This window comes from Rhinopithecus bieti, unplaced genomic scaffold, assembly GCF_001698545.2.
Source record: "Rhinopithecus bieti isolate Rb0 unplaced genomic scaffold, ASM169854v2 scaffold_865, whole genome shotgun sequence".
Lineage (NCBI taxonomy): Eukaryota > Metazoa > Chordata > Mammalia > Primates > Cercopithecidae > Rhinopithecus > Rhinopithecus bieti.
The window spans coordinates 395,735-539,913 of NW_016803288.1; the positions used below are offsets into that span (position 1 = coordinate 395,735).

Here is a 144,179-nt window from a genome sequence, read left to right on the forward strand (position 1 = left end):
GGCCTCTCCCGGGGACAGCTCACAGCCTGGAAGCTTGCTCCTCACAGCCAGCAGGGAAGCAATGTTGCAATCACATCAAATATAACCATGTACCTGCAATCACATATATTGCATCTGCTTTGCCATATTCCATTGGTTAGAAGCAAGTTACAGGACATGTCCATACTCAGGCCAAGGGGATTATCAAAGAGCATGATTACTGGGAGACAGAGGTCATGGGGAGCACCTTACAGTCAGTCTGTATGTCACACATAGAGTTTCTTGTTGGTGTGTGCTATTGATGCTGCTCTTCTGTTCTCCTTGAGAAACCAAACAAAGACAGCACAGTACTAGAAATGAGCTACCTCTCAGAGTGAAGTATAGGCTGCCGAACCTGAAAATGGAGCTCTCTAGTCACACCAGGGTTAATGAGACACAGTTGTTTCTCCTTTCTGTGGACTACCTGCTGCATTTCCTTTTCCAGAAACCAAAGCCTTCATTTCCCCAAACACTATAGACAGAAATCACTAACTAGATTAAATGAGGGGAGTAAGCAAACAGGGAAGAGTATAAAGATCTACACTTGGGTTCCCTAAACCACCTGCACAAGTTGCAGCAGAGCTTGGCAATAAAGCCTTGTGGAAAAGACAAGGGATTTGGTTGACTCGGGAAAAGACAAGGGATTTGGTATTTCTTTCTTGCTCATGTCACATGTAGGAGGCTACAGCTCAGCTCCCATGGTTCTAGGTGCTGACATGTGTCAGCAGCATGATGCGACTGCCAAGACCAGTGAAGGCAACTGGAGGCTGTGTTAGACTCAGTATAATTGGTCTAGACAGAGGAGACATGCCTTCCTCACTCTGTGCTACTCTGACCACACATGGAGAATGATGCTAATGGCAGATCTCATGTGCTAAGAGAGACATGCATCAAGAGCACCTGCAAAGAGGACCCCCAGGAAACCAAGGACATTAAAACCATGGGAGATAATAAAATGGATAAGGACTGGGAATACCTATTCTGCAAAGACAAAATCCTAAGCTGAATAGTAGCATGGCTGTCAGGCACTAGAGGGCTGTCATATGGATGAGATATTGGATGGTTTTATATGAGCCTAAGGGATATAACGAAAACCCATAGTGGAAGTACAGGAGGATTCAATTTCTGCTAAGAAACATTCTCCAGTCAGCACAATTGTCATAGCAGATAATATATGCTTCTTATTGGAGGTCTTCACTGAGTCATTCACTTATTCCACAAACATGTATTAGCTCCCAGACTGCCAAGCTCCAAACTATGCAGACACCCAACAGAGAAGATGCATTTCCTGAATGCACCTTGAATAAGACAAGCAAACAATTTCAATACAAGACTAAAAATGCTAAATGCTGAAGTAACCAACAACCCCCAAACCTCAGGTATTTCTTTCTTGCTCATGTCACATGTAGGAGGCTACAGCTCAGCTCCCATGGTTCTAGGTGCCTTCTCATTCTGGGGACCAAAACTGCAGAAAATTGGCACAGGAAAAGAGCAATGAAGCTGGTGAAAACTTATAATGCCTTTGAAAACGTCCTCTCAGAAGGGGCTAATGTGCTCACCCTCCATTGACTGAAGAATGTCACTTGGCCAAGCCTGGCACCAGTGACAGAAAAGCACAGGGGGTCACTGAAAGTCATATAGCAAGGTGCAGGTATGTCTCCTCCTCTATGGAGACGCGGGAGCAGATGATCAGGAAAAAATGAACTAATCAACTATAATGCCCTTGGAGATACGCTGGGGGAGGTGAAAGAGAAAACTCGTCCTTTTCCCCAGAAGAAATCAGAGATTGTGTGGAAAAGCTAACACTTCAGAAGGATCTTCGAAGATGGTGGCCATTCTTCACAGGCTAGGACTATCACTGTCATTTTCGAAAGTCACTATATTCACACATATATGCATTATACAGAGTCATACATTTTAATGTGAATGTTTATAAATGAGTTAGCAGTGGTCTAAGCAGGATAGTTTTATTGGCTGGAGAGAAAGGTGAAAGAGTGAACAATCAAACTTTTCACTTGGGGAGAGAAATCTACAGAAATTTAAATGAGGTAAATGAAATTTAACAGTTGAGAAATTATAGCTATGAAGATCTAGGTTAATCTGGGAATGAAAGTGGGTGAATCAAAAGAAAAATATGAGAAGCTGGATTTAATTAAGAAACCTAGAAGGAAGATATTAAGAGCTGTTGTCCATGAGGAATAATACATGAAAGATTTTCTGTCATTTTGGTTCTAAGGCCTAAATTATGGTTTTCCATCCTCCCCACAAAACTGTATCTGTGAAAGTTCTGCAGTTAGAAGAATAACCATGCTGATTAAAGTTTGTTTATTTCTTTATAGGAAATTTTTATTGTCTGGCTACTGAGAGCAAAACAATTTTCACTAGGGTGGAAGATAAAATTGTCCCATTTTCTTAACTGTGGCCAGTGAACCAAGGGAATTTGGATGAGACAAGAATGGGCACTTGGCCTAAAACACTTAATTGCTCACATTGTGCACCCTTTAATTTTTAATGTATTTTATTTCTGCATTCAGGGAGTAGTTTTTACTTTTGTTGTTGTTGTTGTTGTCGTCTTCCTCTGTCTCCTGCTGCAAAGCTATCTTCTAAAACTTTTACAATGAACACGCTAAATGCCAACTGTACCATGCAGTGCCTGTGAGAATAAGTGCTTCCCTATTCATTTTCAGCTTGAAAACTGCCTTCTTCTTCTCCAAGGAAAATACAATTTTAAAATTAGTGTTGGGATCATAACAAAATTATCACAGTATTTCCCACTAAAGCTAGTACTGGGGCACAATTAGGGGCCAGCAGAGTGAGTTTCAGCACTTGTGGATTGGTAAAGTTGTTGTGCAAGGCAAAATACGTTGAATGGAAGTTAGAAGGCCTCTTTGGATTTCTGTGTCCACAGTTGCTAGCAACGTACTTTCGGCTAATCACAATAACACTGAGCACTTACTCTGTGCCACGTTTGGCTTGAAGCTTTTATGGGTACTAACTCATATACTCCTCACAACAATATCCTATGTGGGGAGCATTATTGTTCCTATTTTATACATTAAAAAATTGAGTCACAGCCACCCATCCCAAATATATAGAGACTTTTTAGAAATCAGTAACAAAAATACAAACAAGTCAATAGGAAACAATAGGCAAAAGACAAGAATAGGCATGTCATGAAAGAAGAGATCTGAATGGCCATTAAACACTGTAACTAATTAAAAGTAAACTAAACTAAAAGTATAGCTAAGTAAAAGTGTTCAACTTCACTTGTCATCACAAAATCCAGTGAAAACCAAAATGACACACTACTACCCACTCAAAAAAATGGCTAATATTGCAAGGACTGATACTACCAAAACCTTTGAAAAAAAGCAGAGAAACATGACTGGTAGGGTATGAGTTGGCCTCACTTCTTTGGAAAGCAGTTCAACATTAACCACTTAAGTTGGGCATGTGAAAGTCCTGTGATGTGACAATCTTACTCTTAGGTTTACACCAAACATATGCTTGAAATCGTGTACCAAACAGCATATATATGAGTATATTAGTCAGGGTTCTCTGGAGGAACAGAACTAATGGTATATATGTATATATGAAAGAGAGTTTATTAGGAAGAATTGGTTCACACGATCACAAGGTAAAGTCCATGATATGACTTCTGCAAGCTGAGGAAGAAAGAAGCCAATAGTGGCTCAGTCTGAGTCCAAAAGCCTCAAAACCAAAGAAGTTGACAGTGCAATTTTCAATCTGAGGCCAAAGGTTCCAAAAGCCCCCAGCAAAATCATTGCTGTAAGTCCAAGACTCCAGTGGCAGAAGAACTTGGAGTCTGATGTCCAAGGGCAAAAACCATCCAGCACAGGAGAAAGATGAAAGTCAGAAGACTCAGCAAGCCAACTTATCCCACCTTCTTCCACCTGCTTTGCTTTTGTCTGAGAGAGGACTGCTGGCAGTGGTTTGGATTGTTCCCAGCCACATTGAGGAACATGAGGTCTTCCTCTCCCAGTCCACTGACTCAAATGTCAGTCTCCTCTGGCAACACCTTCACAGACATACCCAGAAACAATGACCAGCCATCTAGGCATCCCTCAGTCTAATCAGGCATCACAAAGAATGTGCATGAAACGATGATTTGTGAAAGTCCTAACTGGAAACAGCACAAATACCCTCAACAGAAGGATGACTAAGAATATTTAGTATATTCATACAATATGACATTATTCAGCAATAAAAATGCGCCTTAGCCCATGCAACAACATGGATGATCTTCATAACAACGTCAAAAAAAGGACTGAGACACAGAAGGATGCTATATGACAGTAGTGAAATAAAGTGTCAAAGATTGAAAAAGTAAGCTCTAGTTTTAAAATTCAGGATAGTGGTGACTTTGGGGAAAGAGGTATATTATTTCTAATTTTTGTAAATTTCCCAATTAGCTACAGTGAACAGGTAGTAATATACAATAAAACAAATGCAAAAGTAAATTTTAAAAATTCAGCTTCACCCTTGAGTGCTGACATGTGGAGGCTGAAAAGCAATGCAGAGTCCTCTCGGGTATCATCTGGGCCTGCAAATGCTTCTTTGTCCCGTCTTGCTTTCAGCAAGTTCAGTGGAGAATTTTGCTATTCGAAACTTCTCCATTGAAACTAAACCTGTGCTTCCTGGATGCGTGTACAGATCCCATTTCCTTTCTGAAGCTTCCCCTTTTCTGATCAGTCAGCTAGAAGCAGAACTCCCTTAAGCCCTTCCATTAAAGCCATGTTATTTCCATAAGTATGTCAAACATTTTGAGAGTTGGTACCCATTTCTAGAACACAGTAGTATCCATTTCCTGACTGTTTAAATGATTTAATAATTGGTAAGTGTTCAAAATTTGATTTGGAGTTATTTTACTTTCTTTATTCCCTATTATAACGTATAATATAAAAGATAATGTAAAAGTCACACAAAAAATGATGAGAAAATGTTTTAAAACATGACTTCAGGATGCTGTTTCAAATGTTAAAAAATAACATTTTTTCTTTACTTTAAAACGAATTTTAACATTTTAATATTCATGAAATGAAGATTATCTCAAGATTGATGGCGTTTTAGCACTGTTGTTGGTCAAGCAGTCTACATGATGTTGATGTCACTGCCTGACATTGATGGCCTTGCTCCTATTGGTAGGCAGACTCTAAGCTGGCCTCCAGTGATCCTAACCTCCTGGTATTTATGCTCTTGAGTAAACTCTTCCCTCGAGTATGGGATGAACCTAGTAACTTGGTTTTTTGTTTGTTTGTTTTTTGAGACGGAGTCTCACTCTGTCGCCCAGGCTGGAGTGCAGTGGCGCAATCTTGGCTCATGGCAACCTCCGTCACCCAGGTATAAGTGCTTCTCCTGCCTTAGCCTCCTGAGTAGCTGGGATTACAGGCCTGCGCCACCCACTCGGCTTTGTATTTTTAGTAGAGACAGTGTTTTGCCATGTTGGCCAAACTGGGCTCGAACTCCTGACCTCAAGTGATCTGCCTGTCTCGACTTCCCAAAATGCTGGGATTACAGACGTGAGCCACCACACCCGGCCCTAGAAACTTGTTTCTAACAAACAGAATATAGCAAATATAACAGGCTATCACTTCTAAGATTAGATTACAAAAAGACTATGGCTTCTATCTTGGGCATTCTCTTTTGCTATCTTACCTACTCACTTTGATGAAGCCCGTATGAACAGAGGCCACACGACGAGATGCTAAGGGAACTTCTGGAACAGCCAGCAAGAAACTCAGTCCAACAACCTGCATAGAAATACATTCTATCAAAAGCCACACTAGTTAGCTTGGAGGCAGATCCTTCCCTGGCGAGCCCTGACATGACTGTAGTCCTGGCTACCACCTTGATTACAGCCTAGGACGCCAGGAGCCAGAGGACTCAGCTAAGCTATGCCAAGACTCCTGACCCAAAGAAGCTGTGAAAGAATGAATATGTGTTGCTCGAAGGCACGAACTTTGGAGGTAATTTGTTATTCAGAAAAAGTTAACTAACACACTCATGCTACCATTACTTCAATTGAGAAATCAGAGTTATTTGAAGTATCTATGGTGAGTATAACTGCTCTTTAAAACATAATTTAAAATGCACTATGATTTCACCTTGGAATGAAAAGGTAGCATATATGAAAGTAAACAAAAACCAGAAACAGAATACTGGGGTATACTTGTAGCTTTATAAAGTCAATGCCCTTATTTCTAGGAATAACCGGGAAGTATATATTCTCTTGCAAAGCAACAACCAAATCTTTGTGGGACTGTATTAGTTTGCTAGGGCTACCATAAACACAGTGTCACAGATTGGATGACTTAAGCAACAGAAATACATTATCTCTCAGTTCTGGAGGCTAGAAGTCCAAGAGCAAAGTGTCAGTGGAGTTGGTTCCATCTGAGGGCTGTGAGGGTGAATCTGTTCCACGTCTCTCCCTTTGGCTTGTAGATGGCTGACTTCTGCCCGTCTTCACATGGTCTTTCCTCTGTCCTTATCTCTGTGTCAAAATTTTTCCTTTTTATGAGAACACAAGTTATATTAAATTAGTGTCTACCCTAATAACCTCATCTTAACTTGATTACCTCTGAAAACACCTGTCTCCAAATTTAGTCACATTTTGTGGTATTGTGGGCCACAACTTCAACATATTAATTTTGGCAGCATACAGATCAATCCCTAAAACCATGTCAAGTAACATTTCGTAGGTTCTGGGGATCCAGATGTGTACGTCTTTGTGGGGGCCATTATTCTGCCGACATCAAAAGTGAATGATGAAAGAGAAACCACGGGGACTTTCCTACTGCCGCAGTATGAATGGCATGTCACCCCTGTGAATGGGATACAGCTATCAAATACAGAAATAAAATAACGTGCCCTGCACAAGGAACACCTCCCAGCCTTGATCATTCAAACAAAAATGGACCAATTGTTTGGTTTTCCATTGTGGGCCTCTTCCTCTTGCTCTGCCCGTTCAAGGTCACTTGCTTTGCAGGTAAATACAAGTCAACTCAGGAAACATCCACAGCTCTGGGTAATGGCACTATTTGAAACCAGTGGCAGAAGGAATATTCTCTGGATTCAGTTATTCAACATATATTGATGTACAATATGAATACATATTGAATAATGAACAATGAATAATGAACAATATTGAATACAACATATATTGATATACAATACAATATATTGATGTACAATATGCCATATGCCATATACTATTAGTGACTTTCAACTGCACATTTAACCTAAATCTCAAAATATTCTCTTATATGTAAATATCATTGTATTATTTTATTTAAAAAATGAGGTTCAGGGAGGATATGTAAGTGGATTTGAAGGAAAGAGATTCAAACATAGCAATATCTGACCCCGAAATCTTGTTCTTTGAGAACATTCTTCTTTCACTATGATTTTCAAGCATCAGTGACCTCTGGAGCAGATGTTGTTTGTTCTCAAGAACTGTTCCCTTAAAGCAGGTGTTCCCAACCCCCGGGTTGTGGACCAATACTCGTCTGTGGCCTGTCAGGATCTGGGCAGAACAGCAGGAGGTAAGGCAAGCCAGCACTGCCGTCCTGAGTTCTGTTTCCTGTCAGGTCAGCGGCGGCATTAGATTCTCATAGGAGCCAGAACCCAACTGTGAACCATGCATGCGAGAGACCTAGGTTGTGCGCTCATTTATGAGAATATAATGGTAAATGTAATCAGCTTGAATAATCCCCAAACCATCCTCCACCCCACCCAGGTCTGTGGAAAAATTGTCTTCCTCGAAACCAGTCTCTGGTGCTAAAAAGGTTGGAGACTGCTGCCTTACCGAGTCTGCAATACAGAGGTCATTCATTCAGAGTACTTAAGAGAGTTGGGGAGCTTTTTTTTTCTGTATTAATTCTTTCTAAGGAAGGTAGAACCATCTGATTTAATTCCTTTTTGTAATAACAGCACATATACATTCAGTGTGTACTCTGTGTCAGGAACTTGATGTGTGATAATACGAGAAGGGTATCATTATTTTCCCCATTTTCCAGAGGAAGAAACTGAGGTTAAGTAATGTGTGTGAAGTTATAGAGCTAATGTTGCAAAGCTAGAATCTGCTGGTTTCAGAACCTGCCCTCTTGGGGTTTGTGATGTTGACTGCATGTCTATTTTGGGGGAGCTCACTTCCTGTTCTTTTTCTACTTATAAGTAGGACCTAAAAGACATAGGCTATAAACACGATAGACTCACAAAAACATCAAGAAAAAGCCATAGCCATGGTAACAATTAAAGAACAGGACAGTGCATAATGAGTGCTAATTATGGGCAAAGGATAAGTGAATTAGGAGCCAGACAAGAAAGGGATACAGAAAGCTCAACGGTTTTGCAGCTTTAAATCGGCCACAATGAATAACACCCCTCTTCCCTGCTAATGCAACAAAGACTGAGACAGATGAGAGCTAAGTATCTCCTTTATTACCAATAGAGGCTGTGATGGAGGGTATAACCGTGACAGAGCCAAGATACCCACTAGCTGAACCCCAGAACTAGGCACACTGACCCAGGGAGGAAGAGGCCACCCCAGACCCAGGTAGATCTCTCTCCTACAGGGAAGCATCCCTGAGGAGCAGCAGAGAAGCCTCGCAGGCTAAATGCTCCCCGATGCATCTCATTCCCAAGAGAAAGGACAGAGCTGATGGAAGCATTTATAGCCATTCTTCCCCAATTTATCAATAAATAAGTCCCGCTATCTCCTGAGGCAGGCAGAGTGTTTCTGCCAACTCAAAGTGGCTTCCAGGAAGAGGTGAATCCATAAAGACAAGCAGACTCCATAGCCGGAAAGGGCATTATATACTCCAAAGAATACACCAATACTTCTCTAATGTTTAGCTCCATGAGAATAAGGATACTGTCTCCAGCTTGCTTATGCATCTCCAGGGTCTACCCTAGTGCTGGACGGAGACTAAGAGCTAAAGAGTTAAGTGATGCTGGAATGAATGTGTGACCCTTGACAAAAAAGCTGATCTGAAACACCACATAAAATCAAGGGCCTCAACGTGAGATCAAGTTTGCTGGAAACTGCATCTCTATAACAGCTTTTATATTTAAAGGATGATTATATGTGGGGAGAGAAAAATAATTACACTGAGAACTGAGCTTTTAAGCATAGCATTTTCCTTTGTCAACTAGTTGACTCAGGGCAATTATAACAATTTCGGAATATAGGATTTAAATACCTTACGGATAGTTAAATTCCTGGAATGTAAGTACATGTTAAAGGCGTGAGGAACTCAGATCTCTTCTTCATTTGAAGAAATGACGTAAAATATAGTGGAGTCCTCTTTCTAGTTTTATGAAGTGTATATGTGCAGGTAGAGAACGGAAGGAAAGAATTCTATCATGAGACAGGAAGAAAGCATAGAACTTGACTCTGACCTGTTTCTAAATCCAACACTGTTAGTTGCAAGCTGGAACATAAAACCTTTAAGAAGTTACTTCTCTGTATGTAAAACTAGGGGAAAGGAAAGGAGAGTATTCAAATCTCTCAGCATACAGCTACTCAATAAATGTCATGTTTTTATTTGCTGCTTCATTCCTCTTTCTTGTTTCCCATACCATCTAATAGATTTTTCTAAGATTGCACAAAATAGTTATTTTCATTAGTTTACAGAATTACTTTACAATAATCATTATGGTGCATATATTGAAATATCCCAACTTGATTATTTTAAATATGAAAGCTTTTTTTTTTTTTTTTTAATTTAAGAACTAACTGCTGGTACATATACACCATGGAATACTATGCAGCCATAAAAAGGAACCTGATAGTGTCCTCTGCAGAGACACGGTTGCAGCTGGAAGCCATTATCCTCAACAAACTAACACAGGAACAGAAAGCCAAACGTCACATGTTCTCACTTATAAGCGGGAGCTGAACAATGAGCACACATGGACACAGGGAGGGGAACAACACACACTGAGGCCTGTCAAGGGGGTGGAGGGAGGGAGAACATCAGGAAAAATAGCTAATGCACGTGGGGCTTAATACCTAGGTGATGGGTCGATAGGTGCAGCAAACCACCATGGCACATGTTTACCTATGTGACAAACTTGCACGTCACATCCTGCACATGTATCCTGGAACTTAAAAGAAAATTAATTTTTTTTTTAAAAAAAGGAACTAATTGCCTAAGCTTCAAAGCATTCTACAAAATATTTATTTCCACCACAAAGCAGGTTTATATATGTATATAAACTATATATATGAACTATATATATAAACTATATATATGAACTATATATAAACTATATATATAGACTATATATAAACTATATACCTATATCTATATCTATATCTATATAGCCAGCTCTTATAAGTGTCATTGTAAACATTTCCAAAAGAACAGTGTTCCAAAGTCTATGGAAAGAGAACTCTACTATTGTCTAAGAGACTTCTTGTGGCATTTGCTATTTTAAATCTAGAATTAAAACAAGGCTTTGAAATGAAAAGCCAGCACCAATGGTTTTCAGGGACAATAGGGGCATACTCTAGAGGACTTCAGTGGGGACTCCAAGACAGAAGGCAGCTGCTAGAAACAGCATGTGCTGACTGAAGCTGAGAGTTCAGAGTAGGAGGTAAGGGTCTGAGAGTCACAGTTCAAATGCTCCTTGGACCTTCCTATTACAAATAGAACTAGGAACTCATGAGAATGATTAGACTGAATTGTAATTTTTCTGCTCATGCATATCTGTGAGCTCCTAAGTAAGGGATTGAATTTCATTCTTCTTCATAAATCTCTACCCATGTACCTAGCACAGAGCCTGCTATTTGGGAGGTACCTAATACATACAGATTCAACTGAACTGATGGGCCTGCCAGAAGAGAAAACTTTTTTTTCTTCCTGAGGAGTGTGAGGTTCCCAGTATCCTTGAATAAGGCCTAAAAAAGCAAATCATCAAGACCTACTCATCAAAAGATCAGCCAGCTTTGGTCCTAAAACCTAAAATCAAAGAGAGTACCACAATTTGCCATTGCTCTGAAGGTATTCCAGCACTCAGCAGGGACTAGTAATTTGAACAAGGGGACCACTTCAAGCCTGCAATACTGCAATTTTTGTAGCACTGATGTGTGTAATTTTGGCTAGAGTTTAACACAGGATAACAAATAAAAACAGTATTTTATTTGTCTGTAGTTGTTTATCTAACACAATAGACTATAAGCTTTTTTCTGAAATTGTATTTAATGTGATACTTTACCTAAATTAACTAAGCATTCCTCCTCTGCAGTATCATCTGCACAGGGCCAAAGTCTCCATTAGAAGGCTTAGGCACATTGCCCAGAGCTTATGGTGCCTTGAAGGCTTCCCAAAAATGATTTAATTTATTTTAAAAATCAGAAAAATATAAACTTTTAGGTTAAAGAAGATATTTAAATAAAGAAGAAAATGTATTCACCTGTATGCTAATGCAATCATAAAATATAATTTTAACTTGGCAAGGCAGGGAGCGGGATTCATAAAGGAAAATATCATAAAAGTCATAACTGGACCTTGTAACCACATATGCCAAGATGTGTCAAAGTTGGTGTTATAAAGTAGATAATCTTGAAAATCCTGTTTTTGGAAGAAAAAAAAAGTCAGTCCATTTGTCATAGATGGATGGATTGTCATTACATACACAGAGACAAAATTGGGAGTTGGGATGGAGTGGTGGGGGAGGCAGGAGATGGGTGAGCTGAGTTGGAAGGAACAATGATCCTCCGTGTTTTATGACTGTGACCCTCATTTCCTCTCTCACTAGCAGACTGCTCTAGCTAATTAGCAAATCAAAAGAAATAGAAACAATTCTAGACCTCAGCACAATCAAATTAGTGGAGTTATTTGAGGATATCATTTTCACACAGTGCAATCATGCTCTCTTTGTTTTGGTCAAACGAGTGAAAATTATCTTTCAAACCCGACGCCCTTCCCTCTACCCAACTGGCTCTGTGGATAGTGGCATTTCCTATCTGCTCTCATAAGTTTTACAGATGATCTTTTTCTATTAAGACAGGAATGTACAATGTACAATTAAACAATGCCCAACAAGCTTCCCTTTTAAAAATACATTTGACTTTTAAGGTGATTCAGCAGTAAGAGCCATTAGTACATCATCTAAATCAGGACTTGGAAAGTTTATTAAAATTGGATTTTTAACCTGATCCCAATTTCCTTTGCAGATAAAGAATCCCACTGGAGTCTTTAATATTCATGCTATTAACCTGAAAGATTCGAACAACCATGATGGGAAGAGAGGCTATACAGGGCTGCCCACTAGACTAGGGTTACAAATAAAACCCCATTGAGTCTGGGCAGGTAGACTACTGTGGATTCTGGACAGCTTCAAAAGGAGCAAATTCTCTCTTTTTCTCCTCTCCCTTTTACCTGACCTCCCCTCTCCTATTACATGTTTTGGTGGAAAGAGAAAACTACAAAATAGCAAACATAAGCACATTACTCAATTACATAGAGCACTGGACTAGGGGTCTAGTTTTTACCGGAAGGGTAGTTTCCTCCTCTAGTGCTCTAATGAACTCCCTCAATTATAAAATAGGTAAGTCTGGGCTAATAATCTCTAAGATTGGTTGAGAAGATGCACTTTGGAGTCAGGTGAGAAATATTTGAATATCAATCCTACCACTTATTAGTATGCCACCTTGAATGAGTCACTAAACTCTTCTAAAGCTCCGTTTCCCCATTATAAAATGAATAAAAGGTGCAGCTCATATGATTCGTTTTGCATAGTACCTGGCACTGTAAGCCTTAGATACACGTTAGCAGATGTTATTACTGATCATTGCCCAAACGCATAGGTCAGTTGCTTTTGTTTCTATTTCATGCCTTTTCACTCCTTGAGCCTTTATCTTCTTCAGAACAATTTACAACTGTATTAACTGATGCCTGTGAGTTTCTGTAAAGATAGGCTATGAATGTTAGCCTTGTTTTTCTTTGAGATAAGATTTTATGCTCTCTTAGGGCAATGTAGATGTCTTAATTTTTCATTTCTCCCTTGGTAACTGGCATAGTGTTATACACATACCAGGTGCTCAATAAAGACTTGGAGATCGTAAAATATCAGCAGTACAGAGATCTTCCATGAAAACCCTCTCATTTTTCAGTTGTTGGCACAGAGAAGAAGAATGTTGGGCCACACATCTATGACTGACAGCCACTTCGCCAGTCCACTACCACCGTGTCTTCCAGGAGCCTCTCTTCTCATGCCTCTGGCTTTGAAACAGAAATGTGTTTGACTTAAACACTGACTCCTCGAGGGAAGTTCCATTTACAAACTTTTTTTTTTTTTTTTTGAGAGCATAGTATATTTCAGATACCATACAGGATTCTGGGATTCAGATACCATGCAGGATTCATCATTAAATCATGATACCCAAGCTCAAGGCATTTATAATCTATCAGGGAAGACAGATCCCTAAATAGGTGTTTCAATAATGTGCTTGTGTTGTTACAGGAGAGCTAAGCTCTGGTACTATATGAACTTCTGGATAGGAAACCTAACTCATGACCAGAAGACTTCAGGAAGAGCTATTTAGGAGCAGTGGCAAATGCCTGGACTCACACATAAAGCTAAGTAAGAACAAAATAGCCAGTTGATAGTTTTATTTATCTGCATGTAAGAACATTGATTATTGAACAATGAACAATTGCTCAGATTTTAAAAGAAATGAGGAAAAGTAAAATGCTAGTCCTCAAATGCCTGTCACTTCACACATGTGCCCTGCAGTCATTTCCTGCAAATGGAAACTTCTAACAAAAACTCTGGGCTGGAGACCTGGGGTTCCAGTTTCTTTCAAGGTCTTGTGGTAGGGAACTAAGTAGGTCAGTAACCTGCCTTTGGCTTCCAGGGCGCAAACAGAATCATTGCTAACCCCCTTTGTGTCTCACAATGGGTAATGAAATTCATACTATGGCACCAAAGCACTTTGAACTCTTTAGAAAAAGTAATCATATCAACTTAGAGCATCAAACCGCTCCGTATTTTGAAGGACTCATGATCTGCACTGTGCTTGGCTGCTGGTGGAAGCTTAAAGACACCAGTAATTGGTAGAGCTTTATCTTAGACTTCCATTTGACCCTCACAACCTCATACATAATGGGGGAGAAAAGCACTTCTTTTAAATCTAATGTTAGTTGAAATGCTAAGGCTTTCAAAGTGGGGCTTTAAAGTCACTTTTTAGAAATTGTATATATATTTTTTAACCTAAAATAGACATGCCAACATTATTCTGACTGAAAGAAGTAGACAAGGTCATTCAACTCCTAAAAGCTTATTTTCCAAAAGCACAGTTAGGTCTCAGCTTTCGGGGTGCTTCTGGCTTTATCAAAAAGACAGAAAATACTGGTCACTGTGTTGTTTTCTCAAAGTGCCGAGGGTAATCTGTGTATGAGTTAAGGGGCCAATTTCCTATAGGAACCTTCTCTTAGATGGGAGAACATTTTTAAATTAAACAATGTTGGTGAAATATATTTAAAGGTAAATCACAAATTCCAAGTCTTCCAAATATTTATTTACTAATATGTAAGACACAGAAACTATAGAAATCTCATTTAAAGGAAGTTACTTTGATGTACATTTGCTTTTTGGGGGGTATGATTGCTGTTTGCCCTTGAGGGCAATTTGCTTTGGCTCAGGTAAGCAGGCAAGCCCATTTCTCCAAGGCGATTCCAACTCCACGCCCCTCAAAACCTTAAATCTTAAATTGAGTTATTTGGTGCAGGTCGGTTCTCCCACAGAACCTCCCAGCTTCCGGAACAGAGGGGCGGGGCAGAAAGACTCTGCTTTTTATTTCAGAGCTGACGTTTGCAATCCTAGTGCACTAGCAAAAAAAAAAAAAAAAAAAAAAAAAAAAAGCTGAATTTTCCGCGCTCTCCTGGCAAATTGGCGTCCGCTCTCTGACGCGAAACCAAAGGAGGAGTGTTCAATGGCGACAGGGCGCTCTTTGAAGCCGGCTCCTCTCGGGGATTCCGGCCCAGGCCGCCGCCGCGGTCCCAGTCCCGCTGCAGAGCGAATTGGAGAGGATGAAACCTCCTGCTTCCCTCAGGGCGGAAGGAGCGCCAGCGCCTAAGGTGGGTCACCTGCCGGGAAGGGAACACTGGTGGTGCAGACGCACGTGGGAGGACCACAGGTCCCGGGTACAAGTGCCGAGCTGGCGACTTAGGGAAGAGGTAGGCTCGATCTCAGACCAAGCAGGCGTGAGGGAGTAGACCGGACGTCCCAGGTTTGCAGTGACGGCGGAATCACCCATCCCAGTCGCCTCACCTTCCTGGAGCGCTGGTCCTTTCCCTTGGACTGAAACCCGAGGGGCCGCCACACCGGGTGGGTGAGACCGACTACTCCGGGACCCGCCGCTGGAGCTGCGTGCCAGGCGGGGCTGTGCGGAGCAGCTGTGCACAGAGCTGTGCACCAGGCACCTAGCGGGCCGGACTCGGGGTGGCACCCAAGCGGGCCGGACAGCAGTGGGCGCTCGCGATCCTCCTCTGCCCAACGCGCTCTCCCTCCGGGCCCGGCCTCCTCAGTCCCCTCCTTCTGCTCCTGCTCCTCCTCCTGCTCCTCCCCTCCTCGGGATTGAGCACCAAAACGCCCGCCTGCAAGGTCCTAGGCGCGCTGGCATCCAGGAGTCGCTGCCACCACCACCGGGTCTCAGTGGGTGCCTGCGCCTTCTCCCCGCCCGCCTGCCCCGGGCCGTTCAGAAACTTGCTCCACCCGCCGCGGGTGCTCGGCAGTACTGCCCATGGCCCAGCCCAGGAGCCTATTTAGGGCGCGGGACGGGCTGGACAGAGGCGCGGCTCAGGTGAGTGCGGCGCGCGCGGGGTGGGAGAGTGGCAGGACGCAGGTGTGGGGTGCTCCGAGGCGCCCTAGTCTGGCGTTCTGGACTTCGGGCAAGTGCAGAACCCAAGAAGAATCCGGGCTGGAGCAGGTGGAGTGGATGCAGAGGGAACCAGGAAGAAGAGGCTGGGGATTTTCCCATCCTCCTCACCTCTTGCCCTAGCACCTCCGCTCTGGAAGTCCCGAGGGACCGGTTGATCTGTAAGGACAAGGATCCAGATTTCTGACTCTTACTGGGTTAGGTGTTTTTTCCCCCAGCAGAGTCGGGAGGTTCGCTCCTGCCAGCTGCTTGGCAACCGCAGGTTCAACATAGGACCCTGTGGGGCAGCGAGAGCGCAGCACTCAACGGAGCCTGGGTACCACCTGGGGCCAGAAACTGGGGCGATGACACAGCCCGCAAAAGTAACTCGGTCGAGGGAGCCTTTGGGGGTGGAGAAGCCTTGGTCTGGTTTGCCTTTGCTTTTGGTTGGAGATAGGCATCTCCCAAGGGAGAAATTGAGGCGACAGCCCTGACAATAAGTAAACCTGTCATCCCCAATGCTAATTACGTGAGGGTCTTTTTTTTTCTTGTTACTTTTTACTGATATTTTTTCCCCCTCGTGGGTTTCTATTTCCGGGCCCTTTGGCAGCGGATAGAGGTAAGGGATGGCGGGGCGCGAACCTGCGGTTGGAGCGCCTAGCCCCCAGATCCCAAGAAGGGTTTTATTCGCGGAACTTGACCTCGCCAGGTGCGCTCTACCAGCCAGGGGGCGGACCGCGCGCTGCTCCTCCTTCTGGCCCCAGCCCGTCCCGGGAAGCGGAGGACAGACCCAGAACGTAGGCGGATGATGGGAAGAAGAAGCTAGAGCCAAAGCCGGGTGCCGGCGCGGGATGGGGTGTGCTGGACTCTTGCAGTTATTTGCCGGCGCTATAGGTCTTCCATCTCTTTCCCTCCCCTGGGAGCCAGCGATTCATCGCACACTCAGGGCGCTCTCTTGGGCTGGGGGTTGCATCCTTCTCTCTTCCTCCTCCTTTGCAGAGCCAGTGGTACCCTTGCCTCGCCTTGCACGAGTCTCGCTCCTCCCTTCCCCACAACGTTATCATGAGCTATTTTTATCTACAACTTATGCCAAGATGCTTTTGGGGGGATTCTAGGGAGGCCACTCCAAATCCACTGTCTTTGCGCTGCGCTCCGAGAAGCAGTCTCTCGCTAGCATGGAGCAGCCTCAAGGAGTGGCGGGGAGGGGAGCCGAGAACGAAGGAGCCAGTCCGCCCTCTTCTCCTCCCTCAGCCCTAGCCCCGGAGGGAAACCCCGCCACCACCAGTTCGGTTGCGCCTTCCGCCACTAGCCCAGGAAGAGGGTCCCCAGACGAGTCCCCACGCTCTCGCTCTCAGTCACTGGGTGCTCGGGGACTGCTGAGGCAGCAGCCTGGCACAGGCAGGATCCTTCATTTCCACCCGTGCGTTCTCGCTTTGCAGGCAAATCTCATTTTATGTTGTTGAAATGCTTCCACCCAAGGGTTAATTCCAGGAATTCCATCTTAAAAAAAAAAAAAAAAAGGAGGGAGAAATAACCCAACTTCTTCTGCCTCCCTGCATTTCTAAAGCAAAGCGCATCCTTTGGCGTTCGGATTTTTTTCTTGCTTTCTGCATTCCTGGTAATATTGGGTAACACTGGCTGCGATTAGAATACGATTTACCTACTAAAATTCCAAGAAACGCGCGCTTGGCTGCAAATCCCTGCCTTACCCTTCCCTTTGTGTATCCAGCGCTTAGATTTTCCCCCACAGGATTGCAGAAATAACATATTGAAATGGACCATTGTGTTACATAAGGTTTTCTCCAGCGTTAAGCGGAGAAAGAACAGCTTCTAAAAGAGTCTCTCCAGGTTTTGGTTAGCCCAACTAACTCTTTCAGCTGAGTTTGACAGGGATGGACAACTTCATGACTAAGCACTCTTAAGTGGAAGCAGTTCATTACAGCAGCATAGATGAAGATTCCTTAGTGAGGTTTATTAAGCTGTGCTTCTAGACTGTGGATCCTCTGTGAAGCCACAGGGTATACAATGCTCTGTAGTTTTAAGATGGGAGATTTTTGTTCTGAGAAGCTGGTGAGAAAGTGGCACCTTGAGATGGCATCGGAAAAAGCAAAGGGTTCTTTACTTTCCCGTCATTATGCCTAGGATGAAACCTCAAGTCCTCCCAGGGTTCCCCCAAAAGTTGGAGCATGTGCTTTTCTTATTAAAATAAGAAATTATTTTACTGGAAAAATCCGAGGGGTGGTGTCTCTGAAGGGAAAAGCCACATGGAAGCTTTTCTGGCCTTGAATTGAAACTTGATGTTGACTAGGAAGGGGCTGGAAAGATGGCCTGGGTGGTGTAAATTGTTTCAACCGTGCACAGTGCCTTTCGAGACCATGGCATCTACCCACGATGGCATATCCCCAACGTGGTTGCTAAATCGTGTCTGTCTATGGGAGCTAAGGTTTGGAGGAAGGAACGGTAAGATGTATTGGGTGTCCCGATGAAATTGAGCCTGTCCCCTGGGTCAGTGCTCAGGCACCAGGTTTCGGGGCCTGGATCTAAGCCTGGGTCCCTGTGTTAGAGACAGTTGTTGCAGGAGGAGTGGTAAAATTTTAGCAGCTTCCAGGGAAATGCAGTAACTTTCCAGCTAGTGTTGGAAAAAATCAGTGCTAGTCCCCATTTTTTTCCCTCAACCTGACTACTTGACCTAGTGCTTTCAATTGAGGCTACTCTTTTCTTACGGCAGAAGGCAAGAGAGTGCTAGCTGGGTTTAAAGTCAACTTCTTGCCCCATGACCTTGGGCCACAATTTCTCCCTCCCTGAGCCTAAGTTTCTTCCTCTGCAAAATAGTGATGAAAAGGTTATTATAAGGTGAGAAAATGTATACGAAATGCATCTTGCCTATTATAGGACACTTGTGCAATTGTAAAAGGTAAAAAGTACAAAAAAAAAGTTTTATCGTAGATCTATTTTAATGTTCATTTTAATCATAGTTTGCATATGTCTGAGTAAATTACATATGCTAAACATTAAGTGGGAGAGATTTCATATAATTGGCCAGTCTCTTCTTGTGATCACTCCACCTGAATGCTACAAGCAGCAGGCCTCACTGTTTCTCAGAATGATTCCTTTCTTGTTTACAGGATCACAGTCAATTTTTAGAGTTTTTTTCCTTTTAACATAATACACGTTACATGTCTTAAGAAAATCTATTTGAAGAGAAGGCCCTGATGTTAATTAATCAAAAAAAGGAGAAAAGTCACAAATGGGGAGTGACTCCATTGGGGAAAAGTAAAACATGACCAGTGTCACCAGATGACCTGGGCTCCCATCGTCTGAATCTTTCATCAGTATAATGCACTGACTCCCCATCGCATTTTAGATGTTGTTCCAAACTATCTCCAGAACCTAACTCAGTGCCTGCCTGGCACTTAGAGATTCAATAAGTATGTTTGGAATAATTGAATGAATGATTGGACTGAATCTTCACAGCAACCCTGGAGAGCAGATGGTGTCATTTCTATTTTAAGGATTTGGAATCTGCCGATCGGAAAACTTAATTAATTTTCTAAAGGTACAAAGGATTCCAGACTAGAATTCAGGCCTGTCTGTTCTTATTCCACTCTGCAGTCGTGCTTGTAGTGCCTCCTCTCTTCAGACTCACTTAAAATCCTTCTAAGCAGTGGGAACCAAACATCCTATTTAGGAGACACAACCTTCCCTTCATAGAAGGATTTTTTTTGGTGGGAGATGGGCCTCTTTCTCCTTGTCCATATCTCCCAGCCCTGAACTAGGGCTTAGTTGAATGATCCCACCTGGGGCCTGGAATCTTGAAAGACGAGCCAAAGGACACAGGGACACTGGAGTGTTTGTTTACCATCTTGGGTCATGGATCAAGCAGCATCGGCAGCAGTAGGCATGTCCCAAGCTGTGGTCCCAGAGGTGCCTTTTCTGCAACACCATCTTGACGTGCCCCTGGTGCCCGGGTTCCTTTCATTCCTTGTCATTTTCCAATCCTGGCTTTTCAGCTTCTCGGCAATTCCTAGAGGCAACCCACAGTCTTCAAGTGAATTCCCTTTCTCCCTGACTTAGCCAGAATTGCAACCTGCTGACTCCCCATTCATCTTCAGGCCTGTCTCCAGCATGAAGCATCTTTAGCTCCTCTACCCTTGGGGAATGAAGTCTATAGCTTTTTCGGATCGTTAGAATAATATCTACTGGGCCGTAGTTTGTCAATAGTTATGTGCTACTACAAGAGGTCTAGAAAAATGAATACATTATTCTTCCAAGCAATAGCCTGAACATAACAGAAATAGATCCCAGTAGGCATCTTTCTTTTTCTCTAATAGATGCTTTTTGGTAGTTTTCCAGCAGGGGTCGCAAACTCTAATGCCTTCAGCCAGGCAAGTAACAGCTTGAGTGGAACAGGACTTGGGCCCTGTGCCTGGGTAAATGGGGGTTGTAGCCCAGATCCAGCACAGGGGTTGCAGGCGGGACTTCAGGTCTGCTCTTGCCAGATCTGGTTATGTTTTTTTTTTTTTCAAGACAGTCTTGTCAATTCACAGTTTTATGTGAAATCTACTCACTTTCAAGTGCCAGCAGCTAATTCAATATTCCTCAATAACACCATGTGGGCCAAACCAAACATTTCTGTGTGTAAGCCTTATATCTGTCACACAGGCCTCCAATGTATGGCCTCCCAGTTTCCAGGGATATAAGGGCAATTTGGAATATGAAATTCAGGAGAGTATGTTATTCAGAATATCGAGGCAAGAGTGTAGGGGCATGGAATGCAGACGGTGCTCTGGTTAGTTACTGTTTACATTTACAGAGTGAACCTCTGTTCGGGGATGTTCCTTCTTCCTATCTCTGTGACCAGTTACAGCAATCACATTTACTCCTTTAACACATGTTTATTGAGTTCCAGCCATGTACCGCGCATTGTTCTGCTCACTGGTGACACAGTAAGGAACAAAACAGATGGAAGTCCTAGTCCTTGTGCTTATCTTCCAGCGGAGGAGACAGACAAAAAGCAAGACAGATAAGCAGAATCTCTCCTACTTATATAGTGATGTGCTAAGGATTAAAAAATAAATAAAAACTCGGGGAAAGTGATAGGAAATATCAGGATACAGGGGAGGAAACTTAGGCTGTTAGCCAGGGAGCTTGCAGTTCAGTCTCTGGCTCAACATAACCCAAAGTTAAGTTTGATTATTCAACATAAATATTTTCTATGTGGGAGTTTGATTGTATCCTGGGACTATCATCTGGTGCGTAGTTTTGGATATTAGGCTATACTCTCAATTTTAATAAAATTGACTATTGAGCACGTTTATTGTCTGCCATGTACCTGGCATTGCATTACGTATTAGAGTACATTGATGATCAAAACCAATCAAAGAGTACTCTGCAAGGAAATTACAGAACAGCATGAAATACATTAAACATGATCTCAAATGATTAGGCAACTAAAGTGATTGAGGACTGTGGTAAGGATGCCTTAACTGTTGAGTTTTCATACTCAGAACTCTGACGTTCAGCAACCTTTTTTTTTTTTTTTTTTTTTTTTTTTTTTTTTTTTTTTTTGACGGCGTCTCACTCTTGTCGCCTAGGCTAGAGTGCAGTGGCGTGATCCCAGCTCACTGCAACCTCTGCCTCCTGGGTTCAAGGGATTCTCCTCCCTCAGCCTCCCGAGCACCTTTTTAATTGATCTTTTATTTTGTTTCAGGAACAGTTTACGTCTGTGCTTCTTAACTTACTTTAAGCCTGCCCCCATCGTCCATGGAAATTTTTTTGAGGCTTCAATTTCTTTATCCGGCAATGATATTTTTATTATAAAATTTCATTTTGCATTATGAAAAGTGTTTAGTTTTTAAAATGTGTTCCAAGTGTAAAATGTGTTTGTGCTCTTTGAGACTGTGGTGCACCTTCTCCCAAATCTGCCCCCACCTTTGCTATTGATTGTTGTTCACAAGGCAGTTGTGCAGGAGATTAAAAAAAAGTTCTTGTCATTGATGAATCTGCCATTGAGTATGGGAGTCGGGTAAATAACCGAGTCTCTGCCTGTCTCATGAGATGGACCATCTCAAGAATATTTCCCTTTCATCACCCTATTTCTTTCTTTCATAGCGATAATTTCTTCAGTAACATAATTGGGTAGCAAGTATGTTTATCTGGAGTCACCTTGTTACTTGATTAGCTTATTTGCTTACTTTCTCACGCTCTCCCACCAGAACGTGTGCTCCAGGAGAGCAGGGGCCTGGAAGTATATGTTTGCTCCAGCTTCTAGAACAGTATATTGCTCAGAAAAGAAGAAACAGGCAGCATTTCTGTCTGGGGGAGTTAGGAAACGCTTCATGGTGGAAGAAATATTTAAGAAACGAGAGAGACATGGTGAGAACAGCCAAAGACGAATGATAAAACATAGTCAAAATTGCATAGCCCTCAAGCCTTTGTTGAAAACTCGTTTGTCTATTTTAGGGATTCCCAATACGGTCAGTCCAGCTGAATAACTGGCATATTAATACAAGCCCTTTGCTGAATAGATCCTGGTCTGCTTGTGCAAAAGCACTCTGGCATGAAAAGAATGTGGTAGATAATTCCTTACTTTCACATAATGTGACAATACCCACCACCTACTTTATCTCTCGTACCTAGTCCTGCGAGGGCTGCAGGGGAGCTCTTACCATCTTCATTTGCTATTGAAGGAAACTGAAGTCCAGGAATGAAGAAACTTTTCTTAGAGATGCCCAGAGTAAAGGGGGCAGACTCTCGATCCAGGGACAAGATTCTCTGCGTGCTATGAGCAGGTGGCTCAAGGTGGAGATTCGTTAAATCCCTGGAGAACTGAGTAGCTCACATTTTCTATAAGCAAAGAAATACATTTAGATGTGAAATAGTCACATCTCCTTTCATCCCTCAAGAACTTCTATTTCAGCATTTTAGGTCTTGTCGAATTTCCCCTAGAATTCCTGCAGATGAAGTACTTGTACACCCTGCAGTAGGTTGTTTTATGTAAATGTCTTCATTCTTTGGTTTAGGAAGGTAAATCAAAGTTCTGTATCAGCAGTTAAAATACAGTGAGAGAAAGGTGACTTCAGATGCAGCTGAAATGAAAAGACATGCTTGCCTAGCTGTGCTCCGAAAAGCCCATACTTGTGTGGCAGGGAATGAGAGTGGGCTGGGAGCCTCCTCTGGAAAACTGGCTTGCACTTTACTTGAATTACTTCTAAAACCAGATCTTTCCCAGTGTCCTGGGTAGGAAGGAGGGGGAGGGTGTTGGTTACAGATTTCTGAGATTAGATTTTGAAGCTATTTTTGTGGTTGAAAGAGCATGACTTTGGAAGTCATTTATGTTTGAATTTCTGGCCTTGTTCGTACTGGTTGTGTCACTCTGAGTAATAGACAATTTTTCTGGGCCTCAGTTTTTTTCCATACTCCCAGGAGGATTGAGGGAGATGGCCAATATGTAGTGCCTAGCACAATGCTCAATGTGTTTTGTCTTGTGTAGATTTGCCAGATTTAGCAAATACAAATACGGAACACCTAATTCAATTTGAATTTAAGACAGACAACAAATAATGTTTTAGTATAGTATGTCTCAGATACTAAAAAGTAAGAAATGTGTCACGTTTATCTAAAATTTCAATTTAACTGGACATCCTGTATTTTATTAGCATCCCTATTCTCCTAGTAGAAGTTCTGAAAGATTCTTTTCTGAAAGTTCTTGTGCCATAGGAAGATAAAGAAAGCAGTGTAGTCTTCAAGGTGAAATGACTTGTCCAGGGAGTACGGTCCAAGGCGAAAGAGAAGGGCTGTTTTCTTTGGTGAACCAAGCAACAGAACAATCAAACCAAAGCAAGCTTATTTCTTTGCTTTAAAGGACCAAAAGAAGTGTCGACCAAAACAGAACTCTGGGCATTGAAGAAGTGAGCCCAATTCTTGCCTATGTCACCAAAGCACAAGCCAGATTATTCTCAACACCCTTCAAGAAGAAGGTATTTCAACCCTGTGAGGCCACCAGAGTGCTGTTCATTCCGCTAAGATAGAACCTGATTAAATACTAACATTGCTCCAAGCTCGTTACTGTAGGGCTGGAATTAGAAACACTAGCCTCACACAGGGTTCCACTGAGTACACTGAAGGGATCCTTTGTGCTTTGAAAACTCACACCTGAAATTGCTCCTGCAATAAAAGCTAATAAAACTGTTAGAGAGCTTTTCAGACTCACTCCCCACAAATAGATGAACACAGATTATAAATTGAGTCTGAGATCTCTCCTGACTCCATGCTGTTCTGAGGAGGGCTGTGAAAATGTTGCATTTCCGTTTCAGGCGATAGTCTAATGGGGAACTAAAGTAACAAGAGTTTTGTTGCATGTGGACTTTCCAAAGCAGAGTTTCATGCTTTCTTTAGTAGTGAGGTATTGCTTATGCTAAAATAACCGGTTCCTCTTGTGTGTAATATCAGTGACTCCTCGTTTAACCTGAACTTCTTACTAGCAGGATGTTTACGTGAAATACGGGCCAGAAAGAAGGTAGAACAGCATTATGATTAGTGTGAAGGCTTAACCAGCCAGAGAGATCTGGTTAGAATCTGCTATGCTACTTTGCAGCCATGCCATAAGAGGCGAGCTACTTTACAGCTCAATGTCTCAGGCTCCACCTCTGCAAAACAGGCTTAATTAAAATTATAGCACAGATTTTATTTCATGTGCATTAAATTAATAAGTTATGTCATGCACTTATACAATGTCTGGTTCACAGTAAGAATTTTTTTTTTTTTTTAACGATGCCATTAATGATGAGGGAAAGCAAGGAAGGCCTCTGGATTGCAAACTCAATGTTCTATCACAAAGACCACAGACTAATCTGTTTTTTCAAATTATATTTTAATGGGTTAAACGTGCCCCTACCATATATGTTTTCTTACTAGAAGGCCCCTACTTTTTCTTTTTTCAAAATTCGATTGTATTTTATTTTACTTTAAGTTCCAGGATACAAGTGCGGAACACGTAGGTTTGTTACATAGGTAAATGTGTGCCATGGTGTTTTGCTCCACCCATCAACCCGTCATCTAGGTTTCAAGCCCTGCATGCATTAGCTATTTGTCCTAATGCTCTTCCCCCCATCTCCTGCACCCCCAACTGACCCCGGTGTGTGTTGGTCCCCTCCCTACGTCCATGTGTTCCCCTTGTTCAACTCCCACTTACGAGTGAGAACATGTGGCGTCACAAACTAAATTTTATGCATCATATTCATGGGACAGCATCTCAGTCTTTTGCCCTTTGTTTCTTTAGTCTTAATTTATATCATGCAAGTAAGCACTGTTATTCATTTTCTAGGCCAACAAATGAGATGCAGCAATGTAGCAAAATATGGAGGCAACAGTGAGAGGAAGATACAGGAAAAGTACAGGGAGAGGAAGAGAAGTGGGGAGATGAGATGGACGGAGGGTGAGAGAAAGGAAGAGATACAAGACAAGAGAAGAGAAAAATCGTGAAAAGCAGAAAAAAGGATTTGAAGAGCGTAGAAGTCCAGTGACGTTTTGTGACAGGGTGGTCTTCAGCAGCCCCTGAGTAAACCCCAGTGCAGCCAGGCCACTGAGAGTGGCACATGCCACTCCCTCTCCCTGCCTCAGCAGAGCTGCTCAGAGCCCCAACACAATGCCTCATGACCTTGAGGAAAAGACATAGAAACTGTAGGGTTCCAACCAGAAAGCATATGGAGCGTGATAGGAACAGTGAGCCATGTACCTTCTCCCCAGTCTGTTTCTGTGACAGCCGAGCATCACAGATGAAAACTGAAGACAAGGGACCTGAGTGCCATCTTGTGGAGGGACAAGCCATGGTGCCCCTGTTGGTCCTCTCACTGTGTGTGGGTTTGGTTTGCTTTTAATGGCTTGCATGGTGTATCCTGGCCTTCCTCCTGTCCCTAAGCCCCACCTCCTGCACCGTGGGAACTGAGCCTTTCTGGGGTGATGAGTACATTGACACCAGTCATTCTGTGATGCAGGATCATTCTTGGGGCCAGAGCTCCATTCGCAGTTTGAAATTCATGGTGGCTCTGGGCACAAGAGACTTTTCCCTGATCCAGAAGGTAGTATTTGAAGCATTTGACGATGGGGAAGTGACTGGGCATCATTGAACTTTGGTCGCCTTATCTGTCAAATGGAATTATATTTCCTTATGGACTTTTGTTGTGGGAACTACATTTCATGATGTATGCAAAGCACCCATGAGAGAGCTTGATATGTAGTTAAGTGTCTATAATGTGGCACTTAATAGTAATGATTATTTTTCTTGCTGGTAAGCCTGATTTTGATTGAAAAGCAGATTACAAATGTCATCATCGATCTAGCTGCTTATTGCCTTCCAGTCCACCTCTGCCTTCTGGCCGATCCTCCCCTCCAGTGTGGCTAAAGTGCCACAGTGTCCCAAAGCAGCCAATCTCATCACTCTGCTCTAAAGTAGGAGGAGAGCAAGGTGCAGGGGGGCTGCGAGGAGGGGGGCTCTCTTTTAATCACAGAGGAAAATCTTTCTCAAACGCCAGAACATTTTCCCCTTGTGTCCTCTTGACCAAAAGCTAAGTCACAGGCTTATAGGTAAAATAATTACAGCATAGGAAACTGAGGCAGGAAGACATTTGAAGCAATGTAAAAGGAAAATGAATCGACTATGGTAACTCTGAATTGATCCTTCTTGCCTTTGGGCAACAATTACACTTCTGTTCATATATTACCATTGGAGATTGATCCTGCTTAGCTTCATCACTTCTCTTTTACTGCGGTCTTCAGCTAAAACACAAATCTTATATCTTTCTGGCTTCTGTTTTGTTTTCCTTCCCAGCTCTGTCATTTTACAGCCATTTGCAATCTGCAATATTTCTCTATGTTAATCTCTCTCGCTAACCTGTGAAATCTTTGTAAAACACAAATACAATCAGGTTATTGCCCAGTTCTGTAATTCAGAAAGTTCCATGGATTTCCATTATTCATAATATTAACGTTTAACTGCAGGACTTTTAGATGCAAGAAGAGGTCAAGTCCCAGCCACATCGCTTCATCACAGTATCACCTTGGGCAGGTGAATAATCTCTAAACTTCAGGTATTCTTCCATGATTATTATGAATTTTTCATACACTCATTATTAACATTTAATTTGTTCTAATAGACAAAATTGTAGGAGGATGGGGACTTTGTCTAGAGCTCCCCACTCCAAAAATCTGTCTCTAATCTGAACCAATGCCTGGCAGACAGTGGTCACCCAGGAAATAATTGTGGAGTGAAAAACCATGCAACCTAATGACCTCCATTTCGTAGAATAGCCAGGATTAAATACGATAATGCATTTACTTATTATTTTAATTATAATGCATTTGATTAACTTAGAATGTTTAATACACATAGTGGGTGCTTGAAAGCTAGCTCTCCTTTTAGTTTTTTTTTTTTTTTTTTAAGTAATAAAAGTATTGCTGAAATTCAAGTTCTGCAGGATGGTTCTCACATTCTAATTTATTAAGCCTCATCATTAGCCACTCTCTGTTCTGTACACGTACCTCATCATCTGACCTCAGGACCACCCTTTGTTCCCAGATACATCAGGAATGTGAGCATTCACAGCCCTGCACATGCTGTTTCCTATGCCTGGAACTTCTGTACATTCTCCCTTTTCTTATCAGGTTCAGACTGTATCATTCTTTACGGGCTGTCTAGCTCTGTCCCAATACACTGCTCCCTCTCCACGGTAAATCACGGCCTGTGTGCCTTTTGCCTTGGATCTCTCCCTTCCAGGTACTTGATGGAACGTGCTTTCCTTCCTAGTTGGAGTTCAACAGGGCCATGCAAAAGCGAGGGGAACTGATATGTGGTCACCTGGCCTGAAGCTTTAAGAGCCAGCCCATGCTTTGTGCCAGATCTCCTCCCCGCCGGCCTGGTGACTGGCACTACTCCAGAGAGTACCTGCTTCGTCTTTCTGCCTCTCTGAGAGACAGAGCGGTGTCCTGCCACCAACCCTCGTGGGACAAACAGCCAAAGGGAGGAGGGACAGAGATGTAGGTGCTGATCTCAGGCTAACCTGGCATACCCTGAACGAGGCACCACCTCTCCAGTCCTGGAGCTCTCCGACTTGTGCAGGTGGCATTGTTGTCATTGCTGATTGACTTGGCTGCATCCCTCAGGAGACAGCTCCCAGACAGCAGGACAGAACCCCGGTCGTGCCCCTTCATGCCCCTTCACACCTCTTGTCCAGAGTATAAGTCCTCGATCCCTGAGTGAAATATGGATTTATGTATGGATTTACATGGTGAGAGGGGATGAAAGGAGAGGTCTTTGGTCATGGTTGTTAGGAAGTGAAAGTACCATTATGATAAACAGAATTATCAGTCTTTGAGGGGAGGCAGATCTTTTCGCTCAGATTGCCTGAGTTCAGATTGGCAGCTGTCTTTTGTCATCTCATGAAGGGTTTAAAGTGACCTGAAAAAATGTCACCTGGGTAAGGTCAATGCTACCTGCACTCTGCCCTTTCCCTGGACTTTCTCATAGGAGTTCTTATGTGCATCAGCCCTTCCCCAACCAGGAAAGCACCTGTTCTAGGAATGGTTTCACTTTCACTCGTACTGGAGCAGCCTGCTCCTGCTGGCTTCTCACCCCTACACAAGTCTCCTTAGCTGCACATGTTTCCGCAGAAGCACTCTCTCTGCAGTGTCATTGGGTCATTTGGTGACACAGACCACCAGGCCCTATTCATTTAGCCAAACCCGTATTTGGTTTAAGATTGTCATCACCTGCTACTTTTTCTTACTTTAATTCTTAAGGTTCTCTGCTAAAGGCAGCACAAAGGCTAATTACCTTATAATAGTTGTCCTTTAAAAACACTAGATTAAGAGCCACTTTATGCTTTTTATTCTGCTTTTCCTTTGTCACCTTTGTCATTTGTCTCTGCGTAGCTATCAATAGAGCAGAGTTTTTGTGCTTTCACTGGAGAATGTTTCTTTCCTACTCATCAATTTTCAGAATGTTGTTTCTTTCTTTACTTATGACAATTATTTAAGCAGACAAAAATAGTTGTCGTTAAACCTAAATTATTACTAATATTTTTCTTTCTCTTTTCTCTTCAAGTTAGTATCATTGAACTATTATTGATTGAGTGAATACTATTGAGCAGTTATTTACTGTGAGTCTATCACGTGTCAGGTGGGCTAAAATGTTTTTTCTGTAATATTTTACTTAGCTCCACCTAAGAAAACAGGCAAGACAGGGAAATTAGGCCCAGAGTGAAAAATAGCTTCTTCAAGGGCATGTAACTAACCCAGAATGTAAATCCAAGATAATTTAAACATGATTCTTTGATCTTTCTGCCCCATCCATTTGTTTCTCTATTTCCCTATTTACATACTTTAGCATGGACATTAGTTCAAAGTGTTGAACTTTGTTTTTGTCCTCACCAGACGCCTGAACTTTCCTCAGGTGCCTTCTTCCAATATGCTCCGAATATTAGCATATTCCAAATTTCCTAATCCCAACCTCCTTAACGTTGATGAAATAGCGTCTATTCCACAGTTTCCTTCATCTCCTTGAAATGGCAGTGTTTGCTTCCATATCCATCTTTCCCCCTTACACAGTGAGTTCCCTGGGATGGGACCTAATTTTCTTCCTGTATTTCTGGGCTTGGTTACCTATGACCCGAGCAAATAATATCGAACCCTCGGCAGCGTCTGAATTTGCTAATCTTACATTGTGGGAGTGAAGAAAGGAGATAATAACTGTAGAAAGAAATCCTGGATCCTAACTTAGTGACTCACAGTATTAAAATTCTCTCTCTATGAATCTAAGCATTGGAGGAAAAACTGTGAAAAACCAATCCAGAGATTTCAACACAATTTCCAAGACTTTATTTAACATGAACTACTGTTCTTTGGCCAAGCCTACTCATCTTCCTTGGCAGGTTGAACACTAATGAATCTGTTGAATTAGATTTGATATCAATCTGCAATACAAAGCCAGGCCTGAGTGTTCACACTAGCTAGTGGGGGAAGTAAATATGGTTGTTAAAGTAGAAAAGCAATGGGACTGATTTGACCAAGGCAGCCGCAATCCATTTTATTCTTTAGATGCCTCTGAAAACTCATCGTTATGGTAGCATGCTATGGGCTAGAACATTTCAGGACTTCTAGGCATTGCTTCCTTCATTAATGTACTGATGACCTTGAGAAGGTTGTGAGAAGCAGGAAGTCTTGAAAACTTAGTTCATCATTGGAACAATCACACACATGTGTATATATATACACACACACACACAGAAAAAGACACAGCAATTATATGCCACAGGCCCCTCTTGAAAGGAGATGGAACCAGGACTTGATGAGTGAACCTTGCTGAGGTCCCGTCAAATGTAATGAAGATGACAGAATAAAGATCCCCATAGCCAAGGCTCTCTTGCCTGCAGCTATACCGCTCTGCAAGTGCCTGACTGTAGAAGCTAAGCATGGTCAGGCCTGGTTAGTACTTGGGATGGGAGACTGCTCAGGAAGATCCATGGTTTTATGCTTTAAAAAAAAAGAAAGGAAAGAAGCCTATCTCATGCAGCCTCCTGCTTGTCCTTCATTTCTCCTCCCAATATCTTTGCTTTTCCTTCTTTCTCATTAAGAGTTAGAGGAAGAGGCCGGGCGCGGTGGCTCAAGCCTGTAATCCCAGCACTTTGGGAGGCCGAGGCGGGCGGATCACGAGGTCAGGAGATCGAGACCATCCTGGCTAACACGGTGAAACCCCGTCTCTACTAAAATACAAAACTAGCCGGGCGACGAGGCGGGCGCCTGTAGTCCCAGCTACTCCGGAGGCTGAGGCAGGAGAATGGCGGGAACCCGGGAGGCGGAGCTTGCAGTGAGCTGAGATCCGGCCACTGCACTCCAGTCCGGGCGACAGAGCGAGACTCCGCCTCAAAAAAAAAAAAAGAGTTAGAGGAAGAAATGCAGTTATTAACAGGTGATAACTCTTGTTCACATGGTTTTTGTTTTTATTTTGAAACACAAAGCAATCTATTTCTAATTGTAGTTCTGCTATCATTCTTATCTCATAACACATGAATAAGACCAAAATGGTTTTCATGTACATCTCTCAGTCCATTGTCTATGAGCCTCTGTGTTCTTCCCACAAGCATCCTGTCCTTAGCTCTCTCACAGCCCTAACCCTAATGTGATCATGGCTGTTTGTGTTTTGTTTTGTACCTTCTCTCTCTATTGTTCCCTCTCCACACACTACACCCTGCATGGTCCCAAGCTGTTTGAGGGAAGAGACAGAGTGGGTGTCAACTGTGTCTCTAATTTCTTAGTGCCTGATGCACCGTACACTTATTTAGGCCTTGACTCTGAATTGCGGATACTCTCACACCCTGATACTTTACAAAGTTTGCTTCTCCATTTGCTGAGGAAGAGGCTGAGTGTCATACGTGGCACAAACCGGGGAACTAGACCCCTGTGGCAGCTCTCAGTCCTCGGCTCTTGTCCTAAGCAATTCTACTCACTCCCAATCGTCCATACCGTATTTAAGCCAGCAGAAGCCTTAGGGCAAACTGCCCTCCTCCAGCCTAAAAGGTGATTAAGCTGCCTGTTTGGTGTGGGGATAAGGGAAATCTTATCCCACCACATGCCCCAGGTTGAAAGGATTCTCTTCTAATGGTTATTGTCAGTGATCAACTTTTTATAGAATACTTATCTTAGTTAATTACGGCTACTATGACCAAGCACCATAGGCTGGATGGCTTATGAACAACAGAAACAGACTTCTTACGGTACTGCAGGCTGGAAGTCTGAGGCCAGGATGTCAGCATGCTTGGGTTCTGGTGAGAGCCCTCTTCTGGGTCACAGCCCCTGCTGAATTCTCCTTGTATCCCCACATGGCAGAAAGAAAATGAGCCAGATTTCTGGCCTCTTATAAGGGCGCTAATCCCCATTCATGAAGTCTTCACCTTCATGACCGAATTACCTCCCAAGGGCCTCACCTCCAATACCATCATGACGGGGATTTGATTTTAACATACTAATTTTGTAAGGACACGAACATTCAGTCCACATGAGTACAATGCTTTCTTATTTGCCTTGTTTCATTCTAGTAATGGTTAAGCATTCTTCATAGATTATTTCTCAGTCTAACTGATCCACCTCTCAGTCAGGTCCTAGGTTCAATGAATAGTCATTGAGTGAGTGCTAAGTATGATCTGAGTAGAATCAGAGCAGCAAGTGCAGTTCGAGAGGACCTACCCGAGGAAACAGCCTCTTTTCCACTAAAGGCTGTATTCTTCCCCCTCCCCATCAAAAAGACCTCAGCAGCTTAGAAGTTTGATATATGGTGCTACCTTTAACCTATAAAATGTTAGACTGATGCCCACACTGGTGACAAAACTTTGTGGTTAGCTTTTAACAATAATCACTGTGGCTAGGAATTTTGGATTCCATAGCCCTTGAAAAATCCTCTTGAAATTTTGGATTCCAAGAGAGCTAAGCTCTCTTGGGGTGATCAACCCATATGTTTCTCAGTCCTCTAAAGCATTCATGTTTTAGATTGATCTTATATGATCTTAGAATTTGCGACCCAATCGTTTTACTCTGTAAACAAGGCTTAGAGTATCCCTGTGTCTTGCTCACCGTCACATGGAAGTCAAGACAGAACCAGGGACTAGACCCCAGCTCCTATTTGCCAATTCAGCACCCTCTTTACCCTGGTGCTTTGGCCCTTTCAAGCAAAGAAGACTTCATGGATATGCATATTATGTGTCTGAATTATTGATGACCTGAATTGAAGTTTTAGCATCTATTGGGATATGGAAGTCTGACAGTGACAAAAATGGAAATTTGGTGGGAGTTTTCTACGCCAGCCCCGCTCTTTAACAGTTTACACAGTCACATCTCCTTTGATCCCCGTGACAATCCCATGAGGTTGGTGCTGTGACTATCCCCACATTTCAGATGGGAAGAGGCATATAGAGGTCACATGGCTTGATCTTGGTCATATGGAGTCAGTATGGGTGCAGCCAGGACTCCAACCCAGGCCCTTAATCACCAGCCTCCCCACTCTGAATTCCTGTGCTTCATCTTGATGATTCCTGAACTTCTCCTTCTGGCATTACTTTATTTAAGTAACCATAAATAACATTTTAAAAGTATAAAATGTAAATCATTTTGCATCAACATTCAGAAAGAACGAATGACCAGGCCACTGATGGTTTAACTTGATATACACCACGGCATTCAATCTGAAGATAGTGTAATTATAATATGAGATAGCAAGAAATTACAGAGAGGGCTGTGTGGAGTGCACGATCTAGGTGTTGTTTCTCTGGATAGATTACATGGCGTTTAAATATTTCAAGATTAGCAAGATGATAAAACAGGCGTCTCCTGTTTAAAGTAAAGCTTGAGTCAGAAGCAAATGAGATACTAATTTATTTGTAGAACCTGAAGCATCAGTATAATGAAATATTTAACTTGAATGACACTTTAAAAAAATTTCAAGCAAGGGACAAATGGAAATCACAGTGGTGTGTATATGTAGGTGGGCCAGAGGAAATAACCATGTACCATTGCTTTATTCAGTGCTATCATATGAACTGCAACAGTTTTTTCAGAAAAGGAAAAATGTGGTCAATATAAAATCAAACCCACTAAGGAATACTACTTGTATTATTTCTATGCCAGTTTTCCCTTTGAGCTCTTTCAGGCATGGATGCCGCTTTGTCATTGCTCTACCCCTGATGTTTTTCATGGTGCCTGGCAATACGAAGCACTCTCTTAAATGTTTTGTTTTTAAATGATCATGATAAACCAAGACCACACATATCTAAAAGAAAGATAATAAAAGCTCCTGGGCCAACTGACCAAAAGTTTCCAAGTTACGCCATTAACTTTTCTCAAGTCAGAGCCTGTACATAGTGAAGTGACATTGCTGAGATTTAAGTTCAGGACTGTATGCTTCGTCCTAATGCCAGGACTATTTTTCCTCTCCTCTTTTTCTGTTTTTTATTTTTTATTTTATTTTTTTTCTGGAGATGGAGTCTCACTCTGTCGCCCAGGCTGGAGTGCAATGGCGTGATCTTGGCTCACTGCAACCTCTCCCTCCCTGGTTCAAGCAATTCTCCTGCCTCAGCCTCCTGAGTAGCTGGGATTACAGGTGTGCACCACCACGCCTGGCTAATTTTTGTATTTTTAGTAGAGACGGGATTTCACCATGTTGGTCAGGCTGACCTTGAACTCCTGACCTCATGATCCACCCGCCTCAGCCTCCCAAAAGTGCTGGAATTACAAGCATGAGACACCACTCACGGCCTCCCCTACCCTCTTTCTAAATTTCTAGGTAGAGGACTGAAGCTTCTCAAGCTGTGGGTCCTGTAGCCTCATCCACACCAGCACCTGCCATGGCCCATGCTCCCCATCACAAACCTTAGCATAGGCTAAGGTTTTCCTTGTACCCCATTTAGCTTTGTCTCCTACTGCCCTGAATGAATGCTCCCATGGGACTTTCTTCTGAGCATGGCCAAGTTTTCTCCAAGATTGTGTTCAAACATGGCCTTTGCTGTGAGGTCCTTCCAGGCCCTCCCTGACCCTCTGCCAGCTCCCATCTCTCTCCTCTGGGCTCTTGAGTTTCCACGGATGGATCTATATCTACTCTGAAGTCTAGTCATTCATTCTTTCCACGTGCATCTTCCACATTATAAGGTGCTCCTTGAAGACAAGGACGGGATTGTTTCAGTGTCCCCAGGAACTCAGTAAAATTTTAGAAACATCGTAGATGCCTTGTAAGAGCTTGAGTGATCACCTATGGGCAAAGCATAGACCTTAGGCATTGCTCTCTGCAGACTTGCCATTCAGTCTTTTTTATTTTTATTTTTTTTCTTTTCTTCACTTTACTTGGCAAGTTATATCCATTTATGAGATTCCTAAAAATCAGTACTTTTCACATAAATATCCATAGTTGAGTTTTGAAAAATGTGAAGATCAGACCACTCTGGTCCCTGGTCTCTGACAATATCTGCCAGAGTTGGCAGCACCTGCTTCTTTAGCCAAATCACACACACAGCTGCTTGCCACCATCTCCCACCAGCCAGCTGGCTTCACACATAGATGTCACCTGCCTAAACCTGGAAGCATTTGAGTGCTGCCCCTGGAAAGACACACAGTGGAGGAAGTCCCAGCCAACCTGTTTTGTTTTACTAATTCTTCTGAGGACCATGTACTAGTCAGGTAGGGCTGCTATCATCAAATATCATGCAATGGATGGTTTAAACAATAGACATTTATTTCCCACAGCTTTGGAAGCTGGAAGCTCAAGATCAAGGTGTCAGTAGAAGTGGTTCTTCATGAAACCCCGTTCCTGGCTTGCAGAGGGCCACATTTTGGCTGTGCCTTCACATGGTGGAGAGAATGAGAGAGAGAGAGAGAGAGAGAGAGAGAGAGAGCTCTGTTTTATCTTCCTCTTCTTATCAGGACACCAATCTTGCCAGGATCAGCCCTGCCCTTACAACCTTATCTAAACCTAATCATCCAAACCCCCCGCCTCCAAATACCATCACACTGAGGGTTAGGGTCTCAACCTATGAATTTGGGGAGGACAAAAACATTCAATCCATAACAACCTGGCTCAAGGAATGAGACAAATAATCTCTCCCTATTTGCCCATTTCAGGGGAAACAATTTACTTCGGTTTGTATAAATTTATTTTCAGCTGTGAATGATTCCAATCTTCCTTGCCCCCTCAAAAAAGGACAGATTTTGGAGGGCACATAACCTCCATGTGTATGGAGGTTAGTAAGATGCAAATTGGGAGACCCATGTTTCTGAGTCAGTTCAGTCCCTGCAGGCCTGACCTTGGGGTTCTTGTTCTCTGCTTACCTCAGTTTCTCTATCTGCAAAATGATGCGACAGAATAAGATGATGGCACGTGGCTGTTTTGCCTCTGATGCTTTGTGTGTCTTTCCTGACCATTTCTGGGTTAACACAAAAGATTTGTGGGTACTAACCATCTGCAGGGTGATCAATGAACATCCACTCCATCCAGGGGAGCTTCTTTAGCTAAGATGGCACCTCTCAGAGGCTCAGTCACCCCTGGAGTAGGGGCTGAAGCCATGCACCCCAGCATGGGCCCAAGACAGCCCAGTTCCTGTCTCCTGTCTGTTATGGGGCCCCTCTTCCACTCAGTTGCACTGAGTAATAGGAGAAGCCCTGTCTGTCCGCCCTCCTGTCACAGAGCTCTGCTGCGCAGTGCCTGAGCCACTGTGTTTCTGCTTCTAATGAAGGATTTATTTAGGTCACTGCTGCCTTCTGCGCACAGCAATGCAGATTAAACATGTTGAGAAGTAACTCCTCCTCTTCCTTCACTGGAGGCCTGCCTCACCACTGCACACACCTGGCTTCTCATCATTCATTCAGGAGCCCTTTATGAAGGACCCATGGCCACTGCGTGCCCTTCCACAGAGAACTGAATTATTTCTATGTGTCACTGTCCTTTCTTCTTTGAGCCTCTGTCTGGTTGAGTCACTGCAGTACTTTGCATCATGAACAAATGTGTTTGACTAATTATCATCCCAGGATCCCATTTATAACACCCAGGATTTTTCTTTTTAAGGGACAAAAATAACTACCATGATTTGAGAGCTTACCACAGGCCAGACAGTATGGCAATACCCTAAGCATGCCACATGTACTATTTTATTTAATCCTCACAGTAAATATGTAGGGCCCGTGCATTCAATCTCAAGCTCCGAGTTTCAGGGCTGTCTTGCAGATTTCAAGTTACAGAGCTAAGATTTGAGACTGGATTTTTGGCTGTAAATCCTGTTAATTCCCAGCGTCTTCCCTCCATCTCCTGCCTCCCAAAATACAAACTCGGCAGCCAAAATAATCGCTGTCTATTTTGTCTACCACAATTGTTTTCAATCCTGGAATTAAAAATATACTACCCCAACAACAGTAGGAAACAAAACAAATAGAAAACAAAAGACCTTGCCCATCTCTGCCCTGGGCCAAGAGTATCAGAATCTGAATTGGCACCCACATTCTAACCTCACAGGATCCTAGCCATTCCAAAGACTATCGAGGGTTAGATCAGCTCCTCTGGAAATTTATGAGGAATACAGAATCCCGGGCCTCTGCTCAGGCCTCTTACATTAGAATCTGCATTCGTAACTGGCTTTTCAAGTGACATGCGTGCATACGCATGTTTGAAAAGCACTTTGCCTGATGATTGTAACTTGCAGCCACAAGTCTCTCCCAGGAGGAAATCTTTAGTTACCTCTCATGCGAACTTTTTATCCAGATCCATGGGCCCTAATCCTTCACCTGATCTGGGGAATAATGTTGTGTGCGTTGACTTCAGACTACCTATGGGACAGGTTGCATTTATCATTCTCATTTTATCAAGGAGCACTTAGAGGTTCACAAATAGCACTGAGATGGGAATCCTTCTCCTGGTGAGCACACTATGCTACCTTCCTTGGCTTGCCAAGGCATCTCCTTCCTTCGATTTCAGAGAATTCAATTTATTGTCCAGTCAAACTTTTGTAAATATGGCACCTCTCAGACATGCAGAGAATTCAAGGATGCATAGAAGTCTAGAGGAGGAGATATTCGAATAGTCCTCCTCTTTTTCCAGGAAACAATGGGGCCAATTACTCTAACTTATCCCCCACTGCAGAGTTAATTGGTCCAAGAAAGCTTATTAACACTATGTGGCCTGACTTATGATCCTTTCTACCCTAAACTCTTTTCACCCCATCCCACCTCACAGCAATTACCATAAGGAAATCCAAACAAAAGTGAATGTCAACATTCGTTGAAGATTGACATGTATAGGCAATTTCAAGAAAATAAATATTTATGTAGGTCTTGAAATATCACTGTCCTCTCGTAGACTGACAGGCACAAACTGAATCTATTTCCAATTTCACTGTTTCCAAAATGACCTGCCAAAGATGAAAATCTGACACCACTGCGAGGTGCTCTTCAGTAGCTGTGCAAAGATGAAAGTGAAGACATTTTTCGTTCTTAACAATGAAAAAATAATCTTATACTTTTGATTGCCCAGAAGTTTGGTAGATTAAAAAAAAAAATGACAGTTCTGTTGTTCAACCTATCTTTTTTATGTTTCAGTGCGTTCCAGAAAATTAAATCACTCAACACCATGGGATTCTTGGAAAGAAGCAGTTCTTGCATAACAGTATAATAAATCTCACACTTCTTCTATCTCATTGTGGTTTTAAGTAAGCTCTCCCTCGCCTGGAATGCACTCCCCACTGCCCAAGGGAAAGCATCACCATTCAAAGGGGACAAAGGCACACCATGGACTTTGAGGATGGCCAGTGGAATATTTTAGTTTGATATTACCATGTTCTGTGACCTTGAGGAGGTAATTTAACCTTAACAGCATGTTTCCATTTCTGTCATGGCAGATATGAATATGAAAGGCAGGCCATTAATATTTGTTGAATGACTGTGTGCCAGACACTGTGCCATGTATTTGGCATGGGTCATCGTATTTAATTATGATGACACCCCTATCAAGAAGATTTAAGCTCATACTTACAGAGGGGAACGTGGAGCCTCAGAGAGGTTAGACATTGACTGAGGTCAGTTAGCAATAAGAATTCTAGCCTGGATCTACCTGATGGCAAAATCTTCTTTGTTCATCTACTACTCTCCACCACATTTTTATTGCTTAAAAATATAAAATAAAATGAGAGCAACCACCTCTTGTATTGTTGCAAATATTGGAAGAAATAATTTATACTCAAGTGCTTACCACCTGGCACCCAGTGAGTGCTCAGCAGGTAATCTCTTCCCTTCTAACCCTTTTGTTAAATCCTATAAGTGACTTGTGGTTGTATGTTTTGATCGTCCCTGCTACCCTAAAGGAGATTCCTGCCTGTGACAGTGTGTCATCATCTCTTGTTGAGGGGCTGTGAAGGTGTCCTGCAGACCGACAGATGGCAGGCATCACTGTTCCAGATTCATTAAATGTACCCCTTGTGAAATATCCTAGTTATTTCATTTCATCTATGAATATGTTCCAGTAGTGGGACTGAGAGAATATATTATAGTTAATTACATTTGAAATCTAGGTCATGATGTGAATTATGTAATAAGGAGACATAAGGAGAAAATGAAAATATTTTTGAAGGGTTGTTTCATAGCTTCCCCTCCTTTTTTAATCCAAATATTTTCTAGGCTCTCAGGTGATGTCGCCCAATCACGATTAGAAATGCTGAGTCCCCCTTTCAACTTCTGGTTTCTGCTTGACTCTCTAGAGACAGAAGTTGCAAACCCTTAAAGTTTCTCTTGCTACTGTGTTAAAATATGTTCCCAGTACCTTCCAGCTATTTGCCTGTCTACTGCATTTGACAAGTTCATTCGGCAAACAAAATGTCTAGAATGTGCTATAGACCAGAAATCATGCCAGGCCCTAGAGGATAGAGTAGAACAAGGCAAGACCTCCATTTGCAGGAAAGGCCTCCTTGGAAAGGAGTTTGGATTTAATTCCAAGTGCAAGGGAAGCCTCCATCTGGAAGATTCTGTGTACTCTCCGTTGGGTTTCCCATGCCTGGCATGTGGCTACTGTCTTCACAGTGGGACTTGAGGAAGTTCACTGTTGCTGATAGGAAGGACTTTAATCTTCTCAGTTCATGAAACTCAGGCCTTGGGTTTTCACTGTAGTACCCAGAAAACAGCTTCCCTGATAGAGGGAAGTAAACAGAGAGGTAGCTGGATCTCCCTTTGGGACCTATTAACCCATCTATAAAAGGAAGGCGGAGGTTCATTGTGCCCATCTTAGCAAGTCTCAGGTTTCATAGAAATTCCGTCCTTCATCAAAGAATTGGTGCAAGGCACAAACATTCAACAGGACCAAAGAAGTCGAGCCAAGTTCATTAACAACTTACTCACTAACTCCAGACATTGCCAAGAAAAGTGAAAGGGACAGTGAAGTACCTGGCTTTGTCTGTGTAGACTGACTTTGAATCCTTTCACCTCCTCTAACTTTCTAGACACACGACTTCATTTCTCTGAACCTCACTTTTTAAAATAATAACATGACTTACCTTGAGGACTTGCAGTGAGGATTACAGCAAGCCCTGCATGGAAAGTTGCCAGCCTAGTGCCTGCTGAGTAGCAATTGCTGCAGATGGGAGCTGTGATCTTTGCTTTTGCCAAGGTCGTGGCCTCTGCTCCAGGTGCTATGGAGAATTCTGTATCCATGCCCATGTCAGCCAGGGGCTTCAACTGTCAAAAGTTCCCATTTGTTTACTTTTATCTGGTTTGTTTCTTGAGGGAGAAGATCAAATTTGCCTTTGTGCTGCGTGCAGGTTCAAACCTGTCTTCCTGGTTCTTCTCCTGTTCAGGAAGCTCCTAATTTGTGAATGGGTAGGGGATCTTGCTTTCAGGAGAGTGTGTTCCACACTTAAAGAGTTCTCAGATTAAGAATTGCAAATGTGCCCAGTGCTCTCTGTCTCTGTGCTCTCTAACTCAGTTGCCACCAGTCATATGTGTCCTTGATATGTGCTACACGGGTAAATATATACACACTTGGATTTCGAAGACTGGGTAGAAAAAATGCAAAATCCCTCATTAATTTTATGTAGTGATTAGGCCAGGTATGGTGGCTCACGCCTGTAATCCAAGCACTTTGAGAGACTGAGACAGGTGGATCACTTGAGGTCAGGAATTCGAGGCCAGTCAAACCCCATCTCTACTAAAATTATAGTACAAAAATTAGCCAGGTGTGGTGGCACACACCTGTGGTCCCAGCTACTTGGGAGGCTGAGGCACAAGAACCACTTGAACCCAGTATGCAGAGGTTACAGTGAGCTGAAATCATGCCACTGCACTCCAGCTTGGGCAACAGAGGAAGACTCTGTCTCAAAAAAAAGAAATTACATAGGTGATTATATGTTACAGTGATAACATTTTAGATATATTAAGCTATGTGAAATATATGTTTTAAAATGTGACCCTTGGAAAATGTCTGAATGCATATGTGATACAAAATATATTTATATTGGACAGTCCTGACACACATTGTTTCATTTCCGTCTCAAAGTAATCATGTGAAGCAGGTGGAATTTTTACCATTTTACAGATGAGGCAACTGAAGCTAAGAGAGGTTAAGTCACTTTGACCAGGGTCCAAACTGGAGACAAGAATCGTGACTCCAGAGCATGTGCAATTCATTTGGATCCTTCTACTGACCAGAACAAATCAGCAAGTTTGACCCTGTACTGCATGTACCCTGTGTGTCAGCTGACACTGGAAGGTGGTGGTCAGGGAGTTGTCATTGCTGGGTAGATTTTGTTGGGTTTTTCTTCTTTGGATTCCCCAAAACATTGTCATTATTTTACATTACAAGCACTTACTCGAAAGACAGTAATAACAGCAACTAGACTACAGAACTGGAATTCAGGAGCCAGAAGTCCTAGGAACAGATTTACTATGTGACACTGGGCAAGCCATCTTGGGGTGTGAAAGGCAGGGACTAAGTGACCCCCTTCTTCCCTGATGTTTATAATTTCACTGTCAAGATCAAGGTGGCCCACAGGAATGGCTTATAGGTTCACCTGAGCTTGAGAATCTTTTTGTTTCTGAGAGTATTACAAAAAGGACCAAAAATCCTTTCTGTGCCCCTAGGAAGCCCAAATTACAAAACCACAAGAGGAAGTTGGCTCCTAATGCCCATGGTGTGCATGTAATATAAAACAGGTTATACTATGTTTAGATATTAATATATGTGTGCATACATTTACACACACATATATATACTTATACACATTTTTACATATATACATAAAAGATACACATGGGGTATATTTCTAAACATGATATATATGCTATATATAGTATGTGTGTATGTATATGTGTGTGTATATACTTGCATATGTGTATATAAGATGTTAGCTAATTTCTTTCTCTATAAGCCTCAAATATTTTTGAATGAAAAAGGTCTAGACATAAGTAAATACATTGTTAGAAAGGATTAAAGTACAAACAAGGAACTTTTAAGCTACTTAACTTCCCAATATGTAGTTGTTTTCTTTCATGAAGGACAAACTATATTTAGTTTCTTCTCTACTGTCTGCTGATAATTCCCCTTCAGGAAAGAAACCTCAGATGCACACTACACTAACCAGGATGCCTCAGGTTGGAGTGGAAGGAGCATAAACAGTCAGATAATATGAATTTCAGATCTGGCCTCGGCCTCTACACTTAGGTATCAAATCATATGGATGTGTTGTTCCCTGAGTCTGAACATGGAACTATAAGATGGGGATAGCAGGCCAGGCGCAGTGGCTCACGCCTGTAATCCCAGCACTTTGGGAGGCTGAGGCAGGTGGATCATGAGGTCAGGAGATTGAGACCATCCTGGCTAACACAATGGAACCCCATCTCTACTAAAAATACAAAAAAAAAAAAAAAAAAAAAAAAAAAATTAGCTGGGCGTGGTGGCGGGTGCCTGTAGTCCCAGCTACTCAGGAGGCTGAGGCAGGAGAATGGCGTGAACCCGGGAGGCAGAGCTTGCAGTGAGCCGAGATCACGCCACTGCACTCCAGCCTGGGTGAGAGAGTGAGACTCTGTCTCAAAAAAAAAAAAAAAAAAAAAAAAAAAAAAAAAAAAAAAAAAAGATGGGGATAGCAGTGAGCAACACACAGCATAGGTCTCTAAAGGGTAGTAGTTTGTCCGCCTCTCACTTGACCAACCTGTTATACCTGCACACACACACACATGCATACACACACATACAGACACACCCAAACATGCACATACAATTGCATACATTCTCATATCTCAAATATCTAAGAGCCAAGCACAACTAGTACATTTGGTCAAACAACATGGATGACTTGAGAAGGAAATGAAATTCAACCGAAACACCCTGAAATCATCAGCTGACTAAAGCAATTGGCCTGTTACATTGAGCTCACCCATCAGTAGAACCAACCTGAAACATCATTGTTCGTGGCTATCCTTTCTAAAGCATTCTTGATTTTTTCTTAAAAAGTTACATCACTGATCCCTCAGGTCCCTTCTCCAGTGCACTGTGGTTCTCTAAAGCCTTCCATCTGTTTGATTACTTGCTCTTTAACATGTTTTTCCAAACAGATAACACAATATCTGAGAAAGGTAGATCAGCTGGTTGATCATAAAAATGGATGTCCTGGAATTTGTTCTTCCTTTATTCATTCTGGACAAGTTTTAAACTAATGAAGTAAATTTTGAAATTACTGTACAAAAGATGATGGGTCCTCTTGATGGAGAGCATTTTTACTAGCTTTGTAAATCCCGCAGTCCCCAAGCCAGGCCTGTCTCTTATCCTTCCCTTACTGTGTTTTAACAGAGATGACTCAAGTGAGAGCATCCAGTCTCCTCTTTAGTGGACAATGTGACACACAGACTGAGTATCAGCTCCTTGAAAACATAAACCATGAACGGGTCTGTCCTGTGGAACCCCACAACATCTAGGCCAGCAGTTCCTGTGTCCTTTACTGCCTAAATGTTATAAATTCTTTTTTTTTTTTTTGTTTTTTTTTTGAGGCGGAGTCTCGATCTCGCCCCGGCTGTGAATGCACGTTGGCCGGATCATTCAGCCACCTGCCAAGCTCCGCCTCCCGGGTTAATCGCAATTTCTTATCGCTGCCTCAGCCCTCCGAGTAGCTGGGACTACAGGCGCCTGCCACCTCGCCCGGCTAGTTTTTTGTATTTTTAGTAGAAGACAGAGGTTTCACCATGTTAGCCAGGATGGTCTCGATCTCTGACCTCGTGATCCGCGCCGTCTCGGCCTCCCAAAGTGCTGGGATTACAGCTTGAGCCACCGCCGCCCGGCCATGTTATAAATCTTAAACAGGTAAAGAGGAGAAGTTTTGTGGAAAAGAGGTGGTTTGTGGCTAAAGAACCCTGAGTTTAGAGTTTTCAATTTGGGCTCTGAATTTTGAAATAGACTAATAGAATTGTGTCCTTAGACAAGGCTAGCCTCTATAAAATGGTGGTGACAGGCCAGGCGCGGTGGCTCATTCCTGTAATCCCAGCACTTTGGGAGGCCGAGGTGGGCAGATCACTGGAGGTTGGGAGTTCAAGACCAGGTTGACCAGCATGGAGAAACCCGATCTCTACTAAATATACAAAATTGGCCGGACGTGGTGGCACATGCCTGTAATCTCAGCTACTCAGGAGTCTGAGGCAGGAGAATTACTTGAACCCCGGAGGCGGAGGTTGCAGTGAACTGAGATCACACCATTGCACTCCAGCCTGAGCAACAAGAGCAAAACCCCATCTAAAAAAAAAGAAAGAAAGAAAGAAAGAAAAAAAAATGGTGGTGACATCAGCCCTGCCTTCCTACCTTACAATGTAGGATTGTAGAGACAATAGCTGAGCATAGTATGAGACCACATTATCAATAGTAAAGCTTTGGACACATGAAGGCTTTTTTGTACGTTGTAGTAATTTCACTTGTTTATCCCTCCAGGCCTACTTCAAATGCTTCCACCACTGTGAAACCATCCCCAATTATTTTAGGCAAAATGAATGAACATGTGTCTTCGTAGTACCCTACCTAAATTACAATCATAACATATATCACCCTGATGCCTATAATCAGGCTGCATCAATTAACTTTTGCCAATTTCCTGCTGCAATACAAACCACTCCAAAACTCAGTGGCTTAAAACCACAATCATGTATCTTCGCTCATGAGATGGGATGGCTGTGTGTGTCTCTCATCCTTCCCCTGGGACCATGGGCTAGCCAGGGCATATTCTTCTCATGGCAAAGGCAAGAGTGAAAGAGGGTGAGCCAAAACACACAAGGCCTCTTGCAGCCAGACTGGAGACTGATATGTTGTCACATCTGCTCATATGCTAGTGGCAAGGCCAATTCAAGGGTTGGACACAGGGTGAAGAATTGGGACTAATCATGAAGTCTTTCATAGTAATTTACATGCTTTGTTAGATGACAGCCCCTGGCTGGAAGAGTAGGGGCAGGAACAAAGCCTGCTTCTATATCACCTACCCCTCTGCCAGGGACTGGTGAGTAGTAGATATTTTATTGATTTTTGCTGAGTTCCAAAGGATCTTCCCAACCCTTTCCTTTATAGTAAGGGTTAGCACGCTCTGTGGGGGGCCAAACCTGGCCCGGTTGTATGCAGCCAAACAGCTAAACATATAAATGATTGCAAAAAATAATAATAGTAAAAAGGAAAATAATATTTAATGACACGTGAAAATTACATGAAATTCACTCAGTGCCCATAAATAGAGTGTTCTTGGAACACAACCACACCCATTCCCTTGTGTGTTGTCTATGGCTGTATTCCATCTATAATAGCACGGTTGAAGTTGGAGTTGGCATAAAGTATGTCCCTTAAAGCCTAAAATACTTACTCTCTGACCTTTTGCAGAAAATGTTTGCCATCTGCTCCCCTATAGGATAAGAAACTGAGAGTCCCGGGGGGGGGGGGTGAATATAGCCCTCACTGCAGAGTGGCTACAGAGTTGTTAGTTGAATTATCCCTGCATTTGTTATATGTTAATATCTTCCCTTCTTGTTCCCTAGTAATTGAAGGCCTGAAACTCCCATGTGCCACTGACTAGGAGGCTTCCGTGCTGCGGCGCTTCATGACCCAGCGACGCGCGGCCCAGTGAAGCCACCGTGGTGTCCAGCATGGCCGCGCTGCTCCTGGGCGCGGTGCTGCTGGTGGCCCAGCCCCAGCTAGTGCCTTCCCGCCCCGCCGAGCTGGGCCAGCAGGAGCTTCTGCGGAAAGCGGGGACCCTCCAGGATGAGGTCCGCGATGGCGCGGCCCCGAACGGCTCTGCCCAGCAGCTGCCGCAGACCATCATCATCGGCGTGCGCAAGGGCGGCACGCGCGCACTGCTGGAGATGCTCAGCCTGCACCCCGATGTGGCGGCCGCGGAGAACGAGGTCCACTTCTTCGACTGGGAGGAGCACTACAGCCACGGCCTGGGCTGGTACCTCAGCCAGATGCCCTTCTCCTGGCCACACCAGCTCACGGTGGAAAAGACCCCCGCGTACTTCACGTCGCCCAAAGTGCCTGAGCGAGTCCACAGCATGAACCCGTCCATCCGGCTGCTGCTCATCCTGCGAGACCCGTCGGAGCGCGTGCTATCTGACTATACCCAAGTGTTCTACAACCACATGCAGAAGCGCAAGCCCTACCCGTCCATCGAGGAGTTCCTGGTGCGCGACGGCCGGCTCAACGTGGACTACAAGGCCCTCAACCGCAGCCTCTACCACGTGCACATGCAGAACTGGCTGCGCTTCTTCCCGCTGCGCCACATCCACATTGTGGACGGCGACCGCCTCATCAGGGACCCTTTCCCCGAGATCCAAAAGGTCGAGAGGTTCCTGAAGCTGTCGCCGCAGATCAATGCCTCGAACTTCTACTTTAACAAAACCAAGGGCTTTTACTGCCTGCGGGACAGCGGCCGGGACCGCTGCTTACATGAGTCCAAAGGCCGGGCGCACCCCCAAGTAGATCCCAAACTACTCAATAAACTGCACGAATATTTTCATGAGCCAAATAAGAAATTCTTCGAGCTTGTTGGCAGAACATTTGACTGGCACTGATTTGCAATAAGCTAAGCTCAGAAACTTTCCTACTGTAAGTTCTGGTGTACATCTGGGGGGAAAAAGAATTTTAAAAAAGCATTTAAGGTATAATTTATTTGTAAAATCCATAAAGTACTTCTGTACAGTATTAGATTCACAATTGCCATATATACTAGTTATATTTTTCTACTTGTTAAATGGAGGGCATTTTGTATTGTTTTCATGGTTGTTAACATTGTGTAATATGTCTCTATATGAAGGAACTAAACTATTTCACTGAAAAAAAAAGATTTTCTGGAGACGCTATCTTTTTTTGAATATAATTAACTTGCCCCCAACTCAAAATAGCTGTCTGTGTTGCACTCATTGCAAAATCTAAATTCTTTTGTTACTTTAAAAAAACCATGTTTTTCACGGGTATTATAATCCTCTCTCTCCCCTTTCCTTTCTGCATTGCTCTTTTAATTTTAATGTCTCATTGTGATCATCAGATTTATTTTTACTTGGATTGTAAGATTTATCTCCTTGATGATTCTTTGCCATTTTTGGAGGTCACGGTTTTACCCATTCCCACGTGTAAACTTCAAGTAAACTAAGCAATATTCAGGATGGAGAAGCAGTTAGTGACTGACTAGAGGTCCCTTGGGATCCATCTTGACCTCAAAGAATATTTGCATACGCTTCTGATCTCAGCAGTGGTTGAAACCTACAATAAAGAGGATTAAACCCTTGGCCTTCAGAATGATCTTGGGCCTGGGTACTTTGCCCCAGGTGGCAATTGGCCTCCAGAAAGCCAATTAGAATAGAAAAGAGAAACTGCAAAATCTATGTGTGTCTTCATCCTGTAGGTTCTGTGAAAGGCTGACTAAAAGGGTAGTAGTCTTTGGCTTAGTCTGAAAGTGCTTACTTCCTTAAAGATACATTGGCATTATAGACATATATTCCATATGCACTGAGACATAAATATGTGTATGTTTCAAAATCAACTCTAAATTTGGAGTCCTGAATGTGAAAGAAAATGTAAACTCCCAAGGGTTGAAGTTAAAAAGAGAAAAGGGCAGAGTTGAGGGTAGCACCTAAGAGAGCCACTGTACCTGCCCCAAGAGGAGAGGCTGGAGTTCAGTTTTACTTCTGCCCCTGAGCAGCCAGGTTGTTGGAGATGGTCACATAAACCCATCTTATCCTCAGTTTTTTCATGCATTCTTCATGCAGTCAGCCTTTTACAAAATTAAACACATCAGATTTTAATAAAAATAAAACATTCATTACAATAAAAGAGAAAATACAAACAAGCAAAATAAACCGGTTTCCTGACATAGTTTATACCAAAGGAATATGACAGAAATGGACGTTATTAATCATCTCCTACACTTAAGAACTCATTGAAATTTCTCCAAGCAACCGCAGGATGCAGATATTATTATGGAAATTTCAAATAGGAGGAAATAGGCCCAAAGAACATGAGAAACTTGCCCAAGGTCACATTGACTATAAACTCAGGCTTAGAGGCTACTCAGAGTCAACGCACAAGTTATTTATGTATTTACTTTTTACCCAACTCTTTCTGAGCTCAAAAGGAAAAGCCCAGACTCAGAGCCGGTTCTTCCTGACCTGACTTGACATTTCTTCCCAGGTGCCAAGTATCTTCCATCCTAAGAGGTGTGTCCCAGCTACAGGAAGGGCAAGAAGAAGCCTGCATTTTTCTCAGCAGTGTTATCAGGGAAGTGAGTCACCTTGGTATATTTCAGCGGCTCCAGCCTGACCTGACCTCAGCGTGGCCTATGCCCCACCCCATATCATGCGCAGACAGCGGAGAGGATGCCTTCCTCTTTATAATCCATTAAAGTTGTTATTAAACCATCATCTCCCCCGGAGGAAGTAGCGGAAATATTTACAGCAGGCCCCTGATGGACGGGGTACTTCTCAATAGGCAGACAGCCTCCCTCTGCAGCGCATCGTTGGACCTTGCTTTTACCACACTCGTTGAAGAGCTGAAGAAATAAGAGGCCTCGGAAAGGTTAAGTAAAGTTTCCAAGCGCGTTCGGGAATATGGTGACTGAAAGGAAACTGCAATGAGAGTCTCTGACTCTGAAGAAGATGCTCTTTGCAAATGGCCTGTAAATTCCTGTGCCCTGACAGGGATGGTCTGGTTGAAGCGTGAACTGTTGTTGCAAGAGGTAGCGGGGAGGAGTGGAGGAAGACAGGACCGGCACATGGAACATAATCTGGCTGCTGGGACTGGCATAGTCAATGGAGGGGATGGTCTAGTGTAAAATGATTAGTGAATGTAAACCCAACGTTTTCATTTGGGGGTGCAGAGCTGTGGCTAAAGGAATGTTCAAATGAGTCTACCATAAGCAAGGGGTCAGAGGTCCTAGTGGCACTGTATGTTCATTCATTTTTGGTACAACCCCAGCCAGTCATTGAGAAGGTACACGGGGTAAGAAACCTTCACTCCAGATTTACCCAAGGTATTTATTAATAGATATCACCGAGCATTGTCAAATTCAAAGGAGGCTCTGTAGTAGACCCTGGCCTGTCCTGATAGGGCCAAAATGCAGTGACTCGGGAGCCTAATAGGCACCCAGTCCCTCCCAAACATGCCTCCTACCAATTCCATTAACAGAGACAGATGTCAGTGGAAGGTGTGGGGCTCCTATCCAGACCACTCCAGCCCAGGGGCAGCCTGGGGGATCTAGGTGGGTCCTTCCAGAGAGGCAGCTGAGAGCAACTGAACCAAGCCTCAGCTATTAGAATTGGAATATTTACACACTTGACACTCCAGAGTCAGAACCTTTTCCCTTTCCATTCCTCCTGGAATCCGATAGGGTTGAAATATTTTTAACACCATTTGGTTATCAGCTCACAGCCTGAAGGTTTGCGAATTTAAGAAAAGTGACATGCCTCTGAGCATAGGGTGCTTTACTCCTTCTGTGCTGGGAGGCTTACCCAACTGAAAGGAGATGCAGGGTAGGGGAGGCCAATGCCTAGTGTGCCTGCTGCTTACAGGGGTGGAGTCACAGGTCACCATTATTCTTTAAAATTTTACTTTTTTGAGCCCCTACCATGTGCTCAACATGGTATTAATTCCTCAAGAATATAAAAAGAAAATACAACAGGAACTAGTAGACATCAACTGTTTGTTCTGGACTTTAATACAAATCCAGAGGGTCTTGGAGTACAAGGGGAAAGACATTTAGCTGTGTATAGACTGGGTGGGGCAATGTGTTCCATGGTTTGACATTCAGTTCAGCAACATTGCTGAGAGAAATCAACTAGCCCCCTTATAGAGAAGAGGAAACTGAGGTTTAAAAAGTGGTCCTGGCCGGGCACAGTGGCTCACGCCTGTAATCCCAGCACTTTGGGAGTCTGAGGTGGGTGAATCACGGGGTCAAGAGTTCAAGACCAGCCTGACCAACATGGTGAAACCCCATCTCTACTAAAAATACAAAAATTAGCCAAGCATGGTGGTGCGTGCCTGTAATCCCAGCTACTCAGGAGGCTGAGGCAGGAGAATCACTTGAACCTAGTAGGAGGAGGTTGCAGTGAGCCAAGATGACACCACTGCACTCCAGCCTGGATAACAGAGCAAGACTCCATCTCAAAAAAATAAAATAAAATAAAATAATAATAAAAAAATAAAAAGTGATCGTGACCTCATGTCACTTTTTTCAGAAGAAAGGATTCTTGCTCACTCCAGGGAAATAGTCCAGAAATGGGAAATGTTGACATCACGTATCACAAAAGAAGTTGAAAAATATCAGAGACCCTCTCCAGAATGTCATTTGTCAGAAATGTTAAGAAATAGAGAATCTTCCCAGAGGTCACGTGGCAGGGCAGGTCACTTAACTTGTGGGCCACAGAAACCCTGACCTTCCTATGGGAAGCTTTCATGGAGGAATTGCCATAAAACTGGGGCATGAATGGCAGTGGTGTCACCAGAGCAGGGCACTCTGAACAAGGGAAACTTGAGACATGAAGACAGTGGTCATTGGGAGAGACCGGGGGTAGAGGGTAGAGGTAGGCAAGAGATTTGTCTAAGTGGCATGTCAAATGTGTTAAACTCAATGAGAAGCTACTGCTTTCCAAGGCTGGAGTGCTGGAAGCTTACTTAGCAGGCACCCTTGTGAATTTGGCTCCTGTGCAGGTGTATCTGTTGCATAAAAATAACTATCATTTGTTGCACACCTGCCATGTGCTTGGTATTTTAAATATATTGCTTCTAACCTATATAACAACTCTAAGAAGTAGAACATGGGCTACTAATTTTACGGAAAAATAAACTCAGAAATTAAAGGGCTTGCCCATGTTGATAGAGCCATTGTTTCTTACAAACGAAATTTTGTCTTCGGTGTCTCTGCTCCTTTTCAGTCCATCTGTTTGTGGGTAAGTGGAGGAAGACATAAAGCATATGTATCTGTCTATTAGGCAGAGCTGTAAGGGAAATTATGGGCATCTAGGGTTTGGAGTTGGACAGTTAGGGTGACGCCAAGATCACCTTCAAGCAAAGCAGTGGCTGGGATTTGATGCAACAAGGATGTGACAAAACATGCTCCTAACTGACAGCAGCTCATTTTGGAAGACTGAGCCTGAGTTAAAGGCCAGAGCAATGTAACAGAGTTCTCCAAACAGCACACAATGAGGGAAGGCCAAAGCTAAAGAGGACATCATCAGATTTAGCTGCTTCACTGAAGTGTTTTGATGTAGAAAATGACCTTGGTGCTTTAGTTCTCCCTGATGTCAAGATCTTTATTCCATTTTGCCCAAATTTCCCAGTTAGATAACAGTAAAGAGAGACAGCCGGAAGACCTGGGTGTGCATCCCAGCTGTACCAATCAGTGGCCATGGGATCTTAGATTCAGATTCTGAGAACCTCCATTTCCTTCTCCATAAAAATGGGCAGATATATACTGTACTCTGTTTTGGGGAATACTCAAATTCAATGAGATAAAGTAGGTAAAAACTATAAACTCGGTGCATATGTTATTTAGTGGTTAAAAACATTTGGGACTTTAGGAGACAGACCAAAACTGGTTTTGAACCAGTCGGCAGAAATGCACTGCCTTTTTTCCTCCTCTGCTTCCCAGCTATGTGACTGTAGCTATTGCTGTTAATGCTTCATCCAGACCTCATTTACCACGGAAGTGCTCTCAACTGCGGCTGCCACAAAGATTGTCTTCTGGTGACTCGCCCTGACTATTTTCTGAAGGATTTCTCTTAGTTGGCAGGAGTTTCCTTACCTGAAGATGCCCGGGAAGTGTTGCCCACCCAACTCTCCTGCTTTCCTAGGGTTAGGGCATGACTAATGATTGACTGATCGATGTGGGATGGGGCATAGGGGTAGTAGGGTAACAGTTCACCCTCATTGCCTCTGGGCAGGACAACCTCTGGTGCGACTCATGCTCAGAGCTCCTTGTGAGATCAGGCTGAGGCTAGACTTCTTCTGAAACCCTACTTTTACTTATTTCTTCTCAAACTTCATCCTTTTCCCACATTACCTTACCCATTTCTTCTGCTACCCTATTCTCAGTAAATGTGTTTCCCAAGAATACAGGAATCCCCCCTCAGGCTTTGCTTCTAGAGCATCAACTCTAAGGTTTTAACCTTGCATGCATGTTTTCTTCTCTCTGTATTTTAAACGCATAATGTGATCAACACACAGAGTTATCAGAATTCTTCCAATTAAATGAGATACAGCAGAGAATGAGTCTATTTTATTGACTAGCAAATAGTAAAGTGTTAAATACAATAATGGATGAAATTGTTACCAAGTAGTAGGCTCTTTAATTAGCTTATCAGACTACCAAAATAGTATAATGCATCAATATCAAACTTAAATTCCAACTTCATAAAACAATTCTGGGCCCAACAAAGATGAAGGTATTACTCCATCTTATGTAGCAACATCTTGTGTTTCTATTGTTTGATAGATATTCCACTTAGAACTAACACATGGATGTCTCTTCCTTTTGATTGCAACCCTCTGGCACTTAACACTGTGCCTGGCACATGATAAGTAAGGAATATTGCTGCTTGTTTGTGGATTGAAGGGTAACTCTAGACCAGCTGTCAGTTTTATGTGAAAGCCCCTTCTACCACATCCCACCTTCATGATCTGGCCCACCTTCTGGAAGTACCCTTTCTGGCCCAGACACTGGTAGATACTTTATAATATGCTGTTTTATGTAATCTTCACAAACCTCAGGGGAAATAATCAATTCAAGCTTCCTGTGTTTGCTTACCATTAGATCCCCAATAAATAGTAACAATACTTGACATAGGAGCTGTAAATATTTATTAATCAAAAAAATCACCCTAATACCCAAGCTCTTTTCACTATGCCTTACTATATGACCTCTTCTTGAATACTGAAACAATGAATAGTTCTCCAAGGTAACCCGTGATATCTCCAAATTGGCTATTGAAATTCATACTTACTGTACCTCGACCTACATTCTCTCGTGAATCTGAGTTCTACCACACAGTGCCATAATGAACAGGTCTAATACCACTTTCTCACGTTGGCCTACTGAAAAGAGCTCTGACCTTGGATTCTGAAGACCTGAATTTAGAAGTTTATCTCCCATCCTTTTTTACAGCTATGTGACCTTGGACAATTTCCTTAACTGCTCTGAACTTCCAGTACCTTTCCGTAAAATAGGGATAATGATACCTTCTTCACAGAGATTCTATGAACATTTTATGGAAAGTGGACAATGGACATATAAGAGATCACAATTTCATCAACTCTGCAAATATGTAAAAGTAAGTCTTTCTAATTCCTAGTTAGCTCTCATGACTGGTATCATCTTTGACAGAAAGTAAAGGAATAATACTCACGTGTTTATTAAAACCTAGGTATTGTCTGATTTAACCTTCTTATCAACCTATGAGATAAATGCTACTATTTCACTTATTTTATATATGGATGGGGAACCAATGCACAGAGACATTAAGCAATTTGCCCAAGGTTACATGTCTAGTAAATGGTAGAGCCAGATTTGTCTCCTGCGTATTCTCTTCATAACTAAAATGCTTTACCTCTAGGCTAAAATGCCTGTCAATGCAAAAGAGAATCTCTTCTCCAACATGTCTGTTCATAGAAAGAGCTAGAAAACAAAGAAGGCAAAGATACAGATCAGAAACTTAATATAAATATCAGAAAAAAGGCTGTGGCAGACAGAATTCTACAATGGCTCCCTTGGTTTCCACCTACCTATATACAAATCCTGCATAGAACCCTCGCCTTGAATATGAGCAGAAATTATAAATAAGATGAGGCATTTACTCTCTTGGTTAGAGTACTTTATATGGCAAAGGTGAAGGGCTATAAAGACATTGTGTTATGTAAGACTTCTCACACTGGGAAGATTCTTCTACTGGTTTTGAAGGCATCACCTGCCATGTTGCGAGAGTAGCAAGGGACTGCAGTGGCCAGTAGTAGCTGAGAGTGTCCCCAGCCAATATCCAACAAGAAAGCAAAGATCTCAATACTCCGGTTTCAAAGACTAAATTTTTCCAACAACAAGTGAGCTTGGAAGATGGCCTCAAGCTCCGCATAAGAAAGTCATCTGTCTGAAATCTTGACTGCTGCTTGGAAAGGCTACAGCAGAGGTAGGATGTGCTTGAACTCCTGTCACAGGGAAATTGAGATAATAGGTGTATATTGGTTTAAGCTGCTAAGTTTGTAGTAATTTGTTAGGTAATAGGTAATTAATTCAAAGTGTAAGTCTATTATCTCGTCTATTCATCTTGCCTCATGCTCACTTTTCTATATGCTCCCTTGAAAACAAACAAAATGTATGGATTTTTGTTGCCCAAGGCATGGATTCCCATTGTATATTAACCAGAGCCTTATAGCAAGGTTATTCAGAGATGACAACTGTCAAATTTTTATTTATATTCTTTGAGATAAAACACACACACACACACACACACATACACACAACTGCGGCTTCATCAGTTGATAGAGTTGAAAGGGAACTTACAGGTCATTTTAGCCAAACTTCTCTTTTTACAGAAGGATTTGAGGTCTGGAGGAGTAAAGTAATGTAGGTAGCAGCAGAATCCAAGGGAGAACTCAGAACTACTTTGTAATATCTATCACACTGTGTATCTGTTTTCTAATCCCTTCCTCTCCAAGTGAAGTTCTGTTGCTTCCTGTGGAAACCAATGCGCCACACAGTTCTCTGCATAAAGCAGATACCCAGCTGAGAGTTGATTGAAATTATGCTCCTCATTTAGTTGTGTTTTTGGTGCAGCAGGAAAAACAATAATGGCTAAACAGACCGGGTGTTCCAGTTACCTAAGGCTATGTAACAAACCACTCCAAAATTTAGTGTATAAAGTAACAATCTATTACCTCTTATGGTTCTATGGGTAAATTGGAAACATCTGGGAAAGTCTTGCTTGGGGGTTTACCTGGTTGTAGTCAGGTGGTGGCTAGGACTTTAGTCATCTGAAGACTAACCTCATCTGGATGGCCAAGATGGTTTCTTTAATCACATGTTGGGATGACTGCAACACCTCCATGTGGCCAACTTGGGATTCCTCACAGCACGGCCAACTTAGAGGTATTGGTGGAACTTTTTATATGGTAGCTGGCTTTCCCTAGAATGTTCCAAGAAACCAAGGCAAAAGCTGCAAATGTTACGTAGTGAAACTATTGCCACATTTAATGTTTCAACAAGGCCAGCCCAAATTCAGTGTGGGAAAAGACCACATAAGAGGCAGAATAATAGGAGGAGTGGTTCACAGGGGGGCCCTCTGTGGAGACTAGCTTCCATACCTGGTTGTTCCTCGACAATAAAATGGACAGAACACCTGCTTAATGGTTATGTGGTCATACTTAAAAAGGGAGATTAATATAAGTGTAAGCTTTCAGGATATTAGTGTCCATTACACAAATGTAAGTTATCATTATTATAAGTCCTTGGGCTTGCTATGTAATTTCAACTATTTTGACCTAAGGAATGTGGCCAGTTCACTCCTCTTTTGATCCTGTGTGATGGTGATTAAGTGATTTTGCATAGATCAATTTATTCTACAAGTAGAATCAGGCATGCACAGTATGTTGCTTCCCCTGAATTTTTTTATGGCTCAACCAAACCACGTGAAGAAAAGATACACTTAGAACAAATTACAGGCTGGAGTCAGCTTGGAAAACTGTGTTATATGAAAGCACAAACACTGACAGACCTGCAAAACCTCTTAGACAATTTGTCAGACATAAAAGACTGTTGCTGAGACATTTAACACTGGATATTAAAAGCTGTGCACAGCATTCAAAAGACAATATATGGCAGACTCTATTTCTACTTTCTTTAATTTGGAAGTTCTATCTTTAGTAGCAATTTACATTTTCCACACAATTAAAGACTGTGCCTAGTTCTGATCTGCACTTCAAGTATCCAATTCGACTGTGATTTACATTTTCTTCTCTGTTTATCTGTTTATTTTCCTCTCAGTCAGAAAACGAGGCTTTAAATTTTGGCATCATCACTTAAAATCTGGGTAATGATGGGCAAATTTGATTAACCATTTCAGAGGGTCAGTTGGCTGATATGTTAAATGGGAATATGATTTTGTTTCAGGAATTGTGGCTCTTGAAGGCTATGAGCACAGCCAGGCGTGCAGTAGATATTGAACACGTACATATTCACTGATCTTTTAATACACTTTTTGCTGGTGGATTCAAAGGGTCTGTAAATAGGAATTCACTTGTGACAATAGAACAGCCCTTCAGATATCATTGGACCACCATGAATGTCAAGGCCAATACATCTAAAAATCAATGGAATTTTATTGTGCCTCTAATGGTAACCATTTACATAAGTCCAAGCCATGGGCAAATGTGATATAGTGGTATAGTAAGAATTATGTACAAATGCTTCTTGACTTACAATGGAGTTATATCCCAATAAATCTGATTTATTGAAATATCTTGATAAGTTGAAAATATTGTAAATCAAAAATGCATTTAATATCCTAATCTATTGAACATCATAGATAAGCCTAGCCTACCTTAAACATGCATAGAACACTTACATTAACTTAAAGTTGGGCAAAATAATCTACCACAAAGTGTATTTTAGAATGAAATGTTGAATATCTCATGTCATTTATTGAATATTGTACTGAAAGTGAAAAACAGATTGGTTGTACTAGTAGCCACCACTAGCACATACAGCTGAAAGCACACTGGGCCTGAAATATGTTTGAAGCATTGAACTAAAATTAATTTTTGAATGATGGGGATGCTACAGCACCAGGGTCATCAATTTCTCTCTCTTCCAGTGAGGCTTAAGAAGAGCTGATAGAAGGCACTGGAACATGGATGCTTGTTTATGGGTCAGCAGCAATAGGATTTTTCAGGACTATGTCAAATGTCTGTTTACCCCAGTGAGCATGTGGCTGAATGGGAACTACTACTCGCTGCCACTGCTCAGCCTTGCTAGAGAGTATCTTACTGAATATCACTAGACCAGGAAGATACCAAAATTCAAAATTGGAAATATGGTTTCTACTGAATTTGTATTGCTTCTGCTACTATCACAAAGTCAAAAAATAGTAAGCCAAATCATTGTAAGCTGAGAACCATCTCCATGTTGGTCTTCAACTTGTTCTTGACCTAGAGCTTCTAAAACCCTTGGAATTTCCTAAGGAATAAAAAGCAATAAAGCACAGAAAGGAGCCTTTTGTTATTCAGAACAGGCCCCTTTCAACCACACCTGAGTTAACATTGATGAGATGACTTTTCTAAAACTCCTGGATAACCACAGGATGGGAGGTGGTTGCCAGGGGAACCAACCACATGATTAAAAGTTCTGAACTTTCAGCCCTAGCTCCCACACTCCCCCACTTCCGATCTCCATGAAGGAAGCGGGTGAAGAGGGACTGAATGAGTTGATCACCAGTGGTCAGTGATTTAGTCAGCCATACCTACTTAATGATGTGACCATAAAAACCCAAAAGGACAGAGTTCAGAGTTTCCAAGTTGATGAACATTTGGGGGTGCTGGGAGGATAGCAAGGGCAGAGAGGCCATGGACACTCTGCACTCCTTCATTCTGCATATTCCCATGGCAGAAGGTGGAAGGGCAAGGGACGGTGAGCGCAAGAGAGCAAAATATGCTGAACTCGCTTTTAAAAGAAACCCACTCTTGTAACAGCTATTTCGCTCCCTAGATAATGACATTAATCCATTCCTTCAGGCTGAGCTCTCACGACATGATCACCTCTTATGAGACCCCACCTTCCAACAGTGTTGCATTGGAGATTAAGTTTTCAACACATAAATTTGGGGGACATATTCAAGCCATAGCATTCCATTCTTGGTCCCCCAAATGTATGTTCTTACAGTGCAAAATATATTCATTCTATCCCAATAGTCTCAAAAGTCTTAACTTGTTCCAGTCATCAACTGAAAAGTTCAAAGTCCAGAGTCTCATCTAAATCAAATATAAGTGACACTAAAGGCACAATTCATTGGAGGCAAATAATTTTTCATTTGTGAGCCTCTGAAATTAACAAGGTACATGGTTCCAAAATACAATGGTGAAACAGGCACAGAATAGACACTCCCACTTCAAAAGGGAGAAATAGACAAGAAGAAAGGAGTAACTGGGCCCAAGTAAGTCCAAAACCCAACAGGGAAAACAACATTCAGTCTTCAATCTGGAGAATCATTTATTTTGACTCCATGTCCTGAATCCGGAGCACAAAGTGGGTTAGGAACTGGGTCCCCAAAGTGTCAGGCAGCCCCATGCCTACGGCTTTGCCGAGCACAATCCATCCAGAAGCTATCATGGGTTAAAATCTTGCACCTGCAACTGCACGGCTCCTGGAGCTACACTCCGGTGGCTTTACAGTTCTGGGGTCTCAAGGGCTGTTCCACTCTCATAGCACCATTAGGCTTTGCACTAGTGGGTGCTGTCTGTGGTGTCTACTCCTGTGACAGGTCTATGTCCCCAGACTGTCCAAGACATCCTTTGAAATTTAGACGGACGCCATCTTGGCCACACAGCTCTTGCATTTTGTCTGTCTGCGGAATTAGAATCGCATGAGTTCTCCCAAAGTTTATGGCTTGTAACTTTGGGAACAGTGGGTAAAGCCACACCTGGACTCACCTGAGCCACAGCTGGGGTGGCCGAGGGATGCTGCACCAGAATTCAGGGATCTCTGAATTTTAGATGTCACAGGGCAGCAGATTCTAAGGTTCCACGGGCATTTCTTTGAAAACCTTGCCCTCAAGTTTCTGGCTCACCTGGGATAGCTCTGAAATGCTTCCAAGAGCATTCTCTCATTGTCTGGTTAGATGGAAGCTGGCTTCCTTCTATCCATATTAATCACTTTAGCAAATGGTCACTTGGTCACACTCTTAGTGTTCTCTCCCAAGCATGTTTTTTTGTTTTGTTTTGTTTTTTGTTTGTGTCTTTCTTTCTTTTTTCTCTTCCTGACATGGCAGGCTAAGCTTTTCCAAGTCTTTTCATTCTGCTTCCTTTTTAGTTATAAATTTCCTCTTTGCATCACTTCTGACTTCTATCACTTCACTGTAAGCAGTTACAAGTAGCCAGGCAAGTCTTTCAATATCTTGCTTAGTAATTTCTTCTACCAAATATCCTATGAGGTTGGTGCAGATGTAATTGCGGTTTTGCCATTATATCCAATGGCAAAAACCAGCCTAATAGTTTATCACTCTTACTTAAATTGCACCTTCCATAAAGCCCTTGAAAATGGACACAGTTCAACCAAATCCTTTGTCAATTTATAACAAAGATAGGCTTTATTTCGGTTTCCAATAAATTATTCCTTGTTTCTCTCTCAGTCCTCATCAGAATGGCTTTTACTGCTCATATTTCTACCAACATTCTGATCATGACCACTTAAATAAACTTTAAGAAGATTCAGACTTTTCTTACAGCTATTCTCTTCTTCTGAGTCCTCCCCACAACAGCCCTTAATGCTCTATTTATGGCAATCTAGGCTTTTCCTAGCCTGCTTTCCTAAATTCTTCTAACCCGTGCACATTCCCCAGTTCCAAAGCTGCTTTCACATTTTCAGGTATTTGTTATAGCAACATCATCACTTGTTCAGTACCAATTTTCTGTCTGAGTCCATTTTATTTTGCTATAGCAGAATACCACGTACTGGGTAATTTATAATAAACAGAAATTTATTTGGCTTATGGTTCTGAGGACTGGGGAGTCCAAGAGCACTTGAGAGCCTTAGTGCCATGTCATCCCATGGAACAAGGCGTCTGGGTGAGGGTGGGAGTGAGAGAACATGAGGGGGACAAACTCACTTTTCTAATAAATTTAGTCTTTGGTAACTAACCCACTCCCTTGATAATGACATTCATCCATTCATTAGGGCAAAGCCTTCATGACCTAATTACCTCTTGTTAGGCTCCAACCCCAATCATCGGAGATTGAGTTTCCAACATATTAATTTTTGAGATACGTTCAAACTATAACACATATCTCCCATTTGTCAGCTTCTGAGTTGTATCTCTTATAATACACTTGTAATCATACGTAAAGCGCTTCTCTGAGTTCTACACACTATTGTAGAAAATCATTAACCCTGAGAAAGGGGGTTACTGGAACCTCTGCAATTGTACTTGCCAAGTCAGAAGCAATGATGACACCCTAGATCTTGTTACTGACTTTTGAAGTGGGGGCAGTCTTGTGGGACTGAACGTTAGCCTATGGTGTCTGATACGATCCTGAGATCGTATGAGTTAAATGATTGAGTTAAATCATAGGACACCCAGCTGTTGTCTGCCAAGAATTTAAAAATTGTTTGGTGTGAGGGAGAAAAAAAGCACACATTTGATGACCAGAAGTGAAATAGTGGTGTGGAAGCTGAATAAGTATAAAGAAAAACGATTTGTTTTATCCTGTGTAACAAACACCATTTTTGAGATAATTATCAGGATTATAAAGATCATTTTGTTTTTCTGAAATATTCCAATGATGAAGCAGAAAAGGCTGATGATTTTCCTGTTCTTTCTTCTTACACACAGACAGATGCCGATTAAAGGTAATTTTCTTAAAAAACTTCTTCTACTAACTAGTAGAGAAATGTACTTTTTCTAAAGATGATTGTTAACTGTTTTTTAAGGATGTAAAATGGCTATTTTCAATTATCTATCAAATTTTTTTCATTTTTACCAAGGTGATTCCTTTAAAATTAAGTTTTTTCCCTCTCCAGAGGAAATAACCCTACTTATTATTATTATTTTTTCTAGAGAGGTGGAGGATGGCAAGTTTGAAAAGGAGAGAAAGAATTCTAAAGGTCAAGGAATATCTCAACTTTGCCCATCTATTTATTAAAATCCAATCTTACCCTTATTCACAATTGTCGAAATGTAGAAACAACCTATGTCCATCAACTGATGCATGAATAAACTAAATGTGACGTATTTATACAGCAGAATATTATTTAGGCAAGAAAATGTATGAAGTTCTGATAATGTCCTGCAGCAAGGATGAGCCTTGAAAATGTTATGTTAAGTGAAATAAAACAGACAAAAGAATAAATCTTGTATGATTCCACTTATGTGAAATATCTATAATGGGAAAATCCATAGACATGGAAAGTAGATTAGCAGATACCAGGGGCTGGTGGGTGGGTGATGAAGTGTTATTGCTTAACAGGTCTACAGTTTCTGTTTGGGTGTTGAAAACTTTTAAGAAATAATGGTGACAAATGCACAACATTTTGAAAGCAATTAATGGCTCTGAATCATATATATAATCATAAACATGAGATTAAAATGGCAAATGTATGTTATGTACATTTTACCATTATGTGAGTGTGTGTGTGTTTCTGTGTGTGTGTCCCAAAAGAGGGGAAAACATTCATCTTAGGTTCTATGTGAACTTTGAATTTAATTGCAAGCAAGTCAACTATGTTCTCGACTCATTTGTAGGATATGCATAAAATCTTCTAAAAAAATGCTAAATCTATGCATCACTGTTGCAAGACAATTTCAGTTTCCAATGGCTGCATTATTTATCAGTTTACAGATGGGAAATAAACATGGTACTTAATGTGAAACAGGCCTAATTACACCCACATTTCATGTGCCTAACTTGTGACTTAGCTTCAAACCAAATAAGTCATTTACACTTATTAGTTAAACTACTGTACAAGCAGTTTTCAATTTCTCCTCTCCTGAGAAGTATGTTATTGCTTCTCTAAATCACGTTGTTCTCAATCTACCTGTGAAATGTTCAGCAACACAACCTCGGCGTGAATACATCATCAGTCAGCCATTTCCAGGGTGGAAATTAACCCCTTGCCCTCTCAGTTCTGTTAAACAAAAATTCCTGATCACGGGTTGAGCATAGCTGCCCAAACTGGAATAAGTACTAAATAGATGAGTTCCTTAGTAGTCGAAAGCAGATAGTATGCTTGAGCTGTAATAAAATTAACCAAAAGAATACATTAACAAGGGGTGGGTGTACCTTAAAATTCTTTTTGTTTTGTTTATCTCCATCAGGCACACAGGCTAATTGAGCAGGTATCACTTTGTCTTGTATGCCAACTTCTTGCTAGATAGTAAGTGAAAATGTTATATAATTGGAAACAAGACTGACTATATATTTAACGTTACCTAGAGTTAAGTGTATATATATGCAGTCTTACATGGAGAAAATTTGACAACTTAGAATCTGATTTGATTCCTTAAATAATAGTTCAGTTGTTTAAAGTAAGTCCTGGGCAACTCTGGGCATTCTCCTACTAGAGGCCAGTAAATAGGAAGTTCAAGGGATTTGGAGGCTGATCAAGAAATAGGTATGATCCTGAAAGGCTGTAACACACAGCAAGCCTTATGGGGCAGTACTTGGACAGGGCTGCATAACAGGAAAGTCCTTACAGCACGAGACCATCCAGTGGTTTGTGTGCCCAGGTGATGTTGCTGAACAGTAAGGCTGGGTCAGAAAGCTCCCAAGGGTAGCAGTTGCTTCTTCTGATGTAATTACAAGGCCCTACCTTATCAATGGGTAACGACTGTCTGGTGAGGTTTCCCGGAGTATGCAAAACAAACAGGCTACAAATGACTTGTTTGGGTTATACTTTAAATAACTGGATATACAAAATATTTGACTTTGGAGCGAGTGGAGTTTTGAGCTCAGGGGTCTCAGCTTTCTGCGAAGAAATAAACAACCCAGTAGCCAATACGTAGAGGCCATCTTTGGCTCGCTTATATAGCCACAAGAAACTAGAGTGTCTACCTTACATAGGAATGGATTGTTCATCTTCGAGTGGACTTCTGTCAACTCAGCAGATCCATCGCATGGCTCGTATTAGTTTTCTATCACCACGGAAACACATTACCACAACTTAGTGGCTTACACAAGACAAATGTATTATCTTACAGTTCTGAAATTTGGATGTGCAAACTCGATCTTGGTGAGCTAAAATCAAAGTGTTGTCAGGAATCTGTTCCTTCTGGAGGCGATGGGGAGACTGTTTCACAGTCTTTTCTAGGTTTTAGAGTCCATCCTCATTTCTTGGCTAGCGGTCTCACATCAAATCACCTTCCTTCAGACTCTGAACTACCTCTGCTTCCCTCAAGATTCTTGGGACCACATTGGGTTCACCCAGATAAGTTATCGCCCCATTTCAAGATTCTTACCTTTGTCATACCTGCAAAGTCCCTCTGCCATGTAAAGTAACACATTTACAGGTTCCAGGGATTAGGATGTGGACATCTGTGGTGACATTATTCAGCCCCCGCAAGGGGTACTGGGGAAGATACAGACTTCAGGTCTGTGAGGAGCCTCAGGTTCAGGACACAGAAAAAAGGAAGATCAGTGGATTCCCTTCAAGGCAGCCTCTAAACTGCACTGAGTGACATCTGGAAGACATCTGGAAGGGGGTATAGCTATTTTCAAACATACAGGTGGTGAGGATGAAATTTATGGTTTTAATAACTCAAGTTCTTCTAGCCCATGGAAGCATTCTGACTCTCAGCTCTGGAGCAGTTTAAGAAATGGAGCCAATCAAGTCAGGCTTGTCTTCCTCAGGTTTCTTCCTCTTTGAACCATACTGTTCTGTGTTCCCTTTTCAAAGTTTGGGCCTCTCTGTACCCTAAAATCCCAGTGACTGGCAGGTGGCTCAGATGCAGTTCTCGTCCTGGTGGAGCCTATGGCCCGGTTGGAAAGACATAAATATAAATGGAGACTCCATTTCCTTCCAGGACCCTGAGCATCTAGCCAAACTATTGGTTCTGCAGCCCATGCATTGACGCATAATTGCATGTCTAGCCGTTTCTTCTTCCAAGTAAAGTGCACAACCAGGTGCACTGCTCAATGTTCTATTCACTGGGAGGTTTTCCCTTTGCTACTGTCCTTCATGGATGTTCTGGAAAGAAGCTGTGGTGCTGCAGCTGTCCACATTTGGTGGTGTCTGCATATTATACAAAACCATCTGAAGCCAGATTCAACTGTTCTGTTCCTCTGTCAACTGATCATAGGGTACTATCCATGAAGCCACAGGTGCAGGTTAGAAGAGAGAAGGCAGGGTAGCCAGAGTAAGGACCATGGGCATTTGGGTCACTTCTTCATGTAATTTACTTATGCCTTCAGGACCTTCTTGGGCCTGAACCAGTATACAGAATTTCCTTTGGTGATGAAGTATTGTACTGCATGCCTAACCTTATGGCTTGGTAGGTCAGGTAACACCCAGTTCATGATAGGTAGCTCAGATACTTAGTGGCCCATGGTCAAGCATTCAGTTTCTACTAAGGCCTAATAGCTGGCAGAGAGCTGTCTCTCAAAAGGAGAGGAGTTTTCTGTGGATGATGGCAGAGCTTGCTCCAAAATCCTGAAGCCTATACTATTTGCCTATGGGGGCAACAAACATTTCCATCTGCTACTAACACTTCGAGCATAGGTTATTGTGAAACACACAATATGATTGAACTGTTATTCTATAATTTGGATCTGAGGGGTCCAAGGCTTGAGAAAGTCACCTAACCTGATGGAAGTGAGCCAATGCCACAAGAAGGCTGAACACACAAACCTAGAGTCAGGGTTATGGGTTCAAATCTCAACTTCTCTTCTGTCTATCTAGAGTGGAAATGCCACTAGACAGATAGAAGAGAGTTTGACCCTGGACAAGTTCTTTGACTCCCAGTGCTTCGTTCCATCAGTGTTAGGATGGCGATGATAATGGCAATCTCTCACTGGATTATGGAGAGTTTAATAATTGAATGTATGGAAAACTCAAGAACTCTTCTTGTATGATTAGGTGATGAATAAATATTCATTATGATTGCTGCCTCATTTTAACTTAGCTCTCTACTCAAATACCTCCTCCGTATAAAGGTTTCCCTCACCACCTTATAACTTCTGATAACTTTTGATTTTCACTGTACTTGATTTTTCCTTATAGAACTGATCATTACTAGATATAGTAATAACATATACTTATAGATTAAATAATATTTTAAATGTTGCCTCATGTTTTAATTTTTTTTTTTTTTTTTACCAAATGTAATTCATTTAAATCATTCTACAGATATTAACTGACCATCTACTAAGTGCCAGGAAAAGAAATTTAACAGTAACTAAAAGGTAAAAGTTTGTTCACTTTCTTTTCTGGTGTTGACTTACTGACCTTCACTACCAGGAGCCTGTCTCCATGAGGGTAGGCACGTTGTGTCTTCAGGTCATTCCTGAAAACTCAGAACCTAGAACAGTTGACTATCCCATGAAGTCAACACTTAGTGAATAAACAAATGAGTGAATGAAAAATATTTTTATCTGGCACATGGAAATTGTCACCAGGGAAGAAAAGAGGAGCAAACCTTGAAGCTCTTTAACACACAGAGAGCTGGGTAATGGAATGCATCCGAGATCTCCTCCTTATGATTCTGCAGGGTCTGCACTTTATGTCTATTCTTAGTGTGGAAAGTGAGAATCAGAGACAGCAAACAACTTCTTCAAGGACACACAGTTAGATGCAGAGTCAGAATTCTAATCCAGGTCTATTTGACCACCAGCTCTGCACTTTACTTACTATATCTGTGCAGAAGAGCATTGAGTTACAGACCAGTAATGAGAATAAATAGTGGAGGGTTGGTAAACACCTCAGTTACATAAGGAGCTTCTCTAGGCTGTGTGCATCACCCCACACTCCATCTAAAATAGATGTTGGAGATTTTAAACATCTAGGGTTTAGATACCTGAAAAAAATAAATCATTTTAGTGGTTTATGGAAAAAGGAAGGAAGAAGAAGAGAAGCAGCAGCAGGAGGAGGTAGAGGAGGAGGAGAAGCCACAGGAAGGGGAAGAGGAGGGAGGAAGGGAGTGGAAAAGAAGAAGAGAAAAAAATGAGTAACCAGGCGGACATTTAATTGGCCTTTTGCTCACATCAGTATTTCATCCTTGGCCACCAATTGCACACTTGAAGTTGTTTACCTTCCTGGAGGGATTTCTCAGTCGTTCATTGTGAAGGATTCCTAGCCTCTCCTCAGCGGACAGCCAAGAGCCTCCTCTCAGCTGGGAGCCTTCCTCCCATTCACTGCAGTCTCCTGAACTGCTTCCAGAGCCCAGCTTCTCTGGCCGATGGCCAAGGACTCTAACAGGCACTGCTCTTTCAGCACAGAAACACAGAAACCAAGTGCCTTGGTACAAACAGAAGGCTGCATTCTTTGGCTGGGATCTGGGAGAGATAATTACCCCACAAGGTCTTCCTCTCATCTAAGCTGTTGTTTAGCTAAATAGCACAACAGGGTTTGTGGAAAGTCCTCACAAAGGTTCAGTTCATTCATTTGTTGAGCCTGTGATTAGTGACAGTGAGTCTCACCTCCCTGAGCTACAGATTTCCTTCTCTGAAAAGAGTCATAGAACTAGATTATCTTTAAATTTCTGGAAACTTCCAAAACATGATAATTTATCCTAGGTATGAAAGAGGAAAATGTAAGAAAAGGGAAATTTTGTTCCTCCCTCTCTGCCCCTTCCCTTCCCTTCCCTTCCCTTGTCTTCTCTTCCCTCCCTCCCTCCCTCTCTCCTTCCTTTCTTCTTTTTCTTCTCTCTCTCTCTAATGTATCAAGATTTTAAGTAAATAATTTCTGGATGAAATTAGTACCTTGAAATTTTGAAGTTGTCTTGGGTAGAAACCAGAAAGATATCCTCTAAAAAGCTGTGGACATTTTATTATGCTCTTTACATGGCGAAGCTTGAGGACTCCTTTGAGGTCACCTTTTTCTCTGTTCATTATTTACAAATCTCATTTCTTGAGACATCATAGAGGAATTCAGCGATGGGTTTGGTCATGGAAACCTATTTTCCGTTTTCCATTTTCCACGCTACACTTGTTAGTCGTTTTGGTGGTAGGAGTTGCTAAGTCAGTGAGTTAACCTTGTCTTGGCCTAGAGTTGGAGCCTGGTAAAAACTGGTGAAATTGATTTAGAATGTGTTCTGTGGTCTATACCTTATCATTGTAGAAATGGATAATCTTTTTTTTTTTGACACAGAGTTTAGCTCTGTCACCCAGGCTATAGTACAGTGGTATGATTTCAGTTCACTGCAGCCTCAAACTCCTAGGCTCAAACCATCCTCCTGCTTCAGCCTCCTGAGCAGCTGGAACCACAGGCACACACTACCACACCCAGTTGGAGATGGTTTTTGAAAGTTCGTTTACTGATATTTACATACAGGAAAAAACACAAATGAAAGAGAAGTTGAAAACTCCGATTTCATTAGAGATATTGTGAAGTTCTGGGTAGAGAAAGACTTCTCTGGGGTCCAGTGAAAAAGTAGCTCCAAATGGGGCAGAGCCAGGGTCCACATCCCAGCCCCCTTCCTCCTCAGACTTGGAGATGGTGGGGGCAAGTGGCATGAGGGATAATTGTGCCAATGTCACCTGGATTCTTTGTTGATTTTGTGTGAGCTGGAAGTGTAAACCCTTTGGTATTTAGGGGTGCTGCTGTTGTAACACAGCCAAAGCTTTACCCGATTAACATAACCCACAGGACAAGGGCAATGAGTGGACTAATCGTAGGCACATGGTATTCTCTTTTTGCAAATGGAAGAAAGAATCAGAAGATGCTGATGAGAGGAAGGACACCCTGCAATCAAGTGAGAAGGGCTCAATGTCACTATCCGTTTGGGTTAAATGTCAGTGTGACCTTGCTTGGGCAGAATTCATGTCTTTGGTGTATTCCGTCTCCTTGAAGTTTAGCAATGATTCCTTAGAAGGAAATGGAGGCTGGGGTTTGAGCCCAGGACTGTCTCACACTAAAGCCAATGTTCTTCGGAGCACACAACGCTGACTCTATTTTTCCATTTTGCTCTGTTCTGGACTCTGTGCCTGCATATGCATCATTTTAATATACGTATAATTATATCATGTTATGTATTTTATTATCATTGCACTAGAGATAATGGACTTTCCCTACTAAAGACTTTGACATGTTCACAGCTTAAAAAACAACACAACAATGACTAGTGTTTGAAATACTTCACAGTTGGTCCTTCTATAAAAATATTCTTTGGAGTTTGAAAATCCTTAAGCTCTTTTTCCATAGCTGTGGGGGTTGGTAGGACTGAAAGGATTTCAAATGTAGAGGAATTTTTATTTCCTTGGCAATCTCATAATTCAAACAACTTTAACTTTTAAATGTCACACTTGTGATGTACTATAGGTAGTCATTAATAAACATGAATGGGTTTTTGAGGTTCAGAAAAGTGGCAGTAAATAAAGGGATGAAACATTGACGCAGAGAGCAGGTGCATGCTATAGGGAGCTCCACTTTCCTTGCTGGCTGACATTTGCACAGAGTTAAGGTCAGCCATGTTGGCTGTGATCTTCACAGCCAGCAGGGGAGTTTTCTAAAAGTAAAAGGCTCCTGGTGTCATTCCCCACTTACACACCTTGATGGCTACCCATTGATAGAAGATCATTTTGCTTTTTTTGTTTCTTGGGTTTTATTTTCAATGTAGCATTCAAGGCCTGCTGTATGCCTGGCCAAACTTAACCTTTTCTGTCCTCTTTCCCTGCTCTTCTATATGTTGGGCTGCAGTTCAAGCCACAGGAGTACTAGACACACTAGCCTGCATTCCCAAACAGGCCATCCCTTTTCACATCTCTGTGCCTCACTCAAAACACTTTCCTCCTCTTGCTTCCCGGCAATGTCTTGAGTGACTTTCAGAGCCCACCTAACACATCACCTCTTGGGATTGACTTCCCCTGGTATTCCACAATAGAAGAACTCAGCACATCTGTGACATCCACCAAGCACTTGACTCTCATCTGTAGGGAAGACTTTACCATTCAGTGTCATTGTCCCTCCTGGGCCTGGGTCTACAACCAGGCACAGAGCCCAGCAGCTATGCCTTCACCACCTTGTTTTGTTGCATTTTACACAGCACTGGCTCATAGATGGTACTCAACAAATGTTTGTTGAAAGAATATTTAGATAGTTGATAGATAGATCATAGATATTGAGGTTCCTCTGCATTCCTTAATTTAATATTTTCTTTCTCTGCATTAAGCAGAAGATTCGCTTGTAAGTCCAGTGGTATACTGCAGGGCAATGGGAACAGTCTTCCTGGGGTGCAGGCAATGAGGGGTGCAGTGTTTGTGTAGAGTTTAAAACAGTAATAAAACAATTAAAAGTCGGTCTACTTTTGTTTTACCATGCACTCATAATGCTAATCAATGTCACTGGTAAAATATCCCCCTCTTTAGGCCATTCCTGCCCTCTACCCCTCCTGGTTAGGCCAGGGTCAGGATCTCTCATTATTTCCTCCCCTGTGCAGAATCCTTCTATCCTGTAACATGATTCTGTAGGGCTTCTCCTAGAGATCATTCATCCATTCATTCATTTAACACATGTTTATACAGTTTTTCATATACAGCAGCATTGCTAGACAAAAATGAGCACAAAAGTGGTACTCTTCCTATACCACTTTGGGGGTAGACAGAAAATAAAATGCATTTGGGGGAGACAGAAAATAAAACAAGTATGTATCACACGCACACAAATACACACACATACACATGCTTTGGGGTGGTAATTGTTTGAGAACAGTAGCCCAAGATGATGTGATCCTGATGCAGGAGGGGTGCCTTCAGAAGGGTTTTCAGTGGCAGCCATTGTGTCTGGGGTGGAGCAGAGTAAGCTGAGGTATGAGTGAAGAGAAGGGGCCAGAGATGTGAAGAGCCGGAATAATATTTGCAGCAGAGAGAAGAGCAAGTGTGAGGACATGGGGTGGGACACAGGTATTATAGAATAACACCTGCCAAATACTCACATGGACAACAGGTATGTTTCTGCTGTCTTTTAAATCCCATACTTAGACATGTCTTTTCAGTTCAACTGTTGATATGGTTTGGCTGTGACCCCATCCAAATGTCATCTTGAACTGTAGCTCCCATAATTCCCATATGTTGTGGGAGGGACCCAGTGGGAGATAATTGAATCGTGGAGGTGGTTTCCCCCATGCTATTCTCATGGTAGTGAATGAGTCTCACAAGATCTGATAGTTTTGTAATGGGAAACCCTTTCGCTTGACTCTCATTCTCTCTTCCCTGCTGCCGTGTAAGATTTGCCTTTCACCTTCTGCATGATTGTGAGGCCTCCCCAGTCACATGGAACTGTGAGTCTATTAAACCTCTTTTTCTTTATTAATTACCCAGTCTCAGGTATGTCTTTATCAGCAGCGTGAAAATGAACTGATAACACTTGTGCTTTCTGTAAGCTCTCCTGATTTTTTACCTGGAGACAGGGTGAAGCCCAGCAAAAAGATGGAATGTGTTTTATCCCAGTGCCTGCTTTGATGTGGCTGACTCTTGTTGGTGGTAATGCTGGGCATTTGGACACAGACAGAGGGTTCTCTGTCTCTCTTCTCAATTGTCATCCCTGGTTCTCCATCACATGGTCCAGATGTGCAAATGATAGGACTCCAATAGCTCTCCATCCCCTCTCATCAGTATTTCATTATTAGAGTGTGGTTCATGTCATCTGGTGCCTTAATTCAACAGATAAAGCAACTGAAGCTCAGAGAAGCTGAGTTGCTGACATGGTGTCACATAGCTATGTAGTGGTAGTGCTTGAGTGAATAATATGTGTCACCCTTCTCTAATCACAAAGTATATGCTGAACATTGTGAAAGTCACTTTACACAGACCATCACTTCTCAACAGTCTTGGATGTTAGAGAAAAAAAAAGTGTGGTGAGGGAGCCTAATTAAGTGGCTTTTTATCAGACATTTCAATAAGATCTCCTTCTCCTTTCTGTGTCTCATGTTATCTCCAGATACATACTCTTTTCAAAATATGTAGGTCCATTTTTATAGGTGCTTTTGAAGACAATGCTATGGAGATGTTAGATTTTTTTGCTTCAATATTTTGCAAGCATCAGACCCATCTACATAACATCTGGCACAGCAGGCTACACTTTGTAACCATTAATACCCCAAGCCTGTGGGTCAGTAATCATTTGTGTAACTGATTCAGCATTGGCCAAGACCACAGACAGTGCCAGAGAGGGTGGAACTGGAACCTTAGTGAGATATGCTTATATGCTTTGATAACCATTAACTAGCTGCAAGCTGAAAATTCTCCTTCTGTGCCTGCTATGCTGTTTGTTCTCTTCAGTTTGAAAAGTAATAAATGAAAGGGCTGTATGGGCAACCTTAAGAAATGTATGACTAGAGTAAAAAGACTTTCACTGAGGCCCATGTGCTAGAAGCAGGTGGGAAAAGTTTATATTCTCAAAGCTAAAATAATTACTAAGTGAAGATATGGATAATTACTCAGACACTCTAGGAATATTTTATAAGTAATTGTGATATTCACCTATCAAATTTATTTATATATATGTATATGTATATTTTATAAATATGTAGGGTTTAACACTGATGAGGATCTATCAATTAGCACATAAACTTGAATCTCAAGTTCAAGTGGTGGAAATATTCAAGAAAGCAACTGAACCATATGTATCAACGTCCTTAATGGGGTGTTTTGGTGAATAATTCTAGTTCAAGAAATCTGTTTTTAGGAAATAACAATACCTGAAGGAAAGATGTGTGAACAAATATTTTATTAAATGATAGTGTAAAGTGATACTGAAAGCAATTGAGGTATCTATTAAAAACACATATGCTCTTATATGCTTTAAAATTATATATACAGTTGAGTCTTGAACAATGTGAGGATTGAAGGCACCAATCTCCAGTGCAGTCGAAAATCTGAGTATAACTTTTGACTCCCCAAAACCTTAACTAATAGCCTACTCTTGACCTGAAGCCTTACCAATAGCATAAACAGTTGATTGACATATATTTTGTATGTTGTATATATTATAGATTGTATAACAAGCTAGTGAAAAAAATATTAGAAGAAAATTGTAAGGATGAGAAACATTTTTACTATTTACTCAGTGGAGAAGTAGACCATCATAAAGGCCTTCATTCTGTTTGTCTTCACATTGAATCGGCTAAGGAGGAGGAAGAAGAGGAGGGGTTGGTGTTACTGCTTGAAGAGTGTCAGAGGCAGAAGAAACGAAGGAAGCAAAAGGTGAGACAGGAGAGACAGGAACCCTCAGTGTAACTTCACAGAAATACAACTTAATTTTGATTTGATATTTTACTTTTTCATTTCTCCATGAATGTTTCTGTACAGTCCCAGTCCTTCTTCTGCCGTTTGCTTTAGTGTCAGTGCCTGTATCACAGAAGGGTTCATGTCATAAAAAGAAAACAGAAGCGGTCTTGATTAACCAAAACTCTTCTTCCCGATTATCCACTGTCAATTTGTTTTCTGGCACTATTTTTTTTTTCCATCTTCTTCCTCACCATTGGGCACTGGTTTGGGAGCACTCAGGTCCATCGATTCATCTCTTGTTAGTTCCTCTGGTGTGTTGACTATTAGCTCCTGACTTTCTCCAAGATCCATATAGTGAAACCCTTCAAAACTGTCACCTCCCTTCCTTCGCCATATTCACAGTCTCTTTCATGACTTCCTGAACTGCCTCTGTCATAAATCTTGTGAAGTCAAGCACAACGTCTGGACACAGTTTTCCCAAGCAGGAATTTATTGTCTCGGGCTTTCATGACTTTTCTCATAGCAACGACAGTATAATTCTTCCAGACTTTCAGAATGTTCTGTGTCAAAGTTCCCTTCCACAGTGTTGGCAACTCCTTCCATAGATCACTGTGTGTAATGAGCCTTAAAGGTTTGTATGGCCCTGGATCTAGAGGCTAAACTAGGGATGTTGTGTTTGGAGGCAAATAGATCACTTTGGCACCACTGTCAGTGTTTAACTCAGGAGCTTTCAGATGGTCAAAGGCATTGTCCAATTTCAAAAGAACTTTTGACAGTCCTTTACTAGCAAGGTATTTCCTGACTTTAGAAACAAAGCATAGAAGGAACCAGTCCAGAAAAAGGGTTCTTGTTGTCCGGGCCTTACAGTTACACAACTAAAAGACTGTTGGCACTTCATATGGGTCCCATAGTATTTCCAAGATTTATGGTATTGCATAAAACACAATGAAAAATATGCAAGAATCATGAAAGATCACTTTTTACTGTGATTTGCAATTTACCAGAGAGACAAACTGCTCAGGGGATATGATTAGTGTGTAACTCAGCATTTTAAGATGATACTGGTAACACATGAGCTTGCCTTAATTGCAACAGGAGGTGGCTTCAAAATTATTACGATGGTACAGTATTACTACTGTTAATTGTATGCAGTTATAACTTAATACTGCATCTTCACATTTGTTTGCCTTTCTCTTGATTGCAAATGGTGCCATGTTTTGTCTGTGTGTGCATATATTTTGTGAATTTTTAACTTTTCATAGTAGACATATATTATAGTAGTAAATGATAAAATAGACTAGTATTTGCACATATTTATGTTGCATGACGTAGTTAACCTTTCTTAATTGTTTTCAGTATTTCCAGGCGATGCAATTGGTCTGTGAGTTTTTTCAAATTGTCACTTCAAATCCCACCCAAAATTTCCGATATATTTATTGAAAAAGATCTATGTATAAGCGGACCACCACAGTTGAAATCCATGCAGCTCAAGGCTTCACTGTCTTGCTTGAATGTTTTGCAAGCATCAGGCCCATCTGGCATAGTGTCTAGAACAAATCTTGATCCAGAGAAAATGCTCTACAACTATTAATATTTTAAGCCTCTGGGTTGAAATATCATTAATCATTTGTGTAAGTGATTGAACATTAGCGACGACCACAGACAATATCAGAAAGGTTGAAATTGGAACATTAACAGGGTTTGCACTGATGACGACATTTTGCTGGCCCAGGTGTGGTTATGTAGAAATTCTTACACATTTCATGGTACTAGAGATTGATAGTTGTTTAAATGTTTTGATACCTATGGTTAATTTCTGAGAATAAAACCCAAAGGAGGAATATGAAAACAAAGAGCAACAACAGAAAGTCTTACTTCCAAGGATATACATTGTTAACATTAATAATAGTCAAGCTTATAAACAAATCAAATATCAAGTTTTGTTTTATGTAACATAACTTACATAACAATTCAAATTATAAGACAAGGTTAAGTAACTTGTGGCATAGAAACACAATGGTGTATTGTATAGTCTTTATAAGCACATGGAGTTTTTTTCTTTCCAGAAAGCTGCATAAAATATTGGAGAGTATTTTAACATTAGTTGAAAATATAGGACAAAAGGATACAATTATAACACGTAAAATATTATTCTCTGTACTAAGACAATATGTTATTCAAAACACGGTTAACTGGGTGGGTTTTCTGGTGAGGCTGCAGATTTCTTTTTTTCTTTTCCATCCTGCCTTCTCTTCCACTCCCCACACAGGTTCTTTGTCAGTCATTAGAAATGAAAATGTAATAACATTGAAGATGTGTAGTGTGTCTTTAGGGGAAATAAGCAACAGTCAATTAAGAACACATAAAGGCTATCAGTGCTTTATCAATACCCCATTCAACACGCTCATAGAGAGCAGCTAGCATTACAAAGGAATTCACAGAGAGAGTGTGCTCTCCTAAGACGTGACGAGGACTGAAAATAAAAATAGATTATTAAAAGACTTAGAAAAATTTTGAATGAGAGGTGCACAAAAGATTGTTGAGCTCAGCTAGATATTTAGAAACAAACACTTAGCTGTTGAATTTGATTTTCCACAAAAATGCCTCTCAAAATCATTGTCACAAAAGCGTCAGACTGGAAAATAGCAGTGTCCAGATTTTTGGGTTTCTATTAAGTTCTGCCCTGTGGATTCGAAAAGCTGTTACTTGAAGAAATGGGTAAGACCACCTCTGTATGACTCCAAGGGCTGCATCACCTCTCTAAGGAATATATTTTTATTAATTTAAAGCAGTCTGTGGCAGTGAGGATACCAACAGGAAATACAACAAATTTAAATTGAAATAATTTGGAATGAGCTCATTAAAGAACTAACTACAAAAGTATGATTGGGCTATAGTAGAACCACAGAGCATATTATGAAAAGCTGGGCTAATAAAAGAAACAGTGGGAAAGACAGTTACCAGTACTCAGTAGTTTGAGAGTAGTAACTTCAATCAGAGCTACACCTGGGGCCCATGGAAATAAGTAGCCTGATTTCCCCCTCCTACCTGCCAATATCCTGGTGGATGCTGGCTAAATCCATGGGTCAAACTCAACTGGAAGCAAAAATGCAGTCCTGTCTATCAAGTGATGGGCATTTGGGTTGATTCTGTCTTTGCTATTGTGAACAGTGCTGCAATGAACATACGCAAGCATGTATCTTTATAATAGAATGATTTCTATTTTGGGGGGTGTATACCCAGTAAGAGGATTGCTGGGTCAAATGGTATTTCTGCTTATAGATCTTTGAGGAATTGCCACACCATCTTCCACAATGGTTGAACTAATTTACACTCCCACCAACAGTGTAAAAGCATTCCTTTTTCTCCACAACCTCACCAGCGCCTGTTGTTTCTGAACTTTTTAATAATTGCCATTCGGACTGGTATGAGATGGTATCTCATTGTGGTTTTTATTTGTATTTCTCTAATGGTCAGTGATGAACACATGGTGGGGAACAATACACACTGGGGCCTCTCGGGGGTTGCGGGGGAGGGAGAGCATCAAGAAGAATAGCTAATGGATGCTGGGCTTGATACCTAGATGATGGGTTAATCTGTGCAGCAAACCACCATGGCACACGTTACCTTTGTAACAAACCTGTATATCCTGCACATGTGTCCTGAAACTTAAAATAAAAATTGAAGAAAAAAATAAAAATAATGTAGTCCATAGAAATCAGCCTCCTGGAGGAAAACACAGGGTGATGAAGAAGGATCCAGAGAGCCAGACAGAAAGTGGCCTGAATACAGCCCAAACAAGGAGGAGCCAACCCCACAAACCAGTATGTTTTTCATCATTACCATTGGTGAAAAGAGACTGAAGGATCATTTCTTTGGGAAAGCTAAACCTTATTAATTTGTTTTCATGGGGCTGATAAAGACATACCCAAGACTGGGCAATTTACAAAAGAAAGAAGTTTAATTGGACTTTCAGTTCCATGTAGCTGGGGAAACCTCACAATCATGGCAGAAGGCAAGGAGGAGCAAGTCAGGTTTTACATGGATGGCAGCAGGCAGAGAGAGAGAGCTTGGCAGGAGAACTCTCTCTTCTTAAAACCATCAGATCTTGTGAAACTTATTCACTATCATGATAACAGCACAGGAAAGACTTGTCCCTATAATTCAATTACCTCTCACCAGATCCCTCCCACAACATGTGAGAATTCAAGATGAGATTTGGGTGGCGATACAGCCAAACCATATAAACAGAGCATGGTGTTTGGACCAGATGGCTTAACATTTTCCAGTTACTTCTAAAACTTTGTAATTCTAAGGTACCTCAACTAAACTAGAGACAAATAAATAACCAATGCAATTATAATTGCATATTATGGTCACAAACTCAAGTCAGGAAAATTGAGCTCTTTATCCCCTTTATAGAGCAATAACCTTTTCTAGCATCCACAATGATTATCTCTGGAACACTTTTACAAAGCAATAAAACCAATGGTATATTTAGTTGAAGTATGGGTGTTGATGATCAACAAGCACAACCTGGGATGAATATGTAATGAGAGCGCTTTTCATGTGGCACCCAAAGACCAGGATGTATCAGAAATACATTTCAATAAGAACTAACATACATTAAGTGCTCATATGTGCCAGGCATGAGCCATGAACTTTGTATTAACTCATTTAATCTGGACAAGAAGCTCTTTAAACTACATGCTTTTGTTGCTCTTTCTTTACCTATGCAGGGAAGCAGCCAGGGAAATGTGCTACTCAGATCTCTTACAATAGGAGGCATATTTTGCTTGTAGTCTTACATGCTGACCCTTGAAATCCATTACCATGATTGTTGAAACCACACTTCCTGAAGACTGCCCCCAGACCAGTTACTGAGCACAACAGGGCACTTCGTTCCCAGTCTAGATAGAGGCAGGACTGCTTGAATGGCTTTGGCTCAAGATCTTGAGCTCTATCAGCCTGGCCAGATCTTTCTTGAAACTGTGCTGCAGTCAAAAATCCTTCCTACTCAAGACTTTTTCTTTCTCTCTCTTCTTTCGCAGTTGTCAGACCCTTATAGAGATCTGACAGTTCCCCCACCCTTCCCTCCCTGCTATAGACTGAATTGTGTACCTCCCCTCCCCAACCCATATTAAAAGGTTGAACCCCTAATGGGCAGTGTGATTGTAGTTGGAGATAGAGTCTTTATGAGATAATGAAGGTTAAATGAGCTCATAAGAGTGTGACCTTAATGGGGTAGGACTGTGGCCTCTCTTTATCTCTCTTTCTCTTTACCATGTGAAGACTTGGTGAGAAGGTAGGCGTTTGCAAGCTAGGAAGAGAGTTCTCACCAGAAACTAAATTGGCTGGCACCTTGATTTTGGATTTCCCAGTTTCCAGAAGTGTGAGAAAATAAATTTCTGTTGTTTAAGCCACCTGGTCTATGGTATTTAGTATGGTACCAAAAGCTGACTAAAACACTCTTCTAATAAATGTCTTATGTGTTTAATCATATCTTGGCACTGGTTCTCAGTGGACCTGAACCAAATGCATGCACCATCATAAGTCCTAGGTGTTCACCTAAATTCACCAACCTTGGGGGTGGCAAAGCTGAGGTGCAAACTCAGGCAATGGAAATCAGGAGTCTCCATCTGCTTCCTCTCTAAGCTGTGTTGCCTCTTGAGTTATTCAGGAGCTTAACTTGCCTAGGAACACTTTTTTTTTGGAACACCTTCTCTCCCCATTTAAGCAAAGCATTTCAGCCTTTATCGTTTTTTTTCTTTTTTTTTCCCCTGACTTGAAATCAGACAGCTGTTGTATCTTGAGACTTCTTCACTAGAGCAAAACTTGCCTCTGGTCTTTTATTTAATTCCGTGTGGTGGGGCAAGGGTTTAGACGCCTCCTCACTGTCACTCACCTGGACAGATGAGTTAGACAGATGTGTATGTAAATGGGCTCCAGCAGTTATCAGCTGTGAGACCTCAGATGCCTTGATGGCCTTGAGCCTTTGTTTAATTATGTGAAAGAGTGAGAATTAGCCATTCCTGAGTCATGAGTCACTTGGAGGACTGAGTGAGTTCATATTTAAGGACGGAGGACATGAGCTGGTACATAAAGGTCATAAATAATATATCCCACTCCTATCTGGGTACCTCTTTTGATTTATTTGAATCCGTTGCTCGTAAGTTTGTTTCCCAGAAGTGAATGGAGCTACTCTCACTTGCAATGGTACTTTTTCTACTCCTTGCCTGAGATTTCTGAAGAACAGACGGGAAATTCCATTCAGAAGCTTTGCCTGGTTTGACATTTCCCCATATGTTCCTGTGGGTCAAGATGAAATGTTCTGATGTCCTAGCTTGGTTATCTAGATCCCGGAATTACTCATGAACTTCATCTTCAGTTGCTGCCACTGCCTACGTCTGAAGCTGCCTGAAGGGGAGAAGAATGAGTCAAGGAGGTCTTTCTTTGGCACTACAATTTGATCTTCAAGAAAGCATACTTCATTCTCAACTATTTCTAATTGTTCTTTGCTTAAACCCATCATGGAAAGTTAAAGAACAAGTTTCTGTTGTTGTTGTTGTTGTTGTTGTTGTTGTTGCCATGTTTAAAATTGAATAATAAAGGCAGGGCTCTAGTCTCAGAACAGAATGGCCTTTACCTTGAAGTGCGTAAAATTTGGTTCTGCTGCTAATGAGCTGTGTCCCTTTAGACAATTTTCTTAATTGCTCTGTGTTTGATTTCTTCAATTGGAATCAAGAATGATTTTCCTTTCTTGGGATTTATTGTGAAGATTAAATGAAATCATGAAGGTAAAGGTCTACATTGCTGACGTGTAGAAGTACCTAAATAAATGGTCATGTGTGAGCCTGATATTCTAATTAAGTTGCTGCCCTCACCATCTCGGCTGTGTTCCACATTATAAGTCCTCAATGATCTTCAGGGTTTTCAAAATCTTCTAGTAGAAAATTTCCATCGATTTATTTATTTCTAAGGAAGTATAGATGACCCATGGGAAGCTGGCAGTCCCACCTATGACTAATATCATTGGTAGACCTTGTTATAGGGGTGTTATTTTGTTGTTTTGTTTTGTATTTTTGTTTAAAGATTTTTAAATTGTTTCCATTGAATCTAGGTTCTGATGATAAATCATATTTTAGGCCATGTGATACCCCTCTGGCTCTGTTGATTTCCTTGCCTATTTGATCTTTAAACGACTCCTTTGAAGTATGCCAGAACACCTGGAAAGTGTCATTGAATAGTCCCTTGGCTATCACCTGCATTATACAATCCATCCAACAAGTACTATTTCCTGTTGCTATAAATTCTGGAAGTATTACACTATACTCTTAAGAACAATGAATCTTATTGTTTTCTTAAAGGGAGTATTGTTGAATATTTTGTTATTCCTAAAAACCCTTCTTTTAAATTATTGTTCTCCACTTCACTTTCTTTCTTTCTTTCTTTTTTTTTTTCTTTTTTGTGAGACGGAGTTTTACTCTTGTTGCCCAGGCTGGAGTGCAGTGGTGTGATCCTGACTCACTGCAACCTCCGCCTCCCGAGTTCAGGCGATTCTTCTGCCTCAGCCTCCTGAGTAGCTGGGATTACAGGCACCCGCCACCACAGCTGGCTAATTTTTTGTATTTTTAGTAGAGATGGGGTTTCACCATGTTGGACAGGCTTGTCTCGAACTCCTACCTCAGGTGATCCACACACCTCGGACTCCCAAAATGTTGTGATTACAGATGTGAGCCACCAGGCCCGGCTCCACTTCCCTTCTTAATGGGCCTTTGGGAATGACAAGCTCTGATGTTAACAAGTACATGGACACAATGCACCACAATTTCTTGATAATGCTAAACTTCTGTGGGTTCGGGGGGGCAATCTTGGACTAGGTGACTGCATCTCACAGTGAGATGGGCCCATGGCTGAGGTAAAAGGGTGCTGTGAAGTAGCACAGCAATTGATTGCTTTCCTGAACCATAAGTTTGTGCTAATGGCTTACGTACTATAATATGTCATTATAGTAGTCATGAGAAGAGGAGCAGCCTGGAATAGAGTAGATGTGTTTCCATTCAGGAAGAAGGTCTATCTGGATACTGCATACTACAGTATGCCATTTTATACTTCTTTTCTGCATGTCTCCCACTGAAAAGATAAACTAAAAGTTAAGTAAAATTAATTTTGGGATCCTGAGAAGAAACCACAAGTGTCAGCTCACACCTATGTCTTTCTGACATCCCCCATCCCAGAGTGGACCCCAGGACATCCTATTCAGAATCAGACTTATTCCTGTGTCTAAGCTATTTCTGCTCAAGGCAAGCAATATGTGAGCAGACTCAGCCCCCTACTCATGTGGGAGTCTAGCAGCGTAGTAATGAGCCTGCAATTCTGGCTTCATCACTTGGTAACCATTTGAACTTGGGCAAGTTACATAGCTTCTGCTGTAGTCCATGTTCTTCCCAAAATTTATATGTTGATACCCAATCCTCATTATCGTGGTATTGGGAAGTAAGACCTTTTGCCAATGATTAGGTCATGAGGGTGGAGCCTGCATGAACAGGATTAGTGCCCTCATCACAGAGGTTCCAAATAGATCCCTCTCTTTTCTGCCATGTGAGGTAACAGTGAGAAGACGGCCATCTATGAACCAGAAGGTAAACTCTCAGTGAACCTGAAACCTGTTGACCATTTGGCCTTGGACTTCCTGGCCTCCAATACTGCAATACATAAATTTTTGATATTTAAACCACCCAGTATCATGTGGTGTTATAACAACCTAAATGAACAAAGACAACTTCTCTGTGCCTCAGTTTTCTTAGCAGTACAATGAGAATGATAATACCCATTTCAATGGTTTATTTTGAGGGGTAACTAGGGTATGACATGTGAAGTGCCTGCCCATAATAAGTCCTCAATAAATTTAACCTATCGCTATTATGACATTTGTTCCTCTCCCCAGATAGACCCTCTTCCCGAGTGGAAACACATTTACTCTATTCCAGGCTGCACCTGTTCTCATGCAAAGCACAATCACTGATATCCAGAGTCAGACTACACGGGGTCATGCTTAGTCTCACAGCATCTTAGTGACTTAAGAAATCAATTTCATCTCCAACTTACCTTTCTCATCTGTAAAAGGGGGTCTAATGTCATTAGAGGTGTTGTAAAGAATAGAGCAGCTAATTCATGTTAAATGTTTAACACAACCCGGCCAGGCGCGGTGGCTCACGCCTGGAATCCTAGCACTTTGGGAGGCCGAGACAGGCAGAACACGAGGTCAGGAGATCGAGACCATCCTGGCTAACACGGTGAAACTTCATTTCTACTAAAAATACAAAACAATTAGCCAGGCGTGGTGGCAGGCACCTGTAGTCCCAGCTACTTGAGAGGCTGAGGCAGGAGAACGGCATGAACCCGGGAGATGGAACTTGCAGTGAGCCAAGATCACTCCACTGCACTCCAGCCTGGGCAACAGGGAGAGACTTTGTCTCAAAAAAAAAAAAAAAAAAAAAAAAAGAAAAGAAAAAAAAAAACAAAAAACAAAACAAAAAAAACTGTGCACATATACTTAAAAGTTCTGAAAGAACCATGTATTGGGTCTGCTCATTTAAGAATCCCATCTGTGTCCACCAGCTGATGTTAATTATTTTACTCCTACAGCAACTTACTAATTCATTCACTAAAGTTGTTTTTTGTTGTTGTTTCTGTTTTTGCTTTTTACAGGTCACTGTTCTGAGAAGTGAGGCCCTCACTTTTTTTTTTTTTTAATGGTGGCGAGTGTTTTTCTTCAAACAAAGTTTCATGGCAGGCATCACTACTTCTGTTCTGACTGCTTTCCATAGAACATCAAAATTCATCTAAGGGCATTCAATACATTTAAATGTTAAAAAATGGAACTCTACCAAATAAATATTCATAAAGTGCAATTTACATAATGAAAATCTGTGCTTAGTGAATACATATAAAATAAAACCTCATTGAACAGGTACAGAATTTAACCAAGTTATAAAATTCATTAACCAGTGAACATACTCATCCATTAACAAATTAATCATCTTTCTCTACTTTGAAAATGAATTCATATCTGAATGGCTAATTATACAGATCCTTCCTCACTGAAGACATTAATATAGCAACATTGAACGTGGAGGGAAATAAAGTGGTAGCTAATATATTTTTATTTTTTTTTTGTTTAACAGCATAATATGCTGAGTCTTCAGTGAAGACCCCAACATAAATTGTGCAATAGGTGAAAGATGCAATCTTTTAATTTTGTTTTGTTTTTCTATTTTGTGCGTTTTAACATTTTATAAATGTCAGTGAACATGTTTAATTTTCACAAGAATCCCAGTGGGGGTAAGAATCATTAATCCATTTTACAGATGAGGACCCTAAACTTAGAGAGGTTTTATTGGTTTAAGCAGGATTGAGTATCACAAGTAGACCTCAGAGCAAGGGCTTCATTGCAAGGGCTGTCTGATTCAGAAGTCTGTTTTCTTCACCTACACCCTGGCGAACAGTAATATTTACCATGGTAACAGCCATAACTGATACATGTTAGCTGAACTTTAAAAACAAATTCCTCTTTCAGGTGTTTGCTACATTCACACACTTGCTGCCCAAATCTGCTACTTGTGATTCCGTTATTGGCAATTTTACTGTCCTCATCTCATGAGCAAGAATATGGTACTTAGCCCTCAGCAAAGCACTAATATGAACAAGGTTTTATCACACTAGAATTTCTTTAAGTTACAGTTAAGGGAAGCCCAGAGGCCATTTTCCTTAATACTAGCTAGAGTCAATCAAGTTCGTTTCCTTGGAGAGAAGCAATGCATTCATTTAAGGAAACTGAAGGAGACTGTGGGTCATAGAAATTCAGAGCTTAGTATATCACATATTCTCTCCCCTTGTTTCCTCAGAGCTCAGGAAACACACACCCTCTTTCTTATCATTTTTCTTGGCTGTTTTGAGTAACTTGGGGTAAAGAACAGGGTTTAAAGCTGAAATAACACCTGCTGTGAGATGAATTATGTCTTCCCCAAATTCATGTTTCAAAGTTCTAACACCTAGTACTTCAGAATGTGAAGTTATTTGGAGATAGAGATTTTAACAGAAGTAATCAAGTTACAGTGGGGTCATTTGGGTGGGTCTTGATTGAGTGATTGGTGTCCTTATTAAAAGGGGGGGTATTTGCACACAGAGACCCACATAGAGGAAAGACAATATAAAGAGACATAAGGATAAGGTGGCCATCTAAAAGCCAGGGAGACAGGCTTGGAACTGATCCTTCCCTCATAGCCTTCAGAAGAAATTGATGCCACCCACACATTGTTCTTGAACTTCCAGCCTCCAGAACTGAGAGACAGTGACTTTCTGTTGTTTATGCTACTCGGTGTGTGTTGCCTTGTAATGGCAGCCCTAGAAACTCATAGTTCAAGACTCATGGATCTTGCCCCATCTGCCCTTCCCTATCCTGATCCGGTCTCCTTCTCCTCCACTCCCCAAACATCAGGTGTGTAGATGTCTGTGTTGTCTTCCACTTCCACTGACAGCCCCTCCTAACACTGAGCTTGTCCTTGTGCAGGCTTCTTATAAATACTTGTGGGATGAGTTTAACTTGCAAGGAACACAACTGGAGTGAGGCATTGTCGAGAAATTCATTGAAAGTCTGCTGGCCTGGTCTAGGTCACACTTCAAATGATGAGTTTGCTAATTAGAGGCAGAAAACTGGTCACTCTGCATCCTAGAAAACAGTATTAAAAAAAAACTCTAGGAAAAGTGATTAACACTCTTCTGTTCTGTAAGTGGCTGTGCCTAAGTGGTAGTGGAGAAGAGAACATGGTAGGATTCGTTCAGGCAAAGCTTACCTCCCTGGATCTCAGAAAACTATGATTTCTAGAGTGACTAAATGTTGGGGGATTGATAAAACTTGGCTCATTAAAGCCTTTAAATCTAGAATTATAAATATACTTGGTAAAGTTTTTTTTCATAGCGATAAAGCATATTTTCCTGCGTTCTAAGACAGGACACTTGAAAAACTATCTTTATTTTTGTGATATCTTGCGGGATCATCATATATATCATTATGCTGAACTGAAATGCTGTTTAATTTCATAAGAAAAGGGAACTCTTACATGATGTTGATGAGAATGTAAATTAGTGCAGCCATTATGAAATTCAGTATGGAGATTCCTCAAAAAATTAAAAATAGAACTACCATATGACTCAGCAATCGCAACACTGGGTATATACTCAAAGGAAATGAATCAGTGTATCAAAGAGATATCTGCACTTCCATATTTATTGCAGCATTATGTGCAATGGCGGCCAAGATATGGAAACAACCTAATTATTCATTAATGGATGAATGGGTAAAGAAAATGTGGTACATATACACAATGAAGTACCAATCGGCAATAAAAAAAATGAGGAAATCTTGCCATTTGTGACAACATGAATGAACCCAGGAAACCTCATGTTAATTGAAATAACCCAGTGACAGCAAGAAAAAGACCGCATGACCTCACTCACAAGTAGAATCTAAAAATGTTTGTCCCATAAGAGTAGAAAGTAGAATAGTGGTTACCAGAGGCTGACTGGTTAGGGAAAAGAAAAGTTTGAGGAGATGTTCATCAAAGAATACATATATACACTCAGATAAGAGGAATAAATTCAAAAGACATATTGTACAGCATGGTGACTATACAAAATAATATATATTATACTCTGGAACAATGTTAAGAGAGTGGATATTAAGTGTTCTCATCACAAAAATAATAGCTATGTGAAGTAAAACATTTGCTAATTAACTAGATTTAAACATTTACAAAGTATATATGCTACAAAACATGTATGTTTTACATGATAAATATATACAAGTTTATATGTCAATTTAAAAAACTAATTTGAAAAGAGAAAAGCAATGCAGTGGAATCCTAAGAATAATTTTAGGTAACTAAGATTTTACCTTTGACTTCTATAGACAACTGTTCTTTTGTAATTCCAGGATTTTTTGGAGACAGTTTATGTTAGTTGCATATTTTAACACACATTTGTAAATCAGAAGGGTTTTGTTAGAAATAAATGTTCTGTTATCACTGCAAGTCATAAACATAATGCTTAGCACATGTTAGCTTATGTTTTCTTCAATCTATCCCTTCTCTAACTTCAATCTATCTCTTCTCTAACTGATTGGAAAATACATTGCCCCATTGGTTAGAACTATGAATACAATAATCCTCAACGGATGCTACATGATGGCCTGAGAGTGGTCCTTGGAGAGTTGTACATGAGCTTTAGTTTCTGAAATTTTGTAGTAACTTAAAGGTGCATGTATATTTGTATGTGTGTGTGTATGTGATGTGTGTGTGTCTGTGGTGTGTGTGTGTGCCCTTCTTGGCTCTCAGCCTGCTTGTAAGTGGGTGATAAGTGCCGTGCTTTAGACAGACATGCATTGAGCCTTGCTGGAATCTCTGGCCAAAGCTGCTCTAACAAAGTACCACAGACGGGGTGGCTTACACAACAAAAATGTGTTTCAGAAGTCCGAGATCAAGGTGTTGTCAGGGCTGGTTCCTTCTGAGTCTGTGAGAGAGAATCTGTCTCACACCTGTCTTCAAGCTTCAGGTGGTTTGCTGGCAATCGCTTTTCTTCGAAGGCTTGGAGGAACAGTACTCTGATTTCTGCTTTTATCTTCACATGTGTGCTTTATCTTTCTTCAAATTTCATCTTTTTAGAAGGACACTATTTATATTAGACTAAGGCTCACCCCAGTGACCTCATTTTAAGTCTGGTAAAAAGCCTTTCTCCAAATACGGTACATTCTGAGGTACTCAGGTTTAAGACCTCCGCATAAGAACTTTGGCGTGGGGTTCAATCCAGAGTATTTGGCATTAGCAATGATGAACTCTGTCAGTAGGAATGTCACTTGATTTTCTTTAGTCTCAGTTGCCTCACCTGTGAAGGAAGGTAAATATTACATAAACTCCAAGATTGCTGTGATAGTTTTTGAGGCTATATGGACAAGTGCTCTGTGACTGTCCAAGTGCTATTCATGGTGATGAGACCCAGGAGGTGACCTCACCCTGCAGTAGAACATGCAATGTGAATGCATAGAGCAGTTGTGGGGGCATCTGTGTCTTAAGGTGCCGAACAACTTTTGATAAGTTGTTATCAAAAGTAAGGGTCCCAAACAACTTTTGATAAGAAACTACTATGTGTCCGCATGATTCTACCTGACCGGAGCTCAGGTTTGCCTGGCTTGTCTTAAAAAAGCTGAATTTGTTGGTCTGCAAGCATCTATTCGTTCATACTGGGCATCTCCCTTTTCTTTCTTGACTGAAAAATAATAGGGGGATGTTCATTGTGGGTTAGTCTCAGGGGGGTGGCACGGTCTGTGGGTTGAGCCCTTAGGAATGAAAGGATTCAAACAGAACCAAAAGGAGCTCTTCTCTGGAAGCATTCGGAGGACCCCGAAGGCTGCAGCAACCCACCTGAGGCACCTAAGGGACTGGACAGCTGAAATGCCCTGGAGGATATCTCTCCAGCAGGGCAGTGTTCACCTAGAAGGACAGTTAGGATGGGTGCTTCAGACCACACACCAGTAGAAGGAGGCACGGGCACCCTTGACTCTGGTGCCACTGCCCATTATAAGCATCTGGGAAACTGATCAAAACATCCAGGAAATAATACTGGAATGATAGGTGGACTTTGAGGGGGACTGAAATGACATGATTGTACTGGAAATTTAGATGAATAACGCTTATGGAATTCCATCTGTATTCACAAGACAAGAAGATTGGGGAGTGTCTAGATTCCACATTTACAATTTCATGTCAAACTTATAAAAACCTGTGAGAGCGTTGTTATTTCCTACTTTAAATATGAAACAACAGTATCTCCTGTTAAGCTATTTGCCTGCATACGGTTTCCCAAGCAATTCCTGTACCTTCTGTAAAGTTCAGGCTACTCGTAGCCACTACTTGTACTTTTTTTGCATTTAGTATGTTTTTTAAATTGATTTCATCTTACTTAAAGTTGTCTTCAGAAACAATATGCAGAAAATCAATGGTTTTCTACGATATGATACATATATATGTGTATGTATATATGCATGTATATACATATATATATACACATATATACGTATACATATGTATATATACAGGTGTACACATACGTATATATGTATGCACATGACAATTCTAAGTGACACACAGAAGATATATTTAATTGAAGTGAAATTCATATAACATACACTTTGCCAATAATTGTCAGGTCGATTAGAGATGGGAAAGAAAGTCTGAGGCCAGTGGCTTTGTGTGCACCTGTCATACATGGCAAGTCAGGAAGTCTGGATGCTGGAATCACACCTGACACACACTGGAAAGTCTTTCAATTCCACAGGATGTTGGCTGTCAGGTGTGGGGTACATAACTATGATCAGAGGGGAGGTGCTTTCAGAATAACTCTCTCTCTAGGGAGGTGCAGGAGTTCAGGGAAGAAGCTCCCCAGGAATTTGGGGCACCAGCTTCCCCCAACGCTAACTTCAGTTTCTTTCTCCTTGTTTTTTGTATTTGCATGGGCTAATTTCCCCTTATTTTAACAAAACATTCCTTAATCATGTACATCTCCTACCTAGTTAGGCTTCTGTAACTGAACTGGCTGCCTCAATTTCTTCATGCGTCGTACTTTCCTTCTCAATCCAGTGCAATATGAATTGTACCATTTTCTCCCCAAATGATCCCTGCATTTCCACACAGACCTTACAACTGTTTCCAGCATATTTTGGCCTTACCCATCACACCCTTGTGTTTGGAATACGTCCTTTCCTTAATGTGTGGAACCCCCTCTGTTCCCAGGAATTGGCTCTTCTAAGCAGAGTGAGGCAGGGAGGAAGACTGCATTGCTCAGTGTTATATCCCAGGCACTCTATAGTTCCTGGATCACTGTCCAACCTTTTCCGGGAAGGAACTAATGAATGCCTGTATTTTTCCAAGTGGAAGACTTGGATTCCATTCTCTAAGATGCTATCAACTTTAGTGGGCTGCGTCACACTTTAAATTCCCCTGGATGGTAGCCAAGCTCTGAAAATGTTGGCTGGAAATCTTCAAACGCTCTGTGAGTATTTGGTCCTGACTCTGTGAATCTTCTGAGTATTAAGGAAGTAGATTTCTTCCATCCTCAAAGCACCATGGCTAATAGCCACACTTGGGAGTCAGACTGACCTGGGTCTTAATTTCAGCTCTACACATAGTAGATGGTGACCTGGATCAATCTGAGCCTCAATTCCTACAGTTGCAAATTGGGAAAAATAACACCCACATAATAAACACTGACATAATACCCAGCTGTCTCAGTTAAGCTAAACTAAATGAGATTATGTATAATCAATTTTGCTATGATGTGATATAAGAGTTCCTAAAATATCATTGTAACTGTGTGATTATGTCGTAGGAACAGCAGGGTTTATAGTAAGAAAAATTGGGTTGCGGCACAATACTCACAAACTTTATCACGGACACTTTTTCCTAAAAAGGTAGAAACCACATAAAAGTAGTAACACATTTTCATACTTATTAAGAGATGGAATACTAATAAAGATGGCCCTTGGTCTTGTAAAGGACCTGAAGTTTGCAGCTTCTGAGCCATTGTGAAGTGGAGGAAAGGAAGATACGCGAAATTCGATGGAAAGTCGTCACACCAGATGTGACGAGCTCACTACACAGGCTATGGATGGCAGCGACTGGGAGATGCTCAAGGCATTGCCTGTGTACATTGTGTGTATTTCTACATGCCCCAGCTCATGCGGGTGCAGTTTTCTGTGTTTACTAGTGTTTCTTATTGACAAAATCCTGCTAAGCAAACACGAAATGTGCATTATACTCCAACTGTCCCCTGATAGATCAATCTTTGGGGAACATATTTGGATTACAAAAACAACCATATCAGAACTAGCTTTAAGTAAAGGGCTAGTAGAGTCCCTAACCGGCAGGAGACATCCAATACACGTTTTGTTTTCTCTTATTAAAATTTCCATCTCTCTCCTTTAAATGCTGATCTTCCAAAGGGTAGGAGCTATTTCGTCCACTTTTGTGCTCCCAGTGATGGACACCCATTAAGCAATCCAATCAATAGGTATCGTTTGGCTATTAGAGGCAAGGCAGGGCTGCAGTCTATGGGGAAGGGGCTGCTGAGACAGGGACTCAGACATAAGAGATGATGCTCAAATCCCGATACCTGATGTCCCACAGATAAGAACAGGTCTAGAATCCAGCTGGCCCAATGATGGACCCGAGTACCAACCCAGGCTAGGCCAGGCCTGCAGGCAGAGGGGCAAGTATTTCTCACTGAGGGAAGTAGAGGGCTCCAGAATCAAGAGCTGGCCACGGTAATGCAAGCAAGAAGTCTCAGAGAGGTGTCAATGTCACAAATCTGGTAAGTGGCAGAGTCAGAACTTGACCTCAGGCAGAACTGCCTTCTAGCCAGTGCTTTTCCCATTATGTCACTACTTAAGAATGCCTATGACGAAACTAGTGAAATCTACAAGGCACGTACCACCATAGCAGAACAAACTTTGTACCTTACATTTTATCATCTATCCTATTTAATCTTCAGAATGATCTTGCAATATAAGATTGTGATTTTTATTTTAAAAATCAGAAAAAATGACCTCAGAAAAAGAAAGTGACTTGTCCGAAGACTCAGGCAAGGATGTAGCATAGCCGTGAGGGTCTGGGTCAGCCTCTGGTTCTTTTCTCCTTTTGGGGGAGCTGGGCAAGAATGCTATGGGCTGCTTGTGCCACACAGGGTGGGGAATGGAGGCAGGATGAGTTAAGGGAAGAATAGTAAATATCAGATGCTGTCTGTTCTTGGCAAAGGGCATTAACTATATCAATGCAGAACATCATTCTATTCTGCTCTTTCCCTAATGGAAGCATAAATATGGCCTTCTCTGCAATGAGCAATTTCCTTGGCTCTGCTGACACAATGGGAAATATCCTTAGTGAGAAAATTAAATATTGGTGTCACAGGACTATTAGAGAAACAAATGGTATTACACATTCCTCCTCCTTCCTCCACTGCCTTGCCATCTTTTCTCAGGCTGACATGAAGCCCTGAGAAGGGGCTGATGTCCCAGCCGCAGGAGTAGAGATGTTTGAGATGTCTGCAACATGGCGTTGCAAGGTCATTTGTTCATTACCGATGTGACATACTTTTATTTGGAACAACATGAGGTTTTACTGAGAGATTGTGATTCAAATTTGTGAGCTCCAGTTCAGCCTCTGCCTCTGAGTAGCTTCAAACTTAGGCAGGTTACTTAATCTCCCTGAGCTCCAGGTTTCTCTGGGCCTGTTCCTTCATCTATAAAATGAAGATGATCATTATCAATTATAATTGTCATCATGAAACTACCCCCTTCAGTGACTTGTTTCAGAATGAATTGTGTTAGCAGCCCAAATCTAGAAAATAGTATGCATAGTGCAGTAGTACACACCACTCAGGAATGGGATTCTTTTTTCTTTCCTAAAAGCTCCCAGGGTCTGTGCTTCACAATGTGGAGGACACAGACAGTGTCAAGCTTTGCCCTGACCTTCTAGAGTTCACCACAGTGCAGCAGGCACAGAAATACAGGTGCCTGACTCTGCAGTCTGCAATTTTGAAAATGCTCACCATGTGTAGAGGCCTTTTTAGAGTCTAACCACATTGCAACCACCATGGAAAAGTGCTTATACATCTGGAGTTCATATTGAGCAAAACACGACAAAAGACTATCATAAGCTAATAAAAATGTAAAATATATCTAGATTGTATTCTACCAAATGTTATTAATATGCATTTGAAAAAAATATTGGAACTTATAAAAGGAAGGCATTTTATTTGGTCTGAAGACAAAGCACGGTGCCTATGGGGGTTCAGAGCTCTGACACTCCCTCTGTACCTCCCATTCCTAACACCTACAGTTTGACAGTTATGAGACAAAACAAGTCCCAGAGAAACATCTGCCTCCTTGGCCCCTTAATGAAAAGTTAGGGTGACTGATACATTTTGTGATGAGATGAAACCCAGTTGGGGAATGACTGTTCAAAACTACACAGTGCTACCCAGAGAGACAACAGTAAATTTAGTGCCTCAAAAGCACACACAGAGGGTTAGCAGGGAATGTAGGAAGAGGGGGTGGAGCTATTCCCCAAATGTATCATTAAGAGTCATTCCCGGGGGCGGAAAAGAGATAAATATAGAAACTAACGCAATTTGGCAAGATCAAAAAAAAAAAAAAAAAAGCTGATCATCGCTAAAGTGAGCGTGGCATGCGCTGCTCTGTTGAGGGAGGAGAAATGAAACAGCGGCAATGCATTTCACACTAGACTTGTTAATTTTGCTTCTGCTTTTCTCAAAATGTACACATCTGCCAAAGTCTAAGATCTGAATATCTTTTGAAATAGAAAGCAGAGCTTTGGGGCTGGGGCATAAAATTCATCTGGAAATGCATTTTTTATTTTTATTATTGACTCACGCACAAAAATGCTTACAACGAGGTAGAAGGAAGTATCTGACCTGGTTTCTGATGGTAAAGATGTAACAGTCAAGGTGGAGGTTTATGCCATACCTCAAAAGAACTCTTACAAATATTAGACCCTATGTGCTGAAAGCATCACTGTTACACCTAGTTCAAGCTAGAACCATCTCTCTTGTGTATGTAAGAGTGTCTCCAAATTAATCTCACTGCCTTTGTGTCTACTCTGGCCACATCATCATTCACCATCTATGCAACAGTCGAAGCAAAAGGAGGTTGTTCAATGTCCCCATTGTGTCATGGCGCCTTTGCTTAAATCCCTCCAATGCCTCTTTATTCCTCTTGAGATCAAATGGAAACTCTTGACCTGGCCCGCAAAGTCTTCCCTCATCTGGATCCTGCCTTCCTCTCTGACTTCCACCGCGACCTCCATCTCTCTTGCTCACTGGCTTTCCTGCTGTGTCTTAAACGCCCCAACTTCGTTCATCCTTCCCATCATTCGGTTCTCAGCTTCAGGAGCACTTGTTCTGAATGATTTTTGTTTTCACCACTGCTTCTAGGACAACTCATACAGGTCAGTTTCTGTCACATCCTTTTTTTTTATTTTCTTCTTAGAAAGTGACTCTCTCCCAACTCATTCTGCTTAATCTGCTCATTTCTTTTCTAGTTTGTATATTGCCTGTGGACACCCTACTAGAACATTGGTTCCATGACAGCCTGAATCTCATCTGTCTTGTTTATACAAAATCCCCAGTGCCTGAGATATACAGGCGTGCAATAAACATTTGTTGAATCAATAAATGTACTTACTTAGTAGATCTACAAGGTTTTCAAATAGTCTGGGGACATCTGGGAAGCTTTTATACAAGAAAAGAAACTAGAACGCTGACAGAAAGGCAAATGGTTAACTAAGTAAATAAAATGCGTTCTGCACCTACAATGGAGTCTTTTAACATATGTAATCTCACTTGATTTTTCGCTTCCATCCTATGAGGTAGGTAGATCATGAACAACATCATCATGTCCACTTTATACAGCATCCTTTAGGTCCCCAGGATTATGCACCTAAGACAGTAAAAGATGGAGAAGAAGGAGTTTAGAGCAGGGAAATGGAGCTGTTCTTCCCATTAGTGAGGTTTCCAAGAGCTCACAAAGCTCTTCCACATCTATTATTCTATTCAGCTTTTGCAGCAACTCTGAGAGATGTTTACTCTCCCTGGCAGTGAGATGACAATGCCACAGGGGGCAAGTGCAAAGGATATGGAGCAAGGAACTTAGCTCATGTCTCAGCTGCTCCCTTAATTGTGCTATGACTTGGAGAAAATAATTTAACCACTTTGTGCCTCAATTTTCTCTTCTGTAATTGAAGAGATACTTATTCTCAAAATGGAGGTGAGGATTGACTAAATTAATCCTTTAAAGCTATTTAGTATGGTGCATGGAAAGTGTACAACTCAAAGTTATTACGCTATGGTTATGATTGTTTTATTAAACCAAAACTCAGGGAGTAATTAGACTCACATAAGGTCATATAGTAAGAAAAGAATAGCTCAAACTCAGATATGGCTGACTCTAAAGCTGAATGTAGCCACAGAGTCAGAGTGGGCTGCCCTCCTCTAAAAAATGCAGTCACTGATAGTCAATTCCAAAGGTACAAGTGTGATTTACACACTTGGACCTCTCCTTGTCATTATCATATGTGCATATTTATTTTACTCAGTGAGGCAATAGGCACTTGGAAGCAAGGATTGACTATCTCAAAGCAGAACTTAATGTTGGATGCTCAACCACAGCTTGTCAATTCATAGGCTTTGCCCTAAACTTTTTCCGAAACCATTTGCCCTTCTTTTTTTTTTTTTTTTTTTTTTTTTTTGAGACGGAGTCTGGCTCTGTCGCCCAGGCTGGAGTGCAGTGGCCGGATCTCAGCTCACTGCAAGCTCCGCCTCCCGGGTTTACGCCATTCTCCTGCCTCAGCCTCCCGAGTAGCTGGGACTACAGGCGCCCGCCACCTCGCCTGGCTAGTTTTTTGTATTTTTTAGTAGAGACGGGGTTTCACCGTGTTAGCCAGGATGGTTTCGATCTCCTGACCTCGTGATCCGCCCGTCTCGGCCTCCCAAAGTGCTGGGATTACAGGCTTGAGCCACCGCGCCGGGCTTGCCCTTCTTATTATAAGTTCCACTGACTACGGAGGTGAGTTTGCCTCTGAAGCAACATTGTTAGGGTCCCTATGTCATTCCTTGCCTTGCCCAGATATGGACTCCGGTTTTTCATCTCAATATGAAGGAGCTCAGTAAGTTGGTGTAGGTCTCCAAGGCCATCTCTGCCATCAACAGAAAGTGTTGCTGCTGTTTGATTGTCTAGAACAATAGCTCAGGTGGCACCTGCTCCTCTGTGGCTTTCACAGTGTTTATAACAACAAGCTTGACTTGAGCACTTGCCTACTAAGCATTGAGCACTTCAGAGGCAGAGATGGCTCCACATTCAAGAAAGTATATTCTAAGGAGAAAATTGACACCCAGGAGATAATTACAAAACAGTGAGTGAATTCCCATGGAAAAAAGAAGAACAGAAGGGGCTCAGAGGAAGCACCTGGTAACATTAGGGAAGAGGAAATCACTCGGTAGTGGCTTTCTGAAGAAAGTAATGCTCAAACCGAAATTTGTAGAAATAGTAGGAATTATGACACCACCTAATAAAGGTGGAAATATTATTTTGTGGGTGAAGGTGGGGGTAGTTTTAACAAAAGCATGGAGTCCTGTTGCACACAAAAGGGGACAGGGTGGGCCATCACCTATTTTTGGTGCCTGGAAGATGAAGATCAGGGCACCCAGTATCAGGATGAGTCTCTAAGTCTCCTACATGTTGTGCTAGTGTGCTGAGATGTTTTCCTGCAGGTGTGGGGGGGATTCAGAAGACAACAGTGAGGCAGTGCAGAGGCAGCAGCAACAGCAGCACCTACTCATGCCAAACACTGTGTTAAATCCTTCACAAGAATTATGCCGTCTTTGCAAAACTCAATTAATTGATGTGGATGAAATAAGAGCCCCAAAGATGCCCACATCTTAATCCCCCAAATGTATACATATATTACCTTACATTTTAGAAAGGGACATTGAGAATGTGATTAAGTTAAAGATCTCGAGATGAAAGTGTTTTCTGGATTTTTCTGGGTGGGCCCAATTCATAAGGACACATGTCCTTATAAGAGAGAGGCAGGAGGGTCAGAGTCAGAGGCAGAGATTGGGGTGATGTGTGGTCATAAGCCAGGGGATGCTGGCAGCCTCTACAAGCTGGAAAAGAATAGTAGTAAATGGGTGAGCTTCCAGAAAAAACCAGCTCTGCCGATCCAGTGTAGACTTCTGACCTCCAGAACTGTAAGATAATACACTTGTATTTTTTCAAGTCACTAAATTGGTGGTAATTTGATATCACAGCAATATAGTAAACTAATACATGGTATGATAAAGTCATCTTCATTTTAGCAGTGAAGAAACTAAGTCTCAGTGGGGTTCATTTGTCGAGACCATAATAATGCTAAAAAAGTGGCCGAACTAGTATCACAATCAAATTGTTCAAATTCGCTCTCCAGTACTCCTACCAACAATTTTTATTGGCTGAATTGAAAGTAGGTTCCTGTCAATTCCTTCCACTTTTCATTCTTGGCAATCCCCTTTATACCGTAGTTATCCCCATAAATGTGTCACTCTTTACAAACTAAATGAGAACACAGAGATCTTTGACTTCTGCAAAAAAAAAAAAAAAAAAAAAAAATTTTTTTTTTTTAAAAAAAAAAAAAAAAAAAAAAAAAAAAAAAAAAAAAATCTAAAGGAAGGGGGGGAATCACAGGTTATTAACATCTCAATGAGATCAGAAAATCTGAGTTTAAAAATTAGATTGTGATAAAAGCACATTCTTCATAAATATTTAACCTCCGTCAGCATGACAGTAATTAGAGAGTTGAGCTGAGCACACTACTGGCAGCGGGCTGTCCCGGTTTCTAAAATGGAAGGCCTCCTTTTGCAGCTTCTATGAGAAATAAATGATAAGAGCTCAAGAAAACAAAACACTGCATCAGCCACCAACATTTTATTTGAAATGCCACCAAAATCATGCATTTTAAATTGTTGAAATCCTAGCAAATCTGCCTTCTATTTAAAGGCTAAATGGACCTGAGGACTATATATCACCATCTCAAAAAGTTATCCTATCTCATTCTTCTATATTCGTTCTCTATGCCTTTTGGGCAAATTGAATTCCATAATGGCCCTGATTTGTTCAAGCTTCCCCGAGTGCACACCCTTTGCTAATGCCCTTCAACATCGACTCTGACTCCAGGTTTGGGCACGTGGTTTGCTTTGGTCAAAAAGTAGAAAGCCTAGATGAGCTTACAAGATGACAAAAGACATGTAGTCTAGTTGCCTGTTGACCCTAGATGGCAGCAAGCTAAATGCCACCAATGAAGGTCAGCCATTATACACTATCCAGCCCTAGAAAACCGCCCACTGACTGACTACTGACTGCAATGATAACGCGAGTAAGAACAGCTCAGACTAGCAGAATCATCTGACTGAACCCAGCCCAGACTGTCGATGTGCAGAATCAAGAACTAAAAATACTTACAGTTTCAAGTCACCCAGTTTTAGGTCCACTTGTTATGCAGCAAAGGTTAACTGATCTACTTCCCATTGCATTCAGGCAGCTCTTGTGTCTTCATTCTTAAAATTAACAAAATTAAATAATCCAAACAAAAGGAAACGAACTTACAGCTCATCTTTGCAAGCAGCTGCTTTGCAGCCACAAATCTATACCATTGCAGGGGAGTAACCTGGTCACAAGCCATCTCTACCGCTGTATCTCCATTCCACCATGTCCCCAGCTTCACTTTTACAGCCAGATATGTTGAAATAGTTGCTATTCAACTTCTTTACTTCCTCGTCACTCTTTGCCTGCTCTAGTCTAGTTCCTGCTCCCACCCCTTCACATCACTATTTATACTGAGTTTTGTTAGAACTCTATTATTTGGTGACAATAATACAGCAGAAATCAGAACAGAAAGCAACAGGGACTCAAACTGAATAAACTAACAATCTAAAAAGGAACGTGCTAATTAGGATATAGAGTGTGTCAAATAACCCAAGAATGGAGTCCAGATGAATCTAGCATTTCAGCCACCTCTAGAATCAAATTTTCTTCTCTCCATGTTTTACCTTTGGGTCTTTCCACATGTTTCCTTCTCTCTTTTCTCTTGCTGCACACTGACTGTCTCTTTCCTAAACTTAAAAACAGAAAACAAAATGATGTCAGTCAGTAACATATGAATTGCATCATTCTAGTGCAAAAGAACAGCCAGACCTAACTGTCCTCTTTTAATGGAATCCACATTCCCTGAAGACCTCTTCAGTTGGCCCAATTGAGTAAGACACCCACCTCGGTACTGACCAGCTGTGACCAAGATTTAGAGTCATATTCTAATTACATGGAATCTCTCTTGATAACCCTATGGATAGAATTGGGGGAGGGAGGCATAGATCTTGGAAAAGCAAATCTCAGCAATGTGGTGGGTACTAAGTTGACAAAGGAATAGGTATCCACTGCCATTCACCTCTTGGTTCCCAGCCTTGTAGTCTTTCCATAGACACAGTTTCAAAACTTCCATACCCTATATGATCACATCGTCCCACTATAGGTTTTATTATAATGGCGGCTCTCAGAATTACAACTTTATTCTTATTTGTATAATTACACAATTAACGTCTCTCTGTCCCACTAGTTTATATTTACTCAAAAACAAGGTCAAGTTTGTTGCTTGGCTAAGGTCCTGGCCCATCATAAGAACCCAGTACATGTTTGCAAGTGACTAAACAAACAAAAAATGATTTTAAGATTTGGAATCCAAAATTATGTCATTCTTCAAAAAAGGGATAAAATATGGTGGATCTGGACCATTGTGTTCTGACTCCACAATATATTATCTCTTTTGTGAGGAGAGGAGAGTGAGACATCAAAATATTGAATAATTCATCCAAGTTCACACAACTAATATGTGGTAGAGTTTGGACTTCCATCTCTATATTTTTACATAAGAATCTCTGCTTTTGACTATTCCACTCTATAGATTTTTCTAAGCATACAATGGTGGGAGGAAAGCAAGATAATGGCATTAAACTTCACAAAAAAAAAAAAAAAAAAAAAAGAAAAGAAAAAAAGTTCATGCAGCATGCACTGGTCATTGATCTGGAGAATAAATCACATTCTGTTAAACAAATATAGTAAGGTGAATAACAGGATGAATGGAGCGCAGGAAGATGAATTCTCAGAATCACCTCATTGATCACAGAGTGAAACTCATGGTCAGTCATGTGGCTGCACATTATTCTGTCCACGAAGAGGATTTCTTTTATGTGTATACCTTTATATCCTTGTACTAGAAGTCTTTATTATCTAGCATAGAATCTTCCGCTGGTCTGAGCCATATTCTAATTGAGTGTCCCTTAGAAAGAAGACTTAGGAAGAAAGACAAGTTGAGGGATATAAGCAGGAATCTTTTGGAAAGACATGCTGGTTCACATTTTCTTAAGTCATCTGATTTCTCCCAGCTAGCCCTAACCCACATTTCCGTCATCGCCTCCAGTTACCTGGGGTCTCAGATCTCTAGTTAACAGCAGAAAATCCTTCTTTTTTTTTTTTTTTTTTTTTTTTTTTTTTGAGACGGAGTCTCACTGTGTCGCCCAGGCTGGAGTGCAGAGGCGCAATCTCGGCTCACTGCAAGCTCCGCCTCCCGGGTTCCCGCCATTCTCCCGCCTCAGCCTCCGAGTAGCTGGGACTACAGGCGCCCGCCACCGCGCCCGGCTAGTTTTTTGTATTTTAGTAGAGACGGGGTTTCACCGTGTTAGCCAGGAGGGTCTCGATCTCCCTGACCTCGTGATCCGCCCCGTCTCGGCCTCCCCAAAGTGCTGGGATTACAGGCTTGAGCCACCGCGCCCGGCCAATCCTTCTTTTTATAAATGTATGTTCCTGATATCCAATTAGCTTATAGCATCTAATTTAAAAATAACCATGCACATAGTATGATGAACTGATGAAATACCTTTAATCATTAGTGTCAATGCGCACATCTGAGATGAAAAATCAGCAGGTTAGCTTCACCAATGAGTTCACTACAATGGAACAATTGCAAACTCCCTAGTCCAAAGTGAATCCATTCTCATTGCTCTCACTACTCGTGACATTGTAACTCTGAACATCTGCTACTTATAATACTGCCTGTGGCAAAGGTATGGTGCTGTGATTAAGAGCATGAAGTTTAGATGCAGAGTATGTGAGTTAAGTGCTAACTCTATGCTGGGGCTTAGAAACCAATAACCCAGGATACAGTACTTGGTAGATGCTGAACTGTAAAAGAGACCTCAAGGTCTCTCTGGCTCTGCCCTTACTACTCACCCACTGTCTCTCCCTAAGCATGGGATAAAGTTGTTATCTGAAGTTTTTGTGTTTACCTAAGGTCAGGATCTACTAAAGAAAACAATTACCCCCGTCTCTTCCCTGAGTGTTCATTAACTGAGCACATATAGAAGTTTGTTCACTCTGCAAGCCCAATAGACTTTGCCCCAGACCACTGTATGCTCTCAACCCATTGAATTACCCTAAAAATCATTTACTATCATCCTAAAATCATTCATATTTCCCCATGTGTCACAGAGGATATACCACCATCTATACCCCATTGAAATATGAGGTAATTACCCTGTAATTCTCTTTGTGCACATGGTAGCAATATATTTGTAAAGACTTTTCTCTTATTAATCTGTCTTACTGTGAGTTTATTTTTCAGTGAACTTTCCAAGGGTGGAGGGGAAATTCTGTTGGCATCAACATCTAGTACCCACTGACTGTGTGACTTTAAATAAGTACTTGACTGCTAGGTGCCCAAGGTTGCCCATTTATAATATGGGTAATAACAGGGTTATTGTCATGGTTAAAGGAGATTGAACAGTGTGTACCCTTTTTATAATATGTGATATGTCATAGTTATCGATTCACATATTTGTTCAAAATACTCTTATTACAAATAATAAAATCCAACTTTAGCTAGCTGAGACAAAAAAGATTTATTGTAATGATACAGGTTTATAGAAACCAAGACTAGAAATAAGATAAAACATGGAAATAGCTGAATGTAGAAACTCATATACCATCATACATTCTTCTTGCTGAAGACAGGCTTTCTCTTTTCGATGGTCTGGATGGAGCATAAATGGCCACAGTCAACCCTTTTTGGTATACTTCTCAATTCAAACAGCAGCCAGACTTAACTATAATATTCATTTAATTCTCAATTGCCAGTTAAGCTATTTCATTGGCAAGGTTTTGGGTCAGGTGCTTAGCCTTGTTTCAAGGCACAGTGGCCAAAGGATGGGATGCAGTTATACCAATGGACATCTCCCAGAGTAACCACATAGATGGAGTAGGGAGGAGAGGAGAGTTTCAAAAAGGCACAGAGGGAAGGAAACTGTTCCCAGTAGAGAGGAACATTAGTTTTCTACCAAGACTCTGATTTAATAGCTTTGTGGCAGAATCTGAAAAACAGTTTTTAGTCTTCATTTATTTGGCTTATCAATAATACCTGACAGGACCAAATCTCCTCGAAATTTTGTCTTTCTTTGGAGGCTGTGACATCCATTCCTCTTTGTTTCTACTCTTTCATTGCCCTTTCTATGTCTACATTCTGTATACTCTGCTCGTGGATCCTGTAGTTGAATATTGGAGTTTCTCTAGACTTTTTTACCCTGGGTACGTTCATCTTTGTGCATTTTTTTCTGGATGATCTCAGTCACCACCAGTTTCAGAACTCATCTACACACTGATGACTCCAGCTTTAGATCCAGAGCTTCACACTCTCCACTCAACCTTTCCACTTCTACGTCCTCATAAGTATCTCAAACTTGACATGACTAGAACAGAACTCAGGGCTTCCCTTTTGAATTTGCTCCCAATCTGTTATTCTCCCACTTGGTATTTTATGCATGCCCTCTAGAAATAGAAATAGGCACAAAGGAGTATCATTGACTTTGTCTTTTGTGTGTTTGTTTGTTTTGGATCTGGTTGGACAATCAATTTTGCTTGCTGAGCAGAAACTATCCCTGGTAATGGATTATCTTTGTCTATCTCAGTTAAAGACATTTTTGCATAGCCAGCACAATATTTTCTTGATTCATTTCTTAAATACGAGCCACCATTGAACCAAAGCAAGCCAGTGTTTTCTACTGGCATTTCTTGAAGATCTTGCCTAGAGGGAAGAAGTGGGATGGTCAAGGCGTTACAGTCGTGAGGTATCTTGTTACAAGGGAGAGGCAAAAGGAAAAGGGTAGTGGGGTTAAGGTCGTTACAGTGAGAGATGGTGACATGAGAGGGAGATCTTAAAAGAAGCTCATCAGAGGAGAATCTACTCAGAATAATGCTGAGAGTGATGACAGTTTAGAAGAGCTTCTGCGGAATGTGGCACTTGAACAGTAAACGGAGAACCCATAACAATTTCCTCAACCGTCCTTGAAAGCAGTGCAGGAGCCGAAATCACTCTCATACATGGAGGTAGGCTGCTAGCCACCATGTCTCGTCGCTGGCTGTAATATGCCACTGGTCTGTTTTTATCTCCGTGCTTTGGGACCAGGACCTCCCAAGGCATTTTCTTTATTTTCATGTACAAAGAGGGAGAAGGACAAGTTGTAATTGAGATGTAAGGCTTCTATTTTAATGAGAGTCCCATTTAGAGTCATTTTAGAAAGATGAAAGGGAATTCCTTAAAATCACAATAATAGCTTAGCAGGGAAGAGTCCATCAAATGCCAAAGAGATTGTTCATTTGGGGTCTTTAAAGTGTATCTGTGTCTTCAAAGCTGAGTTGTTGGCTAATACTGTTAAGTACCTGTGAGAGATGTGAAGTCTAGTTGAGTATGTATGGACGTAAATTTACATGAAAATCCCTTCACAAATAAACGTTGGGCTGTGATGTTCAGAGGTGCTGAGGGACGTAAGTCACACATAAAGTTTAGAACTGGAATCCGAAGCGCTGGCCATCTAACTGCAAGGGAGACATGTCCAACAAACACTGAGGTCAGAGGCAGGATATTCACAGGAATGTCTAAGCCATAGTTGAGAAAGTTCTCCAGCCCCTGCACCTAGCACAGAGTGTGTTTCTTAGTAGGAGTTCACTGCTTGTGTCCAGAGTGAATAGGACACCACTGGATCCTGCAAGTCTCTGAAATCCACCATGGCCGCCCAGTGATCCCAGTGAATATAGACATGGAAGATCCCACAGGCAGCTGTCAGTCTGGTGTCTGGAGGGAGCGATCAATTAGCCCTACTCTGGGTATGCCTCTTTTTTAACTTTTTAATTTTTAACTTTTTTATAAATTTGTGGAAAACAGAAAGGAAACCACTTTTGCATAGGAGATCTCAACACATTTTCTAAACGTGCCTAGAAAAATAGGCATGTGATTGTTGGGACCCCAGATGGATTTCTATTAGGGGAAATAAATATTAGTGCTTAAATCATACTATTTGAATTCTGGGGTGAGTCTGGGGTGAGAGAGTTGGAAGGTATTCTGGAAATCATCTAATTGAACTATCTCCTTGTACATTTGTTAAAACAGGCCAGAGAAGTGAGACCTTAGGACAAATGTGTGTAGAGAAGGGACTATTGTGCCTGAATACCTTGTACCCCAGGAGACGCCATGCAAATTTCACCCCTTCTATCAATTTTGTTGGAGCAAGTGATTTTTTTTATATTCCCTCATATGCCTAGCAAAGAAATCAATTTTTAAAGAGAGTTATATTTTCTTTAGTTTTGCTTATTTTCTCATAGTACATCATAATAATTAATATATATTCATCAAATCAAATGTAAAAATGTGTGAAGATAGGATGATAATGATGATGCTAATAATAAATTATCCCTAGTCCTTTCACCCAAAGATAGTCATTATTATAATTTGGCTGTACATTTTCTTCTACTTCTTTTAAAGGCATAAGTCCAAAAGCATAGCTTAAGAGTATGGGCTTTGGTTTGAGGGAAACAAGACTCAAATCCCAGCTCCATACCTAGCAGCTGTCTGACTCTGCTGGAAGCAAGTTTTGACAAGGTTAGGATATTAACAGTACCTGTGCAATACGGCTGTGAGGATTAAATATTGAAATTTTATTTCAGTATGAGGTCAAAACATACAGAGTTCTTAGTTATAGATTTTTTATATATGCTATATAATCAACAATTAAAATATACAACACATTAATATCTATAATATAAAATCATATATCTCATTTATGTATGTCTAACACTACAGTCAATTTGATGCTCTACTTCGAGTTGTCATTTTAGGATAAGAAATTTTCATAATGTAACATTCACATTCAAACATCATTTTTAGGGCTAAAAGTAAAAGGATATGCGTAATCAACCCTCTTTGTTGACATTTAAGCTCTTTCAAGATTTTTGCAATTATAAATAATGTGATGAATATGTTTATATACTCTCTTTTTAAGGGTATGTTTTAGAAATGGAACTATTGAATCAAATATTACGGATATTTATAAAGCTTATGATACATATTGCTGGATGCTCTCCAAGGGGTTGCAACAATTTACACAAAAATTAGCAATGCATGAGATTTTGTCATCTTTCAGCACACTTGAAAGCATTTCATACTGACATTTCAAAAAAATCTTTGCAAATGTATTTAAGCAATGAAATTTCATTGTGATGATTTTAATTTTGCATGACTTTGATTACTGATTACTGGTAGATTTAAACATATTCTCATTGTTTTTTAAACAAATGCACTTCTACTACGGAAGAGCTATTCTTTTCTGATTTATCTGTAAACTTCCAAGTACATTTTCTTGATTTGTTTGAGCTGTCTATTCATTATTGATAGAACTTTCTGCCATATTTGTTATAAATATGCTGTCTCAGTAATAAATTTGCATGATCATTTTATATACCATAGGTTTGTTTTGATTTACATTAAAAGTCTTTTTTATTTCATCCACCCCTTCTGGGATTAGAAGGAACTTCAGCCCCTACAGCAGTACTTTTCAAAGTATGATCTTTAGATTTCCATCATCAGAATGATCAGATGTTCTTGTCAAAATATGCAGGAGTAACTCAGAATCTCTTAGGGTAAGCTGGAAACCTGTATTTCTGAAAGCTCTTTGTGATTCTTATTTTGCTGAAGTTTAAAACCACTGCTCTAGAGATTTGAGCTGCTCTTCTCCCTTAGTTTTAGAAAATATATTTTAAAATGTATTTAATGGTTATTATCTTTGTAGTTTTAAGGTGGTATGTGATTGGTGGGTGGTATGTGATTTTTTTATTCTGAAAAGAAGAGTTCATTCGTGAATACATGTAACTTTATAAATGTATTTAACAATTAAATAGTTAAATAAATATACTGATGTATTGATTATTAAATAAGTGTATTTAATATTTTTATATTATATGTAAAATTGTTAATGTTTAGGGAGCATATTTCTGATATTTATACTTTGCTTCATCTCTCTTTTTAGGCTTGGGTCAAAATCATACAGATTTTTTATTTTATAGCTTTATAGTATTTTAATATCTGATAAGATTAATTCTCCCACATAAGACTTCTGTTTCAAAACAATTCTCTGCTATTTTTGCATACTTGTTTTTTACAAGATAAATTTGGATTAATCTTTTCCAGTTAAGTAGACAATCTGTCATGATTTTGATAGAAATGCACTCTATTTTAGAGCTATCTGAAAAGAAATAATAGTTTACAGTCTTTAAGTCTTCTAACTCAGAAATATGATCTACATCCCAGTGATTCAAGTGTTATCTTATATTTCTCAGTAATATTCTATAGTTTTCCACAAATGGCCCTGCATATTTCTTGTTAAAAATGCTCCTAAGTATTTCCTTCTTTTAGTTATGTTTACTGGAATCTTTTCTGATGAAGATTTTTAAATACAGTTTTTTGCTGAACATACATATGTTATTTACTCAGTTTACTGAGTTTTCATTGATTATGGCAGTTCTTTGGATAATTCCTTTGGGTAAAAAGCATCTGTAATAGTAATCTATGGCTGCCTGGCAGGTCACTTCAAACTGTGTGGCTTTAGATACAACCTTTATTATCTCAAGATTTCTGTGGGTCAAGAATCTACACAGTGCTTAGCTGGGTTCTTTGGTCAAGGTTTTCTTTTTGTTTTTAAACTTCACTCCTATGTTCATTGCAGCACTATTCACAATGACCAAGATCATTAATTTGCCCAAGTGTGTGTGTGGTTTTTTTTAATTATAGCTTTTATTTTAGAAAGAGGGGCTATATGTACAGATTTGCTACATAGGAGTATTCAGTGATGCTGAGATTTGGAGTACTGATCCTGTCACCCTGGTAGGTAGTTTGTTAACCCACTTCTCTCCTTTCACCCTCTACCAGTCAACTGTGTCTATTGTTCCCAAACTTATGTCCTTGAAAGGCTGTATTTAAGATGTAGAGAGGGCAGCTTGAGTCATCTTGAGGCTTACCTGCAGGATGAAGCTCTTCTAAGCTCATGCACGCGGCTTTTGGCAGTACTCAGTGCTTTGGGGGCTGTTGGAAGCCCTTTGTAGCTTGCTACCTGCTGACTGTGAGCCAGCTTCAGTTTCCTGACACGTGAGCATCTCTGTAGGCAGCTTGCTTCATAAGACTGAAAAGAATCAGAAAGAACAAGAGAGAGAGAGAGAGAGAGAGAGAGAGAGAGAGAGAGAGAGAGAGAAGATTGAAGTCACACATTTTATAACTCAACCTTGCAAGTGGCATTCTATCATCCTTGCCATATTTTGGTTAGAAGTGAGTCACTGGGTTAAGTTCAGCCCATACTGAAGGGAAGTGATGCACAAGGAAGGAAAACCAAGAGAGTGAGGATCATTGGGTATCAATCCTGAAACTGTCTACTGCAGTACATTTTGAATAATTTAACAAATCAACGATTCCTACTATAATTTTAATTCCAATTAATTTACTACATCTACCACCAGGTCATCACAAAAGTAGTTCACTCTCTTAGCAAAGACTACAAAATTGGATACTTCCATATAAGAAGGCCACAACTGATTGTGTGAATTTTGGGTTGCTCTTGTAAAGCTTCTAGGCTGGACTGAGCACAACGTTCTGAGACCCAGAGGATGGTCAGCCATAAAGTTACCACTTTGGACCAGGCTAATCCTATGTATTCATACCTTATTCCATCACACAGTCCCAGATAAGGAAAATGAAGGTCAGGGTACATGAATGGAGAATTATATATAAAATTATAGTGTATGTAAAGGAGAGAATGGTATTTTGCTCCCCAATCTCCAAACCAGAGTTGGATTTTACTTTATTAGTGAAGAATTAAGTTGCTGTCTCTTTCATTTATTTTGAAATAGAAAAATGAAAGTTCAAGGAGTCTCTCCAGCTTTCAAAAGTTTGCAATCCAGGACTCCATAAGCACTACAGGAAATGACACTAATCACTTAAGGGACTTCTTCGAAACTGAGTGCTTTATTCCATCTTCAAGGAGAAAGAAATGGAGTCAATGATTCCCTCTTGCAACAATAGACATTTTGTCCTGCACTCAGTTGAAAGGAGAAAATGAAAGAAGTGTTAAGTGAGAATTGACAAGTGCTTCTGCTGGACTACCAAAGGAAGGTGATAATGAACTCCCGAGTTTTTACAATGTCTCCCTCTATGATCATATCCATACTCTCAAGATGCATATTTTCTCAACCAAACACAGACAATAAGCCCTAGATGTTTCTTTTTCTCTTCAAAATTAGGAGGTTGAGTTTAGAAATAATGAAAATGACTTGAGTTAGTAGCAAGACTATGCACTGGAGGGAATACAACATAGGGTCTGAAATTTACACCAGGGCTAGAATCCAACTAATCCAACTGCTTAACTCCAAAATCACGGTCCATGTGACCTTGAAAAACTCTGCTTTTCTGACTCGGTGGCCCCCATATTCTTCAATGGTAATCCCTTGCTTACATATTCATCCATTCACTCATTCAATACATACTTATTGAGAACTAATTATGTGCCAGGCATTATTCCTTATTCTAGAGACATGGCAGTTAAAAAGAAACACACACACACACACACACACACACACACACACACAATGTCCTATTAAAGAGATGTAAGTGATAAGATATGTAAATAAATTCAGTAGTGATATGTGATAAACTGGGTTACTGTGATAGCCCTGGTGATCAAGAAGGGCTTCTCTAAGGAGCAGAGTAATCTGTATATTTTATAGATAGGGAGACGGAAGCCAGGAGAAGAGATAGGAAGAGGCTGAGGTAACACAATTGGATATTAGTGTAGGATATTCCACACGCAGAGTTATCTGGGGGCTCTGTGTTGATGCATCAACCTCTGACCTGTACCACTGAAGATATTATCAGCACTTTTGAGTCCAGCTTTGCCCAGTTCTGGAACCAAAGAAACCCTGATCTGGATGGACATTGCCTGACTCCCAGCGGAGCATTTTCTTATTCTTAGAGTTTTGACAACTCCCATATCGTACAGAGTGCCAGCCCAGAGCATGCAGGAAGTAGAAAATGGAGTGAGGGCAGTGGAGAAATAGACTGGGGACAGTGGAGCCAGGCATGGGAAATCCTGCTGCCCCCAGCCCTCTCCCTTCTCATGCACTCTCCCCATTCATCATTCTGGCTCTCAGACCTGATCTGGTCACTCTCCTGCATGGCTGGCTCCCCTTTCTCATCAGATAAAGCCAGACACCCTCCATGAAGAGGTGACTTCATGACCTGCGCCTTGGTCACCACTCCGTCTTTCACCACTGCTCTTATCCCAACTCCTCTTGTAACAGTCTGAAAAAAATTTAAGCTTGTTGCCATTTCATAAATAGGCCATGCTCTCTCAGCCTCTGAAATTCATGCTTGTTTTTTCTATGTGGTTTCAATATCCTTTTATTCCCTGATCCACTCAAAACATGCCTATTCATCCTTTGATCCTCAATGTTGACATCACCACCTCTGGCCAGCCAACAAAGACTTCCATGGCCCAGGCCAGGTGCTTAGCTCAACTGTGTGTTTTCTGCTCACTGCGTGCTTAGCTTCACCATGGTGCCTGTCCCCTTGCACCTGTGCACTGGATTTTGTCTTTTCATGTCTCTCTTCCTCTCTCATTAGACCATAACAAAGTCTCCCAGAGCCAGGCACAGTGGCTTATGCCTGTAATTTCAGCTACTCTGGAGACTGAAGCTGGAGGATCACTTGAGGCCAAGTGTTTAAGACAAACTTGGGCAAGATAGCAAGTTGCTGTCTCTAAAATAATAATTAATTTAAAAGCCGAGCATGGTGACATGTTCCTGTAGTCTCAGCTACTCTGGAGGCTGAGGTGTGAAGATCGCTTGAGCCCAGGGGTTCGAGGCTGCAGTGAGCTATAATCACACCACTGCACTCTAGCCTGGGTGACAAAGCAAGATCTTGTCTCTAAATAATAATAATAATAAAGTATCCTGAAGCAGGGACTATGTTTATTTCACTGTGGAATCCTAAGAGTCTTACACTGTACTGCAATGGAATGAGCACCAATACCTATTTGTTGAATAAACTGATGGATGAATGTTTGAATAGAAAACCATAGATGGAAATCATTAGGTCTCCTCAATATTTTAGGATTTTTCCCCTTTATTGAGATAAAATAAGCAATCACAATTTGATATGTTTAAGGTGGAGAACATGATGTTTTGATAGATGTATATATTGCAAAGTTATTACTACAAGCTGATTAACATATTGATCTACTCACATATGTATTTATTTATTTTTTGGTGGTGAGAACATTTAAGATCTACTTTCTTAGCAAATTTCATGTTCACAGTACATTATTATTAACTATAGTAACCATGCTATACATTAGATCTCCAGAACGTATTTTTTATGGTTTGGATATTTGTTCTCTCGAAATTCATGTTGGAATGTAATCTTCAGTGTTGGAGGTGGGGCCTGGTGGGAAGTGCTTGAGTCATGAGGTGGATCCCTCATGAATGACTTGGTGTCCTCCCGTTGGTAATGAATTCATGTAAGGGCTGGTGGTTTAAAAGACCTTGGCATCTGTATTAGTCTGGTCTCACATTGCTATAAATACCTGAGACTGGGTAAATTATAAAGAGGTTCAATTGGTGTATGGTTCTTCAGGCTATGCAGGATGCACAGCAATTTCTCCTTCTGAGGAAGCCTCAGGGAGCTTTTACTCATAGTGTCAGAGTAAAGGAGCAGGCATCTTACATGGCAGGAGCAGGACCAAGAGAGAGAGGGTAGGTGCCCAGACTTTTAAGCAATAAGATTTCATAAGAACTCCCTATTGGTGATGACAGCACCAAGAGTGAATGTGTTAAACTATGAGAAACTGCCCCAATGATTGAATCATCTCTGAGCAGGCCCCACCTATAGTATTGGGGATTACATTTCAGTATGGCATTTGGGTAGGGACACAGATCCAAACAATATTATTTCACCCCGACCCCTTCCAAAGCTCGTGTCCTTCTCACATTGCAAAATACAATCTCCCAATAGTCCCCCCAAGTCTTAACTCATTCCAACATTAACTCAAAAGTCCACAGTCCAAAATCACACCTGAGACAGGGTAAGTCCTTTCTGCCTATATGCCTGTAAAATAAAAAACCAGTTAGTTACTTCCAAGATATAGTGGACGTATGGGAATTGGGTAAATATTCCCATTCCAAAAGAAAGAAATCATACAAAAGAAAGGAGCTACAAACCCCATGCAAGTCTGAAACCTTAAAGCTGCAAAATAATCTCCGTTGACTCCATGTCTTTATCTAGGGCACACTGGTGTGAGGGATGGGCTCCTGTTAACCATCACAGCTCCCAAAGTCTTAGGCAGCTCTGCCCCTGTGGTTTTGCAGGGTTTAGCCCCTGTGGCTGCTCTCATGGGCAGGATACAAGCTGCTGGCAAATCCAACATTCTGGGGTCTGGAGGATGTTGGCTCCCTTCTTACAGATTTACTAGGCAGTGCCCCAGTGGGAGCACCAACCCCATATTTTCCCTTCATACTCCCCTGAAAGAAGTCCTCCATGAGGGCTCTGTTCCTTCTGGGTGCTTCTGCCTGGTCACCCAGGTTTACCATACATCCTCTGAAATCTCGTAATGCTATCCCTCCCCGCTCTCCCCACCCCACTACAGGCTCCAGTATGTGATGTTCCCCTTCCTGTGTCCAAGTGTTCTCATTGTTCAATTCCCACCTATGAGTGAGAACATGTGGTGTTTGGTTTTTTGTTCTTGCGATAGTTTGCTGAGAATGATGGTTTCCAGCTGCATTCATGTCCCTACAAAGGACATGAACTCATCCTTTTTTATGGCTGCATAGTATTCCATGGTGTATATGTGCTACATTTTCTTAATCCAGTCTATCATTGATGGACATTTGGGTTGGTTCCCAGTCTTTGCTTTTGTGAATAGTGCCACAGTAAACATAAGTGTGCATGTGTCTTTATAGCAGCATGATTTATAATCCTTTAGGTATATACCCAGTAATGGGATGGCTGGGTCAAATGGTATTTCTAGTTCTAGACCCTTGAGGAATCACTACACTGTCTTCCACAATGGTTGAACTGGTTTACAGTCCCACCAACAGTGTAAAAGTGTTCTTATTTCTCCACATCCTCTCCAGCACCTGCTGTCTCCTGACTTTTTAGAGATTGCCATTCTAACTGGTGTGAGATGGCATCTCATTATGGTTTTGATTTGCATTTCTCTGATGGCCAGTGATGATGAACATTTTTTCATGTGTCTGTTGGCTGCATAAATGTCTTCTTTTGAGAAGTGTCTGTTCATATCCTTTGCCCACTTTTTGACGGGGTTGTTTGTTTTTCTCTTGTAAATTTGTTTGAGTCTTTTGTAGATTCTGGATATTAGCCCTTTGTCAGATGAGTAGATTGCAGAAATTTTCTCCCATTCTGTAGGTTGCCTGTTCACTCTGATGGTACTTTCTTTTGCTGTGCAGAAGCTCTTTAGTTTAGTTAGATCCCATTTGTCTATTTTGGCTTTCGTTCTCATTGCTTTTGGTGTTGTAGACATGAAGTCCTTGCCCATGCCTATGTCCTGAGTGGTATTGCCTAGGTTTTCTTCTAGGGTTTTTATGGTTTTAGGTCTAACATTTAAGTTTTTAATCCATCTTGAATTGATTTTTGTATAAGGTGTAAGGAAGGGATCCAGTTTCAGCTTTCTACATATGGCTACCCAGTTTTCCAAGCACTATTTATTAAATAGGAAATCCTTTCCCCATTTCTTGTTTTTGTCAGGTTTGTCAAAGATCAGATGGTTGTAGATGTGTGGTATTATTTCTGAGGGCTCTGTTCTGTTCCATTGGTCTCTATCTCTGTTTTGGTACCAGTACCATGCTGTTTTGGTTACTGTAGCCTTGTAGTATAGTTTGAAGTCAGGTAGTGTGATGCTTCCAGCTTTGTTCTTTTGGCTTAGGATTGTCTTGATAAAATATCTAGGAATCCAACTTACAAGGGACATGAAGGACCTCTTCACAGAGAACTACAAACCACTTCTCAATGAAATAAAAGAGGACACAAACAAATGGAAGAACATTCCATGTTCATGGATAGGAAGAATCAATATCATGAAAATGGCCATACTGCCCAAGGTAATTTATAGGTTCAATGCCATCCCCATCAACCTATCGATGACTTTCTTCACAGTATTGGAAAAAACTACTTTAAAGTTTATATGGAACCAAAAAAGAGCCCGCATTGCCAAGGCAGTCAGGGTTTAAAGATTGACTATCAGACCTAAGGGGAGAACGCAGAGACTAATAGTTAATGTCTAGCTTTAGAGTTACAATGTTCAATGTTCATTTCCTAACTCCATCACATACAAAGTGGATGAATCTGAGAAAACAATTTAACCCCTTGGTGCTTCCATTTCCTCCTATGTCAAGTGAGGAAAACAGCTCCCTCCTTGCTAGGACTGAGTGAAGAATAAAAGAGTTGATTGTGTGTAAAATGATTAGCATGCTCTTGGCTCAAAGTAAATAAAGGATAGACAGAGAACCTCCAACTCACCAAAGGCAGGCATAGATAAAGGTGTGTGTATGGAATCTGTAGCATGAGGCACATGTGAGCCCACTGGGCTCAGTCATTCCTGCACCAGGGGCAGAGTGACCCTAGGTCATATCCAGGTGTGAAAGAGCTCTTTGTAATAGCAGAAGGGTCAAACTTTTCTAGCTATGCTGGGAGGATAATGGGTGAATCTGAGTGTGAGCCAAATCCTTAAGAGGCTGCAATATTGTCTGCTTCCAAGTAGTTCAGGATAGGCCTTAATCCTATCTTTCTTGAGCTCCTCATTCTCAGCCAACCAACAGAAGGGAAATTCCTAACCCTTACAAAACCAAAAACCATCATTTTGCCAGATTAATAATCTTTGTTTGTTTGTCTGAGTTCTAAATTCCCAGGACACACTATTTCCATGCACACCATTACCAAATGTAAACATAGCCTCTGTAGTAATGATGTTTCTGGGTCTGTGGTTCAAGCCCCTTTAACAGGGAGGATTTTCTCTTAGGCAAGATGTGGTCAGTTGTTACCATGTTCATGTGAATAACCTTCCCTTGTATCTGCACCCTGGGATAGTCAAATGAATTATCAGGAAGTATCAGTTCATAAGGAAGATGTTGTTTGATTATTATGTTATTTATTTTCTCTCTACTTTGATTGCTTTTATCTGGAATTTTCTTTACCCCACTCCCCATCCCTATCTTCTAAGCAAAAAGACAAGACTTCAGGGAATATAGAAAATTACTTGATAATGTGGGAGGATTTGGTACCAAAATTTTACTTTTTGCCTTTAATATTACCCAGGTCAGCACTTGAATGCTTTGCTGCTTAGAAATTCCTTCCACCAGATACCCTAAATCATCTCTCTTAAGTTCAAAGTTCCACAAGTCTCTAGGGCAGGGGCAAAATGCCACCAGTCTCTTTGCTGAAACATAACAAAAGTCACCTTTGCTCCAGTTCCCAACAAGTTCCTCATTTCCATCTGAGACCAACTCAGCCTGGATTTTATTGTTCGTATCACTATCAGCATTTGTGTCAAAGACATTCAGCAAGTCTCTAGGAAGTTCCAAACTTTCCTACATTTTTCTGCCTTCTTTTAAGCCCTCCAAAATGTTCCAACATCTGCCTGTTATCCAGTTCCAAAGTCACTTCCACATTTTCAGGTATCGTTCCAGCAGCACCCACTCCTAGTACCAATTTACTGTATTAGTCCATTTTCATGCTGAGAAGATGGGAGGGGTTGGTACCAAAATTTTACTTTTTGAGAAATTTAGCTAGCCATAAATTCCTCATCCAGTTGTATGATAAGTTAAAATTGGTTCCACAGTCAACAGCCTTCATGGAGACAGCACACAAGCTATTCAAGGCAGCATGTCACACAGGGTCATGAGGCTGCTCACTCACCCCTGGAAAAAATAATACAGAATGGAAAACTCATCCTGGGAAGCAAAGAGGCTCTCTCAAGGACCCCTAAAATCAGAGTTAATGACAACAAACAAACATAGTGTATTAGTCTGTTTTCACACTGCTGATAAAGACATACCCAAGACTGGGAAGAAAGAGTGGATTAATTGAACTTACAGTTCCACATGGCTGGAGAGGCCTCAGAATCGTGGTGGGAGGTGTAAGGCACTTTTTACATGGTGGAGAGGAGATAAAAGGAAGAAGATGTAAAACTGGAAACCCCTAATAAAACCATCAGATTTTGTGTGACTTATTCACTACCATGATAACAGTATGGGGAAACCGCCCCCATGATTTAAATTATCTCCCACCAGGTCCCTCCCCAAATCCACGGACTTGGTGCCTGGCATCCCAGCTATTCCAGCCATGGCTGAAAGGAGCCAACGTAGAGCTCAGGCCGTGGCTTCAGAGGGTGCAAGCCTTAAGCCTTGGCAGCTTCCATATGGTGTTGAGCCTGCGATTGCACAGAAGTCAAAAATTGAGGTTTGGGAACCTCCACCTAGATTTCAGAGAATGTATGGAAACGCCTGGATGTTGAGACGGAAGTTTGCTGTACAGGCAGGGCCCTCATGAAGAACCTCTGCTAGGACAGTGTGGAAGGTAAATGTGGGTTTTTAGCCCCAACACAGAGTCCCTAGTGGGCCTCCTAGTGGAGCTGTGAGAAGAGGGTCACTATCCTCCAGACCCTAGCATGGTAGATCCACCAACAGCTTGCACCATACACCTGGAAAAGCCACAGACACTCAACACCAGCCTGTGAAAGCAGGCAGGAGTGGGGCTATACCCTGCAAAGCCTCAGGGATGAAGCTGTCCAAGGCCATGGGAGCCTACTTCTTTCATCAGCATGATCTGGATGTGAGACATGGAGTCAAAGGAGATCTTTTTGGAGCTTTAAGATTTGACTACCTGGCTGGATTTTGGACTTGCATGGGGCCTGTGACCCCTTTGTTTTGGCCAATTTCTCCCATTTGGAATGGCTGCATTTACCCAATGCCTGTACCCTCTTTGTATCTAGGAAGTAACTAACCTGTTTTTGATTTTACAGGCTTGTAGGTGAAAGGGACTTCCCTTATCTCTGATGAGATGTTGGACTGTGGACTTTTGAGCTAATGCTGAAATTAGTTAAGACTTTGAAGGACTGTTGGGAAGACAGGATTGGTTTTGAAATGTGAAGAAAAGAAATTTGGGAGAGGCTGGGGCAGAATGATATGGTTTGGCTCTGTTTCCACCCAAATCTCATCTTGAATTGTAACTCCCATAATTCCCACATGTCATGGGAGGAATCTAGTAGGAGGTGATTTGGATTATGGAGTCGAGCCTTTCCTGCACTGTTCTCGTGATAGTGAATGCGTCTCATGAGATCTGATGGTTTTAAAAAGAAGGGTTCCCTTATACAAACTCTGTCTTTGCCTTCTGCCATCATGTAAGATGTGACTTGCTCCTCCTTGCCTTCTGCCATGATGGTGAGGCGTTCCCAGCCACGTGGAACTGTAAGTCCAATTAAACCTCTTTCTTTTGTAAATTTCCCAGTCTTGGGTATGTCTCTATCAGTAGTGTGAAAACGGACTAATACAAACATGTAGGAATGGGAAGAAAGGAATATCGCAATGTTATAGTCAGTGTCTCAGGAAGACTTCTTCAGCAGGGTGGCATTTTAGTCAAGGCAAAGGGGGATATGGCAGTAAGTCCTGTAGATGTTTGTGGGAACAGCATTCTACTCAGAGGGAACAGTAAATGCACAGGAAGATACAGGGCACATTTGAAGGGAGCAGAGGGAGACCTGTGTGGCTAAGCTGAACAAACAAAGGGAAAGGGCTTGGAAATGGAATTGGAGATGGCAGCAAGAGTATCCAGAGCCTGCTTTATTCATTAACTGTTTTATTCATTCATTCATTCATTCATGTATTCATGTATCTATTTATTTTTGAGACAGGGTCTCACTCTGTCACCCAAGCTGGAATGCAGTGGTGCAATCATGGCTCACTGCAACCTCAACCTCCAGGGCTCAAGTGATCCTCTCACCTCCGTCCTTGAACAGCTGGGACTACTGGCTTGTGCTACCACACCCAGCTAATTTTTAATTTTTTGTAGAAACGGGGTCTCCCTGTGTTGCCCAGGCTGTTCTTGAACTCCAGGACTCAAGGGACCCTCCTGTCTCTGCCTCCTAAAGTGATGGGATTACAGATGTGACCCACCATGAAATAACTGTTTTTCACACCAAGTAAGATCAGGGAACCACTGCAGTGTTTTAAAGGATGACTAAGATGATGTGGTTTGTATTTTCAAAGCATCACTCTGTCTCTTATGTAGACTAGAGGAGAACAAGCTCAGGAGCAGGGACTTGCAGCCCTGATCCAAGCAAGAGACGACGGTGGCTTGGATGAAGGTGGTGGCAAGGGAGGAGCTCTGCAGTGGTCAAATTCTGAACATAATATAGTGACAATTCAACGCCCATTCACTGAGTTGTTGTTGCAAGGAGTACATGAGTAACTATGTAAAACATTTCCAGTAATGTCCTAAGTAAGTGTTACTTGTGTTGCTGCCTATGGATAGACGCACCATTATTGTTGATAACACATTACAAAATTTTCCTAGTACAAAACCAATAGTTTGATCTCCCTTTTTCCCTCTTAACGTTTCTCCCTCTTTCCCTTCCTTCTTTCCTTTCTTTTTCTTTTTCTTTTTTTTTTTGGGGGGGGCGACTCTTGTCACCCAGGCTGGAGTGCAGTGGCACCATCTTGGCTCACTGCAACCTCCGCCTCCTGGGTTCAAGTGATTCTCCTGCCTCGGCCTCCTGAGTAGCTGGGATTAAAGGTACCTGCTGTCATGCCTGGCTAATTTTTGCACTTTTAGTAGAGATGGGGTTTCGCTATGTTGGCCAGGCTGGTCTTGAATGCCTGACCTCTGGTGATCCACCCGACTCAGTCTCCCAAAGTGCTGGAATTACACATTCCTTTCTTATTTTATTTATTTCTCCTTTTCTTCCTTTCCTCTTTCTTCCCCCTTCCCTTCCATCTTTCATATATTAATGTATCCATTCAAGGGCAGATAGTTATAATGATTGATCATGTGGGTGTGGAGTCATACAGACTTGGATTGGCTATGCCATTTAACATCTGTGTTACCTTAAGTAACATTAAGATTCTCAACTTCCAGGAGCCTTAGCCTCATTATTTCTAAAGTGAGTACAACAATAGTATCTACTGTAGGTGGTTGATTTGAAGATTGGGGTAATTCACAGAAAACCCATGTCTGGGGCTTGATGCTATAAATTGTCATTAAAAGCTGACTTTATTATTTATTGTTGTATCAAATCTGTATTGCCACTAATAATCATTGTGTTTCATATATATAAAGAAAGGGTGCAAAACATATTTACATAGCCCCAGCTCTCTACCAGCTCAGAACTAGAGCGGCCCAAGGAAGCAGCAGAGAGCAATAACAGATAAGTCATCTAGAACAGCAAAGCAGGGAAACATATGGTGTGCTATCCAGTGGTATCTAATCTAGCCCATGAATTTGTGGAAGCCTTTCTGCTGGAGGAAGTAATGTTTAAACTCAACCCTAAGGGATTAGTTGAAGTTAGGCAGAGGTTTCCCAGCAGTTTAGGCAGAAGAAGAAACAAGAACAAAGATTCTGAGGCAAAATATGGCATTATCCAGTCAGAAACTGTAAGCTGTTCCAAGAGAGATTAGTAGAAAATCCTTCTGACAATCAGGTGGTTTTTTTAAACTGGTGAAATGAATTAAACATTTGAACATCTTAAAGCTGGATTTCTTCTTTCACAATTATTATCTTTGGCCTCAGAAGGAACTCATGATTATAACACCTGTCTTAGCTAACGTCCAAATAATGATATCAATTAGAGGGAAAGAAAAACAAATTCACCACTCTGCCCCACAGCCTCTCCTCCTGTGCCCCAAACCCTCACAATTTTTGTTAACAGCAGCAGTATCACCCAGCAGTGTATGAAACTTACTTTCTTTGACAGCTCCTTTTCCATGTTCCCTGGCTGTCCTTCCCATCCAAATATGTGCTTGCATACACACACACAAGCAAACACACAAAAATTCACCCAGCTAGACACAGAATTATGTCAATTGTATCTCCACTGCATTTCCTTTTTCCAGGTCCTTTTAGTACTATTGCTGGATTCATATTATGACATCACTCAGCAAGAATATTGTAATAGCCCAACAACTCATCTTCCCACACTGTTGCTCCTAGAACAGGCTAGTGGCTAGAAGGCCATTGCTACCAGATTAATCTTTAAATCAAGGGTCAGGAAACGTTTTCTATAAAAGGTCAGAAAGTAAATATCTTAGATTTTATGGGCCGTGGTTTCTGTGTTGCAACTACTCAACTCTGTCATTCTATTGCTAAGGCAGCCACAAACCCGATATGAATGAGTGGGTGTGGCTATGTTCCAATAATAGTTTATTTACTAAAACAGAGGTCAGATTTGGCCCTGCTCTTGAGTAAAATTCTTAGCAACACCCCACAACGTCTTCCCACCCATACCTTCTATAGTAATGTCCCCAACCTGAAAGTAAACATACTCACTACCATTTCTCAGTTATCATTTCAATCACTTTTCTTCTGGTGTCCCCCACCTTATGTCTTTACCTTTCTGCTTCACTAAATATTCTCAATCTTCTCAACATACCCTATTTGGGTGTCTCTCCTGCCAAGTTGCCTAATTACACTCTCATTGATCTTTCAGTTCCGTATCTGACACTGTTTCCTTCTCCCAGGAATCTTCTTTATACTGGGAGTTCATCTCAGAAGGTCAGGAAAAAGCTTTTGGGCATGAATGTTCTTACTAGTAGATTTCAGTAGGAAAGAACATGTTGCCATCTTGACAGAGACGTTAAGACCACTACTCTTGACCCACAAATTATTTGACTCTCTTTGCATTGAGAAGTGGGGTATTTGAATTGAGAAGTTGGGTACTTGATCCTTCCTCTTTGACCACAGGATATGGACAAAAGAATCTGTGACAGTTTCTAGGCTCTGGATTAAGAAAGTGGAATCTTGCACTTTCTGCCTCTTAGAACATTCTGTCTGGGAACCCTAGACACTGTTTAAAGAGTCTGACTTTTCTGAAACTGGCTACCGTACTGGAGATGCTAGGTGTTGGTGCTCAAGTCAGCAGTCTTAACTGAACCCAGCCTTCGAGCCAAGCCCATCAAAGCATGAACCATGTGAGTGGGGTCACCTTGGACTCTATAGCCCATCCACCAGCCAAAGAGATTGGAATAACCACCATCAGCAGCACAGGGAACAGGATAATCATCCCTGCCCAAATTCCTCACCAACACAATCATGAGATAAAACAAAATGGTTGTGTTATTAAGTCATTACATTTTTTTGGCTGGCTCATAACACACAATAAATGAACACAATGTAGATTTGTAATGAATGAACTGTTGTCCTCAACACTTTCCCCAAGCCAGTAGGTTTTTCACATTCCTGTTTATTTTGTCATTGATCTCCCTCCTGCCCAGAATGTGCTTCTGCTGTGATTATTCCCGCGTAGTCTTCTCTTTATTGTCTATTAAAAGCCTAATTTTATTTTCTATCCATGTATAATATCTCTTCCCCCATGAAGCCTTTTTTTATTTCTGCAGACAGTTATTGACTGATTCTTTAAAGTTCTCTGGGTACATGATTTATAGATTCATCATTGTAACAGCTGACTTGTTTTCTGAAATTTCTTTTCATGTAGCTGCCTTCCCTAGCTTAGTTTTTGATATAGTTGTTGAAAATTAGTAGCCACTTAATAAACCTTTATTGAATGATTCAGTGCCAAAGCTGGGATTTGCACTCTGGTAGTTGGCATATTAGGTTAAAGGTATTGAAGAAAACATAATCATTTACTTAAAATCTAACAAAACTATCCCTATCCCCATCTTAAAAGAAAAGATAAATGGGTTTTGATATTTCCAACATATAATGTATGTCAGAAAAAATATGGAAGCTAAGTTTTGCTGTGATAACAAGTAAACCCTAAATTTCATGGTTTAAGATGGTATAGGTTTAATTCTCACTCATGCAACAGTATAACACAGATTAGGCAGCTCTCTTGGGCAAAATATTCTTAAGTGATTACCCATGTATTCAGACTTGTATCTTACAACTCTGCCAATGTTGGAGCTATTTTCCTACAGACCAACAGACAGAAGAAAGGGAGTATGGAGAAACATGTACCACTGTGAATTATCTGAGTCAGGGTGACATATGGCTTCTGCTCACGTTCCAGTTGGAAGACCCTTAATTACATGGTCTCCACCTGCATAAAAAGAAGTTTGGAAAATGTAGTCTTTCTGTGTATCCAGGAAGAGAAAATCATGTGGCAAACACATATTGTCTCTCTTGCAGAGACTGTATTGGTTAGCTTTTGATGAGAAACTACCCCAAATGTAAAATAATCATGTATTTATTTTTCTTAAAATTATTTGAGTCAACTGAGCGATCCTTCAGGTCTGTGTTGCATCATCTGGGACTCAATGGTCTAGATTAGTAGTTTCCAAATGAGCCAATTTATATACTTTCTTTCAGTACCACCAGGGGATATTTGGCAATGCCTGGACACAGTTTTGTTTGTCATAACTGGGGAATTTTATTGGTATCTGGTGTATAAAGGCCAGGGATTCTGTTAGTCACTACAATGCACAGGACAAGGCCCTGCAATAAAAGAAACTTCAGGCCCAAGATGTTAATAGCAGGGAAGTCGAGAAACCCTAGTACAGGATGACCTAACTCAGATGTCATAGGCTGTTGAATCTAAGGAGGACTCAGCTGAGAGGGGTGGACTCTCTTCTATGGGGCTTTCATCTTCCAGTATGATGACAAAGGCTTCTTTACATCACAGTCTCAGTGTTCTGAAGAGCAGCAAGAAATAGCAGTTCTAATATGTAAGCATTTTTAAACCTCTGTTTAAAAATCTACTTTTCAACATCTCATTGGCCAAAGCATTTAATCTGTCGAGGGGAAAAGCTGAAAATGTGGACCACTTTGCAAGCTAAAAGAAAGATCTTGTGTGAAAGTTGTAGTTCTGTGCTGTACTCTTACGCACTATGTAATAAATATGTGAAATAATTCAATGCATTACAACAGTGTGTAATTATTATCTCCTCTTTACACAGAGCATTCATAGTGATTTTTAATGGTTTAGACTGTGAGGTATGATGTCAAACTGCCTGGGTTCAAATCCCAGCTCCATCATTTTGTATAGAACATAGGGTAAGCAGCATACTTTCTCTGTACTTCTATTTCCTCATCTGTAAACCAGAAATAATGACAATAATAACTCCTTTTGAGAAGGTATCATGAGATATTATATGTAAACTACTGAGTACTCTCTAGAATATAGTAAGAGCTTAATAAATAGCGTGTATTAATTGTTGGTAAGTGGTGTTATTTCTCTGATTTTGGAAGGGACCCCAGAGGGGTTCTAACTCCTTTGATAAAATGGCAGACTTTTTTGCTTTTCTCCTATTCTGTCCTAGATCACAGATGAAGAAGTGGCAATAATGACTCTTTATTTTTAGCTTGTGATGATGTGAGTGCTGAGCCATCATTATTATTCAAGTCTCTTGTGATTGAAAAAGACTAAAAGGCACCTAGAGGCACATATAGGCACTATTGACCATCTGAAAGCCATACGCGTGGATGGGAATTAGATGTGTACTCTGTCATGTTGGAGGACAGAATAGATCCATTGGGTGAGAGCTATTAGGAGTTTCAGTTTTACTAAATGTTAAGGACAAACTTGTTAACAAACAGCATCAACCAATGGATGTGCTGCTCTAGCATCTTAAGTTGGTTTCCCAGAAGCCGTTCCTGATATGATGACGTACATGTACGTCATTCTCCATGTAAGTGGAGAATGGAGAAACAGAAAACAAAATGAAGACAGAAAAGAGACCGAGGAAATCTATCATATCAAGTATGCAATATCAACCCCTGGAGAGTGACTTGGGTTCCATCCCAGAAGGGAGCCTTGGAAACAGTGAAAATAATGATAGTCACTCTCAGAGTTTCTGAATCAGAGCAAGACAACTGGGATATTTATACTCCTGCCCTCATCATTGGTTAAGTCATGAGGAGGAGTTGGTATACATTCCCAGATACTTCTGGTTCTATGCGTTGTGATGTATGCAGGCAATGAGGGTCCTGGTAGTCTGAGGGCAGCCCTCTAATTGCTACTGTTGGGAGCAGAGGCACACCAGAAGCTGGTAGACGCCAAAAAATAGTGAAAGAGGTTTTCAGGAATATCCTTTCAGCACTGAAATCACCAGCTCTGCTTTGTCTGTTTGTTGTACTCAATTTCTGGAGAGATCCAGGCAGAAGCTATCAACTTCAACACCTATTTTGACACCGAGAGTCATTTAACAAAGGCTTTCTTTAGAATAATACATTACTATTGCTTGGTTTTGCTTGGCAACCTTTGAAAACAAAGTACTTAAAGAAAACTTTCCCCCAAATATGTAAGCCTGGTCTCCAAGTGACTGTTGTCTGCCTGGGCCTTCTCTGTGGTGATTCCATGGGCTCTGACTTCAGACAGACTTGGCTTCTTAATCCTCCTTTGAGCTCTTTGGGCTGAAAAATTTTGAGTAAATCACCTAAAACCCTTGTTCTTCCATGACTTCACCTGTAAAATAGAACCAATAACACTTACCTCTTGGGTCTGATAAGATTTATCTACCTAGTTCACAATAGGCATTTTTGTAAACACTGTATGCATTTATTTATTCTAAATTTGAAACAGGAAAATTGAAGACAGAAAGATTAAGTTGCTTCTCAAGTCACTTAGGGAGAATAGGGATTATGACTGTTTCCCTAGCACAGTTTGTAATGTATCATTTTATATGGAAAATGAGATAAAGTCAAGTAAAATGTAGAAAAACAGTAGATGAAAACCTAGCACCATTGCTGATGTCACTACTATTGTGGTGGTTGTTGTTGTTATCATCGATCTGTCCTACTTCCTAGCTATTTGACCTTAACAAATTGCTTACTTAGGTTATTTGTGCCTCGGTTTTCTCTGATACAAAACATGAGCACTGGGCTACATGGGCATAATGTCCCTTCCAGTTCCAACTGCCCACCATTCTAAAAGGTTGTATGTCCGTTTTCATGTTGCTGATAAAGACATACACAAGACTGAGCAATTTGCAAAAGAAAGAGGTTTTATTTTATTTTATTTTATTTTATTTTATTTTATTTCTTGAGAAGAAGTTTTGCCCTTGTTGCCCATGCTGGAGTGCAATGGCACAATCTCAGCTCACTGCAACCTCCGCCTCCCGGGTTCAAGTGATTTTCCTTCTTCAGCCTTCCGAGTAGCTGGGATTACAGGCACCTCCTACCATGTCCTGCTAATTTTTGTATTATTAGTAGAGATGAGGTTTTGCCATGTTAGCCAGGCTGGTCTCGATCTCCTGATCTCAGGTGATCTGCCCTCCTTGGCTTCCCAAAATGTTGGGATTACAAGCGTGAGTCACTGCACCCAGCCACAGAGAGGTTTTACTTGGTCTCACAATTCCATGTGGCTGAGTAGGTCTCACAATCACAGTGGAAGGCAAGGAAGAGCAAGTCACATCTTACGTGGAGAGCAGCAGGCAAAGAGAGAAGTTGTACAGAGAAACTGCGTTTTTTTAAACCATCAAATCTTGTGAGATTCATTCACTATCATGAGAACAGCATGGGAAAGACCCACCCTCATGATTCAATCATCTCCCACCAGGTTGCTCCCACAATGCATGGGAATTATGGGAGCTACAAGATGAGATTTGGGTGGGGACACAGAGCCAAACCATATCAGGGGTAAAGATGAAAAGAAAGCATTTAGGGCTTAGGAGCCTAAGTGCAGTGATATGAGTGGACTTACGCTTTTGTAATAGGTAGTGAGGCTCCAGTGTCCATAGGTGGAAGTGAGAAAACATAGCCGGTTGCCAGTGGAACTTGTATTCTCTGGTGACTAGTTGGAAATAGTGTTTATTTGTTTCTTTTTAAGGTTATTTTCAATCCTGAGGTTTGGAGATTTGGTAATGATTTTAAAAATTATAATTCTAATGAAGGTTACCTGTCAGGTACTGAGTATATAAGAAGGAAAAGCAGCCACAAATCAAGCAGAATATTGTGCAGGAAGCTACTTTTCCCACAAACACCGGGAGGTTACAATACCACAACTGAATAGCTCTTTGAAATACTTCACTAAATTACTCTGTTGGGTACCCCTTATTAAGCAATCTGCTTCAGAAAGTTCTTTATTTTCCAGGACTGGCAAAGTCTCACAATTTCATTATGCTGGGGGGCTTGGTGCTGTCTCTTTTGAGAGATTCATCTGCCTGGCGAGTGGCCCATATTACCTTCCTTGTTGGGCCTTGATAAGTGTCTCTGAACTAAGGGAAACAATTTGTACAACTCTTCCAGTCAATTGGAGGCTGAACTGTGGGATGGAACAAAGCTCTGTTCCATCCCACAGTGCCAATTTGCCCTTATCAAGTGCAACAGAGAAAATGTGGTGGCGCGTTACTGCGAGTATAGGAAAGCACTCCCAACAAAACGAGAAAGCAGTTATTGGACTCGTTTTATCAACCCAGGGCTAGCTCTGCAGCAGTTTTCATACAATTACGCCATGTTCGAATTGCCTCACCATATGGCTGGGCATGGATCAATTTGCCGTGATGATAATTTAATATGTAGTGTAGACGTTTGCTTGTTTTGTTAATAAAATTTTCACTTTGGTGTTCTGATTTCATCATAGAATGTCATGAGCATTGACAGATTTTTTTAATAAAAATTGTTAGCATTTGTAGAATAAAAATCCCTTTCACAAATGTCATGCTATTTGCACTTTCAGAGGAAGCCTGGAGAAGCTTGGGCTGGCATTATTTAACCACAGGAACGGAAAGACTCCCTGAGACTGAGCAGTTCCTAACTTGCCCGAAGTTCAAACCAGAGGTAACTTGAAGGCCAGGCTTCAGTCCAGGGCAGTTTTTCAGTGTGATATCCTTTCCATGCTGGGACGCAGGTATTCCTTTAGAAGTGTACTTTACAGGGATCGTATTGTTAAATATTCTTTTCAATACATCTCAACATATTGGGAAAACACAAGTGTAATTAATAACTAAAAGTCCTCCTGCCCATGTTAGGAGCTCTTCAAGGCAAATCACATACCCTGGAGGCCAGAGACCAGCTCATGTAGATAAAGATAAGACAGCCACTGATGAAACATAAAGAGGTTATACAAAAGGCTAAACTGGATGGCAGAGATGCTTTTGTTTTTAAATTGTCTTTTCCAGAACTTCTAGGATTCCATGCAGTTATCTCAGAGCCCACTGCAGGTGCTGAGGAACAGGATTTGGGGCTTTTTACTCTCTCCCTCCGAGAATGTGGTTCCACTAACACCTGTTTTTTTTTTTTTTTTTTTTTTTTTTTTTTTTTTTTTTTTTTTTTTGGAGACGGAGTCTCGCCTCTGTCGCCCGGGCTGGAGTGCAGTGGCTGGATCTCAGCTCATCGCAAGCTCCGCCTCCTGGGTTTATGCCATTCTCCTGCCTCAGCCTCCCGAGTAGCTGGGACTACAGGTGCCCGCCACCTCGCCCGGCTAGTTTTTTGTATTTTTTAGTAGAGACGGGGTTTCACCATGTTAGCCAGGATGGTCTCGATCTCCTGACCTCATGATCCGCCCGTCTCGGCCTCCCAAAGTGCTGGGATTACAGGCTTGAGCCACCGCGCCCGGCCAACACCTGTTTTTAAACATAGAATTTTCATGAACATTTTCCACTGGTAAGAAGATCTACTATAGGACAAAATTTTTGCAACAACTGGTCTAATCCAATTAACTCTCTTTTTAAAAAATGAAGAACTCAGATCTGCAGAGGCCGTGGGACCTGCCCAAGGAGAAAAATCTTTTTCCTGCAAGAACATCTCATCTCCTGACTCCCAGTTCCGTTGACAGGGTTAGCATGGAGACCTGGTATCTCAATACCATTGATTTTAGGTGCACTTTGGTTTTACACAGCAGATTTATCTAGAGGACAGGAGTGCAGAGTTGCTGGGAAATACATAGTTCACAGTGAAGCAAAAGAATCTCTACTGTGAGGGTTGGAGGAGAGTAATTCCTAAGTACCAGTTATGTCTCTAAGGACATTTTCTTCACTAACCTTTTGTTATTAATTTTAATTTATTATTCCATGGTTGATTTTCATCTGTCTGTCCATTCCTACTGTCCTCCAGTTACCTGGTTTCTCTGCCTCTGTCTTGCTGACATCAAAATCATTTTATTTGCAATTACTAAAAATATCTTTCTGACATGCAAACCTGACTATGTTTCTTTTCTGCTTGGAACCTGTTTTTTCTCGGACGTGGCAACATCCTAATATCTAGGATGGCTCTGCTCCCCTTGTTTACACGTCTCTGGCCAGGTCTCCTGCTCTCCAAGCTCTAGCTATAACCATCGATGTTTCTCCTCTGCATGCTCATAACTGCTTCACACATAGACACCCCGGCATACGCAACGTCTCCTGTCTAGAACGCTCTTGATGTTCTTTCTTTACCTGGAAAACTCAAGTTTCAAGATTTATCTTAAGAATTGCGTATTTCAGGAAACTTTTTTTTTTTTTTCCTCTACCCAGCATGTGTTAGATATTCTTTAACACACCTTTATCTAGCAATTGCCAGATTCTAGTTAAATCTGCTCCTGGGAATATATCTCCCACTAGTGAACTTTTACAGGACAAAGACTTTTTTTTTTTTTTTTTCTTTCTCAATCTTCATAACACACAGTGCAGGACTTGGCACATAATAGGCACTTAATAAATGATTATTGAACTTATATGCATCTCTTCCTCATCTAATATATTAGTTAAGACTCTTCTGGCTGGGCGCGGTGGCTCAAGCCTGTAATCCCAGCACTTTGGGAGGCCGGAGAGGGCGGATCACGGGAGCGTCAGGAGATCGAGACCATCCTGGGCTAAACACGGGTGAAACCCGTCTCTACAAAAAATACAAAAAACTAGCCGGGGCGAGGGAGGCGGGGCGCCTGTAGTCCCAGCTACTCGGGGAGGCTGAGGGCAGGAGAAAATGGGCGTAAACCGGGGAGGCGGAGGGCCTTGCAGTGGAGCTGAGATCCGGCCACAGCACTCCAGCGGGGCGGACAGAGCCGAGACTCCGTCTCAAAAAAAAAAAAAAAAAAAAAAAAAAGATCTCTTCAGTTTTAGGTTAATAATTTTTTTAAGAAATAGTAGCTGATACAAACTAAAGTCAAAAGAGCTCTCAGTGAGGGTGTGCAGGGGTATTTTATAATATCCTCGAGGGGAAGTTTAACTGGGCTTTCTGGAGGTCAGAATACCAACAGAATGAAGTCCCTTCCTCTCTTGGGGGCCTTAAGTTCTCTCAGCCCTGCTTCTTTCCAAGTATCTGATTAATCATTTGCTTGATTTCTCTCTGAGCATCACCTTTATCTGCTTCTAAGTGCATATGGAGAGAAAGAATCCCAATAGCCCTAGCTCAAACTACCATCTGAGCTCAACTTGAAACTTCTGAGTCTTGGTTTGAAAGGGAAAGAACATGACTCTTTCTACTAATCTAACTAAGCACTGCCTATGGGTCAGGGATGGCCTAATATGGTTACGAATGTGGAGGTTACATTTACCCACTGATTTGCTCTGTTTGAAGAGAGAGGGCTGCAGGCTGCACAGGTATCTCCAAAACTAACAGCTCCAAGCAAGTGATATGGACCAAACTTAGGCATTCTAGAGCAAGACAAGCATCTCCCCAAGTATCTGCACAGAATATTAGCTCCACAGGGTGATAATAGTTGGTAGGAGAGACACAATGGTGTAGTTCAGCAAGTCTGAAAAACACTTAAACAAACTTAAATCTGTTTCTTTACTGAAAGGCTTCTCAATGACTTTGTCATGCAAATGTGATTTATGAAATGGAAAAAAGAGAATATCATCTGTTGCATTCTCTGGACTTATTTGTCCAGAGAAACATTTTTTTTTTCTCCCCCGAGAAACACCTTGTAGCATTAGGGTTCTGTGGAATAGACTTGGGGAAGACTGAAGTAATCATATGCTAATTATCTCACTCCATTGGTGGATATACATACTAATCAATATGTTATACTCCACCAATTTAGAGTAATGGCATTTCCTGAACTGTGTTTAAGAGTCTTTGAGGGACTTTAAATTCGTCTTCCTGTTTCCTCCTTCCAGCAATTTGGAATCGTGATTTCCCCAGTGATGATCACTCAGGTGGAATTTTCTCTCTCCATTCAGCTGTATGCCTAATTAAGTGACTGCTATGTTTTTAACAGGTTTGACTTAGGATGTGAGCACTACTCCTTCTCCTGAAGTTGTTTTGGTAAATAGAATTGTATTGGGAAAACAGAAGCCATAGTTGTTTATAGGGACACATCCGAAGACATTTACATAATGTTTCCATGTTAATGATTGGTTCAGACCCATTCATTGAATACTTATTGAGTATTTGCTTGATTCTGGGCTCTGGACTGGGCATTGCTGATTGCAAGACGAGTAAGTCTACGCCCTAAGCTAGCATAGCTCGGCTTTTAGTAGAAGAGAGAGACATATCTGCAGATAACTTCTGAGTGTGATCAATGCCTTGGTAGATGAAAGAAAATGATAAAGAGCTAGCAAAGAGGAGAGGAGGATTTACTCTGGGAGAGGTTGCAGAAATCATTCTGCAAGGAAAATGACATCTATTCTCTGTTTTGATGAAAGAGTGAGTGTTCTTAATGATAATAAGAAAGGAAAGCTTTTTATGCATGAGACAGAAGAAAAGTGAAGGACAAAACCCTCGATTATGCTAACAATGAAGTGGCTGGCAGAGGAAGTGAATCCAGGCCAGGAGACTGAGAGGGAATGACCAGAAAGTTGGGAGAAGAACAAGGAAGAAGGATGTCCAGGTAGACAAAGTAAAAGAGGGTTTCAAGCAAAATAATAATAATAATGACAATGAAGAGAGGATCAAAAGGATCAAATACTGCTGTAGAAAATCCAATAGGATACCAAAATCGGTTCTAGGTTAATATTCCCCAAACTTGAGCTTGAGTACAAAGGCAGCAATTTGGGCTCCCATCAACTGTTTCCATTATATGTCCCCAATGAAAACCTCACATTTATCCATGATTGAATAGTGTAGGCTGTTATTCCTGAGTACATGCAAACTTACATGACACAAACATTTCAAAGCCTGAGAATAAAGAGAAGGGATGGAAATCAAAGGGGTCTTTGATTTGACCTTTGGTACTTGATCTTCCTTCAAAAAACACACACTGGGTGTTAGGAGACCTACAATTTATATTGGATCCTATGACGAAGCAACTGTGTGAATGTAGGAAAATTATTTCATCCTCTGGACCTGGGTTGCCTGTTCAGCACTGGAGTTTGGCTGGATCTCTACGGCTTCTTCCAGAGAATCAAAAGTCCCTGTGATGCCTTATGTGGAGTGATGGGGACTTTATACTCTGCTATATACCAACACTTACAATGTACTGTTTCTCCCTCCATCACAGTTCAAAGAGGAAGTAGAATTTCAGACAGATACTGAAGATATCTTTACACAAGGCTGAACCTAGTTGGGTATAACTAGTGACTGGAGAAAGGAGAAAAGGCAGGAGATTTTTTTTTTTTTCTCCCTTACTGATGAAGAGGCCACTGTGACTTGCTTACTTGCCTCAGGCAAGTTTCTTCAATTTTGCATATTATGTACATATTGGTGCATAGTTGATTGCCCCAAAACTTCATGGCTCAAAGCAAAAATACACAGTTATTTTCTTTCACTACTTCAGAAGGTCAGGAATTTGAGATCAACTTTTCTAGCTCAGATTTTTCCTGAGTTTATCAGATCTTGGCCAGGGTAGTAATAAAGGCTTAAGTGAGTCTAGAAATCCATTTTCAGTCTAGCTGTCTCATGTGGCCCCTGTTAGAGGGAAGACTGAAGTTTTTACTACTTGAACCTCTCCCCTAGGCTATTTGAGTGCGTCCTTAGGACGCAATGGCTGGCTTTTTCCAGAGTGAGTAATTGGAAAGATGACCCAGCCCCAGAAGTCACAGGTTGACCTTTGCTATATCCTATCAGTCACATGGGCCACCCTGGATGCCCCATACACCAGCATGAGTATCCTCAGGAAAGCATCACTGGGGGTCAAGACTGCCTACTACACCCTGTACACTTCACCTTTTCATACTAAAATGAAGATGATGACGCTTAGTTCTTTACATCCATGCTGCAGACAATATGCCCATTCAGGAGGGGTTAGTTGTTTGTCTCTTGTTGTCCCTCTCAAAGCAGTGTGGAATAAATGATATTACAGAGAGACAGGGACGCTGCTCTAGGAACAAGCAGGGGGAATTCCCTTCTGGTTGGGGAATGACTCCATGAAGAAGATGGAGTTTTTGAACTAGACCTTTGGGGATATGTAGAGTTTGAACAGTCAGAAAATATTGGGATGGAGTAGAGTGGTGGGAAAAGTCATTCTAAGTAAACACTGGGATGGGCATGAACAGAGACTCAGAGGTAAAGGAATATAAAAATTGTTTGGGAAAGTTGAGCTCTCCTGAAATGGCAGGTCTGTGTGTTTGTGTCTTTACACAACATGCCAAGCCAGGCAGAAGAGGAAACAGGAGCATCAGGGCTGGAAGTGCAGTTAAAAAAACCTACTACACAGTCAGGATTCTAAATGCCAGAGTCAGGATTAAAGGCAGAACTTGTTTCTGAGCTAATCTTCCTTTTTGGAGATGATATGTTGAGTAAGTGCATTCCCAAACTTTAGTCATTTGCATGTAATGACTAGAATGTAATTGTTGTAACTTTTCTCATATACAAGTGTGTGGTGGCAGCCCCTGAGATGTCACCTATGACCCCTGCCTTTTGGTAACTACCTCCTCCGTGCGGGTGGGCTGGATTTAATGACTCACTTCTCATGAATAGAATGAGCTGCATGTTGTGAGCTGCCTGATGGCGATGCTTATGTGGTAAGGTACTGACGTCTTCAGCCGACAGCCAACAGGACACAGAGCCTGCAAGCAACCATGTAGAGAGAGATTGAAAGCTGACCTTGCAGGTCTCAGACTGGGGAAGAGGGCAGAGGGGCATGGGCAAGCTTTGGAAGGACAAAGGCCCGTCCCAGTGGACACTGACGCTTTGATACTAGCCCCATGACAGACTCTGAACTAGGAACATCCACCAAGCCATACCCCACACAGATTCCTGGCTCACATAAACTGAAACAATAAATGTGTGTTAAGTGGCTAAGTTTGGGGTAATTTGTTATGGAACAATAGATAACGAATACACATGTGCCACCCAGACAATGATTTACTTAAGACATCTGTCTTCAGATCAACTGACTTTTTAATATAAATGTATTTCTTTAAAAAGGAAACTTTATATTTCAAAGTAAGAGATTGATATCAATTTCCATAAACAGGTTAGTGGGTGCGACCTAAAATCAACTCTTCAATGCTAACTACTATGTTTCCTAACATTACTAATATTCCTTGAGAGACATGAGCTGATTGAAAGACACTGGGTTTGAATTGCATGTTCCCCTCTTGTTAGCTGTGTGACATTAGAAATATTTCATTAATGATTTGTGGCTTTTCTTCTTCATTTCTAAAAGAGATAATTTGACTCAATTTTCTATTATTTTTCAGGATTAAACAATTACTGTGAAAGCACCTATAAATAAGAATAATGATAATAATGATAATTGCCATGTTTTATAATCTTTAACAATGCACCAAGTGCCTCATTTTGCCATTCAGGAGAAGTTTCAGAGAGGTTTAGTAACTTACTCAGGATCACAGCTAGTGCAGTGGTGAATGAGAATTCTAATCCGGATCATTTTCATTGTGAAGCTCTTACTAGTTAGTATTACAGATTAAACACAACACACAGTGAGCAACATTCAAACCCTGTTGGTTCTTTTTTCTGGCTTAGAAATGAAACTTTGCAGTTTTCCTGCCTCTACTTTCATGTAATATGGAACTTTTGTTCTCTGTCAGGTTCAACTCTATTTCTGGGATCACTCACTGTTTACTAACGAGGTTGTTGTCAAGATCCAATTTTTCTAGGTTCATAGCAGCTAGTCAAACATCACTCTAGGTCAACTGGGACTGTCTGTAGTAATGATAAAATCTATGCCTTCAATTTCTTAATTAACTAAATACAATGAAGTCTTAAAATTGATCAAAGCAGAGTCTCCTGTGGAATTAATTAGAAAATTATGGGGGAGGACTTGATGATTAATCCGGACTTCATAAACCTACTGGGAATTTTATACAAGCTCAAAATAAAACACAGACTTGTGTTAAAAATTAATTTATAATGTGATAACCACTTCAGCCTTTTTCGTGACAGAGTGGGGGGTAGAGACCGGCAGCTTTCCAGCTTACATCTCAGGATGCTGTCTGAGGAGTGCTGTCACTGACATTCTGGGATAACACTGAGTTTTGAAAAGTGTTCAGTGGCATTGCCATGGGCAGACAGATGGAGGTCTTTTATAAACCCCATTAGCAGCCTTCCCCCAACAATGCCTGCAAACATCACTACTGACACTATCATTTTCCATGAGCACTTTGAATTTTTTTCTATCTTATAGAAGTAGAAATAAAAGCATTTTTAGAAGACTTTGCCATGTATACGTCCTGTTACAAAGCAATATGCAAAACAAGAATGCTTAACATGACTGCAAGAAACGTCCCACAGCTTCTTCGCTGCAAGCCAAAAGCACCCATGCACACTCCATTCTATACAGGACCCTGCATCTGGCCCTCTGGAGGGGCTATGGCTAAGGTACCTGTTTATGCCTTTGTATTAGTCCATTCTCCCACTGCTGATAAAGACATACCCAAGACTCGATAATTTATAAGGAAAAAGAGGTTTAACGTGCTCGCAGTTCTACATGGCTGGGGAGGCCTTGTGATGACGGCAGAAGGCAAAAGGCACATCTTACATGACCGCAGGGAAGAGAGAGAACGATAAGCAAGTGAAAGGGGTTTCCCCTTCTCACTCAAACCATTAGATCTCATGAGACTTATTCGTTGCCATGAGAACAGTATGGGGAATACCAAACCGCCCCCATGATTCAATTATCTCCCACCAGGTCCCTCACACAACACGTGGGAATTATGGGAGCTACAGTTCAAGATGAGATTTGGGTGGGGACACAGCCAAACCATATCAGCCTTCCAGGAGTCCACGGGTAAGCAGAGGGTTTGGACATGCACAGACAAGTCCAGGAAAGTGGGTTTGATGTTCAGACCAGCAATTGTGTGGAGCCACGGTAGCACGTAGAAAAATGTGATTATTTCTATCCAGGGGCCTGGAAATCTTCCCTGAGAGACTGAGGCTGGAGCTGAGTTGTGAAAGAGGAGAGACAGTCACCAGGCAAATTTAAGAAGATGGCATAAACCTTGTCTCGAGGACAAGGGCACATCCAGCACATTAAGGGAACTGTATGGGTCCATGATGTCTGGAGTGCCTTATTTTCTTGGGTCTTGACACATTAGAAGTGATGATTTTTCTATAATAGCACTTCTGTTATGTTGGCTAAGGCAGAATCTTTGTGATAGTGAATTAAAAATGCAATTAGTAAAAGAAACGCAATTAGCTATTTTACATTGTGTTCACATATGCAAATTAAAAAGGAGACTTGATATAATTATGTAGAAGAAACAAAGGTTAATAAACAGCAGGTTGGGCTATCATTATCTGTATATTCCTAGGGAAAGGCAGTGTCTGCATCAGTAGGGTAAGAGAAAAGAAGGACTGCATGTCAGCTACTTGGCTATGTGACTGGATCATGTTTGGCTTGGTCAGATTCCAAAGCTCACGTTTCTTCCTTTTCCCTCCACTTTGTTTTATTATTATTTGAGTTTTTGGTAATTTCAGGGTGTTGTAATTCCTGGATTCGAATACTAACATATGAAAATTTATTAATGGTTATTTTGGTTTCATGTAATTTAGCTAACAACATACTTCAACAATATGACTATCAACAATCATAGTGCAGTGTGTACAACTTAGATTATCTGATTTTCATAATCTTAGTTTTTATAAACCTGCCAATTAATTCAAAGCACAAAACTAAGCCTACTAATCATTACTTTTCAAAATTAGAAATTACCGAAATTTACAATGGAGAAAACTGAATAAATTATATTGTATTACTACCATGGAGAATTAAGCAACAAATAAAAATATTGTATTAGAAGAATATTTAACTTACCCACCCCAAAATAAAAGAATTTGCTATGAATGCCTTTTTTGACTTTTATATATTGGGCAAGTATTATTAATAGGAAATTTATTATTATTTTAACTAAGCAGATTTAATAAAGGCGCCATAAAAATTTTACATTCCTTCCTATTTGAAATGGGACCTTTTGCTTTAAAAACAAAGGACAATAAATAGTTCTAAATAATAATACCAGTGCATGATTAATGATCCTCTCATTTATACATGGTAGGTGAATAAATGCGAGGATATTTGTAGCAAGAGTGACAGTGCAGACGTGGGAATGAGCTCTGGAGCCAGCAATTACTCTGAGACACCTTTTATTTTCAGCCCTGGTTTCTGCATTTACTTTTGTCGCTTTTTCTTTGCCCTTTGTGGCTCATCTTTTTTTGCGCAGACTCGTGTGGTGCCCCATCTGCTGTGATTCACCCCATTCTAATTATGCAGCACACATCCTGTCACTATGAACCGCAATTTTATCAGTTTTTATAATTAATCAGAGCCTTGCAGATAAAAGATGCAAATGCAACATTTTAAAAAGAGATATTATTGCTGAAAGCAACTCACACAGGCCTGAATGCATTCGATACTCATGATGATTTGGGAGAGAGGGAAAATTCACATATTTAACTCTCTGGGATTCCTGGAAGGCTGCTTGGCCCGAGGCAAGAACAGTAGCCTTAGAGTCAGGTCACTGCAATTCTGCCCTTTACTAGCAAGGAGACTTGGGCATGTCACTTAACCTTTCTGACTCTCAATTTTTTCTTCTTTATAATGAGAAATAATCCCTGGTCTTCCTCCCAGGTCTGTGAGCCTGTCACCTCCTACTTAACTGAGTCACTTTCCCCTTTTGATTCAAATGAACCATCAGTTTGTTCAACAGCTATTAGTAAGCACCTATTTATATGAGGCCCAAGATTTGGAGACCTGGAGTCCAGTTATAGTTCTGTTACTGAACAAGTAAGTTAGGCCTGATATTTCATTGTCCTATGTTTCTACTTTTGTAATTAGCAAACATTTATATAATATTTATAATGTATCAATCACTATTCCAAGCACCTTATAAACATTGATTTAGAATCTCCATTTTACAAATAAAAAGAAACTGAGGAAGAGGAAAGTTCAGGAACCTGCCCCAAGTCACATGACTAGCACGTGTTGGAGCTGGGATTCAGAGTCTATGCAGTTAACTATGGCACCATGCTCTGTCTCAGTGATGTCAGTATACCTTCCTTATTATCCCCAGTATGGGACAGTAGAACGAGCACACTGTTCATAATGGAATACCTCAGGTACTAATTAATTCCTGCTTCGATAATCATTATTTGTGTGACCTTGGTCAAGAAACATTTTTGGTATGGGCGCAGTGGCTCACACCTGTAATCCCAGCACTTTGGGATGCCAAGGTGGGCAGATCATCAGGTTAGGAGTTCAAGGTCAGCCTGGCCAAGATGGAGAAACCCCGTCTCTACTAAAAACTATGAAAAAAAATTAGCTGGGCACAATGGTAGGTGCCTGTAATCCCAGCAACTCAGGAGGCTAAGGCAGGAGAATTTCTTGAAACTGGAAGGCCAAGGTTGCGGGGAGCTGAGATCACGCCACTGCACTTCAACCTGGGCAAAATAGTGAAATTCTGTCAAAAAAAAAAAGAGGGAAAAAGAGAAAGAAAGAAAGAGAAAGAGAGAAAGAGAGAAAGAGAGAAAGAGAGAAAGAAAGAAAGAAAGAAAAAGAAAGAAAGAAAGAAAGAAAGAAAGAAAAAGAAAGAAAGAAAGAAGAAAGAAAGAAAGAAGAAGAAAGAAGAAAGAAGAAAGAAGGAGGGCGGGAGGAGGGGAGGAGGGAGGGAGGGAGGGAAGGAAGGAAGAAGGAAGAAGGATAGGAAGAGGAAGGAAGGAGGAAGGAGGAGGAAGGAAGAGAAGGAAGGAAGGAAAGAAGGAGAGAAGGAGAGAGAGACAGGGAAGGAAGGGAGGGCAGGAGGGAGGGAGGGAGAGAAAGAAAGAAAGAAAAAAGAGAGAAAGAGAAAGAGAGACATTCTCGGTCCTCAAATTTCTCACCTATGAACTTGAAATGATACCTCCCTCACTGAATTTCTAGGTGGATTAGAAAACATCGTATCTTTGTAAAGTACCCGCTAGTGTAACCAAATCCATATTGGGCTGCTTGAAAACCCTGCTCAAGACAAGGAGTGGTGGGAGGAAAGGCAGGTTTATTCTGAGAACCAGCAAACCAAGAAGTTGGTGAACCAGCATTCTAAAGTACTATCTTAAGTCAGCACAAAATTCAGGCTCTTTTAATGTTAAGGTCAGGGGGAAGAAAAGCTGCTTGGAATCAAGGGGTGACCAACAACCACAGATTATCTGGATGGCAGAGAGAATCCAAGGAGGTTAGAAACTTCTTTGTCCTTGGTCAGGTCACAATGTTTCCGTAAATCTTTAACAAACGTATTTGTTTACATGCTTCCGTGTTAATCTCAGACTTAGTTTTAAAAACTACATGATTGTTGTTTTTGCGTAGTATCTCAGTGCCCTAAAATTACTGCAGCCTATGTAAAAGAATGGGTAAAGTCCCCTTAAACAAAAGTGGAGGTAGTTATGTTCATTCTTTTGCTGCTTCCGTTACACTAGGGTATGTGAAACATAGAGAAGGCTCAAATGCCTCTCCCCTTCCCCTTTCAGGAGATAATGGAGATGGAGGAGAGATAGGCACATTTCAGGGGAAGGTCTGCAGCTTTGTGAATAGTCCCTGCATTATATTGTACACCTTCCACCTGCCAGACACTTGCCTAGGCCAGCTCCAATTTCCATGAGACAGCTCAGTAAGATTTGTACATTTACCCCCATTTACAGCTCAGAAGATGGAAGCTCAGGGTCATAGAGAGTACCTAACAGAAGGATTTGTCCACGATGGCTCTTATGCTAAAGCCTCAACTCTTGCTGTTGTTCTGTTTTCTGTTAAATGCCATGCTAATTGTGACCTAGCAAATCTGTAAGCCTCCTGAGGCCAGAAACTGTGTTGAATCATTTTTTTGTGTGTCTTCCATTCTAGACAGCATCATGAATGGGATAAACACAAAGATATTAATAGTTAAATAAGTGAGTAGGCCAGGTGCGATGGCTCATGCCTATAATCTCAACACGTTGGGAGGCTGAGGCGGGCAGATTACATGAGGTCAGGAGTTCAAGATCAACCTGGCCAACATGGTAAAACCCTGTCTTTACTAAAAATACCAAAATTAGCTGGGACATGCCTGTAGTCCCAGCTACTCGGGAGGCTGAGGCATGAGAATCTCTTGAACCTAAAAGGCAGAGGTTATAGTGAGCCGAGATCTTGCCCATGCATTCTAGCCTGAGCAACACAGTAAGACTCTGTCTCAAAATAAATAAATAAATAAAATAAATAATAAAGTGAGTAAGTAAACACATCAAAGATGCTGGGCATGCCTGCCTTAGATTCTACTTGGTTTCTCAGGTGAGTAGAGGGCAGGGCCCTGAGCTGACCACAAACCTCTCTTGTGCCATCTGGAATGGGTGTGACTTCCACACCAGAATGACAAGCCCCACCAACTGCAATCTAGAAGCCACCCGAGGCAGCAAACGAGAAGGGGGAGAGGGGCTCTCTGACTCCCAGCAAAGCTGGAGCCCCACCATATTCATGCTGCCCCTCAGCTCCGGGCTGTCAGATCCTCCAGATAAGTGATAAAATAGGAAGTTTCCGACTCTCCTTACCACAACACCAAAACATTTACATTTTAATATTCAGGGCCTCTGGCCTCCCGCCAGATCAATACAGCATGATCTCTCACAGAAAATCACTTCAAAATGATGCCCCACTGGCAAGGTAAGCAGCTGATCAGATTCTTTGAAGATCAATGGCTGTACCCTCGGGAAAGGAAGATGCCTCGTTTTCTTACTGCAATTTGAGGATTGTACTTACCCTTGCAAGGAGGGTACCTTTGAATGCATTAGTAGGTGACTTTTGATCTGGATCAAAAAAGGAAGAACTTTGCAAAGGAAGGCAAAATAGGCTGGGAATTGCAAGAACAAGGAATACCATGTGCAAAAACACACAGGTGAGAGTCCGAGCACTGAGAGCAAAACTGGATTTACTGAGCATCTACTTTGTGCCAGATACTATGCAGGGAGGTTTACAACCTCAACATAGTGCTGGAAGGTAACTATCTTTTATCCACATTTTATAGAAGAAAAAATCTGAAGCGTAGAGAGTAATGTTAAGCAACTTCCCTGAGATGACTTATCTCTGCGTTGACAGAGTGCTTGCATGCTGGGTTAGCTGATTCATAGCGTGCCCTTTCCAGAAAGACAAGCCAAATACAGAGTCTGGCCTTTTAGCTCTGAAGTTCTGTTCTCCAACACTTCTTTATGGGAGGGCATTTTTGCTTGTTTCTTTGTTTGCTTTTTAAGTGACAGTTTTACAACTTGGTGAGTGGTGTGGTCTGGAGTTACAGGTTACAGGACATTTGGAAAGGGTTATTTATTTGTTCATTTATTTAATGTATTTGTAATTTTTGTAGAGACAGGGTTTCTCTATGTTGTCCAGGCTGGGCTTGAACTCTTGGGCTCAAGTGATCCTCTGCCTCAGCCTCCCAAAGTGCTGGGATTACAGATGTGAGCCACTGGGCCCAGCTAATTTAAAAATATTTTATTTAGTAGGAGAAGTGGTAGTGCCTATGTTCTGTTTGCAATCCTCGGAGAAGCTGGCTGCTTTTATGGAGATAGGAGGGGACAATTTCAGATGTTGAGATAGACTTTTAGTAGGACACACCATATTAGATATTTGCCTCTGAGTGTGAACTATGTCTCCATCCAGTAGGACATTATTTTTTCATTTATTTATTTATTATTATTTTTGAGACAGAGTCTCACTCAGCCACCCAGGCTGGAATGCAGTGGTACGATTTCAGTTCACTGCAATCACAGTCTCCTGGATTCAAGTGATTCTCCCGTCTCAGCCTCCAAAGTAGCTGGGATTACAGGCACCCACCATCATGCCCGGCTAACTTTTGTATTTTAGCAGAGATGGGGTGTCACCATGTTGGCCAAGCTGGTCTTGAACTCCTGACCTCAGGTCATCCACCCACCTTGGACTCCCAAAGTGCTGGGATTACAGGCGTGAGTCACTGTGCCCAGTCTGTTTATTCATTCTTTACTCTTCATATAAGCATGTAGGCCAGGCACAGGGGTTCACGCCTGTAATCCCAGCACTTTGGGAAGCTGAGGCAGGCAAATCACTTGAGGTCAGGAGTTTGGGACCAGCCTGGATAACACAGCCAAACCCTGTCTCTACCAAAACCACAAAAATCTGCTGCATGTGGTAGTATACACCTGTAATCCCAGCTACTTGGGAGACTGAGGCAGGAGAGTCACTTGAATCCCAGTGGTGGAGGTTGCAGTGAGCTTGTTGCACTCCCAGCCTGAGCAACAGAGCAAGACTCCATCATATACACACACAAAAGTCTTTTCATACACCCTCGGCACCAAATATGGTGCTAGTCACTGGGCACTTACCTGACAACTGACCTTCTATCAATCCCTAAGAGGACTTACTCTCAAGAGTTTAGCGCAGCAGGCAGGAAAATGAGTCCACGAAAGTGAGAATGCCTGAGAGGGTCAGAGAAAGAAGTAAGTGATGGTGCCCTGGGTATGGTTTCAGCAAAGAGGAGCCCACAATGTGCCAGAAAGTTTTCGGAGGGAGTGATGGACTGCTTGCCATCTGGCTTCAGAGCTGGGACAAGGCCTGGGCAGCAGCCTGAGGACCTGGGAGTACATCAAAAGCTAGGGACAATGACTCCAGGCTGAGCACCTGAAAAATGAAAGGTCACCCAGGGTGTGTTTCCAGGCTCGGAGGCCACCTTGGGCTTTCTGGTTTTGAAGAAATTGGCTTCTCTTGAGCAACAAAGTTCGGGCTTGTCAGTTATAATCCATCTTCTAAGGCATTGGTTCTGGTTAGGATTTAAGGACTCCAACAGATGCTATATAATGTGGCTCCTCAAAATCAGTTCCAGTTCATTTAAAAATGTTTTTTATTAAGTGCCTATCCTTGTACGCAGGAGGCCTTCTGTAAATGCACACCCTGCGTGATACAAATTTGGCTCTCTTCTCCAAGTTATTGCCTCAGTCTCTTCAACTCCTTTCTTTGCTTCTGATTCCCTCTCTCTCTCTCTCTCTCTCTCTCTCTCTCCCTCACACCTCTGTCTATCTGTCACACAAACACATACACACACACACTTATTTTCAAATCCAATTTTCTCTGTCTTTGTTTCTCTCTGACTCCCTCTGCCCCTCATAAGCTTTTTCCTCATCAGTCTAATCCTAAAACCAATTTGCTAGGGCTACTAGGATCCTAGCCAGGCATTGGTCATAGCACAGTAGAAACACTCCTTTGCATGTGCGCAGGGCTTTACAGTTTATGAGGCGATTCTTACTTTTGCATCAGTTTTCTCCATTAATTCTTGCTACAGCCCTGGAAGGGAGGGATTCAGCCCTCTTTCAATTCAATCTGTGTTTAGAGAGTCCACCAACCATGTTTCTTGAGGCCGCTGTCAGCACGGATATGCCTAATGAGTTAGACATAGTCTCCTCTCTTCAGGATGCCTTAACAGCCATCCAGAAACTTGTGAAAATCCAGATTCCAGGACTCTTGCATGGGATTCTCAATTAGCAGATGCAAGGAATCTGCATTTTAAGGAACTCTCAGATTATTCCAATGAAGGTGACCTACACTTAGAGAAAAGTGCTTGTCTTAGTCTATTTTGCATTGTTGGAAGACCACAGACTGGGTAATCTATAAAGAAAAGAAATTTATTTGTCACAGTTCTGGAGAATGGGAAATCCAATATTAAGGTGCCAGGATCTTGCCAGGGCCTTTGAGCTGTGTTGTGCCGTGGCAGCAACCTACTCCTGTGAAAACTAACCCACTCCTGAAATAACAGCCATCATTCATTCATGTAGGCAGAGCCCTCATGACTTAAGGAGGATTAAGTTTCCAACATATGCTTTTTTGGTGGAATACATTTGAACCATAGCAGTGGTCTAATGCAACACTTCTGCAACCTTGATGTGCACAAGGGCTGCCTGGGCTGTTGATAAGATGCAGTTTCTGAATCAGCAGGTAGGACCTGCATTTCTGTGTTTCTAACAAATGCCCAGATGATATCAATGCTTCTGGTCTAGGGGCCACACTGGGTATAAGCAAAATCCAGTTATTATTTTTCTCCTATTTTTTGCAGATCTGGAAATCATGGAGATAAAGCTGAACTCAAGGGGTCATGTTGTTTTACTACATGGTGCAGGGATTCCTTATGGGAGATGCAGGAAATGATGAGAATCTGGGACTTTTGCATTTGAATCCTGTAAAAGACGCAGGATGGAAACAGGGTCTAAATTTTTCAGCCTTTTGGAAGTCCTGCTCACTCATCTCTTCCGGTTAGACTGGCTCACTCGCCTGCTATGTGGACCCTCACCACTGTCTTCTTTCCCTGGAACTGGCCATCACTTCCCTCCTTAGGAAGCCCAGGACCATGGAATGCTTATGGCAGATAGAATCCCAAAGACCAGAGTTAAAATACTGGTCCTGGCAATTCTAATCATGTTAATACAGTATTGAGAATATTAATGGTTAAGTTTCATTGCATTTCCCTGAAAGTTTTCTCTTCCATAAAGTGAAGATTATCTCTGCGTCTCAGAACAGCATAAACATAGACATGGAGTCAAGAAATAGGGTGGGTAGCAGAAAGCTCTTAACATGTAGCTCTCACCCATGTAAGAGAGGTGAGGGTAGAGGTCAGAGCCCCGGCCAAGCTGCTGCTGGAGCCGGGAATCGAACTCAGACCCTCTGCTGTGGGTCTTTTGCTCTTTATTGTCACTTGTCCATTCACTGTTCTTCGTGAGCTCTTGAAGGGCAGTTACTGTGAAGATTCATAATGATGAAAGCACTTAGCCAGTTTGGGGGCACATGAGAAATGATCCATAGAATCACCCTCATCATCGTTATAATATGACTTACCTAGTTTTCATATGTGGCACCTGGCACTCAGCTCCATGGAAGCCTGCTGCTGGGGCTTGTGTGGTAGCCACAGAATCAGATCAAAAGATGTCGAATGTCTTCAGGGCCTATTTCCATTTAATTTCTGGGCATTGAATGAATTGTCCTTGGAGCCATATATTACTATTTAGAATCTGATTATCAGAATGTGAGCAGCCTCTTTCCTGACACCCTGGAGACTTGCTTCTTTTCACTTACATCTGTGCTTTCAGCCCTCTTCCTCATGGCTGGGCAGCCCTGCCTGGGGCTTGGACCCGAGACTGCAGCTGTCCTGTTCCCAGAGAGTGGTTTCCTTTCCCTGGCTCCTCAACAGCCAATCTTCTGGCCCAAGTGGAGCTGATGCCCTGCTCTCCATGTCTATTGAAACATACCTAGAATAGAAGCCACCTTTTTCCCCCTTTTTTAGCAACAGTGCAAATGCTCAGGCTGGAGTGCAGTGGAGCAATCATAGCTCACGGTAACCTCAAACATGGGCTTAAACAATCCTCCCACCTCAGCCTCCTGAGTAGCTAGGACTACAGGCACACACCACCATGCCCAGCTAATTTTTAAATATTTTTGTAGAGATGTGGTCTCATTATGTTGTTCAGACTGTTTTGAACTCCTGGCCTCAAGCAATCCTTCTTACTTAGCCTCCCAAAGCTTTGGGATTACAAGCATGAGGCACCATGACCAGCTTGGAAGTTATCTTTAGCCACAGGTATAGAGGAAGCTAAAGAGAAGATTTCTGTGAACACTTCTATATTTTAACCTCTTTCAATTGTGTAGTAGTGTCATTCTAGCTCCTTAGATACTCTTAGGTTCCTCTATGACAAAATTCAGATGATCACACCCATCTACTAGGGTGATGATGGTGATCAAATTATAATGAAAAAAAAAAAAATATCAGAGACTACCAGATGCTCAGACACTGTGCTAAACTCTATGAGGATTCTGTCCATGATTTCTAGAAAGAAGGTCTTATAAATATCTGCATTAATAGATGGGGAAACTAAGGCAAGAAAAGTTATGTAACCTCCCCAAGAGCACACAAGTACTAAATGCCTTTTGGCAATGATCTTCACTCATATTTTGCAGATAATCGGTCTCATTGCTCTTAGAACAAAAACAAAATTCGAGCTGCTTGGTGCCACTTACACGCTCCTGCATAAGTTGGCCCATGCTTGTCCCTGTAGCATTGGATTTTGGTATTTCTCCATTCTGCTTGAGCCATGATGTTCACTTGGGCTGGAACACTGGTTGTCCATTCTTCTCCATTCATCATCACCCTTGGACTGGTTATACATCTTTTAGGAACTGTGGAAGCTTAGTTTGTTTTCCATGAAGTCTTTGCTTGAATCTCACTCTTCACTCTTCCAAGTAGAATGCTCCTGACAAGGGATTCTCATCCCTTTCCATGTTTGCCTTTCACTAAGTAGTGAGCTACATGAGGAAAAGATCTTTATCCGTTTTATTTGCAATTTTACTCCTAGTGCCAAGCAAAGTGCTTGGCCCAAATAGGCATATTTTCAAAAAATAGCTGAGTGAATAAATCCTGTTATTTTCTCTTCTTGACCCTGTCCCTGGGTACTAAGGTTATACTTCACTTAGGTTATGTGACATAACAGTATCATTCAAATATTTGCGTAGATCCCATTCATTTCTTCCGAGGATGCTAGAAAACAGATGCTCAGGGAATACATGCTTAAAATCAAATCAAAGAATATTAGATTTAAAAGACTCATTCATGATCATGGAGTATAAAAATCTCTGTTCACAGATGGGGAGTTGAGACACATTTTGAATTGATTGATTTTAAATCTTGAGTATAGACACAAAAACGCACAGGTAGAGAGAGCACAAGCTTTGCTGTCACACATTTCTGGGTATGAATTCTAAAACTGTCACTAATTAGATTTATGACCTTGTATAATGTATTTAACTTCACTGAATCCCGATGTTCTCATCTGGAAAAGTGGGTTTATAATAAACAACTCAAGAGAGATTTGTGGGAGTTACAGATAGAAAGCATCAACTAGGTGGCTGCTTGTAAAGGTCCTTGAAACTAGCATTAAGTATGGTGCAGGCTCAGTCCTGTGGTCAGCCTGGGCAAGCCCTACCCTGCTCTACCCTGCGTTAACTGGGTGATTGAATAAGTGAGTTAACTCTCTGTGCCTCAGCTTTTTCATCTGTCAAATGGAGGTTATAATAATTGTACCTACTTCATAGAATTGCTATGAAAATGAAAGGTCCTTATTGAAAGCACACCACACACACACAGGGGAAATAAACAGGACCTGCTACACTGGAACGCACAGCAGATGTTGGCTATCACCAGGAAAAGAAAAGGGCTTCTGAACTATCTTAGCTACAGGTCTGGCCACGTGGGCACTTGGATGGCTGAGTATAGGAGTCATCATGAAATGACCCGGCCACCTCGGCTACCAGATTCTGGCCTATTGCAGGAGAAGGTGCATCATTTTTCAACCTGACACCCTTTGTTCATTGACCTAGCAGAAAAATTGTGACAGACGCGCTCTCTCTGAGAGACTGATCCTGAAGGAGTCACAATATGTGGCCAGCAGTGGGGAGACTGGATTGCTATTTTGTTTGTGAGTGTTATTGCCATTTCTGTTTCTAACTCAGTGAGAAGGGAGATGCTCACAGAGAAACCCCTTGCAGATTTTGGGAGATTGGCCATGTGGAGTTGGTGATGTGGGCCAGGGAGAGATAATGGCTTTAAACTGCTTCCTCCAAGTTGCC

At 41.4% G+C, this 144,179-nt stretch overlaps 1 protein-coding gene across 6 annotated transcripts; it reads left to right on the forward strand.

Moving 5' to 3' along the window:
* The first annotated feature begins 14,795 nt into the window (after positions 1-14,795).
* HS3ST1 (heparan sulfate-glucosamine 3-sulfotransferase 1) lies at positions 14,796-60,994 on the forward strand. 6 transcript variants are annotated; one of them, XR_001885539.1, is made up of 5 exons: positions 15,193-15,850; positions 45,461-46,526; positions 48,108-48,491; positions 53,074-53,239; positions 60,725-60,994. XR_001885539.1 is itself a non-coding variant. In XM_017871865.1 (3 exons), the coding sequence occupies exon 2, from the start codon at positions 45,569-45,571 to the stop codon at positions 46,490-46,492; it is 924 nt and encodes a 307-aa protein (XP_017727354.1). In that variant the 5' UTR covers positions 15,193-15,850; positions 45,461-45,568; the 3' UTR covers positions 46,493-46,526; positions 48,108-49,799. The 6 variants fall into 6 exon arrangements, 4 of the variants coding, with proteins under 4 accessions (XP_017727344.1, XP_017727373.1, XP_017727354.1 ...); XR_001885538.1 differs by lacking the exon at positions 48,108-48,491 and having other exon boundaries at positions 60,725-60,988; XM_017871865.1 differs by lacking the exons at positions 53,074-53,239; positions 60,725-60,994 and having other exon boundaries at positions 48,108-49,799.
* Positions 60,995-144,179: the final 83,185 nt, after the last annotated feature.

Excerpts from the sequence above, each read along its gene's own strand:
- HS3ST1 (XM_017871855.1), top strand. The coding sequence starts at position 45,569 with ATGGCCGCGCTGCTCCTGGGCGCGGTGCTGCTGGTGGCCCAGCCCCAG.